The sequence below is a fragment of the Podarcis erhardii genome (genome assembly GCF_964252035.2).
Source record: "Podarcis erhardii genome assembly, chromosome: 9".
NCBI lineage: Eukaryota > Metazoa > Chordata > Lepidosauria > Squamata > Lacertidae > Podarcis > Podarcis erhardii.
The window spans coordinates 61,755,949-61,900,127 of NC_138512.1; the positions used below are offsets into that span (position 1 = coordinate 61,755,949).

At 42.3% G+C, this 144,179-nt stretch overlaps 1 protein-coding gene and 1 long non-coding RNA gene across 2 annotated transcripts; one reads left to right on the plus strand and one right to left on the minus strand.

The window, feature by feature from the left end:
* Window positions 1-9,005: 9,005 nt before the first annotated feature.
* On the minus strand, window positions 9,006-84,540 carry BMPR1B (bone morphogenetic protein receptor type 1B). Its single transcript, XM_081876962.1, has 11 exons — window positions 84,347-84,540; window positions 43,665-43,824; window positions 31,325-31,427; window positions 29,756-29,858; window positions 24,727-24,823; window positions 22,140-22,278; window positions 19,951-20,143; window positions 18,035-18,332; window positions 15,066-15,241; window positions 13,692-13,822; window positions 9,006-9,686 (listed from the first exon to the last, which is right to left on the minus strand). The coding sequence occupies exons 1-11, from the start codon at window positions 84,417-84,419 to the stop codon at window positions 9,561-9,563; spliced, it is 1,599 nt and encodes a 532-aa protein (XP_081733088.1). The 5' UTR covers window positions 84,420-84,540; the 3' UTR covers window positions 9,006-9,560.
* On the plus strand, window positions 77,550-84,665 carry LOC309350471. The gene is made up of 3 exons (XR_014160411.1): window positions 77,550-77,680; window positions 82,321-82,416; window positions 84,527-84,665. It is a non-coding gene; the product is annotated as an uncharacterized lncRNA (long non-coding RNA).
* The last annotated feature ends 59,514 nt before the right edge of the window (window positions 84,666-144,179 follow it).

Below are 144,179 nucleotides of genomic sequence, written 5' to 3' on the forward strand. Positions count from 1 at the left end.
TGTATTGCTGTACAGTGGAAGTGTAGTTTACTAGTTCAGAGTGTGCCTCTGTCCCTTTCTCCCTGTTTTTTCTTCTGCCCTCTGTTTGTAAATGCCTGCATTTATGCTGTCAGCCTGACATGTACAAAGTGTAAGAAAGAATTTTTAAACAGGTTATAAATTATATTTATAAGCAAGTGGAAAAAAAATCCTATGTGTCTTTTCATTTAGTGACCAGAGAAAGCATCTTCTGCTGCCTTTGTCTGCAGGGACATAACTTGTTTTCCTCTCCATCACTGGCGAAGAAACCTGTTGTTCACACACAAATAACTGCTTTAGCCTCGTTTCCAGCCTAAGGTCAATAACACACTTGCTGTTTTGCTGGTGGGCAGTGGTTTGACTTCACCTCCAGAGGTGCACTCCATTGTCTCTCAAGAAAGACAGATGCTAACATATTCAATTTCATATCCGCTATTTTAGGTTCCACAATAAATGGGTTTGGTGCTGTTGCACAACAAATCTGCTTCTCAAAAATAAATAAATAAATCCCTGGACTTTTTGCAGTAAGAAAAGCGATGGGGGGAAATGCACTGGAAAGTGTGGGAGGAAAAACTGCTTGATGTGACCCCATATAACCTCTCTGCAAGCAAACCAAACGTTGTGCTTTTCACCAGCTTCCTCCCAAACTTGCTCAGAGCATTATTATTTTTTAAATAAATAAATACCAAGTTGTGGCAAACACTGCCAGCTGTTGAATATGGTAATGATTAGTCAAGGCCTCAGGAACTTTTTCTCCAAAAATGTGCTATTAATTTTTTTCCCCTATAAAACATTTAGTCCACAATACCATATAGAGGTAACACAAGAATAGATTACCACTGGGACCCAGAACATAAATGAAGAAGCTACCCCTTACAGAAAATCAAAGCAGTTGTGTCAACTTATTTCACCCTTCCTCCCCCTGCCCTCCCAAACCTTCTGAGCTCACAAGACAATTAGGCATTTGTTTTTTCCAGTCACATCAGCCCTCTGGAGCCCCAAACACCACATACTCTTTTGTATCAGAAATCTTTCTGTAGCTTGAAAGACACCTGCTTTTTATGCATTCAAAATGTCTTGCTTTGTTCTGTTTAAATCAAAGGAGTATAAATCAGAGTTAAAAGGTAATTGTTTTGCCATGCTGTTTCCCAGTTGGCTTCCTCATTACAGTATTACAAAACTTCCATTTTTCACTTGGCATCATTTAAATGCAGTAAAACACTGGAACTCAAGAGGCCCATTAGATACAGTGATGGCCCAGCCCCTGTGCGTCAAGTGTGGCTCACTGCCAAATTCCTACAACACCTGGGCGGGAAGAAGCAATGGAAACAAGGGAGAAATGGAACCATGCTGCAGACAAAATGGCTTTCCAGTATGTGAACTGATCCCATTTACTCTCATAGGCCAGAGGCAGGGATCAAGTAGACTTCATGTTTTGATTTGCTAGCATAAAACTGCACAAACCATGGGAGGCAGCTGGTGGATCATTTTGCACAGGTCTGTGATTGATCTTTCTAGCCTATTATAGTGGGATCTCTCATCAGAGTTTTAAACCAGGGGCCAGCAAACTTTTTCAGCAGGGGGCCAGTCCACTGTCCCTCAGACCTTGTGAGGGGCCGGACTATATTGGAGGGGGGGGATAAATGAATTCCTATGCCCCACAAATAACCCAGAGATGCATTTTAAATAAAAGCGCACATTCTACTCATGTAAAAACACGCTGACCATTCGCAGGCCGGATTTAGAAGGCGATTGCGCTGGATCCGGCCCCCGGGCCTTAGCTTGCCTACCCATGATTTAAACTAATAATCTATTGTTAATTTCACCATTGAGCACTTGAACAGGAGATGGCATTATTCTTGCATTGTAGGAGTTGGACTAGATGACCCTTAAGGTCCTTCCAACTCTACACTTGTATGACTTATAAGCACTGCAGTGTACACTGCCTCTAATCACCAAGTAGTCAAGCATCTCCACAAACAGAAAGAAGCAGGATTTAGAGCTTCAAGGCTCTAGGAAGGTGGTAACCAATATGGTGCGCTCTCCCCCCACCCCCAGGTGTTTTGGACTACAAAACCCGCCAGCATTGCCAATGGTCAGGGATGATGGGAGTTGTAGTCCACATCTGGAAGACAGCATGATGGCTATCCTTGCCTAGTGGTTTTACCTTTTAGGCACCAGTGCATGTTCTCTTGCAGAGAAAGGAGTTTGGTTATTTCTTAAATTTCTGAACTGCCCTTCATTCCAAGGATCACAGAGTGATTGACAACACAAAAGCACAAAATAATAGCATAGTAACAATTTAAAAGGCCATAGATGGTTTAATGAGCCAAAGGCTATCAGTGGCTCAGCACAGTCAGGGATAGGATTACAGGAAAGAGGGTGTCTAAAGCACACACATTTGTAGGTTTGCAGACTTGAGGGAGCAAACCACAAGGAGTACAGTTTACAAATGATGGTCTCCTTTGAAAACACTTAGGTACATAGAAAGGTACCTTTATAGAGTCAGACCATTGGCGCATCTAGCCCAGTATTGTCTACACTGGCTGACAGCAGCTCTGCAGCATTTCAGGCAGGAATATCTGCCAGCTCTACTTGCCAAAGTGAGGGATTGAACTTGCGACCTTTTGCATGCAAAGCAGATGTGCTACTACTGAGCGCCAGCTTCCCCCTATTTCTCACAAGGAGATACACAAATGACACAGCCCCCATTCCCCCTCACCCAGTATTTCCCTGCTTCATTGAAGAAAGTGCCTGTGTTCAAAACTAGCGTCCCTTTATGTCCTATGGCACCCCCAACACTCACAATGGACCACATTATAGACTACATCCTCACATTGATTTATAGGAGGAAATTCCTCCCCCAATGCAATGGGTGTTTTACATTAAAATCAATAGCAGGATGCAGCCAAACCAATATGCTGTTAACTGGGGATGATGATGAAGTGTGTGGCATTATTATAAAGCATTCAGATGGACAGGGCGCAAAAGCAAATGAGTATGCAAATATAAGATTGGTCCACAGTACAAATCCAATGTCATTGTCTTGCACAGAAGAAATTGAGGTAGGTAATTAAACCCTGCTGATCAGGCATAACCTTAGGCATGGCTGAAAATGGGCCTTTGGAGGCCAGTTGTGATGCTAGATTGGTGCCCTGCACTTTTTCTTCAATCCCTTGAGGTTTGGCAGGGCAAGGGGAATCCTACATCACAACTCATTGCAACACTTTCCCTCGGGCTAAACAGAAGGGAAGGGAAGAAAGCAAGCATGAAGGGCCAAAGAGGTCAGATAACCGGCTTCTGGGAAGAAAAAGGAAGCAGCTGCGGGATGAATGACATCCCACCACAGAAGTGCTGCTGATCTGAAAATTGATTTGGCTCCAAAATATTTTTGACATTTTGGTTGGCCACTTTTTTGTCCACCCTCGCACAAGTCCGAAACAGATCTCACTTGTGGCCAAAGCACCAAAGTGACTGGCAGAAATGAAATGCACTTGCAATAAAATATAGATGTGAAGTGGAGGATAAAAATCAGAAGAGGCTTGTGGGAAGCAGCAATAAATTAAAGATGTGCATGCAAAACATCCACTTAAAACTGGTTCGGAATGCATAAACCTTTAGCGATATAGCCCTGTCTCAATGCTAGCTTAACCCCAGCTTTGTTTTACACAAAACCAAACTGCCCTACAGGGGCCAAAACACACTGTCTTCCCCGACTATATATAAATGACCTTGGCAAGTGGCTGGCTAAGATTATGGGAAGGAAACACTTGAAACCAGAGATCTCTTTGTGGCCAGCTTACCGTTCAAGTTCCCGCAAGTAAATCCGGTAGTATTGGGGGAAAGTGCTCACAAAAGTTAGGGGGGTTTTTTCCATTGGCAACTGACGTGATGGATACAACTCTTCCCTTTGCACAGGTATAGAGCGGTATACAAAATTAATAAACCACCACCGCCATTGAGATTTCACTTTCTACTCACCCGCCACTCTATCCAGTTCAAGGGTACATTCTAGGCAGGCAAAAGCACTTGAAGTGCGGAGCAGGACCATTGTAGGGTGAGGCCTGGGAAGGAGGTATGGCCTGTTGACAGTCCAGGGGATTCCTGGAGGACCACTTCTGGTCCCTGAACCTGACTCCAACTCCCACGGTCAGGGAAGATAATAGCTGGAGTTCAACACCTTGAAGGCGACAGGATTCCATACCTGCCATTTTCGACTCTCCTGTGCCAAACCAGCTCTTGAAGAGGCTCAGTGGACCGCAGGCAAAACACACATACTGCTTGGTACTCATTAAAAACTGGGGAGAGAATTTGTGCAGCTTCCTGCTTGCTAGTTAAATGAAGACACCTTTAATAAGAAACACGGCACCTGACACAGCCAACACATCTATCACTGACCAATAATGATGGACATTACAAAAAAGCCAAACTATTTCAAAGAGAATTGTTTTGTTTTTAAACAGGGAACTTAAAACGCTTTATTTAGGGAATGTTAAGACAGACATATACCATTTTGAACAATTACAATACAGGCTTGTTCCCTAGATGGTGCTTTCTTTTTTTTTCTTTTTTTAACAATTACAGTATTTACAGATTGAATAAGGCACTGGTTCTCAAAAAAGAACACAAATCAGTATCAAGAAAAAAATTACATTGTCAACCATTCTTCAAAAGAAAGTTTGTGCTGTGTTAGCAAAGAACTAACAGTTGCAAGGTTATTGTTCTCCTTGGTCTCCTCTCTTCCCAACATAAATGCCATTAAGGTAGTTTCACAGGCTACACATTTTAATCTATATTTCCCTGAAAAGCTCTCCTTTAAAAATTCTGGTGTCTATATTTAACTATTAACTATGTCAGATATTTGAAGACCTAAAAAATGGTGAATTCTCAGACTAATGGCCAACAGGGACGTCATCTTTAAGGTTCATAGCTCAAATTGCTACTGGAACAGAAGAATTACTGTTTGGCAATCTTAGTGAGTAACTATGTGGTAAAATAAAATATTGGTGCTAAAGCCAATTTGCAACACTGGCTGAGGATGCGTTCTGTCATTTTGAACAACCACATTGCAAAATCTGATTTCAGAAAAGCTAACATAAGAGATGAAGGGGGAAACAGGCCCTTTCAAGTCTTGCAGCAAACCTGAAGCAAACAAACTATGTCATTATGCCCTTTTCACTCCAGTACTAATGCCTCTCTTCCTCCATATTACATTGTCACTATGTATTGTCAGCCTACATGTTTTCATAAATAAACACTTCGCTTAGTGCTTCATCTTCTGTAATATTTTACTCTTGATCCACATAATGGAGTTGACCTCACTCCCAACTGTGATATATATATATATTCACACAGACACACACAAATATTTCCTTAAAATGCAAACCTGAACATCTCAACAGATTTATATATATATATATATTTAAAAATAAGAATATAGGGCTTATGGACACTGGCATCCAAAAGTCCATTTACTTCAGGAACCATAGAAGAAAAGGCTTTGCATCTTTAAAGTATTTGGAAAATCCAAAAACTCAAGTAACTACCAAGGCCCTGTGTTTGAATCATAGTGAAATAAAATTATTTGTGCCCTCTGTGGAGTCAGCCTCAAGTTAAAGGAGAAGAAAGTCCTAGAGTCCTTTTTTAATAAAATGAGAGGGGCGGGGAGTTATTTTAATTATTCAGTCCAATGGGGACTGCACATGCCCATTTTTTGCAGTTCAGCTGCTGGTGAGGCAATATGATCTGTTGTCTGCCAATCTTCAACTATTCTCACTGCAAATTCATCCCCCAACCCAAATGCTCAATCACTTTCTGGGAACCCTGGTGGCTGTGAATTGTGTGACTGGCTTACCACAGACTGAACTGCACACATAATCCATCTAATCACATTTTAGCCGCTATCAGGGTTCTATGATTTGGCTGCAAATATTGTGCTGGAGACAAATATCCAGCTTTCCTTAGGTGAGTGGGAGCAATCACTTTTACATTATCTGCCCAAGTGGCACCATCTTCATATTTTCAATGATTGCAGAAACTTGCTGTTTTAATAATTGCTAAGTGCAAGCAAAGTTACTCTAAATATAAGGAGGTGGGATTCACACTGCACAACAAGGAAGGGCCGTGGCATCCATTTTTTAAGATGGTATGGGAAGGGAGATCCTGTGGGCTCCCATTTCTCATCCAGGGAGAGTTTAAATGGGCTTTCCCCACTTCTGGGTCCCGGCCATGTCAGAAAACTCCTTAGTGCTATGCATTCTTAACCTCCATTAACTAATCACCACTCAAGGGAGAGGTGATTTATGGTGCCAGCTGTCAAGACACGAGGCACACAAGAGAAAAAAGAGGACAACTTCTGAAGAAACCAGCTTTGTGCATGATTGACTCTGTTTTGGAACAGAAATGTTCATGTAAAAACAACTAATGGCTCCAGAAGTCAAATTGCTTTCAGAATAGCCTATAAATTACCCCCAAATCAATGAGAATCACCCACGCTTAACTGCATGCAGCACTAAGCCCATTCAGGTTTTGAAGTATGTGGAAGGTTTGTGGCTGTGCTTGAGCAAGGAATCTTTACAGATGGCTCCCTGTACGATACTTACAGGAGGGATCAGAGGTGGAAATTCTTCTGTTATTACCCACCTAGGCTGCAATCTTAAAGTGAGGGTGAATAGGTAGAAACCAAAGGTGGTTGAACTATCTTATCTAAAACCCTACCAGCTTCTCAAGAGGCATGGCAGGAGTGAGGGAGGAGAGACACGCCTTTGCTCTTCGGTTCTGCAACTTAAAACGCTTTTCTGATTGCATGAAAGGAAATCAGTGAAAGAGATTTAAGCTAGCTCCTGAGCTAATCTATATTTCTGTCCAATTCATGAGTGTCAAGTGGCGGAGATAGCACTGGATTCCTACTTCCAATGTGTTTGATGGTCCCCAGTCTCCAACAGCTTTTGTCCCATTGGGTCTTTCAGTGTTGGAATTCCAACATTCAGTCAGCCAGGGTTCAGAGGTTTTGGTGGGGATTTGGATCTGAAACTGGATCTCCTGCTCCACTATTAAGAGTATTCTCTCTGACGTCAGCAAGGGAGATCATTTGGCCTCTGAAATACCCTCCCAGGAGCCACTGGACTGCAGCCTTAAACTTTTATGTCAGGGGGAATACATATCCCCAACATCCATCCATATTTCTCTCTGAAGTTCAGAGTCTGAAACTGCATCAATCTATCAGTCAGCTCCAATATTTTGCACCAAAAAATTAACTTCACACAGTATACTTTTTTCCCAGCGTCATAAATTCTTACTTCCACTAACCTTGCAAAGAGAGAGGGAACACTGACTGTTATGCATGTGGAATCCAGCCTATTTAAGTGGATTTTCTTTGGGGAGCGTATGCACTTCCAACTTACAACAACCTACGGCTCCCACTGCACTGGGAATCTGAAGCTGCACAGTGCCATCTGCAGGCTTCAAAATAACCTTAAAGGGACTTTCAAATGAAAAATATAACATAACGGCTCAACAATTCAAAACTACATTTAATTTTCCAAAGTGAAAAACAGCTCAGCAACCTAGAACTTCATGGTCAGAATTTTATGCAGTTTTGCTTGATACTTATGTGTGCCTTTAAGAAAAACTTGCAGTATTTTTTAAAACTTGTAACTGGAGGAATACACATAGCATATTTTGCTAGCTATGGTGCTACAAATTATTTTATCCCATTTATAGTTCTATTTCTTTAGTGTATTACTTTAAAACACCAACAACATGTTTTACAGAAGACAGCCCAGATTCAGGGAAGGGTCTGAAGATGAGACAGGACTGAAAGCACCCTTATGCAAGCAAGAAGGCCTTCTGCATGCATATGGAAACTTGCCAAATTTTGGAGGGTGTGCCAACTCACATTCTGGGGAACGGGGTGCTGCAGGAGGAAGAAGAGTCCCCCAACTCCTTGTGCGTGCAAAATACCTAATAGGTTCACCTCACAACCAAAATATGTGTCTCAGTGAGTGCTTCTTTGACCAGAATTGCAGAGGAGAAAACCTGGGAATTCAGTACTCCTCCAGTAGAATCTGATTTTTAAAACAATAATTAAAAAAAGGAAATGTTCTGCTCCCGTAAAGTATGTGGCCCAATAATCCAATACATAAAAATCCCCTCCACTTTAGAAAAACTCTCTCAATTTCCTTTCAGAATTCAAGAGGAAATTATATTTTTGAGAAGTCGCGAAAAGAATAAAAACCTCTCCTTTCCAAAGCAATGCTCACCTACATGTGTTTAGAAACACACTGCAGTTTTCTTCTACCCCGTTGGTGGCAAGTTACTATTTCCAGGTGCACGCTGAACAGAGCGCGTCCTTTTGTCAATACTCTTCATTTTCTTAATTCTCTTAAGGCAAACAGTATGCAATGCAACTTGGTCAGCCGTTTCATCGATCAGGGACTTTGCCGGTAAAGGAAAGGTTAGTGCGTATAACACCATATTCTACCAAACTTTAATTTACACCAATTTCAGAATTATTGTTTTGTGTGTAAAATGCCAGGAAAAAATTTCCCAAATAATAGAAAGTAAAGGGTGCTTGGTATTACTTGAGCTTGTTTGATTAGGGTTTTTTTCATTGTCTTCCACCTTTCACCTTTCACCTCTAATGTTCCTTAGATGCCTTTAACAGTGCTGCTTTAATAAACCTGAAATGTGAAGGGCTTATACAAGGGATACTGATGGATCATTAGGTCTACTGTGCACAAGAAACTGCTTGGTAGCATATCTACCGATTCCCATTGAGAATGCGGTCTATCTATCAGGAACAGCTTACATCAGGGACAGCCAATATGGTACCCTCCAGATGTTGTTTGACTACAACTCCCAACAGCCTCAGCCAGAGTAGGATGATGGGAGCTGTAGTCCAAAAAAATAATCAGAACACCACATTGGCTTCCTTTGGCCTACATCATATATGAGTTGCCCAAAATCAAATTTGTATAGGCGATCACTTATATTTCTATTATATTTTTCTTTCACAACATAGTGTGTTGCCTTGGGAGTGCAACAGTCTTTCATCAGCAGGAAATCATAACCAATTTGTTTTAGACTCCAGATGCAATTTTGCTTGACTTTCCTCCACCCCCACCCCGCTTTAGAGTAACAATATAATTCTTTTCTTGTACTTTGTATTTGCAAAGGTTCATTTTTATGAAAATTAAACAGTCCAAATATAATAATAATATTAATATTAATAACATTAGGGGCTTTCACAGAAAGCAGCATGCATAATCTTGAAGCAGTTATCGATAACTGTTTCTCCCACCGCTTCCAAAAGAGGCCAAAGGTCTTCGCATCTGGCAGCCGAGGAGCCAAACTTGATGGAGCCGCGTTGCTTTCTTTCTCCTGGAATGGCCTCTGCGCCAGAGTGGAAGATTATTTGCTGAAAGACTGCATTCAAGGTTTATATTAGCGAAGTCTTGTAATTCCTCTTCCTGTCTCTTTGAAACATGAAGGAAAGTCCATTTTTCTGAGATTTAGCAAAGAGGTGCCTTTCTTCAGCCGAATCAGAGCTTAATGTCCTGTGACTCTGACATTTTGGCAAGAGTTTTCTTCACTCGCAGAGCTGTGAGCCGAGAAGCAGGGTTGTGAGCCCAGCATTCTGTCATGAGTTTGCCCATTTGTCTTAGGCACTAGAGGAAGAAAGAAAACATATAGATGAATGCATCACACACTCACACAAAGGTTTAATCTTGGCTGGAAGCCAAACACTACTCTGGAAAGAAACAAAATGAACCTAATTGAGAACTCATAATGAGCATGGAATTCTGCCCCTGTGTACCTTCAACAGTTATAGGCCTCATGTACAGCAGGACAATATGCAATCACACTGCCCCAAGACATGGTTCACAACTAGATGGATGGTACTGTGGCTGCGTAAATACCGTACATTTAAACCACGTTTACCAAGAATATGGTTTCCTCCACCGTGGTTCCTGTGAACTGCAGATTAACCCTCACAGAACTACAATTCCCAGCACCCACGACAAACTACAGTTCCCAGCATTATTGCGGAGTTTTCTATGTGCTTTAAACATATGGTATGTACACAGCCTGTACCTGCACAATTAGTCTTGATGCTGTATGATCCTTGTCACTAGCATTGCTGAATAAGGAACAGAAGATCAAGGCAATGTGTGCTAGACTGCAGATACGTGTGTGTTTGTGTATGGATGGATGGATGGATGGATAGATAGATAGAAAGCAGTAGAACAATACAATTAAAAATAAAATCAAACATGTAAGAACAATTCGAAACAAGCAAAACAGTCACATACCCTCACAGCTAATTGGATTAGGGGACAGATACACACACACACACACACACACACACACACACACCACCTTCCTTCAGGTTTTTCATCTTTGCACCCTGCTAATGAATGGAAGAGAGTCATGTACAGCAGCTCTTACTGCAGCATGGATGCATGGCTTCACTGTTATGCCCAGTCAAAGAATGGGTTAGCACTCTGAAGGATCGTAAGTTACTGTAGGAAGTCAGTGGCGCCCTCAAAACTCTTTTTATTCTGTGGTGGGCTATATACCAAATTTTCTCAATCTGCTTTGCTAGATCCTTCTTTCTCCTGGTTGTGTGTGTGTGTGGTGTTTTGGGGTTTTTTTTTACATCCCCCCTCTGCGACCCTCCCCAACGCACTCAAGATTGTTTACAACTCTTGCCATTTAAGTATTTTTAAATCTAATTGCAGAATACTTAAGTGAAGACTGCTATTCCCAAATCACAGCTGCCTCCTACAATAATAGCATTACACTGTACCACTTAACAAGATTAATGACCTCTGCATAGCATCACCATAACTGTCGGCAGATTTGTCTGCGGTACATCAATTACTGGTCTACTGATTCCAAAACACAATTTTGCTTCATTATAAATTCTCTGTGGAAAGTGTTCAGGCAACTTCCTCCCTCCCCTAAAGGAAAATACCACTACAGCTTTGAAAAGCAATTTCCTATATTAATTGACAAAAAGTGGAATTGAGAGACAGAAGACTAACACACAGGCTTTCAACTCCCCTCCCAATTTGTTTTTCCTTTTTACAGACACTAGTACCCTATTGGTGGGGCCTACAAAGCAGTGTATATACATGTATATAATATATTCATAAGATTATGCACACTGCCTTGTATACAATGTAATGTACTAGTATTCCATGGGCACTTGGAAGACCCACCTGCTTTTAGACAAGCATGCCCCCTTATCTCAGGACCTAAACCCCCTGTTTTAATTGGCTTGTTTCATTGCACATTTTAAACCACAGATGTCTATTTTAATGAAATTGTTTTAGTGGCAATTAGGTAAAGGTAAAGGGACCCCTGACCGTTAGGTCCAGTCGCGGATGACTCTGAGGTTGCGGCGCTCATCTCGCTTTATTGACTGAGGGAGCCAGCGTACAGCTTCCGGGTCATGTGGCCAGCATGACTAAGCCGCTTCTGGCGAACCAGAGGAGCGCACGGAAACAGTTTACCTTCCCACCGGAGTGGTACCTATTTATCTACTTGTGCTTTCAAACTGCTAGGTTGGCAGGAGCAGGGACCGAGCAATGGGAGCTCACCCCGCCGCGGGGATTCGAACCGCCGACCTTCTGATTGGCAAGCCCGAGAAGCTCAGTGGTTTAGACCACAGCACCACCCGTGTCCCTTTAGTGGCAATTATGTGTGTTTAAATGTTTTGAAATTGGTTTTATACTTGTAAACTGCTTAGATGCTACCTTGGCAATTAAGTAGCATATTAATTAATTAATCATATCAGAGGTGAGAAACCTGTAGTCCTCCAAATGCTGCTGGACAACAATTCCCATCAATACAGGGGCCAGGAGTAGGACCTGTGTGGCAGGTCAAATCCTGAGCTCCCGCATCCTCCTGGGGGCTACTTCAAGAGGGAGGTGAGGCGGCCCACCTGTCAATCATCTGGTGCTACCATGACATCAGGTGACTCAACTTCAAAGGAAACCATGTTTTCCTTTCTTCCTTTGCAGGTGCAGTTTAAAACAGACATGCATGCGAGGGAACATTGTTTCTTTGCAGCCATGGCTTGGACTTGAGCTAAGCTGCTCCACCCCAACACCCTCTAAAGATCAAACTAGACCAGGATTGTCACAACCTGGTATCCTTCAGATGTTGTTGGACTATATTATAGGGATGGCCAACTCCCAAGAGACTGCGATCTACTTACAGAATAAAAAACTGGCAGTGATCTACCCCCGTTTTGGGGGGGGGGTTCAAATCAAAGTTGTTGACTTTTTTTGGGAAGGAAAGCCCCGTTTTTAAGAGTTTGAGGGGAGAAAGAGGAACAGCTGCTCATCAACTAGTCACTGGGGAAAACAACAGCCTCAATGAGTAAGCTCTGTCTTCCATTCTACAGATCAAGCAACAATTGGGGGGGGGGGTTCCAATTTTACCAATGCTAAGGAAAGGGAGCCAGCGATCGACCGGGATCTACCAAAACTTCCCAGGGATCTACCAGTAGATTGTGATTGACCTGTTGGACATCCCTGGACTATAACATCCATGCTATCTGATCACTGGGAATGCTGGCTGGGGCTGATGGGAGTTGCAGTCCAACAGCATCGGACAGAGCCTCCCTCGCAAGGAAAAGGCATTTAGTGTCAAAGTTACTCCATCCATGGCCTGATGCAAATGCTCTGAGCTGCTATAGAGACCAAAGAGTTGATGTGCACATTCAGTGTATATTTAAAACATTTCAGTTCTCTGATTTTCACTAAGAAACTGTTCTGTTATAAACTGTGGCTTTTAAAGGAAGATCAATATTTTGACATTTTTATTTGCTTTTTAATGAGGCTCAAATACCAAACTGTAAATGCTGGTCCTGAAGTATTTACTTCCAACATCAGTAAAATCAAATTAATCAAAAACTCTTAAGGGCCACGCTAGGCATGGCATTTGTCACAAGCAATGATGTGTGGTGGTAGGGGGAAATCCCATTTTGTAAGTTCATTAGTAACAATGAATATCCATTTGAAAACATAGCATTAAGAAAGCTACTGTCTGGTTTACAGTGGTTTATAGCCAGCCTGCATGGGTGAGCTAGTCCTTGTGTCTCATCTGTAAGCTATTTTTAGCTTTCAGTACATTACAATGGAAGGCAACACTCAAAACACATGCCAATCACAGGCTCACACTCACAGATCTGGGTAACTGTTGCCCTTTGAATTTCCAAATAAATGACCAGCGGCCATTGCTTCTTTCGGCAAGAATACTAGGTGATACCAGATTTACATCAACATCTTGCAGAGGACTTGCTTATTCTGAAATGAGTCTAAAAAGCTGACCTTATAGGTACACCGTAATTTTGACAGGCACTGTAACAGGTATAACTCAGCTTTGAAATTTTCTTGGTTTTTCCTTATCCAACTGCAAAAGGCAGCATCCTATAATGTCAAGACTTTTCCCTCCTTAAATCACCCGAGTCGATTTTGACAAAAGGAGGTAAATGTAATGGGTCATGTTTTGAAAGTATTCTCTCCTTGGATAGCTCAATCGGTAAGGCACAAGACTCTTAACCCCAGGTTTCTGGGTTTGAGCCCCACATGGGGCGCATTGCAGGGGGTTGGACTTTAGGGGTCCCCCCCTTCCAACTCTAAAATTCTATGATTCCTTACCTCATCACTGCTCCACCTGTTGGGAAACGAGGGCCGTAGCTTCTTGATACCTACTATTTCTCTCATGTCTTCGTATGAAGGGTCAGTGGGAACAAGGTCATGATATGGAAGCTGATACTCTTCAACTATACCTGGAAAATGTGCCATTTGTTAGCTGTATCAGTGTCAGGTAGGTTTGAGAACAATGCTTTATCAAAACCCAAATGAATAGGCATGCACAGACCGAAGCTCATTGAGAAGGTTCATTGGGATATGGTAGTAGGAAGCAGCCAAGTGAATGCTGAATCCATTTTAGCATGTGGGTCCACATATAAAGGCAAAAGGTAAGGTGACTGCGAAATGCTTTCAAAAGCAAGTAGCTTGAGATGTCACAGACCTGCTCCACATATGTCCTGCGTCCTAAAACCCAGGCTAACTGTAGGTGTCTTTTCCACTAATACCCAGGGCTTAGTTTATAAAATTCAAAAGCAAGCTGGATTTCACCCTTCCACACTGCAAAGACCTAATCCTAACTCAAACTGGTTATTTGATGCTGTGCAATTGAAGGGTGGTTTTTGCGCATGCTCGAAGGCACTTTCCTAATTTCATTTTCTAAACCTCATGGCTTAGTCTTGGTGTTAAAAACCAGATCAAAACCATGATGACCTTAAGTCTGCCCTCTGGTTCCCTGTAGTCAAAGTGCTGTCAATAAAAGCCAACTTCCTTCTTCAAATGCCTCGAGGCTAGCATACAAAATCTCTGCTTTGCCATTCTTAGACAGGTAACAGAAAGCTTTGCAAACAGCAATCAGCCAGAGGAGATCTAGCAGAGGAAAATACAAGACAGTGGAGGAACTGAGTTTAAAAATGCCAGTCTTGCCAGGTCTGGAATTAATTTTATACAGGCAACAATGCCTCTTCAACACAGGTTTCCTAGTGCTAGCTAACACCTGCTAATGCTGATCCTCTTGCATCATATCTGCGTAATCTCCTTGTTAATCATGGGACCTAAGCAAAACCAACCCCATTCCTTTTCTACATAAGCAAAGGGAGCGCTCTCGGTTTAAGCTCTGATGTTTATAATTCTGGAAGTGCCCATAAGTGAGCTCCAAATTCCCATTGCAATTATGAAACACGCTACATCTTTAGAAGAGACTATTAAAAGAGAGGATCAATCTTTGCGGCTAAATGAGGACCTACAGGGACGGGAAAAATGAGTCCTAACAACCAGAAAGGAAATGGGAATAAATAAGTTCAGCGACAACAGTTCTTTGAAATGGATGGTTTTCTCTGTCTCTCTTAAAACACACACACACACACACACACACACACACACACACACACACACGGAATTGAAGTAATGTAGAGACATGCGCCAGTGCTGTAAGGCATTTACCTCCTGAAACACATCTCCTTGCTATTTCCCAAAGGATGAGTCCGAAGCTGTACATATCGGCCATGATATATGACTGGAAGTGATTCCGATTTAAGCTTTCATCTAGGACTTCAGGAGGCATGTACCGCTTTGTACCCACTCTGGTGTTCGGTGGTATATCCACCTCATTTGTGTCACTGAAAGATGAAGGGGGTGGATAGAAGGAGACAAAAATGAGTGCGTTTCCCCCCTAAAACCAAATTGTATATGAAAGGCCAAGGGTGGGCAGGTGGGAGAGAAAGGGACCTCAAATTAAATCCATCTACGAGCAAGGTCAAAGTAAAAGAAAACCTTAATGGAAATGATCCTTTCAGAGAAAGGTTTTTAACTGTTAACCAGGGGCTTTTTTGTTTTGTGTTTTGAGGCTTCCATGCCTGGGGATACTTCAAGCATCCAAATGCAAACACACAACAGTGATAAGACTCAGCAGGGGTTGCTGGTAACATTTGTGAGATTTCATTAGCATTAAGATGAAACTCCCCTACCAAAGATAGCAGTCCAATTTCCCTGAAAGGTTGTTTTCTTAGCAGGGCTGAGTTTCCCATGCTTAAATACGTTTATTAATCTTATTAGGTTCATTTATATATAGTTCTTAATTTGGAAAAATTCCAGGATGGCAGTGGTGTAGCTAGCCGCTCAGACTCCTGGGGGGGGGTGCACCCCTGTGTGCGTGCGCCACACAAGGGGGGGGGGATGAGCCGCCCAAGGCGCATGGGGCAAATCGCCCACCGAGCAGGGTAGGCCGGGGCAAGGAGTGCTGGGCGGAGCCTGCAGGGAGCCTGCCCACTGCCTCCCCCTTAGTTGCGAGACTTTGGGGAGTGGGACTTTGGGGAGTGGGACAAGGAAGATCTATAAGAAGGAAAGTCAAAAGGCAGCCCCCTCCCCGCCGGCTGCGTGCAAATCAACTGAGGCAGAGCAGAAAAAGGAGAGAGAGAGTCTTTATTCAGGCCTTAACAGACTTTTAAAGCCACAGTTTCTGGGTGCCAAATTTTTAATCTGCCATAAGGGCTTAAAATCTGGAGAGAACAGAGCCAAGGGGAGCAGGGGAGTGAACGCATGCACCCAAAACTTGTGGCTTCACTTCTCAAAGAGGGAGGCAGGCAGGAGGGTAGTGGAGGCGGAGGAGAGGGTTCCTTTGTGCTGCCATTCTCCTCCCCTTGCTGGGCCAAGAACCAGGGCTGCCAGGTGCACGTCACAGCGAAGAGTCAGCAGGCTTTAAAAGCACCTGGCCCATGGAAGGAGGAGCTAAGGGGTGCCAGCAGCAGGTGGCTGCACCACTCGACTCCCCCCAGTCTGGTGAACGCATCTCCCCTCACACCAGCAGTGTAGCTAGCTGTTCAGGGCGCCCTCATGGGAGTGGGTCGAGATGCCACAGAGGTAGGGCTAGCTGCCCATGGGGGCAGGGCAAGCCGCCAACCATGCAAGGCGAGCCTGGGCTGGCATGCCCTGCAGGCTACACACGTCCCATGCTGCATTTTCAGGCAGCGCTGGGCTTGTCTGCTGGAGGAGATGAGGGGAGGAGGTGGAGATGAGATCCTCACTGAAGAGCAGACAGAGGAATACCATCTCCCAGTCAGATCATGAGGTAAGATAAAAGCTTCTGGGGTTAGCGAGCCACTTCCTGTGGCCTTGTAGGCTCAGGTTTGCCACCCCTTGCTTTAGCTGTTCAGCCATTCATGGAGGACACCCAAAAGGCAAGGCACTGAAATCAACTCTCTTGCAAGATGGGCCGGTAAAGAAGAGACTTTATTTTCCTTAAGGATATAAGTAGAGCCCTGCCAGATCAACCCAAAGGCCTGTCTAGCCCAGCATTCTGCTCTCACAGTGCTTATGAGAAGCTCACAAGCATGGCAAACATGCAACATTAATCTCCAGCAAACTGGTATCCAGAAGTCTCTGGTACTGGAGATCATATATAGCAAAGTTACAGGTAGGTACCATGTTGGTCTGCCGTAGTTGAAACAAACAAAAAAAAAAATCCTTCCAGTAGCACCTTAGAGACCAACTAAGTTTGTTATTGGTATGAGTTTTTGTGTGCATGCACACTTCTTCAGATACCTATGAGTTTTTGTGTGCATGCACACTTCTTCAGATACCTATTTGAAGAAGTGTGCATGCACACAAAAACTCATACCAATAACAAACTTAGTCGGTCTCTAATGTGCTACTGGAAGGAATATATAGCAAAGCCATCATTACGCGTAGTCCTGATAGCTATCCTCTGTGCATTTATCTAACTAACTATGGCTATAACTGCAACTTGTGGTAGTGGCTCCCATAATTGAATTATGTATTTCTTTTAGTCTGTTCTCAATCCTCCAGCACACTGCTTCATTGGGATGACTCTGAGTTCCAGTACTAAGTATGAGAAAAACCGCTTTTCTTTATACACTTCTATCATATCTCCCTTATTTGCATTTCCCTCCTTGTCATCTAAAATGCTACAAAGACAGCATCCTTTCCTCAAATGGATTTGCTCCAATCTCCTGAGCATTTTGCTTGCCCTTTGCACCACCACATTCTTCACATGAGCTTTAACCAAAATCTCAGTGGTTTCCTCCCATTCATACAGTTCTACTTGTTTCTCATCATATATGACTCAGCTGCATCAGTTTCTAGGGCTAAGATCCAACGACCTATGCTAGCCTCCCTTGTGGCTGACCACAATTCTGTACCACAACCACTTGTGGCGTGTGAAGCCAATTAGCATGTGGCTTGCCTGCCCCATAATTTGCAGCTACAGAGTGTGAGTTTTTACTCTGTGTTGGGAAGGTCACCATGATCTCAAACAGTCAGTCTTAATCTTCACAAACAGCTCATGCTGTTTCCTTCCTTGTCACAAGGTCCCAATTCCAGGCCCCCTTTGAAACCTACTCCCTTTGCATGTTCACAAACCAAGTTTCAGCGAGAAAACCCAGTATTTTGCTCACCTAATGAACTTAACTGCCAAACCCAGGTCTGCTATACAGCAAGTTCCATTCTTTTTCACCAGGATGTTTTTGCTTTTGAGGTCCCGGTGGGCAATAGCTGGCTTGCCTTGAGTGCTGAAGATTTCAGTGTGCAAATGGCACAGTCCGCTGACTGAGGAATATGCCAGCTTCAACATGGCTTTTGTATCCAAGGTAGTGGATTTCAGGTAGTCGTACAGGGATCCATTCTCATGGTAGTCCGTGATAAGATACAGCTGAGTCCAAGACCCTGTGCCTTTAATGTCTGCAGCAATGAAGCCTACAAGGAGGAATGGAGACAGGGCTGTTCAAACATTGTGCATGTTTTGAAAGAAGGTACAGAGTCAATTTCTTTTGAATTCCAAGGTGAAGACGCCATATCCAATGCTGCTTGTACTAATTGGAAATCTGAGAAGTCAGTGGAGTTACTATAGCTCCACATTCCATGACACATGTGGAACTGATACTGCAGTGAATGGTCAAGACTATGTTGACCTAGAATACCACCAAGCAAGTCTTTGCACTAGGACAGGCATGGCCAAACTTGGCCCTCCAGCTGTTCTGGGACTACAACTCCCATCATCCCTAGCTAACAGGACCAGTGGTCAGGGATGATGTGAACTGTAGTCCCAAAACAGCTGGAGGGCCAAGTTTGGCCATCATTGCACCAGGGGCATAAGTTACACTTCAAAGGATAGCCCTATCAAAACATTAGCTAGATCTGAAACCCTTGTCCACATTCCTGAACTCAAAACACACAAACTCAGGCCGAAAGACAAGGAGTTGAAAATCTAAATTCAATTTTAGGAGTATGAACAGTGATTCGAAGTTTGCTGCTATATTTATGATTCCCTCATTCATTTGTTGGAATCAGAATCATAGAAATTAAAGTGCAGAATGAAATTTGTGTGCAAGGGCTCAAAACTCAAATATTTTGAAATTTGTTCCAAGTTCGGTTTTTAAAATTCAAATGAATTTGAGCAGTGGGACAAAACAAATGCACAGCAACTGAAATTAGCAATTGTTGAAGACCGTATTGATGACCCTGAAAACTGTGAAAGCATGGATTTATTTTTCCTTCTCTGGGGAAATATGAGGAATCTCTGAACTTGCAAGTCCTCAGGATCATAGCTCCTCCTAAGGGACGTGATCTCAACTGTAAGTCCACAATGTAAGGTCTAAGCCAGAATTTGGAGGTGAGCTGCTATACAGGTGTTTTCTCACCTTGTTTATGAAAGGTTAAGCAGCAAGCAGGGCTAAGATGAAACCAGGTTGTCAAAATGAAACCACTTTGCTAACTTTGGCTTTTGATACATCTTTTTAATACTCCAGAATACACATCTTGGCTGTGAGTCTTGGGAGACCTTGCAGGCCTTTTCCCACCTGGCCTGGGAGGACGGAGCCCTGACTGACTGACTCCCTCCAGCTACAAAAGCTAAGGCTGCAAGCTTCCTCAGCCTCGGCCCTCCAGATGTTTTGAGACTACAATTCCCATCATCCCTGACCACTGGTCCTGCTAGCTAGGGATCATGGGAGTTGTAGGCCAAAAACTTCTGGAGGGCCGAGTTTGCGGAAGCCTGGGCTAGAGTGTTGTTTGAGCAGAGGGGGGGTGTTGTTGGGTTTTTGCTGTTTTGTTTTGTTATTTTTATTTTGGATCTTGTGAGGTACGTGCAAATTGTTCAGTTTGGCTGTGTATTTTTAAATGTTTCATTTATTATTTATGACTACCTTTGTTATGTGGTAGTTATGCCTTCCTTTTGTGTTGTAAGCCGCCTTGAGCGCCTGCGGAAAGGCGGCATACAAATAAAATTATGTACGTATGCAGCTGCAAAATACAGAATTAAAAATTGGGGCGCCTTAAATGACCAGGACCCTTACTTTTAGTTTGTGCCACTCACCCAAAATGTTTTCATGCCTCATCAGAACAGTCTGATAGATCTCCGTCTCTCGAAACCAACTGGCTTCCTCCGTCGTGAAGAAAACTTTGACGGCCACTTTTTCTCCTCTCCACTTCCCCATCCAGACCTCTCCATAGCGACCTTTACCAATCTGCTTCACCATCTGAATCTGCTTTGCTATAGTCCTTTGCACCTGTCAAGAGAAAAGACAATGATTGTGCTATAGTAACTAATGCTGAGACAAGCTGCTTGCAGATAGAAAGCAACCTCAAGGACTAGAAAACGCCAGCAGAGGGAGCTCAGTGTTTGATAGACAGATGATCATAACACTGCAGTTGAAAAGTCTATGGTCACATCCACCCTATGAGCACTAGGCAGGTCCTCTGCTGTATTGTTTTCAGTGCCTGCTAAAAGTGTTTTTACTTAAAGAAGCCTAACCAGAAATGTATGGTAATTTTAACATTTAATTTTATTATGCAGATTTGTGCAAAACTGCTGGCTTTATTTATTTCTTGATAAATTCCATGTCAACTTGTTTCTAACGTTTGACTTCACTGGAACTTTCTTGTGAGTTAATATTTATATTGTTGTATATGAAGCTCTCAGAGGTTTGTTGATTTAAGCAATACATGCATCTTGTTCAATAAATAAACAGACATAACACTCATCACAGTGCCACTTCTGCTAGGGCAACCACTGAATGAGGCAATGGAGGTTGTGGGAAACCGACCACAAAAATGGGGATCTTCACCACCAGAAAGAAAGAAAGAAAGAAAGAAAGAAAGAAAGAAAGAAAGAAAGAAAGAGCGAGCTCCAGGTGCAAGGAATCAGGATTCCAGATCTGATGTGTTTCAGGGGGGAAATATCCTCCCTTTCGAAAACGTTTGTAGCAGTAATTCTCAAATGCAAGAAATGCATGCCAGAAAAGTGTTCCCAAGGAAGAATTTTCTTCCAAAACATGTTGTGCCTGGAATAAATTTTATTTCTATCACCCCAAGTTTTTCAAAAGGAAAACCGTACTAATGTTTTGGGGGAGTTTTTGTACTTTTATTTAAACAAAATGTTAATTTGTATGGAAAATCTTGGAAGTAAAAAAATATATTTATTTATAGTCCACCTTTCCTGCAAGATCAAAAGCGCATTCATAGATCTCCTCTTCCCCTTCACCACAAGCCTGACAACTTGAGGGACAATGACTGGCCCATCATCACTCACTAAGCTTCATAGCCAAGTGGGATTTTAAGCCAGGCTTCCCAAGTCCTAGTCCAACACTCTAACCAGTACACCACACTGGCTCTCCTGGTTTGCTTAACACCTAGTCTGATGAAGTATTCAGGTGAATGTGAAAGGTTGCTCACTATCCTGTGGTAACTTGGAACATTCAAATAAAAGTACTGTACTGCATGATATTTCGGATTGTAGAGATTATCTTACAGACCAGCACAGCTACCTTTCCTTTTCACTCTGTTAAGTTATGGAGATAGCAAGTTTATTAACAAGTCAGCTCATCGGCAGAAGATGGCTACTGCTCTAAAAATGGAGCGCCTTTTAGGCATTAATCAGAGCAGGTGTTCATGCAGATATTGGCACTACAATCCTAATCAGAGTTCAGTAGTTTTCAATCCCTCTTCCTTGAGGGTTCATAGATGTTTATTGAGGCTCCTAACTGAGAAGACTGGCAAAGGTGGTGAAACGTATGCCACCCCCCAAAAAAAAGATAGCCTACTTACAAATTTCAAAACTTGTGCTACAATGTGCATCTGCAGGGCAGAGTTAAGACTGTCATACAGGATGCAAAATGGTGGTCAGGTTGCTTGCTGCTGCCACTACTTGCAGTGGAAGCAACGAAAACAAACCTCTAGGAACAAATAAAAAAGCTGAAGGAATAAAGCAATTTTGCTAACTGTATCTTAGGCTGAATCAACTTTGGTTGCCATAATTTCTGCATTCAGATAACCTTTGCATTTATGCTGGTTTACTTTTGGCTCTCCAGATGTTGCTGGACTGCAACTGCCATCAGCCCCAGACAGCATGACCAATGGTCGTGGGTGGTGGGAGTTGGGAGTCCAGCAACTTCTGAAGGGCCACCAAGTTTTAGGCAGAACCAGGGCTGCAGATAGCGATGATGCTCTGTTCCTATGCCGCTATTATCATTAATATGTCTCCGTGTCTCAGTACTCCTTTCTCACCAGAAGAGGGAGCCCAGAACCGCTTCCCGAGCTCTGAGACTGTTCAATGAGGTCTTTCAAGGATTCTCCAGGTGGAATGTAAGTCTCGTCTTGTTCAAGCCCGATGCTGTACCGAGGTCTGCTTTCTTGCCTTTTAAACCTGCAGTTGTGTATGAAAATAAACATAGGTTGACCCTGCACCGCTGGGTGGTCGCAACATCAGGCAAAAGTTGCTATTTGAGTCTGTTTAATTTCCCACTAGCGTTGCATATTAAAAAAAAAAATCTCTAAAGCTTTCACGTTTCTCGTCTATTTTCAGCAACCTCAGTAACAAAGCAATACTTTCATCTCTGCGAATTTGTGCCCAGGCCATTGCAATTAGATGTACAGTAGCAAGGGTTTTTTAAAAACACACACACACAATCTTATTCAATACCTCAATTCACACTGAAACTTTAAATACTGGGTGGCCTACCCCACCCCCCATGTCTTTCCCCCACAATCTGCCACTTTATAATATATAAAATCAGCTACCATAACCTTCCACAACCTGGTGTCTTCCACATGTTCTGGACTACAGCTGCCACAGCATGGCTTTATTGGCTGAGGCTGATGGGAGTTGTTTTGGGTGATGAAGCATAAAATTGTAGGGTTGGAAGGGGTCCTGAGAGTTACCTACTCCAACCTCCTGCAATGCAGGAATATTTTGCCCAACGTGGGCCTCAAACCCACAACCCTAAGATTTAAGAGTCTCGTGCTCTACTGCCTGAGCTATCCAGGTGGACTACAGCGCAAGGGCATCAGGTTGAAGAAGGATGAATTAGTAAGATGCGACAGACCAGCAGCAACAGTCCTTCCCAGTAAAGCCAGTATCAGCTGGTGGGAGCACACCTTGCTCCAGCAAAAGAACCTTCAGGAGTCCAGTAAAGGTTCCCAGTTGTTCCTTTGAATCCCCACCCTTACCTGCTCATCATCTGGTATCAGGTGTATGGTGAGTGGGCACTGCTTCTTGTGAATGCTCTGGCAGACCAAATAGGAAAGCCTAGCTGGTTGTGTTTGGTCCACCCCTGGCCTACAGCCTCTAGCCCGTGTGGTGTAGTGGTTGAGTGCTGGACTAGGACCTGGGAGACCAGGGTTCAAATCCCCACTGGGTAACCTTGGGCCAGTCACTATCAGAGACAGATTTAGGGCAGGGCGATCGGTTCTGCCACACTGAGCACCAAGCCTAGGGGGTGCTGCGAGGTGATGTTGTGAATTGAGCAGAACGGAAGGTGAGAGGCACAGGGGTGGGCAAATTTTGGCCTCGCACAAGGGGTGCCACTAAAATTAGAAAAATCAAAGTCGGCCCCTGCCACCGTCTCTCAGCCTAACCTAGATCAACCTACATCCAAGGTACACCAACTTGGGCACCTTGGAGGAAAGAGGGGACATAAATGGACCAGGCATGTCCAAGGTCCGTTTCGGGGGCATAATCCAGCCTGCCAGTTGGTTTAATCTGGCCCCTGTGGCAGTTTATTTCCTGGGGTAAAATCCTAAAAAAAAACCTCAACAAGTTTGGTTGGCTCTTTAGTCAGCCCTCACGGTCCTTCACTTCATCAAATCTGGCCCTCTTTGAAAAAAGTTTGGACACCAGTGCACAAAGAAAGAAAGAAACCAACTTGGCACTAGCTAAGTTGCTTATCCTTGCTTTACTTGAAATACCACTCCAAGTCCATTTTCATTCACTTTTCTTTTCTGCATTACCTCCCACTGGAAACTCAGTCTGTGCTGAAGACACTATGCACTTTCATGACTTTTCCCTAACTGTTAAATTCTTCATTAGATTTGAGCTTCAAAGGTAAAGGGACCCCTGACCATTAGGTCCAGTCGTTGCCGACTCTGGGGTTGCGGTGCTCATCTCGGTTTATTGGCCGAGGGAGCCGGCGTACAGCTTCCAGGTCATGTGGCCAGCATGACTAAGCTGCTTCTGGCAAACCAGAGCAGCGCACGGAAACGCCTTTTACCTTCCCGTTGGAGCGGTACCTATTTATCTACTTGCACTTTGACATGCTTTCAAACTGCTAGTTTAGCAGGAGCAGGGACCGAGCAATGGGAGCTCACCCCATCACGGGGATTCAAACCGCCGACCTTCTGATCGGCAAGCCCTAGGCTCTGTGGTTTAACCCACAGCGATTTGAGCTTTAACAACACATAAAAGTCTCTTCTTGAGCTATAGTGGAATACAGTGGAAGTTTAGTGCTCATGTCCATGCTATTTGCTTCCAGAAAAAAAATCAAGTAATACGGAAACTAGTGCTAATCTTCCAGTATAGTTCCAAAAGTGGCTTTTACGTTGTGTGGAAGCTCAAATATAATGTGGAAATTAACAGGGAAATTTCTTGAAAAATGAATAAAGTGCCATATGAATGCAGCCTATGATAACAAAGCTCATTCGCACCACCAGTACTCCCAATAACATTTTTGTAATCTCAGCATTACTAGGATACATAGGATTTTTAAAATAAAATCTCCAAACCAACCACTGCATCTGTATAGATCAGAAGCTCGAAATATGAATGGCAGAAAGAAACAGCTACCAAGGGGGAAAACCAAGCTTTTCTGGCCCATACCTGAAGTAACAGAATATGATGATAAGCACTAGGAGGACACTACAGACGGTCACTGAAATCAGTAAGGCCTTGTGATGGACAGTTCCCTCTTCCAAACCTGAAACAAAACAAAAGGACTTTTAGCAGGCAGGTAATAACTGCATTTATCTCCCTTAAGCCACTTACTCTCATTCTCTCTCTCCCTCCCCCCCCCCAAGTGTTTGAGGTAGCTTGCAAGCATGATAAAAACAAAGCTAAGGATATATACCATATTTTTCCCGTGTATAAGATGCCCCCATGTATAAGACACCCCCTGATTTTGGGGGTCTCCAAATTAAGAAAACACCCCTCAGCACTACCAGTGTATAAGACGAGCTCCAGTTTTAAACCTAATTTTTTGGTTTAAAAAAAACTAGTCTTACACACGGAAAAATACGGTATATTTAAAGATAAATGAAAATAAACAGCCATCGTCCAACAGCAGAAACTCGGAAAGGGTCCAGCCTGGCCTGGAGTGGCTTGAAAGTTTGCTAACTGCCAGGAAAGGCCAGCACAGTTTGTGAGATGGCACAGGAGCACGTCAGAGCAGTGGCAAGGTCAAGGCTATGCAGGGACACCACCAGCAGGAGCAGCAGATTAGCATCGCTAGTGTGCCTATAAAGTTCTATGCTGTTCCAGTAAACAGTAGCAAAGCCACTGTCTGGAGGATGGCTCCCCTGCCACAGCTGCTTCTGCTGTGGAATTGTGTGTACCAAACACAGATAGACAGGGAGACACACATCCCAATTTCTGAAATTTGCCAGCATCCACTTATGTGGATCAAGGCACCGAGATATTCTGGGAAAGCAACCTTCTCCAGTACGGGTGTGAATTTCTATATCCACAATGCGCTAACATATCCAACGTTGCGTCTGGTTACTTGGGATCAGAAGCAGGATCTATCTTCCAAGATAAGGATGAGCAGGGCATAAGCTGTGAGAACTCTATTCTGATTGATCTCTCCTGGAACAGGGGCTATTGCATTTCAGGTTTACTAGAGTGATGCGAAAGGGAAGTTCCATGGGGACTCTCAGCTTTCCACTATGCACTTTTATTTTATTTCCAAGCTCTGGTTTCTTCTTCTATTTTGGCCACTGAACAGCGGCGTTTTCCTTCTCGCTTGCTCCTAATGCAAGAGGCTGGCAAACAATGTATCTCCTGTTAGCACCAGGCTCAGTGTTTTAACCTAACATTACCTGCTACTAGCGCATTAGTGGCATAAACATTCAAGACACTGCCGTCACTTTTTGTAATCCCTTTTGTAAGGAGACACTGGCAACCGGGAAAACACTAGCGTGCTGTATTCTCGCTAGGCCAGCAGATTTGTACCTGAGCCATTGCTACGAATAAGGGGGACGGGAAACTGAGAATCCGCCAGGGAGATCACTTGTCGCTATGAAGGAAGAGACTGCTACTGGGGGCAAGACAGGCGGGGAAGCAAACGCTCCGTTTTCATTGTTAATCAGGTCTATACTTCTGCGAGCCATTTATCTCCAATGCACATGGCTTGTAATAGTTGTAAACATGTTCCAGTCTGTCTGCAAAGGGATAAGGAAGGCTTGAAGATGAGAGAAGGGTACCGCACAGCTGAGAATAGGGTGGTTTGTGCCTGGCAACACAAATCTGATTTTCAGATCCGAGGTCAATAAGGCCTCATCTGCACCATACACTTACAGCACTATTAGAGCACTTTTGACAGCCCACACCATCTAGAGCGCATGGCGTTGGCTATCCCTGCTGTAGACTGTATGCATTGTACGTACACATACACTCAGCTCTGCTTCTAATCACGCTAAGCAGCTGTGAAAAACTGGAGAGGGCTTGAGAAGGACTTGGGAGTGAATCATTCCTTTAATTTTTACTTGCAAAAAGTTGGTGGGACAAGCACCAGCAAAAGGAATAGGAGCTTCCCTCTTGCAATTCCTACTTGGTTCCAGCAAGGAGAACTTCCTGGTGTACTGTGAGCCCTTTGCTACATCATCTCCCAGGTTTGCAATGTGCACAGGGCTTATTACTGCAGCAGCAGCAGCAGCAGCAACATCAACCTGGGGCCAGGAGTGTGGGATGCAGTACACATATCAAACCCCATCCTTTCCTCAGTCATCACTGCCCAGCTCATTCAATCACCAGCTATAGAGACTGCGAGCCAGACATGGTGGCACCAACACTTCTGCTTATAAGGGCGTTAAATCAGTAAAGACGGATCTCTCCTCTCATCTCCCTGCAGTCTGCCTTTTCTTTGGGGTTTCTAGTAATATATTTTTTATTGTTTAAAATGGCAATGTTATATTGGGATCTGATTATTTTTCCTGCTTTCTTAATAAGCAGACTGCCTGCCCAGCACAGGGTCTTCTTGTACTCATCAGGATGTTTTTATTTTATTTGCTGGGCATAGAAGCTATTCAGAATAGTGAGCAGGGAGTGTAGCTGAATTGTTGTTGTGTGTTTATATTCCTTCCTACATGCTAAGACTTTCCTTGCTCTCAGGACGGGTTAGCTTTAACTCCTCATTCTGAAATATCCAAGTCCACAGAACTCCTTTGTTCCTTTCATATATATTTTTTGAAAACTATCCTTTCCCTTTCTAGCACATTCAAGGCACAGAAAAGCACTCTCAGTGAACAATGTCCCCGCTTTTGCTGACATCACCTCTGTGCCTGGGTTAATTTGTAGTTCAACCACCTCTGACCTACAGTTGGAAGACCTCCTTAGACCTTAGCATCCCCTGAGATGTGACCCTAGTCATACGACTCCTGAATCAAAAGCAACATCTATTCTGTTTTTCACATGCCCACAGAAAGACACTTGTGTTAGAAAATAGTTTTTGGTAAGGTACTTTCCAAAATAAGGAAAAGGGTGACAATGAGATTTTCTTTGTATGTTCTCTTGGACAGTCGCCTGTCTTGAATTTATGCAGAAATGAGCCAAAACTACTACTGGCTTTTGTTAACAGTAGCAGTGCTGAAAGTGTCCTCTTTATGGCAATTTGTCAACATTCCTTGAGAAATTGGGCATTTATTAATTTAAGTTGCAATCCTAACCATGTCTGCTCCAACCAAGGGGAAAATTTGGTGTTTCTAATTAGTTGCAGGTCCCTTCTGGATTCTATCCGGAGGAGCCAATCCCTTGGTTGACACTTCTTCAAGGTCAAAGCAGAGTTCAGTTCTGGGAAATATTAATAGTCTAAAACAGCCTGACAAGCTGCTTTCCAGAGTTGTTTATTGCCCAATTCCATATAGTACAAGGCAGGAAAATGCTCAATAGGTGTAGCAGCAATTTCTTAAACATACTTTAACTGAGCACAGACTGCTATTGCCTTAATTGTTGGCCACCTGGGTTCTCTACAAAACAAGAGATGCTCATACTCTTGATGGTAGAGAATATACCTTCTGGGGAAAATATTCTGCACAGCCTCCAAAACCTTAATGGCGTTCTAATCAGAGCCCTAAATTTGAACACCTTGGAGCATTTGGATAAGCATTTTGCTACCAAATATCTTTAGGGCAGTTTCAACCAATTGCCTTCCCTTATTGTAATAGAACTTTATCAATGCCCCTATGGTTTTATGCGCTTTGCCTCCATATGACACTTCCATCTCCTAAGCATTCATATTGGTGCCAGAGGTCATGCTTCAATCTTGATAGATTTAATCTTGTCATTTAATTGTTTAGCTACTGAATCTGATGAGGACTTAAGAGACCGCAGACCTACCCCCCATCTTTAGGTGATTCCAAACCATCACCAACATCAGCTTCTTTGCTGGAAGGTCCCAACTGCAGGGCTACAGTTAAATATTCCTGTCTCCACTAACCCAATTGGTGTACCTGTTATAGCACTTGAACCAGAAACGTCATTTTCCAATGCTGTCTGCTCAGAAGCAAGTCCCACTGAATTCAATGGGGATTACTCCCAGATGAGAGGGGTTAAAACTGCAGCCTTACTTAGCTCTCACATATGTCACTGGGCAGCCAAATCTGATTGACTATGAAGCATTGAGACATCAACCCATTTGCTGAATGATTCCTGACTGGGTAGATGATGAATATAGGTGAGCCAAGAGGTAGGAAGAAGCAGCACTGCCTGGGGCAGGGAGGCATGACTCTCAAAACAGTTCTAATGCAGCAACTTAAGCAACGAGAACTTAAGAGTCATGCTGGATCAAACCAAAGGCCTATCTAGTCCAGATGCATGTGGGAAACTCAGGGGCACGGTGTGAGGTCCGTAGCACTCTCCTGCTGCTGTTTTGCAGCAACCGGGATTTAGAGCCCATACTTCCTCTGATCCTAGAGGTAGCATACAAAGGTCATGACAAATGGCCATTGATACCCTTATCTTCCATGGAGTCATCCAATCCCATTTTAAACCCACTGAAGTTGGTGGCCATCACCACATCTTTAAGGTGAAAATTATATGATTCAATTAATGTGCTGCATGAAGAAGTACACCCTCCCCCCCCGCCCCCGCCCTGAATCTTCCACCATTCATCTTCATTACATGGGCCCTGGCTTCTAGTATTATGCACGAGAGAGAAAGAGAGATTGAGAGAGAGAGAGAGAGAAACCACACATCACTATCTATCTATCAAGTTAATGGGAAAAAGGCACCAAATAGGATTTTTTAAGAGATAAATTTTCACACAGTTGAAAACGTTTTCAGGGGGAAATGTCTGCTTCGAGGTAAAAAAGCTTCAATCAGAATTAGAAAATGGATTCTGCTTTGAGAAACTCAAACCCAAGCCCATTAACCAATAAAATAACTGGATAAAAACAAATATTGTGTTTTTAGGATGTATAATGGAATGATATTTTTTTCTTCACTCTGAAGCATCAACAAATCTTTTTTTCATCGGAAACCCATCTTAGAAATGTTTTAGCTGGATGAGCAAGCAGTGCGCCCGGAATGCTTACACTGCAAATGTCGCCACTGGCACTGAAAATGTTATCTGCAGTTTTTGTTTTCTAGAAAGAAAAGCAATATGCAGAATGGAAATTAGATTTGCCTCTTTCGTTACCTCCTTTTATCAGTGGTGGCAGCGTAGGGTGAAGATCTTTGTTACAGTAATCCTGATCTGTGCAGCATTCAATTAATCTTCTCGGTTGGGACAGTGGTGTGTCCTGCAACAGATAATAGTTATGAGCAGCTTTGTCCACATCCAAAAGGCATTAGAAACGCTGAAAGCTTTCAGATGTGAAAAACCATGCATGTGCTAACACCTTAATGTGCTTTTTAAAAACCTAGATGACAATTCCTTTTAAACTATATAAGAATCTAGACCTGGATACAGTTTAATAAACACGTGTAGTTTTTACTATTTTGTTTTTCGATGGAGGGCAAAGCTTAAATCTGGGTTCTCAATATAATTAGAGAAAGCAAATGGTACTGTTCTTCTAGGCTTAGACAACTTCAGAATATGTGGGGGAAATGCATTATTGAAGGCCTACAGAAAAAGCCCTGCACAAGGAAAATTAGTATGTAAGGGACAATAGCTGTAGCCTCCTCCTCTCTCTGCTAGCTTTCTATGTTCACAGAAGGTGCTGTTGTTTTTCAAGTGAACAAGAATTCAAATATACTGTTTTTAACTTGAAATGGTACACGACTGTTTGGGTTTTCTGAACATGTATATTGCTTCTGAGCCTAATGCAGAAGGGGACTTTACATGAGGTGTGACAACATAGGTCTGTATCTAGTCCTGCAAACTATGAGCATCTAGAAAACCCCTCTTCATTTTTCTTAGAGCAATCAGTATGTGGGCAAGTTGTCACAGGGTGGCTATATGGGAAAACAGAGGTAGGGACAAATGCCTTGGTGACCTGAAAATTGTCTGACCTGGTACAATGGAAGCATTCTATGTCATGGAGAAAGGGGGCTGGGAGCAGGAAACTCCTGTATACAAACCAGCACACGGGGTAAGGAGGGTAGATGCAAAGGCTAAATGAATCAGGCTCACCCCGATTACATTTCATACTTCACCTTCATTTAAAGCATTAAGGCAGCAGTCCTGAACATCTTACTAGGGAGTAAGCCTCTCTTAATACCATGGACTTAATTCTGAGTAAACATGCATACGGTTGTGCACTAAATATTGCACCTCAGCTCTTGAGATGGGAATTTAAATAAGTAGCACAGAAACATTATGAGCCCATTCTTAAAACGCTGTATCTCAAAGTGGGTCCCATTGCCTGTGATAGGACGCTACTTCTAAGAAAGATGGTATCATCTTGCAAAATGAGGGTTACTGCTGGGCTTTCCAACCTGTTAGTGCTTTGCTGACTTCTGCTTACCTGTGTTATGGGCCACTGGGAAGACTTACAAAGATATTCACAGCCTGACTTGCATTCCAACTCCCCTGGAGGAGGAAGGCAACAGACTATGTATCTCCATTCCTAACTATTTGTAAGGTTAGGGTACTAGAATGGTACTCTGCAGATGTTGCACTGCAACTCCCATCATATTTGAGCACTGGTTGAGGCTGATGGAAGCTGCAGTCCAACAACATCTGAAGGGCACATTGGCTACCCCTGACCTAAGCTGACTCCCAGCTAAAACTAAAGACCAAATCTAGATCAGAATATATTCTTACCCGGCACTGGAAGTCAGAACCCTCTAACCCGATACAGCCTGTGGTGAAAGTCTGCCCTCCAGAGTCTTCATCTTCTACCATGGCAAAACAAAAGCCATCAGTACTGAATGTGGAGAAAGAAAAGAAACAAATGTATTTGATCAGAAACTTATTATTATTAGCTTCCTGTATCTCGCTTGCAATGCACAGATTACCCTGCTATGAAAATCATTAAAGGGAAATAAAACAAAGCTTTCTTAAGGTGCATGCTATAAAGTAAGCTATTATTTGCAGTCACCCTTCCCCTTTCCTGAGACCTCTGGAATATGTAGAGGACTTTGAAGGTATATGGCTGTATGGTTGTCACAGTCGCAGGTTTTGGACTAGGCAGAAACAGCAAGCAGTACTTGTGCTATTTCTGTCTGCTCCAAAGCCCAGTACAACATGCGATCGTTTGATGAAGTGCTGTCAAAAGCCACTTTGAGCTACTCCTTTGTGGAGAGACTGTAGAATGAGCATGACAGGTCCCTTCAAATGCCAGAGGACCTGGGCAAAGGCATTTTCTTCTTGTGATGACCTCTGGAGCAGGCAGAAGTTTTCTGGAGCTTTACCACTTCCTTTGGGAGATCTGCCTGGCCCCATTGCTCGTTACTTTTAGATGGGAAGAAAATGTGTGTGCGGTTTCTCCCCTAGAAACATTTTGCAGAGTAACATCTTTTTAGCATATATTTCTGCTGCTATTGCTTTTGTCTCATTACGATGTCCTTTTGGTATTGTTGCAGTTCTCATATTCTATTGTTGTTTTTTATTCCTATTTTAAGTTAACTTAAATATTTTACAGGGTACATCTTTTGAGAATAAATATTAAGGAAATAAATACACCTTGACCTGCTCCAAAATGCACCCACATGTCTTTTTCTCTATCTATCTCTGCAATTCAGAGGAGAGGAAGAGGAGATCCCTTGTGTTCTTCATGTTAAGATTTGTGAGCAGCAAGATTTGTGGAGGTCTGATTATGCTAGGCATTTCAAGCATACATATTAATTACTGGGACACAGTGGCATATGCATCAATAAAATAAAATGTAGGTCCAGAATGGCTAATATTAAGGGCTTCCACACACTGCATTCAAGTGTACAATCTGTGCCCCTGAGGACACAGCTGTACACATCAACAAATGTAGACTCTTTACATGTGTAGAGACAGCTTTTACCAGTGGTCTGTGTAATGTGTGAACAAACCTTTTCTCTGTGTTTTAATTGCTGTACCTTCCTGGTACATTGGAGTAAAGGGCAGGCAATAAATTGTAGTAGTAATAGTAGTAGTAGTAGCAGTAGTGGTAACAATGCACCCACAAGAACAGTTGTATCCAAATCTTGTGCCATTTATTCCAAAGGAAATCCTATTAAGTCAAATTGAACAACCACCTAGAAAGGGCAATCACTGGAATTGAACCACCTGGTATATAGGATTGCAGTTTTAATGGGTGTGGTGAAGGGCGGAAATATAAAGGTTTGTGTTTGTTTGTTTTTAATAATGTCACCCCTAGCTACATTTTAGGGATGCCTGTTTTCTGACTTTCCTCCTGAAAGGATTATCCTCCATCTTCAAGGTAATACCATACTTCAGTCGCTGTTCTTAAGCCAAGAAAATAAAGCATTCCTTATGTTTACTACAATGTTGGTAATTTCTTAATCTTAAACTTCCACATCTCCACTTGCAGGAACAGCAACTAGGAAAGTAGATGATGATGTTAAAGTTTTTGAATTATTGGCGGGGGGAGAAACATCTTATCAATATGTTCACAGATGATGTGCTATTCCTTTCTGATCCTGAAACCTCATTACCTGCTGTTATGCACCAACTTGCTATATATGGCAAGATATCTGGGTTCACCGTCAACTTCAACAAATCATAAGAACAATTCTGATACACACCCCCATCAAACCTACAACAGCATTGGCGCGAGACAACTGGCCCAAATCTCTGTAAGATCAACTTTAAATACCCGGGAGTGAATATACCTAAGAATCTAAACCAGTGGGATTATACAAACTCAGACAAATCAAAAGTCCTTTACAGCTCCAGCTGCTCTTTTTATTTCTTTTCTGTACAACTAACTAAGCTCTGTTTTGGGTATTTTTTTGTCACTTGAAATTAAAAATCAAATTTTAAAAACCAGAAATGTGAAGCCAAAAATGGGGTAGGGGGTGGGGAGTCGGGGAAGTGAGAGAGCAGCTGGGGAACCCCCAGCCAGCTACGTCCAAGGATGGGCAAAATATCTGTATAATCAGATTAAATATTTGAATCCTGAAAACCTAAGCTACACACACATACCATACATTTAAAGCACATTTGTACACACCAAAGAATTGTGAGGACTGTAGTTTGTTGTTAATAATAATAATAATAATAAATTATTATTTATACCCTGCCTATCTGGCTGGGTTTCCCCAGCCACTCTGGGTGGCTTCCAACAAAAGAGTTAAATACATTAAAACATCAATCATTAAAAACTTCCCTAAACAGGGCTGCTTTCAGATGTCTTCTAAACGTCAGAAAGTTGTTAATTTATTTGACATCTGATGGGAGGGTGTTCCACAGAGTGGGCATCCTGTGTTGTGTTAAGGGTGTTGGGAACAGTAAGCTCTGGAATAAAGATATGAAGTTTACTGCTTGTGTTGCCTTAAGAGAAAACATGGAAAAAATGATGTACAGATGGTACATCACCCCCCGTAAAACTAGGAAAAATCTATAAGAATGGAGACAAAATGTGCTGGAGGTGTAAAAACAAGGAAGGAAGTTTCTACCACATGTGGTGGACTTGCGAAAAAATCAAGAAGTTCGTTGATAATGAATTAAAAAAAATGTTTAAATACACTTTTGTTAAAAAACCTGAAAATTTCCTTCTGGGAATGATTGGCAATGAAATTAAGAAAGAGGAGCAGACCTTATTCCAGTGTGCAACAACAGCTGCTAGAATTTTAATCGCCCAAAATTGGAAATCAATTAATATCCCAATGGTAAGAGATTGGCAAAGTAAATTATTCGAATATTCAGAATTGGCAAAATTAACACAAAAAATTAGAGACCAGAAAGAACCAAAGTTTATTAAGGAATGGAACAAATTTATAACATATATTGAAGCAGATTTTAAAAATTCAAAGATCACAGTAGGCTTAATATAACCCTACGACATGCAGGAGCTTTAAAGATAAACTGCGGAAAAAATTGTACTGCATAACCCAAAACCGAGGTGGAGGGAAGTCAATAACTTACGTGTCTGTTTTTGTTTGCGTTTTTTGTTTTTTTGTTTTCTTATAATTTAGTTATGTTGTTTTTCTGTGTATATAGGTGTGCATCTGTGGGTATGAAAATCAATAAAGAGAATTTTTTTTTAAAAAAAAGGGAACTGTAGCTCCATAAGAGGTATACCACCATTCCGAGGATCAATTTCTTTTTGGGGAGAGGTGTGCTTAAATGTATGGTGTATGTGCAGTTTTGGTACAACTGACCTTTTCTGAAACATTAGCGATTTATGTAGCGCAAAGAAGCAGGCAATTCCTAATTACTCCTACTGTGCTCTAATGCAATGTATTTGGGTAATTCGAGTAAGACAATTGTCCTTCTGGGTACCAACCATTATGACTTCATTGCTCAGGCTCAGGAAAAGAATGATAGGAAGCACTGCCAAGAAGAGACAGAAGGGCATCCATTAGGGCAGGATATTATATTATGTTACATTTTGTTTAATTGCATGGTGCCATTCATCCATATCAACGAGCAAGGATAACTGAGGGATACAGTGAAAAACAATGGATAACAATTAACTTCTTTAAAAAAAAAACAATGAGTGACACAATCAACTAATGGTTGCCAGTGAAGTTTTGACAATGAGCTTCTCCAAGAGGAGGGAGATACGGACTTTCACAATACAGTGGTACCTCGGTTTAAGAACACTCCTGTTTACAAACTCCGCAAAACTGGAAGTAGTGTCCAAACTTTACTTCGGTCTAAGAATGGAATCCAAACGGTGGAAGGGCACCGGCGGTGGGAAGCCCCATTAGGGAAAGTGTGCCTCGGTTTAAGACCGATTTCGGTTTAAGAACGGACTTCCAGAACGGATTAAGTTTGTACCACTGTATCAGATGAAGAAACAGGAGTAGGTAATCAGGTATCACACAGATGCCCTAAACTACAATTTCCGTCAGCTTCCCCCATCATGGCCAATACTTAGGAGTGATGAGATCTATGGTGCAGAACACTTGAAGGGCACCAAACTGTCAGCCTCTGAAGCAGCGCAAAGAGAGGAACAAATGCTGGGCAGAAATCCACCAATGATAAGCATCTCTGAACTGCAGATAAAGTCAGGCAGGAGCTTTGAATCATAGAACTGTAGAGTAGGAAGGGATCCTGTGAGTCATCTAGTCCAACCCCCTGCAATGCAGGAATCTCAACTAAAGCATCTATGGTAGATGGCCATCCAACCTCTGCTTAAAAACCTCTAGTGAAGGAGAGCCCACCACCTCTTGTGGGAGTCTGATCCACTGTCGAACAGCTGTTACCGACTGAAAGTTTAGTTGGAATCTCCTTTCTTGTAACTTAAAGCCATTGATTTGGGTCCTACCCTCCAGAGCAGGAGAGAACAAGCTTGCTCCATCTTCCTGACAGCCCTTGAGATATTTGACAATGGCTATCACAATAGTTCCAAACTACAAGAAAGAAGATTCCACCTAAACATTAGGAAGAACTTCCTGACAGTAAGAGCTGTTCGACAGTGGAATTTGCTGCCAAGGAGTGTGGTGGAGTCTCCTACTTTGGAGGTCTTTAAGCAGAGGCTTGACAACCATATGTCAGGAGTGCTCTGATGGTGTTTCCTGCTTGGCAGGGGGTTGGACTCGATGGCCCTTGTGGTCTCTTCCAACTCTATGATTCTATGATTCTATCTCCTCTCAGCCTCATCTTTTCCATCACACAGTCTTCACAGAAAGGCTCTATTCCAATGACATGAGTGTCATGACGACCGGTAGATTCTTATCTGCTACAGCCTTCATCTGCCTTCATAGCCGTTGTAACATACTGCTTGTTATCTTCTGTGCGTTCTGCTGTTGAGGACTTCTTGGGTCATTCTTTGTCTAGCTTCTCCCCCTTGACCTTACCACCTTGGGTGACCCTACTGGGAGTACAGGACTCCTGGGGCCTTTGCTCACAAGGATCATAGGAACGTGCAAGCCCACTTACCATGACAAGGTGATGATCCAGCAAGTGTGCTAGGATATGCAACCAAGAGAGGAGGGGAGGAGGGATATGAGTTCATTCTCAAATCATGGTTTATAGGACTGTTATATCTAAACTGCCTGATCTTCAAATTAAAAAATGCCCACACTTTTTTTTAGCTGCAAGAGCAAGTGAGGAAGAGACAAAATATAGGCATAGGATATGCAACCAAGATGCATTATGGTGCTGGAGGAGACTCTTGAGAGTCCCATGGACTGCAAGAAGATCAAACGCATCCATTCTTAAGGAAATTAGCCCTGAGTGCTCACTGGAAGGACAGATGATGAAGCTGAGGCTCTAATACTTTGGCCACCTCATGAGAAGAGAAGACTCCATGGAAAAGACCCTGATGTTGGGAAAGATTGAGGGCACAAGGAGAAGGGGACGACAGAGGACGAGATGGTTGGACAGTGTTCTCGAAGCTACAAACATGAGTCTGACCAAACTGCAGGAGGCAGTGGAAGACAGGAGTGCCTGGCGTGCTCTGGTCCATGGGGTCACGAAGAGTCGGAAGAGTCGGACAATACTAAACAACTAAACAACAACAACAACAAATGCAACCAAGAGAGGAGGGGAGGAGGGATATGAGTTCATTCTCAAATCATGGTTTATAGGACTGTTATATCTAAACTGCCTGATCTTCAAAAATAAAAATAAAAATGCCCACACTTTTTTTTAGCTTCAAGAGAGTAAGTGGGGAAGAGACAAAATATAAACATGTTACTTAAACCTCAACCCATATTTTGCATCATGTTCTATTACAGTGCAGCTTTCGGATGAGATAATTAAGAAAGCAGAAGGTTTGGTGTGTCATGTTTCTCAGCCGAGAGTGAATTTTTACAGCCAAGGAAAACACCTGAAAAAATGTGGTTTGTAACGGAAATGCTGAGAGACGTTGCTGTCAAAGATGCTTTTAATTAAAGATTTGCCCAGTCCAAGGAGCTGATCTTAATGCAGACCTTTACTAAATGTCAAAAGAAAAGGAAGTGGGCCAGCCACTTTGCAGCTGTTTAAGCAGATGTCTTTACTGGAGAAGGGCCCACTTTTTGTACAAGTCACAGCACCTTAACTACTAAATTTGGTCAAAGAACGCCTTTCCCAGCCCAGATATTCAAACAAAATCTCAGGAGGAATTTCCCCTAACAGACTTATACTAGCCATGATGGCTGTGTCCAACATCAAATATCAGAGGCAGCATGCCTCTAAATATCAGTTACTGGGAATCTTGAATCTTAGAGCTGGAAGGGTTCATGAGGATCATCTAGTCTAGCCCCCTGCAATTCAGGAAACTTTCACCCAATGTGGGGTTCAAACCGACAAGTGATGTTAAACTAAGGTCCTGATTGCAGTTTCTAATAGGAATCTGGTTGACAATGAAGGACTAGATGGACATTTGACCTGATCAGACATGGGTCTTCTCATGTTCTCACACATTCATGTAAATGAATTAGGATCTTTGGCCAGCCCTTTTAATGGTTATTTTGTATTGTTTTACATTTTATTGTGCTTCAATATACCATTGTGCACTGTCTTAATATTTGATGTGAGGTGACAGTATATATTTTACAAATTTGCCCTTGAATGTTTGAACCAGCTCTCAGTTTCAAGTAATTATGAACCAATGCTGTAATTCAGAAATCATCTACTCTACAATATATAACACTACCTTATTTTGCAAAATACTTACAGGATATCACGATGGAGAGCGAATGAATATTTCTTCTACATAGCTGTGCATTCAGGATATGAGGTTGATAGTTTAGATCCGGAATTATATATTCTTTAAACCAGGGGTGAGAAATGTGGTCCTTCAGATGTTGTTAGATTACAGCTTTCATCCTGGCTTGAGTTGATGAGAGTTAGGAGTCCAACAACATCTGGATGGCCACAAGTTCCCCACTCTTACTTTCTACCTTTCTTAAATTAGCTCTTATGGTTCAGTTTTCCATGTTCCTTAGATGAAGAAACTTTCGTCAGACCAGGCACTTTTGACCTAAATCTATACCTCTTACAAATTGTTGTATCAGTAAATTCATTGTAAAGCTGGATGTGTATAAGATATAACAAGAGAATCTTAACCATATCTATTCAGAAGTAAGTTCTATTGAACTCACTGGGGGCTTACTCCCAGATAAGCAGGATCAGAACTGCAACCTAAACCACTCCCTCTCATAGGTTATATTGTTGCTTATACACATAACATTCACATCCATTATTCAACCCACTTTCATTGTGGGTTTCCCACACTTAATTGAGATTGCAAATTCCTCAAGGAATGTAGACTGCTGAATGTCAGCAATCAGTGATATCAGCTGGATATATACAACATTTCTTACAAACCTATCTGATGCACATTTTGGGTGGGGGTAATGTCAGAGTAATTCAGCTGCTGAACCCATGAAACCAAGTAAGAATGTGCTAAGCAGCCAATATCTTTCTTCAGCTGTGTGGGCAACCACATTACATATTGAAGCCTATGGGCATTTAAGAAAACACACTGAGTCAAAGGTTAGTTGCTCTGTATGCAGAACAAAAAACAAAAAAACCCTATCTGACTCAGTTCCTCTGCTTAGCATAGCCTATCCTTTTAACCTTGGTGGTTAATGTAGGTGCCAGTGAACTAATGTAGGTAGAGCCTGCTGACAAATTCACACCCGTTGCGGAACTTTTAGGCGTACTCAGTTTTGTTTTTTATCCTGGTGGAAAACTCCAGAGTGTTCAGGCTGCTATGTTGGGGCTTACTTACAAAACAAAAAACCCAAAAAACTTGGATTGGTACACAAGGAAGAAGCCACAGGGTTATGCCTGTATGCTCAGGCTGCTGTTGAATGCCTGCAGCAGACACTCCTTCCTCCCATGCTGGAGCCAACTTGAAGGAGGGAAGAGTGGGTGGAGAGAAGAGGCAGGGATATCCCCACAAGCTCAGGCTATCACTGCCTGCCAGCAAGTGACAGACATTCCCATTGTCCAATGCTGGATCTTGCTTGGTTTTTTTTTTTTAAAAAAGGGGGGAGTGGAGGCATCCCTACACATTCCAAGTTGCTGTTGCCTGCCAACAAGGTGGAGCTGATAGCAGGTGCTTCCATTGGCTCAGGGCAGAGCTTTCATGGATTTTGGGGGAGGAGGAGGAGGAGGAGGAGGAGAAGAAGAGTTTGGATTTGATATCCCACTTTATCATTACTCTAAGGAGTCTCAAAGCGGCTAACAATCTCCTTTCCCTTCCTCCCCCACAGCAAACACTCTGTGAGGTGAGTGAGGCTGAGAGACTTCAGAGAAGTGTGACTAGCCCAAGGTCACCCAGCAGCTGCATGTGGAGGAGCGGAGACACAAACCCAGTTCACCAGATTATGAGTCTACTGCTCTTAACCACTACACCACACTGGGTGAGTGGGTGAGAGAGATAGAGAGAGAGAGCGCTATTCATGTATAATTTGTGTGAGGTGTGTAATTGTTGGGGTGAGTGATGGAGGAAGGCAAGGAGAGGCAAATTCGATGTTTTCTGTGTGCCTGTGAAAGAAAAGGGGGGATGTCTGCGAGGTCAATGTGCAGGAGAGGTGCCCTTGGATTGAGGGAGAGATCTATGTGTAGCCCGTGAGAGGAAGAGACTAGGAGATACCTATTTATGTGTATGCTGAGTGCATGGATGCAAGAGGGAGTGTGGCTGACGATATTGTGGTACAGTACTATGGTACTATTGTGTGCGCATGTGCAGAAATATTGTATTGTTGCCATAATCAAGGCCAGCATGAGTTGGGGCAGGGGGCAAGCAGCAACGGCTCTCTCATTTTGTGCCTTTATTTATTTATTTATTTAATTTATATATTGTCCTTCATCACAAGATCTCAGGGCAGCTGCTATGCCACACCCCCATGGCGGAAATGTTGTGCTGTACCACGCATCCTACAGCAGCCATTTTGCGATTGGTACCCTTGCCATCACTCTCAATTTTTAATTCTTTATAACTCAAAGTAATGAACTTCACCTTTTACACATATGAAACATTACTTATTATGTATTTTTAAATGTCAGCTTTTAAAAAGTTTGTCACAAATTCAATAGGAAAGGGGGGGCAAGGAAGAAGGGAGCAATGGGAGAGGCATTTTATAATTCATCAAGATATGAGTGCCGACTCCTCATTTTTACACACACACACAGCACTGCACATACCTGAATAACTATTAAAATGTGTGGTGTGTGGAAAAAAAACTCCAAAGAATGTGGCCAGCTCTCCAAAATAAGCCACGCCATGACTGAAACTATATATATTTCAGTTCTTTAAAGAGTGGGGGTACATTGTGTGTTCTGACAACATCAAAGGTTTCTCATAGAAAGATGTTCATAAAAGCATGGCAAATAAATGTCTATTTGGAACTCCCCAGGTGCACGACATATTCACAGAGATGGTTAAAGTTTCAAAAGGCTGAGGGGCTAACATAACCTTTACAAGCCTAGGTTTAGGGAACCCTTTCAAAAGGTTTCACCTCTCCTGGAGAAAGGTCCTTGTTAATCAATCAGTCTTCCAAACACCTGTGCACGTAGCCGCCACCTCCTTCAGATACCCTGACAGTATTTACATATCCTTTGTGGTGATGTAAGGTAACAAGGAAACCCAATACCGCAGCCTTGGAAAGCTACCAGAGCCCATGTCATTCATACTGAGCCCAAAATACACACACACACACAAGAAACAAATCACCCTTCTTCTGAAATTCAAGGTGCAAAGCAGCCATTTGGGGGACCAAATTACTAGCCAGCCACTTTGCGGCACTTGGAAAAGAGCCAGGCGTATTATGTAACCAAGTAAATATTTGCAGTTGGATAACTTTTAATGTTTGCACTCTTCAGAGTATTTATTCCCCAGACTCAGTACGAAGTAGCACAAAAGGAATAGGTAAGGTTACCACCTTATCTTACATGAGGGCTAGCAAGTGCTAGGAGATCTTAAAAAAAAAAAGTGAATGCTTTTTTAAGGCATTAGAAAGATGAGGTCAGAAATAAGTGATCAACAGTTTAAAGCACAATGGCAACCTAAATTTATCTGAATGTAGGAGTCTAGCCACAGTGAATTCTGAACTGTATAGTTTGGAAATGAGCAGTTGATTTTTTAAACTCACAGCTTAGAATAGTCAAGACAAAATTATAATGAATGGGACCGTGTCAAGGTCTAAACAAAAACTGTCCCCAGTTGTCATTTAGTGCAAGGAAGAAGCTGGCATTGCCCCCAATGGCATGTTCTGTCCCATACCAAGTAGTGACGTGATGGGGGGTCATTAAGGCTATTGTACGGGAGGGAAAGGTTAACTCTTGTCCTCATGGGTCCAATTCTGAAGAGCCCCACAACTGTTCTTTGAAATAAAAAAAAAAAAACCCAAAACAGTGAACCATGCAAGACCAATCTGCCTGCTATAGACTAGCCTGAAGTGCACAACACCAAAAGGAACCAGTAGAAGTGTAATGTTAATAACGGGGGGGGGGGGGGGGGAGGAAATATACATGGATTGCTGGTGCAGGAAACCCAACTTTCATCACCTTGGATCTACAGAAATTTTCCAATCAAAGTTCTTATGGCAAATTTTCTTTGTACCACCCTGTGTCCCAAATGCATCATTGCACTTAGAGACTAATCTTCTCTCGGTAGAATTATGGATCTGGTGTAGGACATTTAACTATTGGCTTCGCCTAAACTCAAATCCACCCAGTCTAATATCCCTAGTGCTGCAAGATTGTCACAAGAGCGCCTGGACTAGAATTGTCTATCAAAAACTTCACTCTTGTGGTTTATCACCAAAACAGCTACTCACTTTGGGTTTTAGTAAAGCAAACAGTCTAATTTGTCAGCGCCTAAATGATATCGAGCGTCAGAAGAACTTGGCACAATAAGGAAATTTTGCCCATGGTATGACTATTTTCCACCTTATCATTTTGACTCTCTGGCACCCTATCTGCATAACATAGCAATTCTAAAATACAGGCATGCTTTTACTCTCACAAGATTGAATGTATTGCCCTCGGCTGTACTTGAGGGATGATTCCAACAGATTCTATACGAAAAAACGCTTATGTCCCTTTGGAGATGGCAGTACCGAATCAGTGGCGCATGCCCTTCTGGCTTGCACTCTTTATAAAGACTTGAGGAATGAGATTATCACTCCTCTTTTATTGTCTATTCCAGGTCGCCCAACCACTCCCACAGTGTCCTTTTTCTTGGCAGATCAAGACGAGCAGGTGACAGCAAAGGTTGCAAGGCTTTTAACTTGGGCAATCAGAATAAGATCCACTATTTGACTATTGATTCAAAACCCTAAAATGTATTTTATATACAGTGGTACCTCGGGTTACAGACGCTTCAGGTTACAGACACTTCAGGTTACAGACTCCGCTAGCCCAGAAATACTACCTCAGGTTAAGAACTTTGCTTCAGGATGAGAACAGAAATCGTGCTCCGGCAGTGCGGCAGCAGTGGGAGGCTCCATTAGCTAAATTGGTACCTCAGGTCAGGAACAGTTTCAGGTTAAGAACGGACCTCCAGAACAAATTAAGTTCTTAACCTGAGGTACCACTGTAATTGACTCTTTACTTCTTTTCTTTGTATACCATATTGTTGTTTTATTGCTATGGCCGATGGCTGATGCAAATAAAGATTCATTCATTCATTCATCAGCTGGAATGCTCAGTTGGTTAGAGTGTGGTGCTGATAAGGCCAAGGTTGTAGTTTTGATCCCCGTATGAGACAACTGCATATTCCTGCACTGCAGGGGGCTGGGCTGGATGACCCTCAGGGTCCCTTCCACCTCTATGATTCCATGAAAACCCTCAGACCATAATATAGCCCACTGTCCTTTTTCCAACAGTGGCCAACTAGATACTTTTGGGAAGCCCACAAGTGTGGCATGTCATCAACTACCCTTTTCCCCATGGTTTGTACACCAGCATCATATCGTGATTAGCTATCACGGCTAACAGAATTTAAAGATCTCTCCTTCCAGGCTCTGTCTTCTAAAACCACCTAAGCTAGATAGCTCTTGGGTGCCCCCTCCTCATCGTGTGGCAGAAGACTCCACAGATTAATCATTCCCACACTCACCTGCAAGTGTTGTTTTTTGACTCTTCGGGGCAGTAGTGATGGCAATGGCAAAACAGCTTCTTCTGGGGAGGAGACGCTGCTGTGCTTCCGCTATCTTCCTTCCTGGTTTCCATGTTCACCTTCCCGGAACTCCTCAAGGGCCTGCTGTCTAGAAAGTTTGCTGTAAAAGAAACAGAATGAAATAAAAGGTAAGTCGCTGGGCAGGAATGGCTGAGAGCGGTTTTCCGAAGGGCTTTTAAGGCTTTGTCAGCAACTGTTTGCTTGATCATGTGTGGATAGGTACAAAGAAACATAAGAAGGTCTCCTACGCCAAAAATGACCATTGACATCACAAAGTGGCTCACAAACGAATTGCAATAACAGAACACCACAGTACGGCATAAATCACGTAGAATAATTGACAAATCAAAAATTACAAATCATCACTAAAACAACCACCTTCCATAAAGCACGATTAACAAAACAACTACAAAAATAAGCTGAACAGTACAAAAAAAAGTCGTATTATAAGATTTACAAAGCACCGCAGCATTCATAACTCGCAAAACAATATTATCAACATTAACAAACCAGCAACCAAAAACAAACTAGGCACTGTTGGAATTCACACGCACACTTTCCCCGCCGCCATGATTCAAAACCTTCCACTCATGCGCCTACACATGTCTGTGGCAGCAACTTTTTTTTTTTAAGCCGGCTAGGGCTTGGAGGGTGGGGCAAGGCAGGTAGAAATAGCCACTGCCTGATGGTCAGCACAAAGTCTTACCCCCCTTACCTATTATCATCATTATCATTATCATTATCATTATCATTATCATTATCATTACTATTACTATTATTCATATCCCACCTTTTTTTCCTGATAGGGACTCAATGCGGCTGACAGCTAAAATAGAAACAACTAAAAAATACTGTATTTTTTGCTCTATAAGACGTACCCGACCATAAGACGCATCTAGTTTTTAGAGGAAGAAAACAAGAAAAAAAATATTCTGAATCCCTGAAGCCAAAACAGCAAGAGGGATTGTTGCGCAGCCTGCATTTGCTCCATAAGACACACACACATTTCCCCTTACTTTTTAGGAGGGAAAGAGTGTGTCTTATAGAGCGAAAAATATAGTATATGGGGGAAAGTAACTTATACTGGTCTACAACCGCAATAAAGATTTGTTGTTGTTGTTGTTGGGGAAAAATAACCATTAAAATCTTGGTAAACATCAACCCACCAGCCCTTTCCTTAAAAACTGTCATTAAAATCTGTTGGGACAAGTACCTGCTGTCAGAAAGAAGTACAGCAAGGATGGAGCCAGATTAGCCTCTTTAGGGAGGGACTTCCAGAGTCTGGGAGGAGCCACCAAGAAGGAGAGATGTGTGCTCTCAAGAGTTCATCACATGGCCCCTGGAATACTCTCCCAGATACCATAAGGTTGCAGGAGAGGATTCATAGTGTTGCAGGACCCATGTTGGAAACTGGCCCATTCTAGCCTCCCCTACCCCATTAGTTTTCTAAGTGAATGGCTGGTGAAAGTGGCTTTCAATCTCTTAAGAACATTCAGATGTGGAAAGCTTCATGTTGATCTGCAGATAGAAAGGCCTGTAGCATGAGCTATTTCTAAATGCATTGTTCAATGTTTTGCTGGGAAACTTTTGTCCCTCAATACAGGGCACAGTAACAGGTACATTATTCTTCTGGCTTCTTTGGGTGGGGGGGGGGATTGTTTGGTATTTTAACCATAATAACTTTAGATTTTGAGCACATATTGCCTTCAGCCTATGAGCAGCAATTACCATTTGGTTCCAAGCATTTCTTTTATACTACTTCTTTCTGGGTGGCGAAAAAGAGGTTTTCTCTCTTGCTCTCTCGATTATTTTGGATTAGGATATTTTAAAATCCAGCCTACACAGGGAAATTCAGCATCAACAGATGTTCACTTTCTGGGTCAGTGGAACAGAGCCTTTGAAAACCAAGTCCCCTTTTCTTCAGCAGATATGCACAAAGCTAGGATTGTGACTGAGTTATATTGTTATTCATGGACAGAGAATGAACTTTTAAAAATGTTCTAGGCAGAGGTTTCAGACATCTGGCTCATGATGCAACAGAGCTAAATAAAATATATTAATAGTAAAGAAGAATAAAAATACTTCTTTCATCCACACCATGATACTTTTATAACTAAATTTATCCACCTTCTGGGGCAATTTCATTCTCTCTCTCTCTCTCCCTACACACACACACACACACACACACACACACACACACACACACAGTCCTCTCTGGCTCTTATTACTTAGTTACGTTGTTATTCATGAACAAACAGTGAACTTTTTAAAATGTTCCAGGCAGAAGTTATAAATAATATACAATAATGTGTAAATAAAATAATTTAGGACAAAGTCCAGCCAAAGTTAGACACGTTTTACATCCTGTGAAATTAAATGGGAGAGTTTTAACTGGAAATTAAGTATCTCCCATTTAAATCAATGGGGATCGATACTGTCTCCTATCACAGAATTGTAGAGTTGGCAGAGATCCCAAGGGTCATCTTAACACAGAATATTATTATTATTGCATTCCTGAAAAATTACCACATTGTTGAACAATTTTCAGTTGCTGAAGTATTTCCTTCTATTATACAATATCAGGAAGTACCCGGCTGTAGTGCTGAATGCACGAGAGCACAATCAACAGCCTGATTATCTCTGAACAAGTCAAATTACATCCTAAAAAATGACTGCTTTTATGGGAAAGGGAAATATTAACTGCTTTAACTCCCTATATTTTTCAGGCATCAGATAAAGGAATTTCCACAGGATATTGTTGGCAACCAATCAGTGACAGGACAGCAGCACAGAAGGAAAGTGCAATAAATTATCCCTCTGAAACCACAGCCACAGCCTACTGTATAAAGCAGTTCTGAGAGGGACAGTAAAATAAAAAGTTTCACTGATAAGGTTTCATTGGCAACGATCATGTGCTGAATAAGGCATGGGCTAGCTACCTCTCCATAGTTCATGGAATGATAAAACTGAGAAGCGATCTTAAGAAAGGCACCTTATGTCAGATATTCAAAATGAAATTTTGGGGTTAGGAATTTTATTTTTAAAATCTGTCCTCAATTTAGCAAGTGGAATGCTAGGGGTTGAAACAAAATAAAAAAATTCCTTCCAGTAGCACCTTAAAGACCAACTAAGTTAGTTCTAGGTATGAGCTTTCGTGTGCATGCACACTTCTTCAGATACCAACAGACCAACACGGCAGACCAACACGGCTACCTATCTGTAGCTAGGGGTTGAGGCACTTAACTCAGGGTCCTGTTCATAACTCAGGGTCCTGTTTTCTGTTCATAATGAGGCATAGCAGAGACTGTGGTGTCTTTACAATATATGGTTTATACACAACCTGAGACTACGATGGAGGGAATCACAGCATTACTACTACAAGAGGGTCTTGCTTCTCCCATGGGTGCAGCCTTGGATCCAAGCAGAAATCAACCACTGAACTCTAACCTTCCCTCCAGCTTTCAACCTTTAACTAGCCTGCAACCTTCTTTTCTCAAGATCACATCACAGCCAACTCAAACTCTTTGCCTTTGTCTTCTATCTAAGAGTTGGAAGAGGGATCCCACCCACTTGCCATCTGGCACAGAGCCTTATCCCTTTGTTTTCTCAATGGGCCATCACCTTTCCTTTGTTTTCCTAATGGCTCATCTCCCAGGCGATTGAGTCATGAGGAAACTAGCCCAACTTACTTAGCTTTCAGCATTTGCTTGGTACAGGGATTAAGTGTCTGGCACCCACAAACTCTTAACTCTGTGTGTGTGTGTGTGTGTGTGTGTGTGTGTGTAAAAGATCTCCATGGTATTTTTTCTTGGGGGGGGGGGAAGAGCAGGAATCAGAAGGAGAGTGGTTGTGTGTATCAGTTTGATATGGAACCTGTTTCAGGGGCAGAAAATGTGTCTAAAGGAAATGGTAATTAAATAGAACAACAATAGAACAACATAGAACAACAATAATAAACCCGCGGTCAAGGAGCAACACTATGTAATTTGCTCAATCGATTAAAACAGTACAAACACATTTATGCTTTTCAGGAATGCACAACAGCTGTTAAGCTTCGCAGTGGTGGAAGCACATTGACTTCTGAATCTTCCAACAAGAATACAGAGGAATCCATTTGGTCTTTTGGCAGCAAGCCACAAATTTCGGAGGAGGGAAAGCCCTGCCTTTGATTAGGAAAAAAAATTGCTGTGTCAACTATCTACTAACTGCACTGCACTGCACTTGATATTAGCCAAAAGGCCAAGAAGCAACAAATTCATCCATTCCTAGATGTGGGTAAAGGTAAAGATGCCCCTGACCATTAGGCCCAGCTGCAGATGACTCTGGGGTTGCAAAATCATCTCGCTCTATAGGCCGAGGGAGCCGGCGTTTGTCCGCAGATAGCTTCCAGGTCATGTGGCCAGCATGACTAAGCCGCTTCTGGCGAACCAGAGCAGCGCACGGAAATGCCGTTTACCTTCCCGCTGGAGTGGTACCTATTTATCTACTTGCACTTTGACGTGCTTTCAAACTGCTAGGTTGGCAGGAGCAGGGACCGAGTAACGGGAGCTCACACCGTCACGGGGATTCAAACTGCCAACCTTCTGATCGGCAAGCCCTAGGCTCTGTGGTTTAGACCACAGTGCCACCCGTGTCCCTCCTAGATGTGGGTGGGAAGGGAATAACCTATACAAGATTCTATTTCTGCTTTTACACACGCAAACGTTTCCCTTTAACTTCTCTTATCTGAAGCTTAAGGAAGGAAACCATTCTAAAATAGGAACGTATTAATAGCCAGGTCTATAAAACCAGCTGAGCCTGACCGCTTGGGCATATAAGCTGATTCATGAGGACTGTTCAGACATTGCTTGGTCTTTTTAACAAGGAAAAAGCGGGAGGTCTTGGGTTTCTAGGTTTCCTTCCCCATCCCCTCTACCTTTCGCTCATCACAGGGGGAAAAACAACAAATGCATGGGAAGAGCCTACATTTGTTTGAGTAATGTCTACAAGGACATCAGGCTTCATGTGCCCCAACTGCCCTTACTTCCTGTGCCCCTTAGAAAATCACTAGCCCAGTTCAAGAATTCAGCCTGACCACAGGAGGGTTAATTGTGTGGCCCCACCCCAATGTCCCCTGCACACAAGGCACACTCTCTCCTCCTGTCCTTCATGTGTTTAGCATAAAAGCCTGAAGGCGGCTTCTAACTATGTTCAGCTGAACATGGCTAGAGACCTTCCATGTGATTGGAAAATCTGTGCTATTTGGAGGTTTCTAACTGATCAATGTGCAAAGGACTCAGAAGGGCTCAGATGAATGGGGACACTTTGGGTAGGGCCTGTGTGAAAATGCAGAAATGCAAGGCGATGTGCACAATAACATCATCTTAGCCCCACAGGTAGTTGCACTTCAATTAAATGGCAATCTCCGGTCATGTGTGCCCAGGCCTGATCCTTTGTAAAAAGCCACTGAACCTCTCCCCTACCCCTGCAAAGAGGATAAACTCAAAAGCTCATTCTTCCCTCCCCTAAAGTATTCTGTAAAGGTTTGGGGGGGGTGGTTTTTTTTAAAGTTGACCTATTCTACTTACATTCAATTTCCGTATGCTTGTTATATCCTTGCCAGATTCCTCCCTTGGAGGAGAAACATGTGACAAAGCAGTAAACTACGGCTGCTAAGGGGCTTCCATTAACAAAACAGAGCTCCGTATGTTGGGTTAATCCTGCACCTGTGATCTGTTATTCAGCAGTTAAGAAATGCAACCCAGGCTGTCGTTGCCCTAATGCAGTTCAGCTGTTGCCCCTACCCCACTGGGCCCCTAGAATTCTCTTTGATTGTATAGTTGGCAAGCAAGAAATAGTCCAACCAGGCACAGAACTACATGAGGGGAAAAGGGGAAAGGAAAAGGAAAGCCTCACATTAGAGAGAATGGTTGGCTTTCTGCTCATTCACCATTCCTTACCATTTCCAGATGGGTTAAAAGCTTCTCACTGAACCTACATGTGAACTGTCGCACTGCAACTTTTAAAGTCCAGAGCTCCTTTTTTGCCAAAGGAAATTTGTCTGATTGTTTTTTAAGTGGCATTTTTATAGTGCTTACATAAGAGTATGATATACCAAGGTGTGTGGCAATATTAGTCAGTGCTAATACTCAACAAGAATAACACTCTGCACAGCACTTTGAAATATTTTCAATATATTAAATGGTGTAGAAATTAAATAACCCTCCTTCAAATGACCGTAATAAATTACAAACAAAATTTGGTATATTTTGATTCTGTTTTTCAGTGTTACATGAACAGATTCCAAACAGTAATGCAGGACCTAACTAGGATGACTGCTTCCCTCATTGGATATGAACTATGGACACATCCACCTATACCAGTACGAATCTTTAGCCAAAAAATAAAAGGTGAAGCAGCAAGTGGAAATGTAGATTCCTTTTATTCCTGCAGGCATAATTCTCCCAATGCATTTATGCAGGGGTTTTTTGTCCTCATAGCTGACCCTGTACGTCCTCCAGATGTTGCACTCCCAACTCCCATCAGCCCCAGCCAGAATGCCAATGGTCAAGGATGATGAGAGTCGTAGTCCAGCAATACATGAAGGTCACAGATGAGCCGGCCCTGTTGTATGCAATATGTACAGGTGCTAAAGACCAATCTGTGTGGATCAGGTGTGGAACAGATACATATTCAAATGCATTTTAAAGTACCCATTCATACAGACCCTATGCATACAGACCCACAGTCCTCTCCATCAGAAATTTTCAGCTGTAAAATAAGCTATGCTACTGTTTTTCGGAAAGCTTAAACCAGTGGGAATATGACAGTGTTGCTCTGTTGTTGATATTGGTGGGAAATGCAAGCCAGGTCTGTCCCATTCTCTTCCAATTCCTATATGCAACAATATTTTTTTTCCTAAGGGTGGGAACTCTTTTTCAAGCCTCATAGCTGTTGGGGAGGGAGTGAGATTTTTTTGGGGGGTGCAGCTGGAGAAGGAAGAGATAAACCTCTCTTTCCAACATGTTGTGATACCACTGAGAACAGGGACTCCCTATGCTTGTAGTTACTTGAAGATAATAAGAGAAAATGAAGCTGTACACTACACATGGAAGCAAATATATCGTTTGGTTTTGAGTTTGTTTTCAACTTGGGCTGCAAATGTTCAAGCTTTTTTTATTTTTTCTAATCTTAACTTTTCTATGTCACCCTGCAAGCACATTCTTCCATAGAAAATGAAGTCCCCAATAGGACACCACATGGTCCATCTTCATCCATGGTGCATGAGTGGGTGTGGGGGGGGTAGAAGGAGGATATTCTGAGTGGTAGGTGATGCTCTTAGGGTGACTGCAGCCTGTGCTGGTGCCACATTGCATTTGGTGTGGTTTCTCCTGGGCAGTGGGGTCTCAGTTGCATCCTATGAAAAGAAGGAGCAAATGGAAGCAGCAAAGCAGTCTCTACTTGCCCAGCTCTGCCTATGCATTCTTTAAGGACAGAGCAGATATTTCCAAACTGCTCGTGTTGGTGACACACTTCTGTAGACATGCATCATTTCACAACACAGTAATTCAGTTTTACAAAGTTTTACAAAGTTTACAAACTAACCCCTTTCCAGCCCCGGGAGGACAGCAGGGAGCATACATGCCACACACTGCAGCTGACACACTAAACTGTCACGACACACACTTTGGAAATCTCTGGACTAAAGGATACTGTGTGCTTGCTCACTCTCTTCTCGGTCTTCAGTGCCAAAGTGTGGTACCTGCTTTGATTTCCTCCCTCGTCTTCTGTCCCCACAGGGGAAACCAATAGCATGCCCAAACTCAGAGCCATGGGAAACAAACAACCCACCCACCACCCTTAGAACATTGGGAAGTACCATGACAACAGTCTACAGCAAATACAGTATTGAGATGTCTATAGCTGGAGAGTACAATGTATTCAATTATCCTGATACGTGCAACTGTTTTAGCACTGCTGGCTTGAACTCAGCTTGCCTTCATATTCATAAGCTGAGCAGTTCAGTGACAGTAAGTTAGCTGTGCCTGAGGACCTTATTCTGCTCCTAATTAATGCAACAGAGCAGTGAAAGCCATGGCTACAGGCGCCACCACATCCAAACTACCCACATGCTGTTTGGAGGACTTTCTCTTTCTGCAGAGTTCACTGTCTCCTAAAGTGTTCTAGACAACAGATCAGTAGTTATGTACAAGCCAGCAGATCAGATCACACTGTTTTGTCTAGAAAAGGCAAGACGGAAATGTGCTGACGCTTCTTTCAGGAACTATTAAACTACAAACAGTGCTTGAAAGCTACTTATCTGCATTTTTAGAATAAGCAGGAGAAGGCACTCGCTTTAACACACTACGTAAAATATGCTGCAGATTGTCAAATCATTTCACATTTGCATTTGTTTTTAAAAAGAGTGATATCACTTTTGATTAACGCAGTCCCGCCCCACAAAAACATCAAACATGCATATTCTATGACCATTTATTTATTTAGGATATTGAGAACGAAAAGTGCAACTCAAGTAGCAGAAGTGCAGAATGGGTTTCAAGCAACTGCTATGTCAAGGGCACTTAAAAATGCACAAGGATATCTCAGTTTAGAAATGTTAACATATAAACGTACAGCGAGTCCGCTATGCTCTGTGACCTTGTTTGAAAATGGGGTCAAGATATAGCACCATAAGATAAATGCCCATGCATTAATTTTCAGAAATCAGCAGCACATACTATGCTCTGGAGACATTAAAAGATTTTCAAAGCAAAGCCTCTCCTCTTCCCCGAGGCTTTGTGAGCAGGTCTCGCTTCCCACGCTTCGCAGGGGGCGTGGATGGCCTGGGCCTATGTCCTGGGCCCGTGTCATGCCCTCAGCCAGCCAATCCGGCTGGCTGGGGGGCATGGTTTGCCACTCTTAAGTGAATGCAGGACCATGGCTCAGCCTGTGTGGTTCCTGCACGCACGGATCTCCCACCCTCCCTTCCTCTATTCTCATGCATTCAACAGCTGACCTTGCTATGGACCTTGGTTGGTCGCCTGTTGAAGGGACCTGGTAGGATTTTTTTCCACTCGGCAAATTGGCACCAGCCATTTGGTTTTTCACCTACCTCGTAGCAAATCGTCACAACTTTGTAAGGTTTGGCGGTTAGGCATTGGAAAATGCATTGTGTGTTGGAGGACAGGTTGTGGCCATCACCCACCCCTCCCCTTGAAGGGTATTCCATTAAAGGAATCCAGTGGTCGTGGTTCCTGTCCGATGCCCAGGTGGTGGCTAGGGCCATGGCACAACCCTCCGGTGACTCTAGGGGAGAGCTCCCAGTTGATTTGCATCAAGAGGCTCCCCCTACAGGTCGTTAACCCTTGTGTGACTTGCTGCAGGGCGAGAAAGAGTCAAGTACAGTCTGTTTGGATCCAATGCCTAAGCCAATACCACTCACATCCAATAAAGTTGTTGCCATTTTTAGCCCATTAACCTAAAACACTGGTGTCCATGTGTCTTATTTCATCATGAAGCGGGGGGTGGGGCCTCGACTCACAACCAATTAGCCTGGACTTTAACTCAGTTCAGTCTGATTCTGTTACACACTCAACAAATTAATCAGATAAATCCAAGAAAGAGAGACACAGCTAATGCCTGGGCTTGGCCTTCTGATATCTACCCCTTACACAACCATCTACCCATGCCAAGCAATTCACTCTTCCTCCAGAGGGTGTGGTAAGTAACAATGGAGTGCTCTAATGGAGTGCTCCCATGCACACTGTAAGAACTGTTTGTAATGGAGTGCATGGGCCTATGGGAATCACCATGAAGATCTGCAGCAGATCTTGCCGAACCTCATCACATTATAGTAAAGAAAGCAGCCCGCTCTGTGGTGGCACCTATCCTGTGGCATGCCCCCTTGAAGATTAGGAAGGCACAAACACATTGCTGGGTGTTTCCAGAGTGCATTGAAAACTATATCCTTGCTCAGGCATTCCCATGCTGTTGACGCCAGCTTGTAGTACCCGGATTGTTGTAGCTGATATGAATATTCTACTGGTATGTATGGATTTTTAAATAATTCCCTTGGTTATTTTAATATTTCTATTTAGTTTTATGTAAATAAAAAATGTATGTGGAAATGAAGCTTTAGGGTGTATGCAAATGCCATTAGGATTATGTGTGTCACCAATTTAGCGAGTCCAAGAAGAAAGGTCCATTTAATTCAGCATCTTGCTTCCTCAACAGCTTTCTTCCACTGTTGTCCCCTAGCAGTAGACATTCAGTGGCACAATATTTGTAAACCTAAAGATTCCACATTTATCATATATTAACAAAATAGTAGTTTTCACAAAAAAGTGTCCAAAGTGACTAAGAAGACCCAAACATCCAAAAACGCAACATTAAAACAAATGAAATCCTAACAGTCATCATGACAAATAGCCGCTCTCCTCAAATATGTGTAATCTCCTTTTAGAATCACTACAATTAGTGGCAGCAAGCACCATAAATTAATTGTGCATTGTGTGAAGAATTACTTTTGTCTGCTCTGAACCTCCTGCCAATCAATTTAATTGGATGACCCTGAGTTGACGTTTTTGTTGAGCTATTCATCATGACCCCGGGATCACTTGCCTGGTTGGTTACCATTAGTTCAGACACTATCAGTGTATATATTAATTTAGGATTGTTGTTTCTTGGGAATCGCAAGTAGGGAGAGTGGTGCTGCACAGAACGTTTTGCTTGTGAGATTCCTATAGGCAAATGATTGGCCACTGTGAGTACAGAATGCTGGATTAGATGGGCTTCTTGGCCTGATCCAGCAGCCTCTTCTTGTTTTCCTGCAATTCGGATGTTACATGTGGGTCCCTTAGACATGCAGAAGTGGCCATTCTTGCTTAAAGCTGCCCAGAATGGCTGGGGTAACCTAGTCAGATGGGCAGGGTACAAATAATAAATTGTTGTTGTTGTTGTTGAATAAATACAAATGAATGGTGGATCTAAATGGCCTATTGGAGTGCCAATGCAGTGGGAAAGACCCATGCAATCAGACTTACCCATGCAATTATTAGCTCTGGCTGTGTGGATCTGTTCACATACAAGCAGTTCCCATGCAGAATAGAAAAGGAGACACCATGTTATTTGTATTAGATGGCATTCAACTAAAGTTTACTCAGAGTAGACTTACTGAAATTAATGGGCCTAACTTAATCATGATCATTGATTTCAATAGGTCTACTCTGAGTAAACCTTAGTTGAATACCAACCACTGAATTTAATTATACAACAGCAACCACTTCTGCACACCTGAAAGAATGGACACATTACTTTGCTTTATGTAGGATATAAGGTGTAACTGAAGAACTATGGATGAGATCCAACATAATGCCAATGGGCATCTACTCATGCAGTGGGGCCTCTACTTCCTTTTGCCTTTCACCTCCACATAACAACAAAATCTGTTACAGATGGTTGGAATACCCTTTAGAACAGGTTTGGAGTGCACACGTGGGACTGCGAAGAAGAGAAAGTTCTGTTGCACACGTGGATTTTTGTTGTGTACGTTGAGTAGACATCACAGGATGTTGTCCCATAAATCCTGTCTCATCAGTTTTCTGCTCAGAATTGCTTCCCACGACAGCTCTATGATGCCACACTTCCTTCGAATCTCCTCTTTGCAACTCAAAGTTCCTACAAATCCTTTAGCACAGGGGTAGGCAATCTAAGGCCCATGGGCCACAAGCAGCCCACGGGGGTCGTTTAACCGGCCCATGAGCCTCCCCCAAACTGAACTGCCTACTCGGTGAGTCCCTGTACTAAACCGGTGCAGCGCGGCGCTGGGACTCGCTTCCATGGCACCGAAAATCTCATCTGTGCATGCACAGACGCTGAAAAACGTGTCTGTGCATGTGTAGACACCAGAAATTATGTCATGCATAGACACCAGACGCAGACACCAGAAATCGTGGGCAGGCGCATTCACACACATGTGCAATCCGGCCCATGAAGGGATCTCCACTGGAGTGAACTAGCCCAGGCAAGGTAAACCTTGCCGTCTCCTGCTTTAGCAGAACCTTACTGCAGCTAAGTTCCCATGCCTTACTGCAACTAAGTAGGCATTCAAACCTAAGTGAAACCACTTCTTTTCTGTGTCAGATATTCACCTCCTTGGTGCAGCAATCTGTCCTTGTAATACACTGCAAAGTACCAAGCACGGGGGCCACTAGGGGGCGCATTGGAAGATGGCCGACAATACCATCTCTCCAACCCACATGGGGTAATTAAGAGGCTGTTATGGGAGTAGGCAGCCTCCCTTGTTGCCCCAAGGAACTGTGTGGAGATAAACTTTAACCAAAAGTATGCTTTATGGAGACCGAGAAGCAATAAAAGCTTTTGGGAATGGCACAGCAATTAATTTGGAGTCGCCATCTTGCCAAAGGATTTATAGCCGGGAGGAAGAACGGATTTGTTTTCAGACTGCATTCCTAGTGAATCTCCTCAGAGGTTTTGAGAAAGGAGGCAGATTGGTGAAGATTAATGACGCTAAGACTGTTTTGATGTATGGAAGTGATGTTATATGGAAAACGTCTGGATATGGCTACTGGATAAAAAAAATAATATCCACGCAGGATTACAAACTGTTCTAACCAGTTTGCAGAGACTATCAGAGGTCACAAAGAGAAAGGAAAAATATATGAAAATAACAACAAGAGATGTGGAAAAATAATAAGAAAGGACTGGATAGTACTGTGAACATCATAAGGTTAGATTTGTGGACATTAAAACAGCAGTAAGAAGCAAGAAGTTGATTGGATCCCTTCGGAACTTGAAATATGGGTACTCTCAACAAAAATTTAAAATTCGGCTGTGTAACTTGGAATTTATGTAATTTGGTTTGATTTGATGTGATTGGTCGGTTAATAAAAAATTATTCTTAAAAAAACAAAGTACCAAGCACGGCAAAAAGAAGATGCTTTTCCCTCACTACTGAGCACATCGGTAGAAGAACAGGACAGAAACACCACTACCATCATCATGTTAACAATATTTCCAAACATCTGCATAACAAAGCATTAGCATGCAAAGCTAATGATAAAACAGAAAGTCAAAACCGCAGGTGAGAAGCGAAATTTCACCTCGTCAAAAAAAACCTCCAACCTTTTTCTTTCTTTAAAGCTATAACATATTTTCTTTTCATCCATAAACAAACAAACAAAGAGCCACACAAAGCCCCCTAATTTCAGTTGTCAGGATCTTTTCAATGCAACTTACAGGTCAAAAGAGAGAACACACAGGTGTGCATTATGTCAGTAACTGAAAGCAACTGAGTTAAGTCTGGAATCTGATCCAACCACCCACACATTCCGGTGGGCATTATAAAACACTCCCTGAAGGAATATTACACTAATACTGACTAATTTTCACAAACACCTCTGATCTCTTCAGGCTTGCCTTCCCCTCTTCTGGGCATTGTGCAAAGCTGGTTCGGCTGGTAAAGTGGATCTCTGCTGTTTCTGCTCACATAAAAGCTTTTATTCCTCTCTCCAGGTCAGGTCTTCTATACACACAATGCACAAAGAAGGGTTCACCATATACTACCCTAACTCCACTTACCAAGGAGTAAGGTGCATTGAATTCAGTGGCTCACACTTCTGAGTAGATATCATTATCTGCTTGGAGCCTGTACATCCTTTTTCCTGACCATTCCAGTAGAATAGGTTGGAGCTTGACAGGGCTCAATAAATATTGACTAATGATAAACAACAATAAATTAAGTCATTGCAGCACAGTCGAGACAGGTAGGTAAGAGGGAGGGACTCATCCATTATATCTTATGAGGGCTGACAAGCATTCCAAACATTTTCACTGGCTGATATAATAATGATGATTGGCTTGCGCCCATTTCATTAACTGAACATATTAGCTGCTTGTGACACAAAAGGCTCTTCAATCAACTTTTTAAGAGCATAAGACATAAATAGAAAATATAGCAAAAACGTGACTGGTTTTTTTTAAAATAAAACACACACACACACACACCACTATAAACCACCACAATATACTTCCCGCCAGAGCGGTACCTATTTATCTACTTGCACTTTGACGTGCTTTCGAACTGCTAGGTTGGCAGAAGCAGGGACCGAGCAATGGGAGCTCACCCCGTCACGGGGATTCGAACCGCCAACCTTCTGATCGGCAAGTCCTAGGCTCTGTGGTTTAACCCACAGCGCCACCCGCGTCCCATCTAGGAGTATGGGTAGGTTCATATCGAGAGAGGCATTCAAAATTCCAAGCAATACACTGATTGGTCCCTCAACCCATCCACTTTATATTTACATTCACTATTAGCTATCTTCAAATACAGAACAAGGATTTCTACTGTATTAGTAACTACCCATTCAGAGGTTGTGTTCCTTTAAGGTTTAAACTGCAGGGATCACCATCTTCTCAAACACTGTCCATTTGGCAAGGATTAATGTGTCTCTAGCTTTCCATCACCTCCCTTTTTGTTTATTCCGCCACCTATCAATCTTGTGCTGTGGGAGGAACCAGACAGCTACAACTTGGTTGAGCTCTTAATTGCTGGACAGAACTTTCTATACTTCACTTGCGGCTGGAACGTTCTAAGCTTAGCAATACTGTAGTTGGAACGTATTTAGAGGCTCCCACATATGTTTATTTCAAAAAATGTTTAATCAAATTTGCCATAACTAAATATAATAGTTATCACAATATAACTTAAATAACTAATGAATTTGTCTTTCCCCCAACAGCAAATACTTTGTGCAAATGAGACAAAGCACAACTTATCCTGAGGTTCTGACTGGAAGTTATGATGCAATTGTTACTTCGAACTGTGGTGTTATTATTTTTTAAATGCTTTATTTTCTCGCCAATCTCTGGCTTTTAGATTTTCTTCTGTTCTCCACAGAAAGATATTGTTCCGTGACAGTGCTTTCCTTTAAAAACAGCTGGTCAGACCTTAAAATAAATACTGAATAATGAGAAGTAGGTGACTAAAGCAAATGCACTTCATGGTGGCAGGTTGTATAATTTCGGAGAGAAAGAATAATATTTTCCCAGGGTTTTTAGCTTTTTCAAAGTGAATAAAATACTTTATGTAATTGGTGAGCAAACCTTGTTAAAATTAGAGCAGTGTGCAAATGGATATGGTATAATATAGATACTGTTACACACAAATAAATGCACAGACTGTTGAGCATTTTCCAGCCTATAATGCAGCCTTTTGCCAACCTGGTGCCCTCCAGATATTTTGGACTCCATCCCCCACCCCATCCCCCATCCTGGCAGATCTAAAGGCACCAAGTTTCTGAAAGTGAAAGTGAAAGAAGACTGGGTAAATAAAGAGTATAGAATCATAGTAACAGTCACATGGACTGCAAGAAGATCAAACCTATCCCTTCTTAAGGAAATCAGCCCTGAGTGCTCACTGGAAAGACAGATCCTGAAGCTGAGACTCCAATACTTTGGCCACCTCATGAGAAAAGAAGACTCCCTGGAAAAGACCCTGATGTTGGGAAAGATGGAGGGCACAAGGAGAAGGGGATGACAGAGGACAAGGTGGTTGGACAGTGTTCTCGAAGCTACCAGCATGAGTTTGACCAAACTGTGGGAGGCAGTGGAAGACAGAAGTGCCTGGCGTGCTCTGGTCCACGGGGTCATGAAGAGTCGGAAACGACTAAACAACAACAACAACAGCAAGTCCTAACCATTCTAATGTTACAATGATAAACAAAGATCTCATGAACAAAACCTATACGTTCTAAAATACACTGCCATGAACATGGGTCTAAGCAACATTTCAGAATGTGCTACCCAGATGGAGGATATGTAAATAGGAATGTCCTTTCTTTTCCAGCAAGCACTGAGATATTACAAACTATCTAGATAAATTTTCCAGCTTGCCATTATTAAAATTTTAGTGAAACAACTGGCCAGTACAGAAGCCAGGGCCAAAGGATGTTTCGGTCAGCAAGGCTGTGCCTCACAACTGGTCACTCCCTTCCTCCTGGCCTGTGCATTTCAACCCCTTCTGATCTTTGCTAGTTCATGATTTGTCATCATCTGAATCAGGCAGAGGGGGAGAATGAACAGGAACAAGGTGTGAACATCAGTTTGCAATATTTCATGCAATTTAAAGCAGTGGTGCTGAGCCTCCAGTTCCCAATTTGGGCTGTAAGGTGGTTCCCCACAACATATGCCCAATTGTCCCACACTTATCATCACGTATTAACTTAAAAAGTAAGTTTATTTGCAACCAGCTGATTGATTATTATAATTGTTTAGCGGAGGTAGGAGGAGGGAAAAGGAGTCTTCCAAGATCCAAGTTTAGGGCAAGTACTCTTTGGTGAGGGAACACCAGCAGAGATTTAAAGTTACCAAACATGCATGCAGCACAGTAAAGTAAGGAAATATAGGCTGTTAGACCTTTAAAATATGCACTTCCAAGTGAGTTCCAGAATTTCCCTCTTTCCTCAGTATAAGGAAACACCACATTTGGTGAGTTAAAAACTGTTTCACTTACAAAATCTTCAAAGGTCTGGTTCATGTGCTTTCCCATACCTGGGTCAAAAAAGTTGCACAAGCAGTAAAACTTAGTTTAGTTATAAAGTGGCAAAAGTTCCTGGTTTATTGGTACAGGAATGCAAGAGTTGCTGATGAGAGCCAAGAGGCTGAGCTGGAGTAAGCAGCTCAAACTTCTTCACATGCTGGGGGGGGGGGGGTGGAACAAGAGGCTTGATTACCTATTTCCTTCCAAGGCAAGGGGAAAATATAGCTAAGCCTGGCAGGACAGCTTACTCTATGGTATTAACCCCTTTGTGCATTAATTAGACTTAAGCATGTTGGTTATATGCAGCTGGTTATCGCACAGTAAAACCTTCTTTGATAAGTTTTGGTCACCTGGTGTTATTACGTCAAAGTTGACCCTAAGCAGGTGACAGAATCTGGGATTCAGCTCCCTGACTAGCTCCAGTTCCTCACCCCACGTTTAAAGGAAAGTATATACTGAGTAATAAGCAAGAATACTTCTATGGTGATGCCTATGAATTGGCAAAAGGGATGAGAAATCATAAACATTTAGGTCTCTTTTGACATTCACTTTGGATACTAACCAATCTAATCGAAAAATATAAATGGGAAGTATATATATTTTTAAAAGGATTAGAAGTGGACTTGTAAGACTCATTGGGGGCAGGGGGAGATGAGTTTGAAGTCTGAAGAAGCAAATACCGTATATACTCGAGTATAAGCTGACCCAAATATAAGCCGGGAAAACTTATTGACTCGAGTATAAGCCGGTTCACCACACCACAAACCTCTCCCACCCCAGCCCCTCCCATCCCCCTGCCTACCTAGGGTGCTGCCGAGAGGCAGAGGCTGGTGGCGGCAGTGGCGGAGGAAGAAAAGGGCTGCTTTCAGGCTGCTCGTTCCTCCTCCACCACCAACAGCGACCCTCACTCGAGTATAAGCCGAGGGGAAAATTTTCAGCATAAAAAAATGTGCTGAAAAAGTCAGCTTATACTCGAGTATATACAGTATGTCTGTGGCCAGAAATATCTAGAAATGAGATAGGCAAGCAAAGGGCAGAAACAGAGATTGGCACTGGAAAGTATGTCTTTCTTACAGATGGGTGGGTGCACTTACTAAGGGACTTATTATCTGAAGTAACCATGCCACTGACTTGAAAGTTAAGGCTGAACAGACAGAAACTCTAGAGGGGGGGAAAGCTGCTTATTTAGATAACTCCAATCCAGGCAATACCATCTCCCCTGTTTATTTTACCTATTCAAGTCTAGTTTCATGCATCTCTTGATGGGCCCAGCAGAAGCAGCAGCAAGTTGTTCTGCAGCCATTCATTATAGTTTCAGCAGTGATTTGCTCAACTGAACTCAAGTAACGACCTTAAATGTCAATGACAGTGCTGTGTTTTGTTCAGTTTTGCCTCCAACAAAGTCCCACCCTTGGGGGCATTAAAAGTTACTGCAAATTCCTATGGACATGGCTCTCCCCCCCCCCTTTTTCCAGTGAAATGAATGAATGCTACCAGCCAAGCCAAGTGTGTGGAACCTATAGCTCTCCAGATATTATCGGACCAAAACTCCCATCATCACTGGCCACTGCCCATGCCGGCTGGGGCTGATGGGAGCTGGAGTCCAGCAACACCTGGAGGACCAAAGGTTCCCCACTCCTGAGCTGAGCCTTTGAGCTGAACTTTGGCAATGCACAAAATTACACATACAGAAAGAGAGACTTCTGACACAGTTTGAGAAACTCTGGTAAATTATTTCCCAGGTAAAACCAGCATAACAAAAACAAAAAGAGGAAGTTATGTTTGTCTTCAAGTTTCCCATTACTCCTGGGTTGATATTTACGTTTTAACACAATTCCGTGCACAGAGCACAGAAGTAGAATCAGAGTCTGTTTCACTTCAAAGTATTATACAAAAAACAGATGGCTGAAGTAATAAGCATGACAATTCAGAAACCTGTGGCAAGTGTGACTAACCCTCAGTAAAATTTATGGGTTTTTGTGATTCTGGAATCTTTAAAAAAGAGAGCTGTGGATCACATCAAAGAGATGCTATAGTTCATGAAATGCAAAAACTGTTGAAGGAATTGTTTTGGTAGCTACCTCTGCAGCCAAGTCATCTCTGTATTTGCAAATAAGGGCCGTTTGAGACAACATACTGCTTTCACAGTACACTTAAGAATGCAGGTGTGTGGTCACATTTCAATGTTCTTAGAACTGGAAAATATTTTGCACACAGAAAACCAGCACCCCAGTAAGACTGCCAAAGTATAACTCCTCTCCTCCAACATACTACCATTCATAGGGCAGGGAGCAATTTCTTACCTGAGCAGTATACACAATATAATATACATTATAATAGCAGGTGCATTTCTTTTGCACCTGGCTCTGACTGGCAAATCTTATGGTTGTAGTAAAAAAAATTAAAGTAGATCTAACAAGCCTGAAGTTTGCCCCCCTCCCTCTATATGCAGTATGGTCTAACAATATAGGCCCACAAACTGAGTTGAGGGGTTTGGGGTTATTTAAAATCCTCACTAAAAGCAACTCCTTCTTGCAAAGTGACCTGGGTATTGTTTGTTTCCTGTGTTTTGAAAGCATAAGCAGATAAGAATTTGGACATGACAACATGAGCATCGGCAAGCATGCAAAAGCATAATGTCAGAACTAACATTCAGCTAGTTACCTGGACCAACTAAATTACTGTTTGGTCAGGAGTTAAAGCTAAGAAGCGCATTTCTTCCACATAGGATCAAAACAGCAGGCCTTTTACTGACAAATTATGAAAAATCAGTTTTTGAAAACCTGGAATTAGGGTTGGAGAAGAGTCAGTATTTAAGCCGTTTAATCTCAAAAAGTATAAGGGCTTATGAATGTGCAATATGTTTGACAGAAACATTGATACCACATAAAAACATGTTTTGCTATAAAAATTGCAAGCACTGTCTTGCTTTGTTCCTCAACGTTTGACAGGAGAGACTAACCCAGCTCACTTTCATCATGTTTTCTTCTTCCTTGCTGAAAGATGATCCATTACCATTTATGAGAATAATCAAGGTACCACTCATATGCCCAATAAAGGGGAAGAGGGAACTCAAGACTTCATGGTCACCATGACAACCACAGAACTGTCCCAGCATGTCATCAGCCCAACACATGCAGCAGGACATAGAAACATAGAGCCAGTTTCAACTAAGTTGCTCCACTAGCAGAAGCCAGAGCAAGGACTCCCACTAGCACAATGGGGCTTTCTTCCCCAAGCCATTCTGTAGCATCAGGGAAACCCTCAGAACAGCACATGGGGGGAGCCCCATTCTACTAGCACGGCATTAGAATCCATCCATAGAAAGCTGCCTTATACTGATAATAATAATAATAATAATAATAATAATAATAATAATAATAATAATAATAATTTATTATTTATACCCCGCCCATCTGGCTGGGCTTCCCCAGCCACAATGGGCGGCTTCCAAAAAAATATTAAAATACTATAATACATCAAACATTAAAAGCTTCCCTAAACTCAGGTCATTAGTCTATCTAGCTCAGTGCTGTCTGCACTGACTGGAAACAGCACACTAGGATTTCAGACAGGGTGCCCTCCCTTTGCTACCCAGGGATACCAGGAATTGAACCTGGGACCTCAGCACACACCGAAGATGTTCTACCTCTGAGCCTCCCCAAACACATTCTTGACTTGGATTTCATGGTGGTCTGATAATGAGGGATTTTGTGTTAACTGTCCCTTGCCGTGGTCAAATAACCTTATTTTAGGCTCACAAGAACAACACCCTTTATCTTTTCCAGGGAAAGGGGGAGCTATTGGAATGGTAAATTCCTGGAAACTTATGAAGACTCTGAGGAACTCTTTGAAGGCTTTTGAGGGATTTCCAGCTGCTGAAGCTTTGTGAAATACAGACTTCAGAGGGTGATACATTTGCTCCCAAGGCCCTTCATCACTGAGCAGCGCCCATATGGCTCTCTAGTGTACATCTCAGATAAGTGCAATGAGTTGGGCTAAGAGACAGCTATCACACAGGTGGATAAAGACTCATATTGAGTCTAATTAGAAAAAGAGTTCATAACTGAGTCTATTATGTGGCAGAGATAGGAGCATTTCTTCACTACAACCACTCTGTCTTTCTCAGGGTTATCCAGTCGAGATGTTCTCAGCACTGATTTGGGGTTTCACAATTTGGCCCAGACAATATGGAGGAATCATCATGTTGACAACTAGACACGATGAGGTCAAAATTGCTTGCTTCCCACGGAGATGTACAGAGCACCATCTGGTCCAATTTTATCAGATGTCATTCCATCTTTAAGACCTGAGGACAAGGTGTTTGGCAAGCCTGGCTGACCGCTTGCAAGCTCGACCCTTGACCCTCTTGGCTTATTACATATAGCAGTGAGAGAATGTCCCAGCTGGACCCAAAAGGTTGTAAATGCCTGTCTGAGAGTCCAGGTGGTCCCTGTTTTGTCAAAGAAAGCTGTAATAACCTGGGGGGTGGGAGGTATCTATCTACCTGTACTCATTTTCCTGATCTAAATCACACAACTCTCAGCCAGTAGCTAACATTCCTTTCCCAGGCAAGGTGCTTGAGAAAATAAGCTGCTGGACAAGTGATTTTCTAAATCCATTTCAACTGTGTTTCAGAGGCCGGGTTTTGGCATAGAAGCTGGGACGACCTTTGCCATGAGAGGGGCTGGAAGAGTGTGGCCCTGTTAATTTTCCTGGAACAAGTGGCTTTCATTAGCATCAGACATGGTACTTTTCTAGATAGGCCGCGCCAGAGTGTTGTTGCAGTTAATGCTTTCCTGTGATTCAGCCAATGGCAGAGGTTTGTGCTGAGTCGTTTCTGTGAAACTTATTGGCATTATTGCTTTGGGATCCAGCAGGGTTCTATTTCATGTATCATGTTGTTTAACATCTCTATGAAGCCACTCAAATACCAGTAATCACTCTCCATTTTTGCCTAAGTGAGAGTAGATTGGAGTTTTAATGCTTTTATGTTGTTAGTCACTTCAGAACATTCTCCTGTCTGTGAAAAGCAGTTAATTAAAAAAGCATTATTGTGTCCTGCAATCTGGAAGGGAAATGAGGTGAACAGAAATGTTTTCCTTCTGTGTGCATGCTTGTGAAAAACAACAACAACAGAGTGCTCTATGAATTTAGGGGGGTAAGAGTGGTTCCCCCCCCCCATTTTACAAGTCTCCATTTGTTTTTCGACAAGAAGCATGCCTTCGTGGCCCATAAACGTCTACATTCTCAGTTATTTGATTAGCTTTTAAATGGGGACAGTGCATTTTATCTTTATAATGCACTTCCGTTCAGACAGCGCCTTTGACACTCCCGAGAATGAAATAACAAATTTACTGAGCGCCATTTGGCCAGCCTCTGAGCAAACCCAGCATGACATTTGCAGATCCGTTTCTCTCAGACCAAGTAGAGCTTTATGGAGCAAAACGACTGCCGTCCTAGAAGCAACCTTGCTGCACGCAAGTGGGCGGTTTTCAAAAAAGAGTAGTAGCCGGCTTCATTTGTCCCAGCTTCTGGTGCCATGATGCAACCCAGAGTCCCAAGGAGAAAGTAAACTATATACACTGTTGTTGTAAATTTCTTTTTCAGACTGGCTTCCAGAATCTTCTTTCTCCTTTTGTTTTGTTTATAAATTTGAATGTTCTAGTGCTCCTGCAGCAGGAGCCTTCACAGGAAAAGCAGCTGAACATTTCTATTTGAGGAAAATCTCTATGAGATTTATATCCTCCGAGTGGGAAAAGTCTTGCTAAACCTAAACAAATGCCGTTTGAAGGTAGCAACATGTCTAGCAGAGCTATTTTCTGATGCACGGGTGGTTTCCTCGCCATCACTCCACCCTTCAGGAATGTATTGTACACGCAAAGAGGGGAAGAAGCTCACTGCTAACCTTTGCCATCTGCTTTAAAGTGGGAATGGGGAACTTGCAGACAATAACATTTGCAGGGCCACAGCTCACATCACCCCCCAGTCCTTGGGCTATGCTAGTTTGGGCTGATAGGAGGGGGTTCATACTTAATGGATGTGGATTAAGCAAAAGGGGATGAAGCTACAAGACCTTAAGACGAGCAATACGTAACACTATATATATATATATATATATATATATATATATATATATATATATATATATACACACACACACACACACACACACACACACACACACACAGTTAATACCATGGTTGCTGTGAAACTAAAATGTTGCTATGAGGAAAAGATGGGCATCTTTCTCTCATTCCTTTAGTAAGCAACACAAAACAGCATCAGACAGCTCCTGTGCACAACCATTTATCCAATCCGATGCAATCATTAGATTTGCTCTTTTAATTTAACAAACACAATTATCCTTAAGATTTATGTACTGTAATTGGATTTGCATGACATTGTATTTATTGGCCGCCACTGCAATCTTCTGTGATTAATCATATTCACCATGGAAATAATTTCCTCTTTACAGAATAGCTGTAAGTGACTACATTTTAAAATTGTTATTGTGCTGTGCACATGGGTATAATGAAGAAAAACTAAAAGGGAAAAGAAAGAGAGGATTTGGCTTTTTGTGGCAAAGAGATTTTCTGGAACAGATTTGCATACGTGGAGGGCATTTTCAAATATGATGCTTTTTAGAGGCAAGTCAAATATCATGAATTGTTGCTTTTTCCCCACACTGGATTGCATCCAATCACACTCAGAATACATAGAGCCACTGATATGACTAGTTTAGGTCCATTAATTTCAATGGGCCTACTCTGAGAACAACTTGGTTAGATGCAACACACTTCTTTTCTGCCAACAAGAACTGTGCATGCAGATATAAAACAAGGATAGCTGTGTGACTTGAAAAATGACTCGCAAGCAACAGTGGTTCCCACGTTAGTTTGTAGAACACATAAACAGCAACAAAAGGCAGAGAGAACCGGGCCTTTTACAAGCAATGGGCCTTGCTTCTCAATGTGGTGGAATCTTAAGCCATGGGAGGAGGTACTGCCAGATTTGTATGGGAACTACGGTTTTGCATTGAGTGCCATGTGGAACCTCATTTTAATTCCTTTTCCAGCTGACTGGAAAAATAATGCCTCGGTAGTGCTAAGAGGCCCTAATGAGGAGGCCACCCTTCTCTTACTGTGTGGCATTGCAATCTGCTTTAAATAGCTTTCCTATTTATCCAAACATCTGAAAGCTGCAAAAGCCTTTTGGGGCTTTCCTACTAACAGCATTCTATGTACTTTTGGAGGGCTAAAGCTCTTTACACAGCAAAATCCCCATAGCATTTTTCAATGATAATTAATTAATGCATTAATTACAGACATGTCCCATCCTTTGGTGGGGGGAAACACACACATAGACCACCCTTTCATTTTATCCTCATGGCTAGCCGTTGAAACAGGTTAGACTAAGAGAGGGAAAGGAATTCAAGCAGGATTCCACACATCCCACCAGCCCTAGTCCAACCTGGAGATGTTGGGAACTGAACCTGGGATCTTCTGTACACATAGCAGATGTTTTCTACCACTGAGCTACAGCCCTTCTCTTAAAACAAGTGCAGGTTGCACAATACAGTAAACTCCTTGCTAGTTCCGAATGTTCCTTTCTGGCAAGGTAGCTTCTTAATATTCTTCCCTTTAGTATTTTAAATGTGTTCATATTTAGTAAACACACTTAATTGTCTAATCAGTAGCATCATTAAGGTTGTCGGAATCATTCCACTCAGCATGTAGCATTTTAAAATAAATTGCATGTGTTATTAATCTGGCTAGGGCAGTAGAACTACTCAAAATAATCCACTACTAACGGCAGGGCACAAAGCTCTATCAAGACACATGCTATTGACATTCATTAAGTGACACTCTAACCATTCATTCACCGTGACGCATTGTACTTCTGTACCGGTCAATAACTAAACTGACAATGTAGATTTTTGACTCTCCAGTGCTAGGTAAGAATGCAAGTGGACATTATATCCACATTATTCAAAGCAGAATAAGAAAAGTCATCTTTGACTCAGATATGCTATCTACAAAGGTCGTATACCCAAGGGCTAAAGTAAATGCAGACATTTAGGCTGAGTAAGAAGTCTAATATTGTCAAGTACACTTGATTGGTCCACTACACCCAGGGCAGCAACCAAAATAACCACCAGTTCAGGAAAGCAGCCATGTGTCCTTTGCAACCAATTAAACATGCACACCATCTGTAGAGCAGCAAATTGCCATCTTAGCCAACTGGCTCAGAAACTAATGGGATTTGACAAGCAAAGGGAAGGAACAACTCTGCCCTTAAGAAAAGTGCTTCTGACTCCTCCTTATTTATCTATTACATTTTTATTCTTCCCCACCTCAACTACCCAGCATAGTAAAGCAATTAAGAGTCATCTATGAAGTTCATTGGGGAATCTTCAGCCACTCATTCTGCGTCTCGGCCTAACCTACTTCACCGTTTTGATATAACCGTGTACGCTAGCTACATCGAGTTTCAGAAGAAAAACAAAAGAAGCTCATCAACTTTGGTCCGCCCCAGGGATGCACTGGCTGGGATTGCTATGCCACTGTCCACATGTGCTCAAAATCTCTCTCAGCTCAGGGTTCATGTCAAGCTAGCCACAAGTAACTGTGTTTTACTGACAACTTGGAACAAAGGAAGGAAGCCTGAAAGTGTGAGGGGTTAGCAACAAGGGGTAACACAGGCATGAGGTCTCTTCATATGCTGTGGCGTTGAACCAGCTCATTCAGTTTCATGCCTGTTTTAAATTTAGTTTTTAAGCAAGGTTATTGTGGATACTGGAGTGTGCCCAACACCACACATGTGGAAGGAAAGCCCCCCCCCCTTCACTTCCTCCCACCTGCTATCCTCATAACTCCTTAAAAGCCTCTTCAAAGTATCAGGGGACCTACCAAATTTTGTGATATGTGTCATCTAGGACAGCAGGGGAGAAGGAAATGGATTGAGAAGGAATGATGTTGTCCTCCTTTGGCACATGTTTCCTTTGCATAATTTTGGGCAATTCACCCCTGCCCCAAGTAGTATCAGGTGACATGGACCACAATGTTCTATAGGTCCCTCAACCATTAGGAGAGGCTTTCCAGGGGGCACAGAGGTCAGAAGAGAAAGATCCAGCACACAAGCTGCCTTCCACTCAATGCAATGTTGGATACAGCCCATGTGTGTTAAAACATGTTGCTAGTTGCTTTGGGAATCTTTGATTAATGGGCCAGGAGGAAATCTTTTAGATGCAGAAATAAGCAAAGAGGAATTTGAACTCGGGCCTCTCCAGTCCACGTTAATCACCGTATCACTTTATCAGCTGGCTTCCTAGGACTCATTTGTCATCAAATCGCAAAAAATATTATACAGTATTTACCTAGGTAACCAAAGATAACCCGCAACGCTAAGGAAGTTGGGAGTTGTACACAAATCATAATGAAATATGGGGAATCTAGAAGAAAAGGGGTATGTGTAAAAATAGAAGCTATACCAGCTAATGTTCTTTAAAGCTGAGATTTCTGGTCTTAACATTGACTTTTAACATTTCAGTACCAAGCAGGTGAGCTTAAAGAAAACACTGTATCCAAAAACTCTTGTCTGATAAACATACAGCTTGCTTTGCAAAGAAATACAGCTGAATGGCTTGGGCCTTCTCCAAGGCTAATTTATTGCACGTCTAAATATAAAGTAGGTTCCCTTGACAGAGAACTGTGTAATGTCTGCAAGACAAAAACCAGCACACACTGTTAGCTAGACAGACAGGGCGATGGACAGAAATGACTATTCAGTGCCTTACTGGCTGCCTGCCATTCTGCAAATGGTACAATTATGAAATATTTGAGAACATGACTTTTCATAAGATTAAATTTGGAGTTAGTTGTTTGTGATGAATACGCAACACGGACCATAACTCACCTTGGATACCAAGACCATAGCCACGCAACATTAAACTGCACATCTTTTGCAAGCACAAAAAAAGGTTAGGTTCTAGAAATAGGCAAAGCACAGCTTAGCCTAGGTCTCTAAACTTTTTGGGACTCATGGATATTTTGGGGAGCAGAAAAACTGGCAGCACTCAGAAGCCTCTCCCCCCCCTGCCCCCCAAACAGGCAAAACACCTACAAAAAAGGACAAAAAAGCAATCAACCCCACTCAACCAAACAATCCCCTCCAGAAAGCAAAAAAAAAAAAAACCTATTTTCAATTAAAAACCAATAAAAATTTATTGAGGCAGGGGACCTTGGCAGATGCCAAGTTTATACCACAATGCCCATGGTTTGCACAGGCATGTTGCATTTTTTAACTTTCAAATTCCAAAAATGAAGGGGTGCTAACATCTTATAACATGACCTTGGAATTCAAAAGATATTAATATAATTTAGTTTTGCAAAACGTGTGTAAAATTGCACAGAAACCATTACAATGATTGCCAAGCACTTGCGGTTATATTACATATTAATATTATTTTCACTCTTTATTATTATTTAGCATTGCCAGACATTTTCAGAAGGTAAAATTAAAATTATTTGACTTTACGTAAGCTGCTTATGTGCTTCTGCATCAAATGTAGACTTACCAGGCTAAATGTTGCCCAGTCACAAATATAACAGCAGATTTGAATTCCTCACACCCAAAAACAGATTTTTAAGACCACTCACTGAAGAAATTTGCAAGAATTAAGCCTTATCCCCCAAAATGGCACACTCCCAAGTTGGGGGTTCCAGGCTTGGGCTGCATCTTTTTGCATCTTATCCCCACCCCCCAAAAACCAGCATGATGTTTCCCCCCAAAATGGAGCCCTTACTCTAGAAATTGTTTAAGAGAACTTTTTTTTGGGGGGGGGGGACAGGTTGGACAGTGCCTTTACAGTGCCTGTGTTTGGACATCAAGCCAAGCATTGGCCATGAAAAAAAGTTCCTATTCCATGATTTAACACATCACCCAAATAAATCCCACAGAATTACGGGGAAGGAACCACAACATGCTCCAGAGTAAGTAGCTTCTTAGGAGAGGGAGAGAGAATGCTAAGATGTCAAATAACATTAAGACACTGTTATGTACTGAAGTTCTCATCCTGGGCCAGCAGGGGGATACTGTAGATAGTTTTCACTCAGGTCCACAAATGCAAATAAGGGATTGAAAGTGACGTTCAGTGATTGGATCGTTACAGAAAGTGGTTACTGTTGCATTCTAGTGGAGCTCTATATAAGCAGGCTGGCTGAACCCTTCAGTTCAGTTCTGTTCTGGCCTGTGAATAAACAAGAGCTGTTTGAAGAATCGCTGTGTCGTCTGATATGTTCACCCACAACTTAACAGACACAACCCTGCATTTCAACACCATCCCATTAGATGGACAGATATAGCACTAGAGAACTGCTGTATATAAGTAGACCCTATAAGCTCCACCTTAGCAGTGGAAGAGTGGCAATTCAATTTCTACTTGGAGAAATGAAAACTCCTTTTTTATGTGTGGGATGTGAGCACTACAGAAACAAGCACTGTGCATTTTGAGCATTGCTGAAATGCCTTGAATTTCACTGTGGTATGTGCCTAAAAAGTTTCAGTGACAATAATCCTAAAGTGCATAGCCCTCCTGGACATCTTTTGAGACTATTCTCAAAGAGGACACCACATCCAGCTTTATTCTTTGGAAGGGGACATAAAGATATTTGAAACAACCAGTCTAAACTTAGCATTGTGATGCTGATGGTTTTGGAAATCGTTTGTAGAGGCAGTTCTGAAGGAAAAGCTTCAGCTTTGTTTATGTGTTTTAATCCACATTCTCTACTCCATCCCAAGCTGCTGACAGGAAGAGTCCATGTTTTGCTTAACCTCGAATTACTCCCACAGAAATAGTGAAAAGGGAACAAGGGGGGGAAAACAGGAGATGGCAAGCAGGGAGGCTTTTCCTTATTTTACAAGATTAACAGCCCCGTGCAGATAAGGAGATTTTAATCCCTACTTCCTTACTATTCATTTTCTTTCACAGAAGTATATATCAGAGTCAGCAGCTCTTATACAACAGGAGTAAACACTGCACTTTTGTGGAAAATGCATTCAACTAACAGGCTGTTGCTTTGCAGGGCCAAGAGGGATTAACACTATCTTGTAGGAATAATTATTTTCAAGCCCCTGAAAGAAGTGAAAATCTTTTACATACTACAAGCTACCTTGATAATACTATTTCTAACTTTAAAAAATAAACTGTGATCACAACTACTTTATTTTTATTTTAGTACATTTAGATCCCACATTTCTTTGAATGCAAAACTCAAGGCAGCAAAGTTAACTATGTAAATCACAACTGTTTGTGTTCAACTTCTTGTTGATTATAAATTGATTCTGCTTCAATGTTCCAAGTTTTTAGAAGGAATTGCAACTTCTTTCTTTCTTTCTCTTTCTTTCTTAGCAAGAGTTGGGAGCTTGACGGTAGGGAAGGATAGAGAAGTTAGATCTAGATGGACAGCAAAAGCCAAGGCTGGGCAATACTAACCACAGGGAAATACATGTTCAGGCAATAGTTCAACCACAAGTTTGGGTCTTTTGCTGACATAGTCTGTCCCTGAATAAATCCAGCCTTTTCTCGTTTCATTTACTCACTTTTCCCTGAGTTGAGGGGAATGCACCAGCCGGGAGCCTGCCCTCATTCTGTCTTTGAGTACAATCCTGGAGTGAAATATTGCACTCAGATGCCTCAAAACATAGCACTTGGCTCCTTGGCCAATGGTAAGAACATAAGAAGAATCCTACTGCATCAGGCCAAAGACCCATCTAGCCCATCATCCTGTTCCCACAGTGGGAGCCCAGATGCCTTATGCAAAGTTCACAAGTAGGACCCGAGTGTAACAGTGCTCTTGCAACCTATGGTTCCCAAAATGGGCATTCAGAAGCAGGTTGTCACTAACAGTGGAGGTAGTCATGGTCAACAAGAACTGTGATGATTTCTAAGATTTATTAAGGAGGTACGCTCGCCATCTTCAAACATTTCTCCACAGTTACAAAGTCACGATGGGTAAAAAAATAAACCCTTTTATAAATAAGGCATCTGGAATCCTCAAGGTGCTAAACAGTTAGATACAAATCAGACTTATCCATGTTTGCAGCCACCTTAAGGACTGCAAAACCTAAAAAAGCAGTGCCAAACAGAATACAGCTGGGTGAAAGCAGCTGTACTGTGCAAGGACATTTATTAATTAAGGAGACTACAGTAAGACGATTCCGCCCCTTCTCCTTTGTCATTAGTTTAACAAGGTCACCACTGGTGACAATACATCTGAAACCACAATGACAGTTTTTAACACACACACACACACACACGTAAATCTTGAAGGCTGACATGCCAGAAGTGAAAGGCAAATCTTGTTGTTTTCACTAATAGCCTTGTAAAGACAAACCGCTGTCCCATTTGTACCACATCTTTAATTAGCTCCTTAAAAACCCTTTTAAGAATCGAACACAGGACTTTAAAAGCTCAGCCACAAATCCAGAGTGCACATTCACCCAAACACATGGCTAAGGTGCACACTTCCATTAGAAGTAAAAGTATAGTAACTGGAGATCGTTTTGCAAGCACCGTGGCGGTAATTTGCTTCTCAAAACAGTATTCACAAACATATTTTATTGTGGGGGCAGAGAGGGGGAGATGACAGTGCTCATCAGAAACCTAAACTGGCGATTGTGGGAGCTCCGCACATCGAATTACCAATGAGCACAAGAGGGAAGAGGAGAATACATTAATAAAACATTGAAAACGATGAATCAATACTGTAATGTTAGAGTTTACCTAAATAATATCTGATTAGGCAGAAGTGGGCTCTGCTAACAAAGCGAAATAAAGCAACTTGTTTCGGTTTTACATTCTAGATGGGGAGATGTGCATTTAAGTTGTTTTATAAACTATTCTTTGGAGGGGGGGAAATCCTTCTAAAATTGTGTTTAAAACCATTTGAAACCCTGAATGGTTGTGATTTTGGACAACCTGCTTACCACCACCACCACCCAGAAAAAACTCCCCCCCCCTCCCCATATATGCATGGTCCTAGTTTCTGAAAGCTGTTTGAGGCAGTCTCTAATGCAGTCTGTAACAAGGTCAAAGCTATCTATCAGGGATGCAGAGGCTGTGCAGATTAAACGAAAGAGTGTCTTCTTGTTGGGCAATTCCATGACTAAGAGAGTTGAAGCAGCTACTGTACTCAAGAACGAATGCTTAAAAGAGCTGGGCAATGGCTGAAGGCAGGTGGTGAGGCAGACACCTTGGGCTCATCCTTACTTCCGTCTGCACAACTGCTTTCCCACAGTTCAGCACAGAATCGGAACAAACGGCTATCAGGTTTTCCAGCAGATTGCCGTTTGTCCTGACTTAGCACTAAAGAGTGGGTGTTCTTGGGGAAAGCAGCAGGGCAAAGCAAAACTTCTTGGATCTGTGCTTAGAAAGCATGGGACAAGCAGAAAACTGTGTGGATGTGTCCCTTGTTAAAGTGAAGCATGCTGCCTGGGCCTGGCAGCAGTGATAAGCTAAGCTACAGCAACATCCTCTTCCCATAGGCAGCCAAGATGGGCATGAGATGGTGGTGAGGCTGGGGACACCTGCACAGGTGGTGGCCATGCAGTGAGTACATATTTGCGGGACAACCAGCAACAACATGGATCTCCCTTGACTCCCCCACCCTCTTTCCTAGCCATCCCAGTGACCGTCAGTGCTATTGCCACTGGGGGGATGCCACTGCAACTCCACCTTCCTTCACACATCACTCCTGGGGGCTGGAGGGTGCCTGGTGGGGATACTGCCCAGAAGAACACTATGCATGCCATCTGGAGTTCCATGGGGGGATATATAAAGCTAATAAATCCATCTGTCACTCCTACAGGCCATGCAAAGAAGGTGGAATCCAATTTTTGCTAGTCAAGTCATCAGCCACTGCCAGCTGTATTCACAGAAGAACTGTTCCAAAACCACCAAAATAACAAGCAGCTTCTGGAAAGAAACAGGCTCTTGCTTAGGGTACCCTTTTTGAAAATGAAACGCATCTGGCTAGGCAAAATATCAGGTATCTCAACAGTGTTTTCATGGGCTAAATCAAGCAGAAGAAAGAGGTGAAATATTGATGAAAATTAAATCTGCAAGGAGGATTGCTTTAAGCTTAAGAGAGAGAAATTGGGGGGGGGGGGTTCTTTCTGAACAAAACAAAACAAAACCCCAACGCCACCCACTTTCCCCCACACTGAGACAGGTCTGATTAAAATGGAGATCTTCACACATGTCTTTAAGTTGCTTTTGTTTCATGTAACCAGCTAAGACTTTAGTCCCTGTACATTCCAGAAGCTAGAGTCACTGGTACTAATCCTGATTAGTGCCATAAACTATACCCACCAATGAAACTACATGGGTAAATTTCTTTCCCAACAATACAGCATCTCAGAATGCAGCCTATTGCAGAAAATAATGGGGTCACAAAGCAAAAACAGCTAGGAATTAAATTCAAGGAAATATAAAGAGTAGGTAGAGCTTTAACCACATCAGCACTCTTAGAAGGTCTTTCATGCTACTGATTTTCTTGTGTTGTGCTGGCACTAAAGCTCCTCTTTTGAGAAGTGTCTCCATGAGTGGAGATATGCAAAACATATTGCAGCTTTAGTCTTCTAAGCATTTTCCCCCACGGGGCATTCAATAACTGCCAAATACAGGAATGAATTATCACAGTGATAGCTGTTTTCTCCCTCTAAAGAGAAGTACTTAGGCAGGCATCAAGTGTAACTCACATTCATTTCTAGAAACACATCAACATTACAGAAAGCAACATATTTATTCAACTTTTTTGGACGGCAACTTTTTCTTTTTTTAAAGACATAGCAAATAACTTAGCTAGAGACATGTGTCCAATAAAATGCACAGATTAAAATGTATCACTTTGACGCAGTCACTTAATACAATCCATACTAACCAATTAAATAAATATGTAGACGTAATAAACTTGTCAAATTTTGCTGAGCAGTTAAAATGCAGCAATTTGGGATTATTAGATTGCAGATTTAGAGCCAGGGACTTGTTAGCCTGATTTTTATTTTTATTTATTTTTTTGTACAGTGCCTACTTACGTTAGTTGCTTTATAAATAATAAATATAATCGTTAATAAATATAGACAGCTTCATCTTATGGCCAAAAAGGAAAAATGCATTATTACCAGTTTGGAAGATGACTTGGAATATTATACCTTTTCCACAACGTAAATGGGAGGGAGGGAGAGAGAGATGAAAAAGGATGCCAAGTTTGTATCATTTCTCCCTTGGGAAAAAATCACAGATGAGATAAAATTTCAAGCATCTGCAATACTGAGCACAAGTTGTGTTTACTGAAATTTTTAGCAGAAAATTTAACAGGAACGCCAAGGAATGGATGTACTGTAAAACCTTGGGGCAACAGTCCTCAAGTCAGTACAGTGGTGCCCCGCAAGACAAACGCCTCGCAAGACGGAAAACCCGCTAGACAAAAGGGTTTTCCATTTTGGAGGTGCTTTGCAAAACGAATTTCCCTATGGGCTTGCTTCGCAAGACGAAATGTCTTGCGAGTTCCTGTGGGTTTCCCCCCCTTTTTCCCCCCCTTTTCCTAAGCCGCTAAGCCGCTTATCAGCTGATCCGCTGATAAGCCGCTTAACAGCTGATCCGCTAAAAGCCACTAAACCGCTAATAGCGCTAATCCGCTAAGCTGTCAATGGGCTTGCTTCGCAAGACGAAAAAACCGCTATACGAAGAGCCTCACGGAACGGATTAATTTCGTCTTGCGAGGCACCACTGTACCTACAATCCTCTTTTTTTCAGAGGGACACCACTGCAGCTATCACAGTATTAAATATAAACACACCCACACCCCTGGTTCACATGTCACAGGAAGCCATGGCTTCCTGGGACCACATGCGTGTGCAGACTCTTGGAGAGGAAGACACAGTTGCTTTCCTCTTCCCTGGTCTAATTTACTCCACACTCAGCATGTTTTCCAAACTTTGACTTGTGGTTAAGCACTCTCCTCAGTCATCATGAACTGTAATTAAGAAGAAACCACCTTGGAGTGAAAAAGACCTGGGAAGAGCAAAGTAACTGTTCTTTTGAAGCCCACACATCCACACGGTCCTCATAAACCATAGTTTGGCTTACTGTGACATGAGAACCAGGTCACAGTCATGACTCTGTGTTAACAACTGTGCCTACACATGATGCAGAGGGAAGTGAGGGGCAGATGGGGCTTGTCCACCTGGGAAGGTAGCCCATCTAGGAAAAGGAAAACTAAATCTCCGCTGCCTTGCAGGACATCTTCGGGGAGGGGAAGGCTAAGGAGTAAACTCTACACAAATCCGGACTGAAGTCTCTATGATGATTGGATGGAGTCTTGTATTCCTTTTTCCGGAAACTCCTGCAGTTAAGGCAACACCAAACGTATTGCTCTGCTTTCCTCTGGGCAACATCAGCAAGGCCCAGAGGGAGGTCTTGTCGTCTGGGCAGCCCAGGACCTCCAGACACACTGCCCAGGGCTTGCGCTCCACAGAGGTCACTTCACACACTGATTCACCTCTGGAGGCACACTCCATTGTCTCCTGAGACAGACAGGTGGCAACTGTCCTTAACTACTGCAACTTCCACTACGTTTTTTCCATATGGTGCCCAATATCATTTTATTCTGGAAAAGTATTATTGAAGAACATGACAGAAGACTGTGACACATTGTCTGTTCCTCATACACAACATTCATGTACACACCCTCTTATGGACAGTTGCATAGAAATATACAGCCAGTCCACAAGTTACAAAGTGGTGGAATTATGTTGGACACACTGATCTCACCCATTATCCATAAACCAATCATTCTACTCTTTTCTCTGTGTTCTCTAGGTTTTCTTCTTTCCAGCTGTCACTCTGCATACCATGGCTAACGAGCCTGTTAAGTTCCCACTGGGCTGTTTTTAGACATTTTGTCTCATTGTTTTGTTGTTGTTGTTGTTGTTTTAAAAAAGAGTTTCCTGTATTTTCCTAACCTTGGGGCTACCCTGAACATGCTGGAAAAAAATACTTCTGTGTTGCATCTTAATGGCCCCATTTTGCCTACAGTACATTCCTTGTGGCTTCCAACCCTGTGAAATTTCTACTACAAAGAGCAATACCCTGGCAACACAGGTCCTATTGCATAATATCTAGCCACATTTCTTGACACCCTCAAACAATCCTAGAAAAAAAATAGCTGAGGCAAAAACTCACAGAACATTTTTGCCTAACCTATGCCAAACATAATGGTGTTATAATAATGCTGTGGTACTATTCTTTTGTTAAGTAATACCAAAGGAGATGTTAGGGGGGGGGGGTTGGTGACTGATATGGATGCTGCAGACCACTATAATTCATAAGTCATTTTAGCTGTATCTTTGTTAAAATGAAATTTCTTCTTCACAGGTCAAAACTCTGATTTATACCACTATAATAAATCATATGATATAATTTTAATATGCTAAATATAATTTTAATTACAGCGGTACCTCGGGTTAAATATTTAATTCGTTCCGGAGGTCCGTTCTTAACCTGAAACTGTTCTTAACCTGAAGCACCACTTTAGCTAATGGGGCCTCCTAAAAGGACACATTCTACTCACGTAAAAACACGCTGATTCCTGGACCGTCTGCGGGCCAGATTTAGGAGGCGATTGGGCCGGATCCAGCCCCCAGGCCTTAGTTTGCCTACCCATGATCTAAACCAGGCTTCCTCAACCTCGGCCCTCCAAAAGTTTTGAGCCTACAGTTCTCATCATCCCTGACCACTGGTCCTGCTAGCTAGGGATCATGGGAGTTGTAGGCCAAAAACATCTGGAGGGCCGAGGTTGAGGAAGCCTGATCAAACCATAATCTTGGGCTCAGACAAACTTCAGCATAGCTGCCCCACCACGCTTTGCTTAAAGGACCAGGGAGGACCAAAGCAGGTGCAAGCTCCCCCCCTCCCCCCGGAGCCAGCATGTTCACATAATCACAGTCATAATCCATAGTCTGGCCCCATCTGCACTATACATATGAAGCAGTATCATACCACTTTAATTTGTCATGGCTTCTCCCCAAAAACCTTAAGAACGGTTGATTTTAAAAGTGCTGGGAATTGCTTACAGACACCCACCCCCATTCCCCTCACAGAAGTACAATTCCCAGAGTTCCCTGGGAAGAAGGATTGATTGTTAAAACTACTATGGGAATTGTAGCTCTGTGAGAATACAGAGTCTCCTGAAAGCTCCCTGCCCCACAGTAAACTACAATTCCCAGGATTCTTTGAGAGAAGCCATCGCTACTTCAAATGTATAGTGTAAATGAAGCCCATGATCTGTAAACTATGCCTGTGGTTCATTGTCGCTACCCCCATCAATGGTTTCCTACTGTAATAGAAGAGACACCTCTTCTACTTTTGACCTGGAAATACCTTGGGGTATCTTTTTAGTCTCTGTGTGAAAACAAGTATAAATATCCTAACTTTAAGTGAAGTAAGATAGATTTATCTTTGCCTATGTATGCAGCAAATATCAGGGTTCTATGTAGCTAACAAATGCTCCTATAAGCAAAGGAAAAAGCAAGGAGGATGACTGTGTATTTGAATGGACGAATATTGTTACATGAAAATTGATAACATATCACATGTTAAACTGAATTAGTTCTCCTAATTTGACTTTGTATTCCTTCATATTTATTTTACTTTTTCTCATGTTTCCCATTTGGAATAGGCCTAATAAGACAACAAAATTCCATTTCGTTGGGTAGAGAGATTGTCAGTGTTTGCCTTTCAGCTGTCCACTGCAGGTTTCCTGCATAACTCTTTCCACGCCCTTACAGATGTTCATATCTTAGTACAGATCTGTTTCCCTTGAGGGTCAGCCAAACTATTAAGAATCTGTGTTTTAATGTGGGAGGAGCTGCCCAGCATCTGGCAATGGAATATAATCTATATATTCAAAATCTGTTTAAGGCTTCTTTAATTTTTCCAAAGCCGCTCCTCCAACTTCCTCAGTAATATTGGAACGTTTTCTTTCTAATGGGTCCTCCGAGATTAAAAACGAGCACCTGTGCTTGTACAATCGGATTTTCACACAGAATGTGATCTACAGCAGTACGCTTACTTGGAAACAAGTTTTTGCAATGGAGCTTCATTCCCAGAAAATGCTCTGGGATGTTAAAAGGAGTGGAACAAAGAATGATGGAAAATTAATGTCTCTCAAACTAGCACCACATCTTACAGAACAGCAGGAAAGATAGCCAGCCACAAATGACTCCAGCACAACAGTAAACATATTTCCAAAATTCTAGAAACCCATGAAGTAGATTTGGAGCATATTCTTATATTCAGTATCTGCTGGCAATAGGATTTGATGGAAGCCATGAAACACCAACAGATTGCCATGAACACTTCTGCCACCAAAACACACACCAGCAAAGATACAGTGACAGAACAGGTGAATTTGGGTGCACTCATGCATCTTATAGGAGTGACACAGGAAACACAAAATCCTATAAACCTTGAGTGGTATTCAACTAAGTTTTATTAAGAGTGGACTCATTTTAACTGATGAACCTAACTTTTGTTCATTAAATTTAATGGATCTACTCAGAGTACAACTTAGCTACATATTACCACTTTAATTCACAATCACAGATTAATAAGAATTTTTTTTTAATACCCTGCCCAACTGGCTGGGTTTCCCCAGCCACTCTGGACGGCTTACAGCATATCTAAAAACATAAAACTTCAAGTATTAAAAACCTCCCATTCCAGGGCTGCCTTCAGATGTCTTGTGTCATTTTTTATCTCCTTGACATCTGAAGAGAGGGTGTTCCACAGGGAGGGCACCACTACTGAGAAGACCCTTTGCCTGGTCCCCTGTAACTTCGCAACTTGCAGTGAGGGAAACGCCAGAAGGCCCTCGGAGCTGGACCACAGTGTCCGGGCTGAGCGAAGGGGGTGGAGACACTGCTTCAGGTATACTCAGTCAAGGCCATTTATGCCTTTAAAGGTCAGCACCAACACTCTGAATTGTGCCTGGAAATGTACTGGGAACCAGTGAAGATCCTTTAGGACCGGTGTTATATGGTTCCAGCAGCCACTCCCAGTCTAGCTGCAGAATTCTGGATTTGTTGTAGTTTCCAAGTCACCCTCAAAGGTGGCCCCACATAGAGCGCATTGAAGCAGTCCAAGCAGGAGATAACCAGGGCATGCACTATTCTGGTGAGAAAGTCAGTGGACAGGTAGGGTCTCAGGCTGCGTACCAGATGGAACTGCTAGACAGCTGTCCTGGACACAGAATGGACCTGTGCCTCCATGGACAGCTGTGAGTCCAAAATGACTCCCAGGCTGCACAGCTGGTCTTTCAGGGGCACAGTTACCCTGTTCAGGAACAGGGAGTCCTCCACATCCACCTGCCCGTCCCCCCAAAACAGTACTTCTGTTTCAACTTCAATCTGTTAACCACCATCCATCTGCCAACCACCTTCACCGACCTCACTGGATCTGATTTGAAGGAGAGGTAGAGCTGGGAATCATTTGCACACAAACACACACACACACACACACACACACAGAAGCCTACCAATTTGTTCTCTAACCTATGAGAGGAAAAAACGATACATCTTTGAGAAAAGTTTTTTTAAAAAACAAACAAACCAACAACCATACATTAATTTATTTGTATCAAAGGACTGCCCCTTCCAGTTCTTATACTTTATGGCCAGGGTTTAGAACTTCAGTCCCAAGGGCCAAATGTAGCCTTCAGGCCACCCACCTCCTACAGGCCACTTCCTCCTTGAACACTCTTGCCTGGTGGTTCTCCAGTGGTTCTGGTTTCATCTCCAGGGGCAGCTGAAGAAGGTAGCATTAGATTAGTGTTCCTCAGCCCCATGACTCTTGAGCTGTGTGGTACCAAAGAACACTCTATTGTATCCTGTGCTGTTTAACATCTATCTATATGAAATCACCAGGAGTGGTCAGTGGGAGATATGGAATGAAGTGTCATCAGGGCACTGATCAAACCCAACTTTTTTTCTCGATAGCATCTGAATCAGGAATGGTCGAGCAGGCCCTGATGTCCAGATGCAGTGGTGGACTTTGAGGGCTAACAACTGGGTCAGAATCCTGGCAAGTCAGAGGTGGGGGATTCCCAGGATGAGAAGTCAGTAAATGGGGTCCCAGTCTCCCTGAATGTAGTGTGTAGTTTGTGGGTGCACCTTGATCCGTTTTATATCTATGCATGTGTTCAGGTTTTTCTTCTGTTTTGGTTTTCTACTAGTTTTAAGATTATAAATCTAATAAGTGCAATAAGTAAATAAATAATAGATCTAGCCCTGTTACTGGGGGCGTAGGTCTCCTCAGTAGCCAAGGGTGCATTTGACCAAGCTATGGCTGGTAACAGTGCTTTTTTCTGGGTGGACGCAGGGGTACGCATACCCCTAAACATTTTGTGAATCTAAGTTTGGCCTCATTGAGGGGCAGTATTTTAATATGAGTAGGAAAATGAGAGTATCCCTAAGCATTTTTTAAAGAAAAGAAGCACTGACTGGTAAGGTGGCTCTGACTGTTTTTGAATCGTGACAGCTTGACCACACTTGCCCATGCATTAGTAACATCAAGGTTGGATTACTGCCATACACTCTATGTGGGGCTACTCTTGAGGTTGGTCGGGCAGCAGCAGCAAGTGCAGAACACAGTGGCTAGGTTGTTTGGGGGGACAAACTACTATCAAGGTACAATACGATATTTTCTGGATTTGCACTTGTTTCCAGTCTGCTACCAGGGAAAGTTCAAGATTTTGGTACTAACACATAAGATCCAATACAGCTCAGGACAAGGTTACTTGAGAGAACAGCTTATTCCTTATATTCCCAGTAGATCACTGTGTTGTGCAGGAGAATTTCTCCTTAAAGTCCCCGAAATATCAGATGCAAGAACTCAGAGCAGGGCCTTCAGTGTAGTGGCCCGTTTTGTGGAGCAGCATCCCTGCTGACATACAACAAGCAAACCACTAGATGTACTTTCCAGAAACAACTGAAGACAATTTCGTTTACACAAGCTTTTCCAGCCATATGAAAATATATCTGCATTAGGTTTAAAAACAATACAGAAAAAACCCTATTTTTAGTTACATTTGTACTTTTTAAAAGAATTTTTAGCTGTTTATGGTATGTTTGTAACATGCCTTGAAACAAATGCAAAAGGTGATTCATGAATTAATTAAATAACAACTAGAATGGTCCTAAGTTCTGGCTTCTGTCAGAGCATCTTCACAGTTCTAAAGATACATCATCCTTATAACTAAACCGTTAACTAAACACATTTATTTATACCAGTTTGTATTCAGTTCAAAATTTCCCTTTGGCAAATGTCGATTTATACATTCTTTTAAAACTTCCCAGATACTTGTTTCCTGTGCAGTTCATTCATTAACTTCATTCTTCACTTTCCCCTTTTTAAAATGAGAACCTTTTCAGTCCTTTTAAACAAGCTAAAAGTTATTATGCTGACTCATGTTTCCCAATCATTTGCATTCAACTCAGCTTCCTTTTTAAAAAGTAATCTTTTTAAAAAATAAAGGCATAAATCTCTAAATTCCCGCTTAGATTTTTTTCCTTTTTTGCATAATTTTACTCCAACACATCCCTGAAGTAATTTCAAAGAACTGTATCAACAGTGTAAGAGCAAACATCAGTTGCTACTGATACCAAAACGACCTTAACGGCGTTTTGCTGCTTCTATAAACTTCAGAATGCTATCACCCTACTCAAAAGCAAATGGCAACGTGACTAAAATGCAGGGAAGGCGAAGAAAAATGCAGTAAAGTAGAGGCTTGCAAGTTTAACACACATCAGCTTTCAATTCCCATGCACTGCCCTAATGGTGTTGTGCACAAGCTATTAAACTGCTGAACTTTTTTTATTTTGCACAAAGCACCGGTGGCTTGCAAACTCCAAGCTACTCTCCCCTAAGTTTTCCATTTCACAATAGCAACAGAGCAGTTAGAGGCTATCTTCAGCTCATCAGCACCCTGTCAGAAGTACATTGCACAACATTTTATCTCCTTACCCCTGGTGTGCATCGAGAGCAGCATGAGGAGGGAAACGTGAAACCTCCAGTTTGGTTCTTCTAGCCAGTTCATTGCAGTAGCAGTAGTAGTAGTAGCAGCAGCAGCAGCAGCAGCAGCAGCAGTGATTTGCTTGTGGTTTAAATCTCCCGTTTCTTTCCTTTTCTTATTTCACTTTGCAGCCCTTTTGCACTCCCGCCTCTCTCAGATCCTCACATGAGTCTTGCCAGCAAAGCCTGGAGAGGAGAAGGTGAAAGACAAGCCTGTTACAAACTGGTTCTGTCACCACATAGTCCTCAACTGATCACCCTCGTGGGGAGGACAACAAAAGGGCAGCAAGGCTCTCAAGCCGGACTGGATTCCTGAGACAGGAGCATGGACTGATCGCTGCCCACACTGGGAATGTGTGTAAACTGCAGCCAGAGAGACAGAGACAGAGAGATTTCAGCTCCTCTCTTCTCTTTTACACTCATGTGCACAAAACAAGGCCAGGAGATCCTTGAGGAATACAAAGAAAGTACCAAACTGCCAGGCGTTATTATGAAAACAAAAGTACAACTGTGATTTCATCAGTTCGAATTAGCTTGTTAACCATGCTTTGCACTGAGCAACAGAAAGTTGCGCAGCTTCAAATTATGGGGTTTTTAAAAGTTGTTTGTTTGGCTTCTCATTTCAGCCTATTCCCGAGGAAGCAAGGCAAAAAAAAAAAGTTTTTAAAAAGTGGCATTTTAAGTAAACCGAGCTTTAGATCACTGTGTATTCCACTCGGCACCAGTCATACGGTGAGGCAGAAGGAAGTGGGCACATCAATCTGCAGGTTTTAAAGGGTGATTAATCATCAGAAATATTTTTTCGTTGTTTCTATAGTGATGGGTGATATTACTCAAACTGGGCTTTCCTAAACACAGGCTAATTTCGGCTCATTTTTGATCAGGCCCAATTACTATTTTAAGCACAGCTCCATCAAAGCTCCATCACACTTTTGGAGACGCCACTGGAAACACAAGATCTGGAACAAGCTGGGGCTCTGAATGCTCTCCATCGCTTCTGCAAGGCTCCCTGCTCTTCTCCTTAACTCTCTGCATGGAACGCTGGTGCCCCAGAAGTGTCCTTTCATAAGAACCCAAAGCACCAAGAGTCTATGATTTCCTTGGCTCCTGGTGCCAAGAATGCATGCTAAGGATTCCTAGGAATTGTCCCATTCAAGGGTTCCTTTGCTAAGGATCCAGAACCACTGGGAAATCACATCGCACATAGCTTTTGTCGTTGCAGGGCCTAATGAATGCCTAGCGCCTTGCATCCTTGCTGTAAGGCAAGTTTCAGCAGTGAGGTGGCTGGAGGCTGCTCCTGGGGAGGTAGAGGCTCGGCTTATTATGAGCTAAGCTCAAACTCCAGAAATCTGGAGGTGGAAGAGAAGAACTACTCTAGAAATTTTGGACTTGGGAAGTTTGATTCTGAAGTTTGGGTGCATCACTATTAGACAACAGTCCTATGCCCTCTTACCTGTGGGTAAAGGTAAAGGGACCCCTGACCATTAGGTCCAGTCGTGGCCGACTCTGGGGTTGCGGCGCTCATCTCGCTTTATTGGCCGAGGGAGCCGGTGTACAGCTTCCGGGTCATGTGGCCAGCATGACTAAGCCGCTTCTGGTGAACCAGAGCAGAGCACGGAAATGCTGTTTACCTTCCCACCGGAGTGGTACCTATTTATCTACTTGCACTTTGATGTGCTTTCAAACTGCTAGATTGGCAGCAGCAGGGACTGAGCAACGGGAGCTCACCCTATCGTGGGGATCTGAACCACCGACCTTCTGATCAGCAAGCCCTAGGCTCAGTCGTTGGGATCACAGCACCAAGCCCTGTTAAAAACTCACTGGGACTTACTCCTGAAAAGACATGGAGAAGATGGCACTGCTAGTTACTAGAATGTCTGGGGCCAAACCTGGCTCCACTTTGTAAGCCTGGGTTCCTGATGTTTTTGCAAGATAGCATATCCACTTGCTTTTGGGCACCCACAATAGCAGATTAGCCATAACCCCGATATCAAAATATGGCAGTACATGTTGTTTGTAGTTTAATGTTATATATTTACTGAGCAGCCACAAACCATTTTCTGTGGGTGACATCTAGGTTATTTTGATCTAATCAAAGAAAGGTTGTGCAGGTGAAATACACCTATGCTCTTCAACAACCACAAAACATATTATTTTGACACAAGACTCAGTCTTTCATGATGAATTTAGAAGTTAAACTAGATGAAAAGGATAGTGCACATTGAATCAAAAAATACAAGCGTACCAGTATACCAACAGTGGAGGGGTCATTAAAAATATACGTATATGCAATATAACTGAATATATTGCACAAACCAATATTTCACCATTTCTTACCATATATACTTTATACAAAGTGTTTTTTTTTTATAAAAAAAAAATCACAACATCACATTATTGAAATTTTAAAAATGGGTCATAATTCAGTAGTAAAACATTAGCTTTGTATGCAAAAGATCCCAAGTTCAAACCCTGGTTCTCCAGTTAGGGCTTGTTAAGCCTCCAGCCCGGAACCTGGAGAGCTGCTGCCAGTCAGTGTCAGCAATACTGAACTAGACAAACCAATGGTGTGACTGAGTACAAAGCAGTTTCTTATGTTCCAAAATCAGCAGGACACCCTTTCATTTTGTTTCTTTCTTAACAGTAGTTTCTCTAAGGGTCTGATCTTAATTGAAAGAATTCCCATTTCTGAAAATAACAACCGAACCTCTGGCCCAAACAATACTGTTGTCCTTATAATACTGCAAGAAAAAGGCAGTGTGTGCGGAGAAGATTCTGTTTGGTGGGTAGGACATGTCAGGAGTTCAGCCTACACTCGAGTAGGAGCCTGGCAGAGACATATGCCTGACTGGCATGTTCTCTCCCTCCTGGTTGTTCGTTCGGGAGCTTCAAAAGCTTTCTTCTGCCCGAACATCACAGTGACCGATGCCAACCGACACCGGCACACTTAGGGATCCGCAGAGTTTGCACGGTTGCGTAACAGACCTCAGCAACTCAGCATTTTGGCTAATCTACTTTATTTACATATAAACACACACGGAGCACTGCAACATGGCTCCCTCTCTCTCTAGCATCAGACAGCAAAGAGAAAAAACAAAGGACAAAAGTCCCACTTCACGGAACCCAGTAACACAAACATCCTGCCTCAGTCACTTCCCACTCTGTGGAGTCAAAATATACACCATCATGTGAAAGACAAAAATCCTATTACTGCAATCACGGAGCAGGAATTCTAACAGGACAGTGGTGGCCACAAGGATGGCAAGAACTGAAACATGAAGTGAACTAGAGGGCAGTGTGAAGAAGCAGGAGGAACAGAGGCGTTAGGAGTTCCATACTTGGCATTTCCTCCTAGACTGTGGAAGGTTAAAACATAGGGCAACAGGAATGTGTGTCCCGTTCCTGGGCAGGGAAAAAGGAACAGAGGAAGGAAGGAGCATGGTGGTATTCAGTGAAGGGACTCAAAAACTATCTGAGGAGGAACCCCTTCCTGAAAAAAGTGAAGAATAAGCAGACACAGAGGATTTGGCATAAAAAGCCATCTCCACACCCAGGCTGGCTCCTACAGGGTTTCATGCACCAAAGTCTGGTCGAAGTAGGGATTAACATTGTAAATAACAACATAAAATAAAAGCTGAAGATGCTGCTGTCTTCATTATTTGTTTGTTGGAGTCGTTTGTAGACCGCCTTTCCATCCAAGAATCCCAAAGGAATTGGAATAGAATTCCAACACTAACTGTACCCCTAACCATGCCCACTCAGAAGTAAATCTAGAGGATTAAATGGAGATTACTCGTATGCATGTGGGCCCAAAGTATTGAAACACATGTAAACATACATTAAAAACATATGTAAAATCAAAAGGAGACAATGGCTTGGTTCGCACAATATTATGAACTTAGTGACACTGCGGCTGCATTCACATCACAATTTGTTCTGTTTTCACTACGTTTCCCCAACATTGTATTTGAGTTTTCACAGGATGTAAAAAGCCAATTCCAGAACTATAGTGGAATATTTCTGTATTATTTACAGGTGGATGTTTTCTGGAAGCGAATAATACAAAAAAAGCAGTAAACCTGCACTGTTGTTCCAGAAGTAGCTTTTATGTTGTGCAAAAGCTCAAATATAATGTGGAATGTAAGAGTCATGAAAATCAAATAAACTGTCGTGTGAATGCAGCCTGAATGCATATTGGATCTCCCAGAGAGCAGTTTGTACTCACTTAGTTCCTCCCTTGCCCTTTCTGCTAAATGCACTGCATGAGCAAAACCAAGGTTTGACTTAGTGTGGCCTCTGAACTAGGAGTGTGGCCTCTGAACTAGGACTTGTGGTTAAGTTCTCTCCTCACCAACCACAGGCTAAGAGGTTTGGAACTGGAACAGCACTACATTGTGAAGTAGTGACATACTTGGGTGGGGAAGAGGCTTTCCCCACCATGACTAATAGGGATGGAGGCTTCGACAGATTCTCCAAGATCAAAGGCAGCATGCTTCTGGAATAACAGCTAGGGATGGCAACTGCCCTCACGTGCTGCTTATGCGCTTTACAATAAACATGTGGCTGGGAAGATACTGGGCTGAAAACCCCCGAATAAAATTCATTACATATTTTGCAAAGTTGTTTGCTTGCTATGCATCTGGACATTTCTTAAGGTATCACAACCAAATGGTGTGTGATGGTTCCTCAGTTCAAAGAGTAGGTTTCTATCTATGTTTGGATAACAGTGGCTGCCGTTTCTAAACATTTCAAAACAACACAGTTTTTAACCACTGATTTCAAAACTGCACTGATGTTGTTGTTGTTGTTTGGAATTCCAAGCAATGCCAGGTACCAGGCTCCTAGTTTAATTAATTAAAATCTCTAGAAAACATTTACATGATAAAGTGCAATTTCCAGTGACGGTACATATTTACTTGGGCATAGCCAGATGTTGATGGACCTCAACTCCCATCAGTCCCAGCCAGAATGGACAAAGGCCAGGGATGATGGGAGCTGTAGTCCAATGACACTGGGAGCTCATTGACTACCCCATTCTACACCAACACCTCTCTGCCCTCTGAGCTATCAAGGATGGGACATCAATGAGAGAAGTAACCATGCAGCCGCCATGATCAAAACATGCACAGATTAGTCTGAGTATCATATGGTGAAGTTTCAACATCAACCATATTACAAGAATAATGCTACGAATCAGGCCTATGTACATATCATGCAAAACTGAAAGCGAAGATAAATATTGATCGTAAAAGGTAAAGAGAACAAACGAAACACACAGAGAGACATCTATTTCCCATCTCTCTCCTTTCTTTCTGAACAGGTGTCATTTGTACATGTTTGTACTAGCTAGCCCAGGAACCTATTTGTGGCTCATCTCACAACATTTTTCATGTCACAAAACTGATTCTATTACAGTTCCTAATGTATCGTGAACGTGTCTGCTTTGTTTCAACGCCACTTTGCGAGTTTCCTAACAGAACTTACTTGTCAGCATATGCAGTGCTTGCAAAAGTGTGGTTTATCCATCACTGTCACGCCACTTTAGAGAAGGAAAGGGCCAATATACTCATGAGGACTGCTTGTGCTTCTATCTAGACCGAGCCCATAGCCTACCAAGACTATATGCACATTAGCAGCTTAAAATGGAGTGAGGTTGTTGCCCCCGCCCACTGTATTTCAAGTCACATTTGCACACTGTTGTACATACCAGAGAGGGGGTGGGCATGGGTGTTGTCTCTTTGGTTTTCCCACACCTATAACTGAAGCTGTCATCTGCATACAGTTGTACCTCGGGTTACAAACGCTTTGGGTTACAAACACTTCGGGTTACAAACTCCGCTAACCCGGAAGTAGTACCTCGGGTTAAGAACTTTAACTCAGGATGAGAACAGAAATTGTGTGCTGGCGGCACGGCGGCAGCAGGAGACGCCATTAGCTAAAGTGGTACCTCAGGTTAAGAACGGTTTCAGGTTAAGAATGGACCTCCAGAACGAATTACGTTCATAACCCGAGGTACCACTGTATGCACAATGGCTATCTCAAAAGTGAACAGCTCAGACTAACTGCAAAGTGACTTTGGCTTAAACTTTTGTATTGAGGGAAAACACATCAACAGTAGTATTTCTTAAGAAACGTCAGGATAGCTCTGCTCCATTGTGGGTAATGCCATGTGTACATGGATACAAAAAACCAGCAGTGGGAGCATGCTGAAACCAGAGTAAACAGTAACGTTCTACACAGCCTTTCCCTCTACTTCCAATGTGACAGCACAGCTAAAGTTTAATAAGTCTGGCTGCTAACTTGGAGGTTGGTGGTTCGAACACACCCAGGGATGGCTGTGGGCAGGATTCCTGCATTGCATAGGGCTGGACTAAAAGACCCTCGGGATCCCTTCCAATTCTACTCTTCTACTATTCTCATAGAATCATAGAGTTGGAAGAGACCACAAGGGCCATCGAGTCCAACCCCCTGCCAAGCAGGAAACACCATCAGAGCACTCCTGACATATGGTTGTCAAGCCTCTGCTTAAAGACCTCTAAAGAAGGAGACTCCACCACACTCCTTGGCAGCAAATTCCACTGTCAAACAGCTCTTACTGTCAGGAAGTTCTTCCTAATGTTTAGGTGGAATCTTCTTTCTTGTAGTTTGGAACCATTGCTCCGTGTCCGCTTCTCTGGAGCAGCAGAAAACAACCTTTCTCCCTCCTCTATGTGTCATCCTTTTACATATTTGAACATGGCTATCATATCACCCCTTAACCTTCTCTTCTCCAGGCTATTCTGTGATACTTCATTTGGGCAGCAGCCATTTCTTACACCAGTAAGCTTCTGACTTTAAGAATCCAGTAACGTATAAAAGATGCCACTGAATCAGCAGCCCATGACAAAAAAATCATGTTACGTCTGCATCTGAATCCAACCCTGCAATAAGAAGGGACATGTGCTGATAGTTCTGACGCGAGACCAGCAAGCTTCCTTATCTCCTTGGTAAGAGAACAGAGGCTGCTGAGCTGTATAATGCTAAGGGAATTCTACTGGGAGGCTCAGGTTTTACTCAGTTTTATTCCTGCTTTCATATTACTGGTGCAATTAAGAAGTCAGACTGTATTCGCTGATACTAAGTATCAAGGGTCCTATATGTGGCAACAACAGTGTGATTCAAAATAAATAAAGCGTGTAACTACTATGATTATGCCAGTTTTGTAAGTAGACGTCAAGGCTTTCGGAGTTTTGCATTTGATAAGTCATCTAATCCATATTACATTTTCCCACTGTACTGTATAAGGTTAGCACAGTTATTATTAAATCCTGTCGGGGGGGGGGGGAGGTCCTTGAATAAAATAAAAAAAAACCAAGGTAATATAAATATAAAAGGGGGAATCTTGCTTGTTTCCATGGTTTGGAAAATGACATCATTGTTTCCATGCTTGTTAATCTTATCAGCCATGTAACTCTAGCTCTTTATTTTTTTATGCTGATCATCTTATTATGTGCTTTAGAAAGCCACTGAATGCATTAGGTAAAGGAACAAAACCAACAGCCACACATTAATTGCAACAAGAAATCCTGCCTTGCTCCCTCTTCAAGCCCAACCAACTATGATACTAAATTGGGAAAAATTAACAGTTATGCTTCTCCTTTTTTATATATAAAAAAGTTATCTTTAGTAAACGTTTGGTACAAAAATGCATATGCTTCAGTTGTTTTAAAAGAAAAATCATAAATTGTTCAGAAAAGAAGTCACTGAGAAATGACTGTATGCCAAAAGTTCCTCTACACATACTAGAATTACTATTAATTTTTTACAATATACAATTCACTCCGTATATTAGCAGTGTTCATAAATGCTCAGTCACTACAAGGCCAGTTGTTCTGCGTCAATGTTATCACAAATGATATCCTCAGCAGAAGAAAGCTGATTGTGCGATATGCGTTATGTTCTGGTTTGTTGGCCAGCTGCTTGTTCCTAGCAGAAAGGTGTAAATTCTCAACGAAGAAAGCTAGCCTACTTCATAGTCACTTTCATTTCCTCATCCTGTGTGCATACACTTGAAAGGAAAGAATAAATTTAAATAGGATGCTCCATGTGCACAAGCATGCAGGAAATTGTTTGCTTTTGTGGCATTTCATGTGTCTAGCATCTCATTTCTCATAATGTATCCTGTCTGAACACATGGCCTTAGCACATGTCAGGAATCAGTGAACCAGAGCAAGCGCCGTACTGATGTGCTAATGTTGCATGTGGGTTGCCAAGGGACCATTTTACAGTGGTACCTCGGGTTACATACGCTTCAGGTTACATACGCTTCAAGTTACAGACTCTGCTAACCCAGAAATAGTACCTCAGGTTAAGAACTTTGCTTCAGGATGAGAACAGAAATTGTGCTCCGGCGGTGCGGTGGCAGCAGGAGGCCCCATTAGCTAAAGTGGTGCTTCAGGTTAAGAACAGTTTCAGGTTAAGAACGGATCTCCGGAACGAATTAAGTACTTAACCCGAGGTACCACTGTATATGTGAAGCATCATGGTGTCGGTTTTAAATCAGGTCCCAAATCCCACAAGTCTTCTGCTTTGTAGATGTGGGCTAAAACCATTCGGCACAGTTTCCCAATCATTATCAAAGCACTTTGATACAGTCTTTTTTTTCCTGAAGCCAGAGAATTTTCCCCCTCCCCAGTCCATTCCCAGCTCTCAGCATTCCACATCACAGGCCAGTAGCAACCAGTAGCGGAGAACTTGCTTCAAACTCCCAGTGAAAAGACTAACACTTTGTTACAAATAAACAATCCAATCCAATCACCCCCACCGCCCCCTTGAATGAGCAGCATTATATTCCAAGCACGTATTCCCTTGCTTTTCAGAACGATGCTGGGTCTCGCCCGCCGCCCTCAACCTTCCAAGGCGAGGGGAGAAAATCCCATAACTTTTCCAAAGCCTGCAGAGGATGATTTGTGTTCTCGCTTATGGGGTATGACTGTCACTGTTGATCTGCTTTCAGGCCTAGATTACATGTGATAAGGGCTGACCTTATTTGAGTATTCACACATTATGCACTCATGGAGTGCAAGCCAGGGAAACAAAAGTCCCTCAGATGTTCTGTGCATCAATCAAGCTCACAGCAGGGAGGCTGCCAAACTTTTCTTCCATTTAACTGAGGAGAGGAAAGGAGAGTCCAAGGCAGACTTAATAAAGTTTAAAGCTGTGCCACAGTAGACTTGGGGCCCATTGTCTTCCCCCCCGAAAAAGTGTGGTTTTCAACAAATTCCCTGCAGTTGCTATTAGCAACAATGTCTTAAAGAAATTTAGCATGGGTAAAGTGAACAAACAAATTGGCAGAAATGTGTTGTGTCTGTGTGTGTATGTGTTTCTTCTTCCTCCAACCGTTCTCTTTAATAAATATAAGCAAATTTCCCATGAACCTACAACATAACATTATTTTAAATCCATATCTTTTTATAAGAAATTGGTGTGTAATTGAGGGAGAATTTCGGGGTACATCACAAAATAGAGAGGCGGGAAACCTATGCTCACTTACTCAGGAGTAAGCAAAATTGAACCCAGTGGAACTTAATTCCAACGTAAATATTTACAGCAATGACTGCAGAATACCTAGCCATATACATTTCAAGAATGCAACAATATTTCAAAGAAAACACTACCGGTAATTGTCAATATTTGTTCTTCTTGTTTGCTATAAGCATTTTGCAAGACTTGCTTATATTTATATTATTTTCTTTATTTCTTCACAATTTCCACCCACCTTTCCTCCAAATTGTTCAGGGTGCATATGTGGGGAGTTAATCCATTTTATCCTAACAGCAACCCTAAGGGGTAAAGCCAGACTGAGTGAGTTGGGAATTAAGGGCACATCCACACCATACATTTAAAGCACATGGCTTTCACCAAATAATCCTGGGAACTGTGGTTTGTTAAAAAATCTTGAGAATTGCAGCTCTGTGGGGGGGAAACTACAGCTCCCGGGTTTATTTTGGGGGGAAGTTGTGTGCTTTAAACATGAGATAAATGTGTGCTTTAAATGCATGGTGTGGATTTGCCCCAAATCATCTTAGCCTATATCCAAAATTTTAATCACTTTGCTTCTATTTCTATCTAATAAGCTTTGGCCTTTACTTTTATCCCTTCCAAGCTCCAGGTCATGGATCTCTTCACAAATGAACACATCCTTTATAAATACTCGTCCCTTCCTGTTGTGTCTATTCCTTCAGTTTCTATGTACCAGTCATGAGTCTCATCGCACTGGGTTTCAGTAATGTCTATTAGGACATACTTGCCATCCTGTATTAAGAGCTCAAATTTGTCTTGGTAGTTTCCCATACTCTGTGAATTAGTATAGAGACAACTAAAACCATGAGTCATTCTCTCCAGCTGCTTCCTCCTTGTAGTTTCCTGCTCTTCAGCAGGTTTCTGGAGCACTGCCTCAATTTCCTGTGCATCAAATACACTATTATCCCCCATACCAGGTGTTCTTCTGTCTTGCTCCTCCATAGGATTTAGTTTAAAGCTCTTCTGAACTCAGCAAACACATTCTTGTCACTACTGTGATGTGCAACTGTTGTAAACAAAAATCTGCCCTTTTTTCCCCTTATGGGGTATCCAAGAGCCCATAACCCATCTCTTGCCAGAAGTCCTTCCTCAAGGAAGCAGATACCATGGTCAAAGAAGCCAAACATTTCCTGAAATCAACACCAGTGCAGCCAGTAGTTTACTTCTAGTTCTTTCCTCTTTCTTCCTGAGGCATGACCTTCAAGAGGAAGGAGTGTTGAAAAAGACCACCTGCACCCCAAGGCCCTTCAGCTTCCTGCCCAGAAAGAAACAATAAGAAGCCACTATCTTGCATTGCCTTACAAATGTTCCAGTAAGAGTTAATATCTCATTCATCTATCAGAAATCCACGTCTTTTTACCAGTTTTGTAAACATTAATTTAAAGTATGAAACAAAAACTCAACCAATTTCAGTAAAGAAGGAAAAAACACTTTGGCAATGAAAAGTGTGTGTGTGTGTGTGTGTGTGTGTGTGTGTGTGTGTGTAAGTAACAATTGTTTTGAATTACCGGTACTTTAACATCGCTTAGGCTCATGTTAATATTTCAATATTTAATAGTCTCTTAAATAGTCATAATGGGTATGTAAAAATCTCTTTTCATGTAGCCTTACTCTTACACTTCAACCCAGTGCATGTTTACACAGAATTAAGGCTTAATCCCATGTGAGAATGGAAGTAAGCACCACTGAATTCACTGGGACTTACTTTTGAGCACACCTGTATACAACTTTACTGCAAATCCCCACCCCACCCCTGCTAATGCAGAATGCTAAGAGGTGGCATTCAGTCACTGCTATTCAGAAATTCTTGCCTTCCCACAATCGTTGACCTGAAACCAAGTATTGACAGGTTTAATGATAGTTATGCAGAACTGAAAAGTTTAATGGAGTATATATATTGGTAAAGCCCTTTGGAGACCTAATTCCTTTGTACATGTGCTGGCACCTTCTCATTATGTTTTCCTCTCTTCTTGTATTATATTGGAATCGCCCTGTGCAACTAGGCAGAATAAAGCACCTGTTGTTTTGTCAATTGTTTATCAGTGACAATTTCAAGAGGCAGAGCTTATATTACTAAAGTGGCACTAATGGGAAAACTACACCAGCCAAATTTCTCATTCCTATAATTTAAAAGCACAGGGACCCTGCCCAGACCTAGCTTTCACACCTTCCAACTTTTAAAAGATGAAAATAGGGATAAGTTTATAACATACCTATTTTTCACTCTGCCCAAGCACTCCTTGCCTCCTCGCACAATGCTGAAAGTTCTGCTCTATCAAGAGTAGCCTGTCCTATACAATTTTAAAAGCCAAGAAGGGGGTGGGGAAGAGATAAAGGTATGTTTATAGGCTTCCTATCAAAGTTCTGTGAGTAGGGCAATCAGTGTTGGTTACCCTGAGGCAATACCAGACCAACCTCTTGACAAAAGACTTGTTGATAGCTTGTAATATTCAGGCAACATGTCTCCAGGAGAGCTAAGATGATCGCCAGGAGGAGGAGGGGGCAAGGTGTTTGTGTGTGGAAAGAACAAAAGATTGCAGTTTAGACAGAGACACAAGAGAGCTACATTTTGAGATGTGTAAGTGTCAGGTTCTAGAAGGTCTGGAAACTTCTGTTTCAGTGTATCTGAAGAAGTGTGCATGCACACGAAAGCTCATACCAAGAACTGACTTAGTTGGTCTTTAAGGTGCTACTGGAAGGAATTTTTTTGTTTTGTCAGGTTCTAGCTATCTCCCTAGAGATCTGATAGTGGACTTTCACTGTCTGTTGCCTCCACCTATATTCAAACCTGTACATTTCAAAATAAGCTCACAATTATTATCAGCCAGCTTAAGCCTCCAGTGACTTCTCCCAAAGGAAACCAAACTTGGGTAAACACAGTGCTCTTAGAATTTTTCAGGACTCAGAGGAGTAGGGTGACCTAACAGCAGAGAAAACATGATTGCTGTGTTACCAACAGCTCACAATACACATGTCTGGTACACGAAATAGCAGAGTGTATCTGCTGCATGATACTTTTAGAATCCCATGTGCATGAATTTACATCAGGGGGACAAAGAAACTGTGGCTCTCCACATGCTGTTGGGACTCCAGTTCTCATTGGCCCCAGGCAGCTTGGACAAGAGTCAGGGATGTGGGGGATTGGTCCAGCAACATATATTATTATCATTATTATTATTATTTATTAATTTGTATACAGGCAACTCCGCAATTACACACATTCAAGGCATGCACAGCCATGTGCATCACTGTGAACCCAGAATGGTTTGCCTAAGACTGTCCAGTCTAGTACCGGTAACTCACATCAACAAATTTATAATGAGGCTTTTCCCCAACAGGCAAAAATTAGGGGGCGGGGGAAGGAGAGTGATTTACCAGGAAGCTGTAAAATAAAACAAAATACTTCTAATGATAACAACAACAGTAGTGGCTCTCCCTGGTAAACAGAGAATGTTGAAATGTATGTACTTTCTCAAACTTATGGCCCTAAACTAATATGGAATGGGAATGCACCACAAAGCTCGATTATGTTCCTGAGACTGCAAGGAGAGTTTCTTTACAAAACAAGTGTAGAGACCCATGTCAACTTGAATACTAGGATGGGAAACATGAAGCACTTTTCTACTATAAAATATGAATTCAACTCGGTTTTGTTGGGTTAGGTATTGATTTTAAACGCTTGCAAAAAGAAAAGCCTTCCTTTCTTCCCTTTTAAATCCCCTGCTTCTTAACTATTGCACTGTTTTTTTTTTATTCCCTCAAATTCTGTCACCTGTCCTCGGTTAAACAGTGCAGCTGCTTGGTTTATGGGATTTTATTTTATTTTATTTGGGGGGGGGGATTGTTTTATGCATGTGTGTTTTTGTGAAGGAACAGTCCGTGATAATCTCATTAAATCCCTTTCTAACACTTTCCAGTTTGTACAGGATTTTCCTCAGCCTGGGTGAGTGCAGCCCTATATGAGTTGTTTAAACAACCTTCTAGGAAAAGAACATTTAAAAAAACGGGGCGAACAAAGCATCACACTGGCTGACACAGTGCAGAGAAAACAGGACTTAACAGAAAGTGTGAAGCTCAAACAAACAGTGATGCAAACACTCTCTTCATTGGCCTGACCTATGATACAGCATTAAATAGATAATCCTTTATATCCTGTATGTCTATGAAAATATATATCAAGCAGTAAGTACACCTGCAAATCATTTCTTTTCAGTCAGGGTGCATTCTCAAGATCACTCCACGTGGAGTAGTTCCCAATTTAATGCATTTGCACTTTTTTGTCAAAATTCCACCTAACTGTTCTGGTTAAAGATTTTTAAAAAGAGAAGTTAATCTACTCTTACCAGTGACTATTTATATTCACAATGTTAGGGTGCCTGCAGACTATCATTATTTTGAGGGAGGAACTTTAGGTTTGCTCAATTAAAGGGGATTAAATCTATTAAAAAATGGACTTTTTTCAGTTAGGAAAGTGACAAGAAAAAGCGAGGGACGAGAAAATTACTGGCTCCCAGTATGTTTCTAAGCACAATTCAAAGTTTTGGTGCTGCTGACCTCTAAAGTCCTAATGGTCTCTGCCCTATATGCCTGAAGGAGCATCTCCACCCTCATCGTTAAGCCAGGACACTGAAGTCCAGCTCTGGGCACCTTCTGGCAGTTCCCTTGTTGTAAGAAGTGAAGTTACAGAGAAACAGGCAGAGGGCCTTCCTTCTTGCATTCACTCTGTGGAACGTATTTCCATCAGATGTCAAACAGATAAACAGCTATATAACTTTTAGAAGACTTCTGTATGGGGAAGATTTTAATGTTTGATGTTTTGTGGTGTTTTTACATTTTGCTGGAAGCTACCCAGAGTGGCTGGAGCAACCCAGTCAGATAGGTGGGATATAAATAATAAATCATCATCATCATCATCATCATTATTACATTTTCTAATGCTGGAAGAGCAGACCCTCCAGCTGTCCTTATTTTCCCAGGACATCCCTGATTTAGAGAAGCAGCCCCGGTTTCTGATTTGATCCCAGAATGTCCCTCTTTTCCTTAGGATGCCCCTATTTTCATTTGAGAAATGTTGGAGGGTATGGCGTTATCCGAACTCCCGAGCTATCTGAAGGCAATCCTGTATAGAGAAGTTTGTTTTAATGTTTAATGTTTTATTACGTTTTTAAATATGTTGGAAGCTGTCTAGAGTGGCTGGGGCAACCCAGTGAGATTTGTGGGGTATACATAGTAAAATTATCGTTATAGAATGGGACGTCCCTATTTTCATCAGATAAATGTTGGAGGGTATGGAAGAGCAAGCTTTTATTTATTGATATCCCACCTTTCCTCCAAGAAACTGATGTTTAGGCTGAATAGGTAGTTACTGCTCCAAGGTTGGCCAGTGGGTTTCATGGTTGAGCAAAGACAGGAAACTTGGTCTCCCCTGTCCTAATCCAATCATCTAACTACTACACCATAACCAGCTGCCATCTTTTTCAATATGCCAGGCTGCTGCAGCCAGACACAGAAAAGACTCCAATGCAGCTCACAGTCTTAAAAACCATATACAAAACTCTTCTTCACAGGAAACCGGTCTGGAGGATATTTCAGTCTGACGCCAAAGCCTGCACTTCCAACATTTTTAACTTTAATGGGTCCAATAAAAGGTACTGGCTTGTTCTGTTTGTATGCTTTATGTTTGCTCAAACCACTGAGAAAAGTGTGATGTGAATGTCTCCGCTCCCTAAAAATTAACTTGTGTGGGGTTTTTTAAGCCCCACACAAGAGGCAGGCCACCTTATATGGGGAAAACAAACAGATAAACAGCTGTACTCTCTAATTAGAGGGCAAATATGCACAGAATATAATTTGGCAGCAGCTGCCTGCCATGTGTACAATCTGCTTGTAATAGGTATACATATTTAAAATATGAACACGAGTCAAAACAAGGTTCAGTAAATCCCTGCATCCTGTTATGTCCCAAAGTGGTTTTTGCATCAGCTAAGTGCATGCAGTCCTTACAATTTGAACATTCAAGAGAAATAGATTTAGGCTCTGCCTGCTGAGCTGGGAGTGGAGTAACAGCTCCTGACCTGGAGAGTGCACCTCTTGTTTTTACAGCTCTAGTGTTGGGATAGGAAGGAATGTTTGGAAACAACACATTCTCCTGTAATGATGCAGCAACCCATTTGGCTACCATGCTTCACTTCCCATGGAACAAAGCTGAATTTGAGTTTTCCTCTATAGGTAGCAGCAAAGAAGGATGCCATGAACAAACCACTGCAGCACCAGATTGGGAAACTATGTTTGTGTATGCATATATACACACCCTAACATTTCACAGGTGCAAACAGGGACAACACTTACATAGTTGTCACCTTCTCAGGTCAAGGATTAACTTCCTTTTTCTCTTTTCTGCTTTAATTGCATTCACGTATTCTGCCATAGCTTGTCCATTTCACCTCAGAAAAAGTACTGCAGAGTAGAAAAAGACTCAGAAAAAGGCAACCAAAACGATCAAGGAGTTGGAGCAACTCCCCTATGAAGAAAGGCTGCATTATTTGATACTTTTTAATTTTCATTCCTAAAAGTGAAAATAAATCATTCACGTTCAATGGAAATCTACCTCTGAATACCAACTGCTAGGGAGCAATGGCAGGAAATAATTCTTGAATTCAGGCCGTTTGTGGGGTTTTCACAAGCATTTGGTTGGCTACTGTAAAGAGTGGGAAGAAGGGAACTGGATAAAAGTCTCACTCAGTAGTCTGATGCTCGGGGAGAAGGAAAATGAAAGTCTTGTTAACACTCACATAGTAGCTCCTGAAGTCCCCCAGCCCCACAAATTAGAAAACTACCAACATGTGCAGTTACATTACATGCTGAATGGCCCTTCCCCCTCCCATGAAACCTATCTGCTGTGTGCATGTACAAGGTTTAAAGGGCAGCCTCAGGATTGTGTAAAGCCCAAGGAATCTCTGCTAGGGTTACTGAAACGCAAACTCTCTTTATGCTTACAAAGGAAGGTTGTAAAATTGGGGACTTGGAAGATATGTAGCAGCACAGAACTCGGCTGTAGCAATTCTGATGCTAAATTAAAGTACCTTCCTGTTTAGTATTCAAGGGAACCATCTATTAAAAAGAAGCCCCTGAAGTAAATACAATACTGGCTTTCTAATCTCCCTGCTTGCAAGGTTATATAATTTTGCACAATCACAACCTCCTCCTGGCATAGCTAGATTATCAGTTTCCTCAACCTCGGCCCTCCAAATGTTTTGAGACTACAATTCCCCTCATCCCTGATGACTGGTCCTGCTAGCTAGGGATCATGGGAGTTGTAGGCCAAAAACATCTGGAAGGCCAAGGTTGAGGAAGCCTGGTTTAGAATATTTTCCCTACTTGCAATTCCAAGCAACAGGTATTCAGAAACATACTGTTTTGAACAGTAGAGTTGGAACATGGCCAGTCGTCATGGATAGCCACATCCTCCATGGATTTATGTAATCCCCTTTTAAAACCATCCCATTTGGGGCCCATCACTGTAAGAACCATGATGCTGCAGGAGAGATTTGACCCTTCCCTCTTTGCGAACTTTGCCAGTATTTAATCAATATTTAATTTGTTTTAAACCACACATACCTTTAGACTGCATGCCATGCACTCTCACACACCTCACTGGACTTAAATGGGCCCTACTTCTGAATCAAGATGCATGAGATTCCAGAGCTCTTTATGATAGTTTCAAAGCACCCTCTCTTTTCTCCCACAGCTGAAAGGTAGCACTATATCCATTTTCATTCTGAGATCAGTGGGATTTTGTAAAGACTCCTAAGTAAAAAGCTTTATTCCATGAAGGTGCTCAGCTGGAACATACTTGGAAAGCTGAAAGCAGTTTAAAAGCAAGCCCACAGCAGCCACTCTTGAACAAGTCAAGATTACAATGTATTTCTCTCTCTCTCTCTCTCTCTCTCTCTCTCTCTCTCTCTCTGGGAGTAATCAAATGGTTGCCAACAGTGTTAAGAATGAACAAAGTCACTGCTACAGGCAACAAGCAGATGACCAGTTCAGGTTCGAGGGTTCACTGCACATGGACATCCAGAAATGCCCCCTGACAGCTTTCACAGTATAATGAACCATGCAGCAACTCAGGCAGGCAATTGACACAATACATGAACACAAAGCCTCTAACATTAAAGCAAGGCATACTTAGCTAGCAACTTGTCAGTCCAACCCAGCTGAAGCAGCATTATCTCAAAAGATTCCTTTTTTTTAGATTCCAGAGATTTAATTAGCAACGGCTCTGCTCTGTTTTGGAAATGCACAGGAACACAATCTGTGAGTTATTAAAAATAACTGCACTATGCATTATTTAATTGCCATACTAATTAATTAGCAGAAAGCTTTATAGTTAAAATGGTGAGGTGTGCGCAGACAAATGAAATAACCTTTCCTTGGCATAACTGATATATTATCATGGAGTCAATAACATCTGGAGAGCCACAGGTTCCGCCACCTCTTGATGTAATATGATCCTGACAGGTCAATTCCGAATTAGGATGAAAACAGGTCAATTCTATTATGCCAAATAATGCTTTTAAAGAATCACCAAGGCAGTGCCATATTCAGCGCAGAGTAGACTCTAATTATGAAAGTGTGACAAATAATCACAAGATCTACTTGCTGAAACTTCTTGCCCTTCCATTTTAAAGTTCTCCAGGGCCTCACCTTTATACCACCCTCAGCTTCCCAAAGGTCACCTGCTCTCTTGCACAACACAACACCATCTTAGATGGCTTTTTAAAAAAGGATTAGACAAATTCATGGGAGGGTAAGGCTATCAATGGCTACTTACCCTGATGGCTATGTTCTACCACCTCCAATGTTGGAGGCAGTAATGCTTCCAGTTTCTGGAAAATGCAAGAAGAGGGAGTGCTCTTGTGCTAGGTCTTGAGGATAGGCTTCAGATGAGTATCTGGCCACTGTGAAAACAGGATGCTGGACAGGCTGGACCACTGACCTAATCCAATCAGCTCTTAACCATTCTCTCCTGGTGCTCCTATGTCTGGAACTGTGTCCCAGAATTACATACTCCCATACCACTTCCTTATTTTGTTTCATCTTCCACCTCACATGAATAGCAGCTCCAGTTTCCAAGCACTATGGAATCAAACTGGGGGATAGTGGCTGGGAGTTGGCTTACAGCTACAAAGGTAATGTGTAACCAACGTTCAAAAGTAACAGGGCTATTTTTATGGAATTTGAAATGGTTTTGTGACTGTAGCTTTCCAAAGATGAAAATGTCCAGTATATAAGGTCTACTTTACCTTTCTGAGTGTACACTTAAAAGGTAAACCAACTTAGAAAATGTTGCTACTGGATGCATTAAAATGTAAATATAGTTGGCAGTGTAAAGCATGATTGCAGTACGCGCAAGTATCAGTGCAGATACAATGGCCAGGGTACTGGAACTGCCTGCTCCTGGTTGTAAATCCTCATTTGCCTTTACACAGTGTATGAAATAGCTCTAAGTCTCCTTAGTAGCCCATTTAGCATCAGTTCTCACCTTCTCATCATCCTAACTCTAGCACCTTTGCTGCACAATCATATACTGGATTCCCATTTATCACAGGAGGAATCTAAAATGGAAGGGAGAAGGAGGTCAGATGAGGAAATTTAAATCCCATCACTAATCCTGCCACTAATCCTTTGAGGACTGCATCTTTTGCCAGTGCTAATTTGGAGGATATCCTCCCAGTGATACATTTGAGACAGGAAGGTGAATAAAAGGTCAGGAATGCCTATGCCTTGATGCCACAGAATAGTTTTGCCAGCTGAATATCTTCCAAGGATTTATAGGATGCGTTCTCATGGCTGGTATGCAGCTAGAAGTACCACTGGAAACACTTACTTCCCTGCGGTTTGCAGTCTTACTTTGTAAGGTTGGTGCAAATTCTGATTTGTAGACCTGACAGGATGCCTTCGCAACACAGGGGAATTGCTGTTAAAAAGAAGTAAGTCTGCATGTTGAGTACAAAGTGTCCCTATGCAGATCTCACCACATAACCCCACTACCAGCTGTAAGGAAAAGGCAATTCCTCTTTCATTATGTGGGAAGAGAAAATTAAAGCAAATGGGGGGGGGCAACGGAATCCCAACAGAAGTTCTGAAAAACCAGCCTCAGTTCCTCCTTCATGACACACCTGCACGGCCTTCTATTGCAGTGTTGGGAAAAAGGATCCGTGCCACAAAACATGAGTGACCTCAGCACTGTGACCTTCTCCGAGTACAAAGGTGACTGCCATGATTGTAACAACTACCATGGAACCTCCCTGCTGAGTACTGTGGGTAAAGTCTTTGCCCATGTAGTTCCTCAAGAGATTACAGTTACTCGCTGACAGTGCTATCTCAAGTCACAATGCTGCTTTAGAGCTCAGAAGTCAACAGTCAACATGATTTTCTCACTGTGCCAGCTGCTGAAGAAGTGCTGAGAGCAGAGACGCCCCTTGCACATTGCCTTCATAGACCTGACGAAGGCCTTTGACCTCATCAGCTGAAAAGGACTCTTCACACTGCTCAACAAGATAGGATGCCCACCTAAGCTCCATGAGATGATCCTGTCCTGCCATGAGGACATGAACAGCACTGTCCAGTATGACAGTTCATTCTCAGATGCTTTCCCTATCAAAAGTGGTGTGAAACAGGTCTGTGTTCTGGCTCCAAATCTCTGTGGCCTATTTCTCTCCTGTTGCTTTCCTATGTCTTCAGCTTGACTGTGTACTTCCATTAAAGGAGTAATGGTGCTATGTTCAAGTTGGCACATCTCCATGCCAAGAGAAAAGTGCAGTGGGTCTTTGTCCAAGGTATCTTGTTTGCACGGGATGCAACTCTGGGCGCTCTGCTGCCCAGGACTCTCCTGCGTGTGAGTGTCTGAGGGCCCTGCTCCTTCTTGCCATTCACCATCTGGCCTGGGGCGGGGCCTGAAGCCTCATAAGGACTGCTGCGCTCTGCTGCCCAGGAGGGCTCTCCTGTATGTGAGTGTCTGAGGGCCCTGCTCCTTCCTGCCACTCACCATCTGACCTGGGGCGGGGCCTGAAGCCTCATAAGGACTGCTGCGCTCTGCTGCCCAGGAGGACTCTCCTGTGTGAGTGTATGGGGCCCTGCTCCTTCCTGCCACTTACCACCTGGCCCAGGGCAGGGCCTGACGGGCCTCACTAGGACAGTTGCTGTTACTGCTGGAGGGGTGCAGAGTGCTTTTAAAATGTTTTAAAATTTTTATTTTGAATTTTTTGTATGTGGGGTGGGGTGGGGTGGATGTTTATTGGGCCTGGGAATTTGTTTGATTTTATGTTTTTGTAATTTTTGTAATTTTTATTGTTTTTTGTTTGTACTGTTTTATTTGTGTTGTTTTTTGTTGTTGTTTTTTTTAAAGGGGTTATTTTGTTCTTAAGGGGAGGGGTCAGGGCTGCCGGGGAATGGGCCCCAGCCCACAAAATGGCTGGGATATGTTTCACGGGGGGAATGCACTGGGACAACTGATCTCAGTGATCACGGGTAGGAGGAGAAGTTACGCTAAGACCAGACCATGTCATTACAGAGGAGGCAGGTTTAGTCGTTGTCTGAGGACTATCCCTGCCTCCGGGTCTGGTCCTGACCGGATGAATACTAGAATCAGCAAGGGATACCCACATGACCTGAAGGTGCTGCTGTGCAATGCCAGGTCAATGATTCATAAGACCACTGCCATCCATGACTTGATCATGGATGGAGGACTTGACCTGGCATGTGTAACAGAGACTTGGTTGGATGAAGCAGATGGGCCTGTCCTTGCCGCTGCTTGTCCACCAGGTTTCTCTTATGCACAGCAACCCAGGTCATGTGGGCGGGGAGGGGGGGTTGCAGTGATTTTTAGGAAGTCATTAGTTTGCACCAGGCGTCCTATTGGGAAGACCCAGTTTTCTGAGTGCATGTTCTGGAAGTTGGGCAATAGGGGCAGTACAGGATTCCTTTTGGTGTACTGACCTCCCCGCTCCACCAAGGATTCCCTGCCCGAGCTGCTTCAGGTCGTGGCAGATGTTCACCTGGAGACACCTAGCTTGGTTGTCCTAGGGGATTTTAACATCCATGCCGACACAACCTTACAAGGGGCCGCTCGGGACTTCGTGGAAAGCATGGCCTCCATGGGGCTGTCCCTGAATAAGTCTGGCCCAACCCATAGCCGCGGACATGCCTTGGACCTGGTGTTTACCTCTACGGATGTTGGTGATCTGACACTAAGTAAAAGTGAAATGAAAGAAGTGCCATGGTCAGACCACTTCCTGGTGCAACTGGACTTCTCTGCGACCCATCCCCTCTGCAGGGAGGTGGGACCGATTCGGATGGTCCGCCCCCGCCACTTAATGGATCCAAATGGTTTCCAGAGAGTGGTAGGGGATGCTTTATCCCATGTTGATGGCCTTTCAGCCGATTCCCTGGTGGCCCGCTGGAATGTGGAGTTAACCAGGGCTATTGACTGTTTGGCTCCGAAGCGCCCTCTCCGATTGCATGGAGCCCGGAGAGCCCCGTGGTTTTCCATGGATCTGAGGGCAATGAAACAATCGTTGAGACGGCTAGAGCGCTGGTGGCGGATAACTCATTCCGAATCTGACCGGACACAGGTTAGAGCTCAACGTCGAGCCTACCAAGTGGCAATAGCAACGGCGAAGAAGACTTTCTTCACCGCCTCTATTGCATCTACAGAAAACAGCAGCAGGAGACTCTTTCAGGTGGTTCACAATTTAGCGGAACCACCTGTAACATCGGGGCCCAGTACGGGCCACATGTTCTCCTGCAATGATTTTGCAAATTTTTTTGCAGATAAAATCACTCAGATTCGGGAAGAAGTAGACTCCACCGTGGGAGCAGGGCCAGGGCGGGAGAGTGCTAGAGTCCTGTCTGGTCAAGTTGTGTGGGATCAATTCCAATCTGTTACCTCCGAGGATGTGGACAGGCTGCTTGGACGAGTGAAGCCAACCACCTGTCTCCTGGATCCTTCCCCATCCTGGCTTATAAAAGCTAGCCGGGAAGGACTGGGCGATGGGCTTCGTGGGGTGGTGAATGCTTCCCTCCGTGAGGGAGCCTTCCCAGACCCGCTGAAAGAGGCGGTTATTAAACCGCTTCTTAAAAAACCATCTTTAGATGCGGCCACGATGGCCAATTATCGCCCAGTCTCAAACCTTCCATTCTTGGGCAAGGTGATTGAGCGAGTGGTTGCTGAATAACTCCAGGCACGCCTGGAAGAAGCGGACCATTTGGATCCCTTCCAGTCGGGATTCAGGCCTCATCACGGGACTGAAACTGCCTTGGTCGCACTGGTTGATGATCTCCGGCGGGCTAGGGACAAAGGTGAGAGCTGTTTCCTAGTTCTGCTGGATCTCTCAGCGGCGTTTGATACCATCGACCATGACATCCTTCTGGACCGTCTTGAGGGGCTGGGAGCTGGGGGCACTGTTATACAGTGGTTCCGCTCCTTCCTCCTGGGCCGTGTTCAGAAAGTGGTGGTGGGGGATGAGTGTTCAGACCCCTGGGCTCTCACTTGTGGGGTGCCCCAGGGTTCTGTCCTCTCCCCCATGCTTTTCAACATTTACATGCAGCCACTGGGAGAGATCATCAGGAGGTTTGGGCTGGGTGTTCATCAGTATGCAGATGATACCCAGCTCTACCTCTCTTTTAAATCAGAACCAGTGAAGGCGGTGAAGGTCCTGTGTGAGTGTCTGGAAGCGGTTGGAGGATGGATGGCGGCTAACAGATTGAGGTTGAATCCTGACAAGACAGAAGTACTGTTTTTGGGGGACAGGAGGCGGGCAGGTGTGGAGGATTCCCTGGTCCTGAATGGGGTAACTGTGCCCCTGAAGGACCAGGTGCGCAGCCTGGGAGTCATTTTGGACTCACAGCTGTCCATGGAGGCACAGGTCAAATCTGTATCCAGGGCAGCTGTTTACCAGCTCCATCTGGTACATAGGCTGAGACCCTATCTGCCTGCAGACTGTCTCGCCAGAGTGGTACATGCTCTGGTTATCTCCCGCTTGGACTACTGCAATGCGCTCTACGTGGGGCTACCTTTGAAGGTGACCCGGAAACTACAACTAATCCAGAATGCGGCAGCTAGACTGGTGACTGGGAGCGGCCGCCGAGACCATATAACACCGGTCTTGAAAGACCTACATTGGCTCCCAGTACGTTTCCGAGCACAATTCAAAGTGTTGGTGCTGACCTTTAAAGCCCTAAATGGCCTCGGTCCAGTATATCTGAAGGAGCGTCTCCTCCCCCATCGTTCTGCCCGGACACTGAGGTCCAGCTCCGAGGGCCTTCTGGTGGTTCCCTCACTGCGAGAGGCCAAGTTACAGGGAACCAGGCAGAGGGCCTTCTCGGTAGTGGCGCCCGCCCTGTGGAATGCCCTCCCATCAGATGTCAAAGCGATAAACAACTACCTGACATTCAGAAGACATCTGAAGGCAGCCCTGTTCAGGGAAGTTTTTAATATGTGACATTTTAGTGTATTTTTATCTTTGTTGGAAGCCACCCAGAGTGGCTGGGGAAACCCAGCCAGATGGGCGGGGTACAAATAATAAATAATAATAATAATAATAATAATAATAATTATTATTATTATTATTATTATTATTATTATATATGCAGTTGCACTCTGAGGAAGCTCTACAGAGACTCATCAACCGTGTTGTCCATCAGTCTGACAAAGACCAACAGGACGTCACCAGCACTCCACTCATCAGCATTGGTGACCACATGCTTGAGGTGATAGACAGTTTCGTCTACCTGGGCTTCCCACCATAACCAGCAACCTTTGTATTGATGCTGAACTGGACTAGTGTATTGGCAAGGCAGCTACGGCAAAAAGGGTATGGGAGAATGAGATGCTAATGATCAACACCAAGATAAAAGTCTACCTTGCTTGTGTGTTGAGCATGCTGCTTTATGGAAATGTGTTGTGGGCAGCTTACACCCAGCAGGAATGATGCCTCAATGCCTTCCATATGTGCTGTGTCAGGAAGATTTTGAGCATCACATGGGAGGACAGAGTTTCAAACAAAGATGTGCTCTCCCAAGTCCATATTCCCAGCATGGTCACACTTCTGTCTCAGGTAATGTCCACCACACAGAAGATGGAGGTATCCTCAAAGATATGCTATACAGGGAGCACTAGGCCTATTGGCAGACCTACACTGTATTACAAAGATTTCTGCAAACATGACATGAAGGCTGACAACATTAAACCCACTGTATGGGAATCCCTTGCAGACAACTGCAGTGCCTGGAGACAGACAGACAGGTCACGGATCCACAGCAGTGAGCAGTGGAGAAATGACCACTGGGAGGAATAAAGAGAGAATAAATGCCATGGTGCACTTGTAGCAGCAAAACTGGGTGCCTTCATCTGCCCCAGCTGCAACAAAACATGTCTCTCCCATATTAGTATCTACAGCCACAGCAGGCGCTGTAACTCTCCAGTGATTTGACGTCACCCTCAAAGGGATAACTCTTCCATTGTCTTCTGAAACAGAAGGATCCCAACATACAACACACAATTCTATGAATGTTTAATTGTTTTTTAAATTATTATATTTCTATGTTTTTAGCTGTTCTTATTTTATCTGTAAGCTACCTTGAGTCCCTGTCATGGGAAAAGGTGAGGTATAAATAAATAAATATACAACAGCAATATTTAGAATTCTAGGCCAAAGGCTCCTCTGTCCCCAAAAGGCCAGTGCGTGTTTAGTCTGAAGTGGTCAGATCGCCATGGAGCTCCCTTTCTCATTACTAGGAGGCTGCTTGCAACTACAGCTAACATTCCCAATTTAGAAACACTCCTTAACACAACTGAATTGTTTAAGCTAATAATTTTCCACAGAGTATGGCTACATTGCACTTTTAACACTGGTTATGCAAAATGAAGATTTTTTAAAAAAAATTTACACCATTCCATAATAGACATTCAATACTGTGAAAAAACAAGATGGACTAATGGTCAGGCTTGATAGGAGGCAGCTCCCTATGCTCCTATGCCTAAGTATGGATGCCCAGGGTCACAGGTGCCATGCAGCATGCATGGCCCTAGCACCAAAATTTGTGGGTGCCCTGCCATGAGGAATATTGTGGGTGCTCAGGCACCCAGGTTCCCAGGGAGTTGGCACCTATGCCTTCTAGATTCATATTGTTGTATTCTTTTTGTAATCTTGGGTAGCTGAATTGCAGGGATTCATTTGAAGAGTTCTCAGCATTGAATGCAGAGACCTTCCTAAAAATAAATGTCGTATATTTGGATAAGCTTTAATGAGTGGTTATTTCCAGACAGCGACAGAATGTTTAGCGTACTCAGCGATTGCAGAACGGGTGCTTAACCAGCAAAACTCCTAAATAGAAGAAAAACAACAGCAATAACCCGTCAAAGTTCATGAGCCCTTATTACACATTACTTTTCATTAAACAAAGAGATTATACAGATGCTGCTGACAAGGATTATCAAAACAGAATGGCACCACCTGCCCCCTGCAACCTCACTAATTAGTACAGAATCTGAGGTGCCAATTAACAAAGAAAAGAGGGAGGGGTCAGTAAACACAGTCCGAGGCCACCATTTCATGCAGAGCGCAAAGGCTGTTGCTGCAGCATTACTTTGGGATGGGGCTACTTTTATGCAGAGATTGGAGGTTTCAGCTACGCTTCAGTGGCATAACATACTTCCCTGATTTTCCTCTTGCTTCTCTGATTCTCAGTCCTCTCTCTTTCTTGATTGCACCTAGAGCTAGCTGAAAGTGATTTTAGACTATTTAAATAAAAGGAAAACATGTAAGGTTGTATCCAGTTCTGTCTCCACTGATGGAGGACTCTTCAATTCGCTGGAGGATAGGGAAGGTGGTTTGGTTTTTTTGCAAATCCCCTTTTTTTGCCTGAAATCCCTTATACCACTTATCATGCAGTTTCAAAGTGTCCCCAACCTTCTGGAGTAAATCTGGGCTAGGCGGGCAATTTTGACTTCCCTGTTTCTGCTAATGGGAACCATTGCTGGATAAGAGAGCTTTCCATCAGTAGTGGACACAGCCCCAAATACTATACAAAACATTTCTAAGATGGGAAAAAAATGAATCCCTTCTCAATTAAAGTAAAACATTCAAAAATATTTGCACAAAAATCCTAGTGTGGTTTTTAAAACAAAGTACTAAATACATTCACAACATCTTTTTACTAACTCATAGACCAGGCTTCCTCAACCTCAGCCCTCCAGATGTTTTGAGACTACAATTTTCATCATCCCTGACCACTGATCTTGCTAGCTAGGGATCATGGGAGTTGTAGGCCAAAAACATCTGGAGGGCCGAGGCTGAGGAAGCCTGGCATAGACTCTGTGCGTGCGTGTGTGTGTGTGTGTGTGTGTGTACACACCCACACACCACTGTTATTTTTCTAGAAAAAGAGATGGCAGAGCTCACCATTAACTTTTCCCTTGTTCTCTTTGAATGGCAATGGCGCCCACCTGAGAGGTGCTGAAGCTGAGCTCCAGTGAGCTCTGGCTGAAAAAAAGGCCCAGATATACATATACATAACGACGAGGGAAAATAAGTGTTTTCTATACCCTCTGGTAATTGTAGGGCTAATATAACTCTGATTGAGTTATTCATCAGTACTGCACATTTAATTGACCCACACTAAATCATGTAGTATAAACATTTATCTCTGCCTTCCTCCCCACTTCCCAGAGCTTTAAAGGACAATGAAGAGACATTTGCAGCCAGGGATTTACTTATGAATTGTTGCTCTGCATTCTATGGAGTCCTCGGAATCCAATCTGCAAAAAGGGATTTTGAATTTGATCTATACACATACGTTCAGCGAACAAAAGGTGGCCTACAACGTTGCTAAATAAGTCCCACTAAAATGCCACCATTCCATGGCCTCATTTAATTCTTATGCAGGCTAGCACTTATTGTACTCAAATTTCCATTAAATATGGAATTATAAAATACTACCATGTCTGAATGCGTATTTTGATTACAATATTGTTTAAAATGTATTTGGAATATTAATTTCGTATACAATAATTCTCTATACCGCCAAGTTTCCGGACAGTGTCCCAATCAAGTATTGACAACATCCAGCCCTGCTTAGTTTAATTAAGGTTGTTGCATCATGTACCATCAGCCTATGAAGTTAGTAAGTTCCTTGGGGCAGAAAGCTGTTATTTTTGCTCAAGCAACACTGCACATCTGTAACAACAGTGTTACTGCTACAGAATGGTAGAAAATCCTCCCCCCGCCCATCCCTCAGTTTCAGTATGTCAATGATCAGGGATGATGGGAGTTGCAGTCCAGCACCATGTGCGGGGCCAAAGGTTTCCCCATCCATGCTGTTTCCCTGTGGTGTGCTTCCATGCCATCACACTATAGTTATGATGAAATGGGGAAATCACCATTCAAATCTTCCAAGCCAAGTGACGACCAAGATTTGAAATGAAATTATTTGAAGGACACTGAAACAGGGATGCAGCAATTCTGCTTGGACTACTGCAATGCGCTCTTCGTGGGGCTACTTTTGAAGGTGACCCAGAAACTGCAATTAATCCAGAATGTGGCAGCTAGACTGGTGACTGGGAGTGGCCACCGGGACCACATAACACCGGTGCTGAGAGATCTGAGCACAATTCAAAGTGCCTAAATGGCCTCGGTCCTGTATACCTGAAGAAGCGTCTCCACCCCCATTGTTCAGCCCAGACACTGACATCCAGCGCCGAGGGCCTTCTGGAGGTTCCCTCATTGCGAGAAGTGAGGTTACAGGGAACCAGACAGAGGGCCTTCTCGGTAGTGGCGCCCGCCCTGTGGAACGCCCTCCCATCAGGTGTCAAGTAAATAAGAAGCTATCTTATTTTTAAAAGACATCTGAAGGCAGCCCTGTTTAGGGAAGTTTTAAATATTTAATGCTATATTGTTTTTAACACTCGATTGGGAGCCGCCCAGAGTGGCTGGGGAAACTCAGCCAGATGGGCGGGGTATAAATAACAAATTATTATTATATAGCAATCGCTTTGCATGGGGATGGAGCCATGCTGGAGTACAGCAATACATTGCTGCCATTTCCTCTCAATCCTGTAGCTTCAAATGGCATTCTGCAAGGAACAGCAAATGCAGAAGCCAGGGGCCTCCTAGTTCCAGCCCTGGCAGATCCTGACAGTTAGCCACCCTAAGAATATCAACAGAGACTCACAAAGCAGACACCACAAAGACTCATCCTGTCACACCATTTTCTAAGTATGCAACATCCACAAGGGAACACAAGGAAGGCCACATATTTCCCTAATCCCAATCCCGCATCAGTTCCACTAACAAGGCACCTCTCTATGCAATATGGTGTAAAAGTTTACAGCAACACCGTGAAGCTTAAATGACTGTTAACCTCTGGATGAAACTCAGTCTATAATCACCAAGGTCTGTTTTATTATGAAGTATATGTTTATTGATGCAACAGTGAAACACAAACTTCTTTCAAGGGGTAATTATTAGCATGATTTGCACAACCTTCCAGCCAAAATCCAAGCCCACCTCATCGTTTCCTGAAGGTCATTCAACAGATGTTGAAGAAACAAATGGTGTGCTTACATTTGCCCAGTTAAGATCAGTGTTAATACCTGCCTTTCCCCCCCAAACTCAATAATTATTGCCCTGAGGGGTGATTCGTTTTACCGAATGTCAGTTCAGGCACCCTTCAACGGCATTAAACTGAAATTCCCATTAAATTCTGAAAAATTAGGACGTTAAACTTACAGTCTTCATAATTGGTGTTTCCTCTTTTCTGAATTTACTCCACTGTCACATTTAAAGGCATTTAAATATAGCAGGGTCATCCCCCAAACTCATCTGCAACAGGCAACTTGTTAAAAACAATCAGCTCTAGAAGCGTTTTCCTTCAGAAAAGGCACAGATTTTACTTAGGTCAATTTATTTGTCATTAACAGAACAGTTCCACATATGTGTTATTGCAATTAAAGGTAACATCTTAAACTTAGGTTCACATTTTTAAAAGAGCAAAATGATGTTGGTGATTAAGCAAATAGGCACAGATCAACTAATAACAATTTGGGAATCCCTCTTGGACTTTTCGTTGAATAAATGAATGATTCTGAGACACACAGGCTTAAGACAAATATGGTTTAACAGAAAGCGAAGAATACGGATATTAACATGGACTGTATGTCTTAAATAATCTTTCTCTTAACGTAACCAGCAAACGGAAAATCAGAAGCTTATTTTCTCCATCTCTAATGTTCATTTTCCCTTTGTTTTTTCTCTTTCTTCTATTTTCTTCTTCTTTCTTTTATTATGTGTGCTCTGTTTTTTAGTTTGTGTAGCTATTATTTTATTGTATTACAAAAAACTTTAATAAAAAATATTATTATTATTTTTTAAAAAACCGATAACGATTTTCTAGCTCACTTGCTTCAACAGTAGCTATGTGATGCAAGTGTTATTAAAAGCTTAATTAGGCACACCATTTTAAAAAAATGCTCTGCTAATTATATAAATTTGCAACCAATTATTTTCTTCATGGTGAAACAAACCTTCAGCAGCTGTTAAAACTCTAATGGGTGAAAGCTCTGCATCCCTGCCAAATGGCTTTCCTTCTTCAATGGTGGGGAGAAGGATTTGTAAGTGTTTACACACTCCCACTACCCTTCAATAGCTTACGATGACTTCAAATCCCACATTGATCTCTATATTGCAATAGGAGCCCAGGCAGAGGTTGAAAATATTTGTTTTGGCTGTAGGTTTGTGTCAAACTCAACAGCCTGTAAAATCCCATAGCCTGTAGCCCATTTTTAGACTTGCTGTGCCAGCACACAAGTTCTTAGAGAAAGGACATTAAATTGTCTCACCAATGCAATCGCAAACAAGAAACCTAATGGCCCAATGCATTAATGCAAAATGCCCGTCATTTAAACAGGTGTGGTATGTGTGCAGAAAAGATGCATGTACTGCAAGGTGCCAGGGTAGGGAAGTGTAACAGAACACTGGCAACTTTTATGGATAGTTTCCAGACAGCTATTTCAGAATTTGAATTGCAGGTAGCATCTTCATTTTCTCTTCTAAGATGTATTATACACTAGTCAATGCAGCTGGCATGCAACAAACAGAAACCCCCTCTCCACTGATAGATTGTTAAAAATGTGAAGGAAGGAGCACCAGCCATGTGCAGTATTCAGCAATTATCAGACTGGCTGCCATGGCAAATCTGTCCTGGTTCACATGTCACACCAAGCCAGCCAAGCCTTAGCATGAATTTGTGAGAATATGGGCTCTGAGAAAGTATATTGCTAAGAGATATCTTAGCCCAGTGTGTAATCCATACCCAGGCTCATAGTCATGAGCCATACACCATAGGACAAACATATATAATAATAATAATTTATTATTTATACCCCGCCCATCTGGCTGGGTTTCCTTGGTTGCAGACAATGATTAGTCTGTAGAGAGCTAAACCATGAGCTTAGGTTTTGATGATACACTAAGCCAAGCCATGGCTTTGCTCAGAATGGCACAGTAGCAAAAGAATGTAAGAAGAACCTGTTGATTCATGCTAAGTGCTTATGTAGCATCCAGTTCTCACAGAGGCCAACCAGATACCTGTGGGAAGCCCCCGCAAGCAGGACCTGAGTGCAAGAGCACTCTGCCCACCTGTGATTTCCAGCCACCGATATATCAGGTGCATGCTGCCTCTTACAGTGGAGGTAAAACACAGACCTTGTGGCTAGTACGTGTTCATAGCCTTCTTCTCCTTGAATGTCTCTGATCCTCAGATGGTGAAATGCAAACAGGGGACACAGAAAGGGCTGAACTCCTCAATGCCTTCTTTGCCTCAGTCTTCTCCGATAAAGAAAACAATGCCCAACCTGAAGAATTTGGAGCAAATGATTCAGCAGAGGAAACACAGCCCAGAATAACTAAGGAGATAGTACAAGAATACTTGGCTAGTTTAGATGTATTCAAGTCTCCAGGGCCAGATGAACTGCATCCAAGAGTATTAAAAGAACTGGCAGATGTGATCTCAGAACCACTGGCAGTCATCTTTGAGAATTCCTGGAGAACCGGCGAAGTCCCGGCAGACTGAAGGAGGGCAAATGTTGTCCCTATTTTCAAAAAGGGGAAAAGAGAGGACCCAAATAATTACCGCCCAGTCAGTCTGACATCAATACCAGGGAAGATTCTGGAGCAGATCATTAAGCAAACAGTCTGTGAGCACCTAGAAAGGAATGCTGTGATCACCAATAGTCAGCATGGATTTCTGAAAAATAAGTCATGTCAGACTAACCTGATCTCGTTTTTTGACAGAATTACAAGCCTGGTAGATGAAGGGAACGCAGTGGATGTAGCCTACCTTGATTTCAGCAAGGCATTTGACAAGGTGCCCCATTATATTCTTGTAAAGAAGCTGGTAAAATGCGGTCTTGACTATGCTACCACTCAGTGGATTTGTAACTGGCTGACTGACCGAACCCAAAGGGTGCTCATCAATGGTTCCTCTTCATCCTGGAGAAGAGTGACTAGTGGGGTGCCACAGGGTTCTGTCTTGGGCCCGGTCTTATTCAACATCTTTATCAACGACTTGGATGATGGACTCAAGGGCATCCTGATCAAATTTGCAGATGACACCAAACTGGGAGGGGTGGCTAACACCCCAGAGGACAGGATCACACTTCAAAACGACCTTGACAGATTAGAGAACTGGGCCAAAACAAACAAGATGAATTTTAATAGGGAGAAATGTAAAGTATTGCACTTGGGCAAAAAAAATGAGAGGCACAAATACAAGATGGGTGACACCTGGCTTGAGAGCAGTACATGTGAAAAGGATCTAGGAGTCTTGGTTGACCACAAACTTGACATGAGCCAACAGTGTGACGCGGCAGCTAAAAAAGCCAATGCAATTCTGGGCTGCATCAATAGGAGTATTGCATCTAGATCAAGGGAAGTAATAGTGCCACTGTATTCTGCTCTGGTCAGACCTCACCTGGAGTACTGTGTCCAGTTCTGGGCACCACAGTTCAAGAAGGACACTGACAAACTGGAACGTGTCCAGAGGAGGGCAACCAAAATGGTCAAAGGCCTGGAAACGATGCCTTATGAAGAACGGCTAAGGGAGCTGGGCATGTTTAGCCTGGAGAAGAGGAGGTTAAGGGGTGATATGATAGCCATGTTCAAATATATAAAAGGATGTCACATAGAGGAGGGAAAAAGGTTGTTTTCTGCTGCTCCAGAGAAGCGGACACGGAGCAATGGTTCCAAGCTACAAGAAAAAAGATTCCACCTAAACATTAGGAAGAACTTCCTGACTGTAAGAGCTGTTCGACAGTGGAATTTGCTGCCAAGGAGTGTGGTGGAGTCTCCTTCTTTGGAGGTCTTTAAGCAGAGGCTTGACAACCATATATCAGGAGTGCTCTGATGGTGTTTCCTGCTTCGCAGGGGGTTGGACTCGATGGCCCTTGTGGTCTCTTCCAACTCTATGATTCTATGATTCTATGATTCTATGATTCTCTTTTAAAGCCTTGGATGCTTACACTGACCTTGTTGAGACCTACAGCTAAGCCAAACCAAGGTTGAGCAAAACTGAGCAAACAAGCAGGCTACTGGAGAGGAGATTGTAGCCTTTTCACTTCCCCTAAGGGAGAACTGAAGTGTTAAAACTTAATGGCAAATGCTAGCACAGCTCCATTCCTTTCAATGGGAATCGAACACTAGAACTTCCTGCTTGGCTGTGGCAAAAAGAAATATCTCAAATAATGCAACATTTGTTCTGGTTATATTGCAGTATGCTTATTATGTATACTGGGGCCTGTCAATATACACTGACAGTTGGGGAGTGTGGGGGAGGATATGGAATTTGCTGCTCTGGGAGTTTGTTTGTTTTTTGTTTTTGCTGAAGAGCAGAATAAAAATAAATAATAGAATTTCACCCAGCTGTTCATTGGGGATAAAAATGGAGCACCTGGAGACTCCTTGCCAGATGCCTCTAGATAGGAAATACATTCAGAGTATTATATTAGTTTATACAAGTAATATAGAGAACAATGGAGAAAAGGTTTCAAATATTGAGATGGCCTTAAAATTATCATCATGCCATTCCTCTGAATAGTTCAGCATATGTTTGTTACTAAAGCAGCCAGATGTAGTACTGAGAGGAGATAAACTTAATCCTTTAAGCATCGGGTCTCTTTATTACACATGATTTATGATAGCCTTGAATTAAAAACAAAACAAAACCATATTGCATTTGCAGCATAGTCACTAGCGGACAGATAGTATATACACTGTACCATGAAAAATACACTGTACCTAGAATTGTTCTAATTTAAACTTAGCCTTTTCTGTCCTGATGTATTAAACAACAACTTGGCTCCTATAGCGACCTTGCAATACCTGTGTATGATCAGATTTATGCCAGTAATTGCCAGCATAACCACTATATCAAATGAAACTCAAATGCACTGTGTGTGTGTGTGTGTGTGTGTGTGTGTGTGTGTGTGTTTGGTGGCTGATTCTAATAAGCAGAAACAGAATCCAGCAACAGCTGTCAACAGAGAGATATTTTAATAGACAGAAGCAAATACATCCTACAAGGGCTTCGAACTGAATTATCCAAGTTCAACACTGTGCTTTGCAGAAACAACTTTTCTTTTTGCTACTTCCAATTCTACCAACACCAGCTGCTATAAACACTCCTGCTCCCTTAAATGATCCTGCCCAAACTACCTTGCTGCCCCCCAGACTTAGAACAACACTATCTTTTCCTTAAAGGTAACCTCTTCAGTGATGCCTATGGTTTAACTCCCTTGCCCCTATATGTCTGGCTCTGGCCTAGCTCTGAGACTGGGTGAAGCTGAGATGCAGTTCAGGTGTGGAGGACAGGACCAGAAGAGCAACAGGCATGGTCACTGGAAAGGCTGGAGGTCAGGAGTCAGATCAGGTTGTTTGGCCCACAAGCCGCCCCGAACCGAGCTGCTCACTCGCACACTGCGCTAAACGCATAGCTGGCAACCTTCCCTTTTTTTGTGGGAAATTCCCTTATTCCAGCGCCGTTTCCCGCTGCTATCCTGGATTGTTAGATATCCCGTAGACTGTCCCTGGGACAGGTGAGGCTGCTGATCCCTTATTTTCGAGACTGCTGATCCCTTATTTTTAAATCTTAAAATTGACAGCTATGGCTAAACGGGACTCGCTTCTGTGGTGCCGAAAATTGCATCTGCGCATGTGCAGATGCTGAAAATTACAGGTGTGCGCACGATCTGGCCCACGGAGGGATTTCCGCGGGACCAATCTGGCCCAGGCAAGATAAACCTTGCTGACCCCAATCTAAGGCAAAGAAACCCAGCAGAAGAGAGAGAGGAAAAGCAGGGAAGCAGAAGCAAAACTGAGGTTTGGAGGATAAAATTATACAAGCAGGTGCTGGACAGGCTATGTCAATTTCTCTGCCTTATCCTTCAAGCTCAATTATCTGAAAAATGGCATTAAAGGGAGTTCAATAACTGTCTTGCAATGAGTCCAAGGGTAAACTTTCTCAAGTTAAGTGGTGGCTCTTTTAACTGCTGCCCCATTTAAGTTCACCTGGAGTCTGTGGGAGGCAACAGCTATTAACATTTATTTTGCAAAAAACAACAACCCCAGAACAGCCAACTTTGACTAAAAGTTCAGGACAATGCACTGGATGGATTGAGAGATGTCACAGCCCTTCTATACTTAACCCCTGCCTGATCACAATGACATGATCTCTGTCTAGACTCCCGAGATGCAAGGCTGACATAGGAGAACGCTGAAAGATGTTTGGCTCTGACAACAGAAAACCTTGATACACTTACCACAAAACCAACCAGAGTAAAAATCCTCACTAACAATAGACTATACTCAGGGAATCATCCCATTTCCAAAGGAATCAGGCCATCTCCAAAGCTACGTTAACCATGTTACAGCAGGTGCCTTCAACCTTTTCAGACCAAAGACCCACTTTTAACCCAGACATGAATTTGGAGACCCATTTCTTAATCTTTTGTCATACATTTGCCTGTTGGTGGTTCTCCTGCTGTGACTCACCTTGGATCAGGCTGCAACCTGCCAGCTGAAGACCAGTGGGCTCGAGTATTCAATTCTGATTGCAGTAATATCCACTCAGCCCTGAAGCACCTTGGGTCAGTCACCCTCTCTGATCCTAACATATTTCACAGGGTTCATAGAATGGTAGTATTGGAAGGGACCCCAAAGGTAATCAAGTCTAACCTCCTGCAATGCAGGAATCTCAGCTAAAACGTCAATGGCAGATGGTCACCCAACCTCTGTTTAAAGCCCTCCACAACCTCCCAAGGGGGACTGTTCCACTGTTGTTGCAAGGTTAAAAAATTTGGGTGGAAGGGGCAGGAAATGTGTACACCATCTTCAGCTCCTTGGAGGAATAGTGGGATATACTGTTCCTGACACCTGTTAAAACCCTATTTGTTCAGACAAGCCTACCCAGACATGTAATTTTGTGATGTATATTAGATTTTTTTAATCCACTGGGTTTTCTTTTTATCATTTCTACCTTTGCTTTATTGGTATTTTCTTATGAATATTTTATACACTGTTTTATGTAAACTGTTTAGAAGAGTTTTTAAAAATTAAATTGTACACAAATATTGTTAAATGAATACATACAAATCTAGTTTTTAAAAATGGCACCAGCACTGTTTGACAAAGACCATAATTAAGGGCAAAAACTGAACTGATAGAGGAAGCTACTCCTGGTTCTGATTACAGCTGCTTTTTTAAACAGCATTAACTTCAGCAAATTACGACTTTTTTTGTAATTCAATGAACATTAACTAAAGTAGAGATGAAATTATTTTCTTCAGGCTTAGATGAAAAGTAACCTTATGTTTCCATGTATTGAAGAAGGGAGTATGGAAAATGCTGCATTTTAAAGTTTCTCTGCTTAGTGCACCAAGAGACCAGAAGCAATAATGCAGTCTGAACAAGTGACACTACTTGTTGCAGGTATTAGGAACCTTTGGCCCTTCAGATGTCGCTGAACTACAACTCCCATCATCCCCAGTTGTTGGCAGTGCTTGCCAGAGTGTATGGAAGTTGAAGTTCGGCAACATCTGGAGAGCCAAAGGTTCCCCAGACCTGCTCTATTGCGCTGCTAGTAGATCATCCTGCAGCAATTCAACATGGCATCTCTGCTGGTTTGACACAATAACGCAGTACTAGTAAGATTCAGAATTAAGCCAGCACCAAACAGCCAGTGCAAATGTATCCAAGCACCTAATTATTCTCTGAACATTAATTTGGGACAAAGTTTTATCTTATTAACCCATGCATTATATACTTTAAGGCTTATTTTTAGATTTTTGATACGGCAATTTCTCTCAAACCTTTGAAGAAGGTGGGCATGAAAATATTTCCCCCCCGTACTCCTCCAAAAATGAATGGATAACAATAAGAGTTGGTTTTGTAAAAAGAAAGTCAAAACCATAAAAGACATTCGTCTGATCTAAGGTTGCTTTTATCTGTTAAGAATATAGCGTTATGCGGCACCTTAAAGACTAACAAATTTATTAATTAGGCTATAACATTTTTGCAAACTATAGTTTACTTTATTCTAGTCCACAAAGCTTGTGCCATCACAAATGTGTTAAGTCTTTATCATGCCACAAAACCCAGTGTTGCTTTTTCTGCAACAGACGAACAGAGCTACCCTATTTGTATATGTATTTAGGAATGATTTTTATGTAGGTTATCACAAGCACAAGATACAAGTGGCCTGGCAATGTGTCTCCTGCTCACCACCCAAAAAGTATTTTTCTTTGTCAAGATTCCCATAATGACTAGTATATCCACAATGGTAAAAGGCCAAGGGGCTTAGAAAAACTGCTGCTTTCGATTTTATTTTTATTTTTTTTACTCCTGGGTCTACAAAAATAAAAAGACATAGTTTCCTTTTCTAATTCTAGCCACAAGAGGGAGTATGCAGAATTTGTTTAAGCCACAAATAAATGTATACACTTTGCTTAATCATATTTTTGTTTTCAGGAGGGTCAGAGAAATGTCACCAAGTCGAAAAATTATTTTGGTTTTAAAGTTAGCCTACAATCCGAAGCATATTCAGTCTCCATCAAAATCTCATTTGCAAAGCGGCAGAAGCAAAATGCAAGACAAAGTAAAACAGCAAAATAGAGGGGCATGCAAGAAGATCCACAAGCACATCCCTGAGTTGAAACCCCAATGACACACCCACTTGGTCACATGACACACTGCTCTTAAAACTAAATGATCTTGCAGAGATGGAAAGCCCCTGTTAAGAGGTGAAGTAAGAGGAACCACGGCACCCATGAAAGCCCATGTAGGCTCACAAAGAAGCTTTGTGGATCACCATTGAAGTCTACATGATCAAGATGCTAGAGGTCTACATAGAAACGCTTGAGCTGGACTTGTGCTAAATAGCAAAGGCAGCATTCTGTTGGGGGTGGCATTTTGCTTTCGCACTGGTATTGATTTGTTAAGCCACCAGGATGGCCCATGGGTGGGCTAGGAGGCAGAAGAGGATTTAAAAACCAAAACAGAGAACATTTGGAGCCAGTCATGAATTCTAGCCCTCCACCCATCCATGGCCAGACTGGATATAAGGGACTCCCTTGTACTGAGTCAGCCTATTCATCTATCTAGACTGACCATTCATCCATCTAACTGACAGGAAAGCTCCCCAAGGGCCCAGAGGGAGCGGTCTTTCCTATTCCTGTCTCCCAAGATCATTTTGATTGATGAACACCAGGTCCTGAAAGTCTATGCTCTGTCTCTCTGTCACCAAGCACCAGTGGGCCTTAATGCATAGTGGCTTGGGCTAGAAGCTGTGAGACCTGGGTTCAAATCCCTACAGAAACAGGAAGCTATTTAGGTAACTATGGGCCAGTTACCATAGTTAGGAGGAAGGAAATGGGGAGGAGGAAATGGGGAGAGGAAGAGCCTTGAGGTCCCAGGAGGAAAGGTGGGGTACAAATAAAATATAATAGAATTAAATGACATTGAAATTTAATCTACGGTTTGTGGGGTTGCTGCTTGCCCCCATATGTTGTTGTTGATATCCGTCTGTTTTGGGAGACAGTGGAGGAGTGTGCCTTTGGTGTTTAAGTCAACTTGTTGCTGCAGATGTAGGGATTAATACGGGAGAGACATGTTTTGTTGCAGCAGGGGCCAATGAAGCATGTGGTTGTGCTGTTGCAGATGCACCACGGCGTCTCTTCTCTCTGCATCCTCCCAGTAGTCATTCCTCCTCTGGTCACCAGGCACCGTGGTTGTCTGCAAGGATTGATGCTGGCAGCCTTCATGTTACTTTTGCAAACACCTTTGCAATGCAATATTGGTCTGTCAATGGGTCTGGTGCTTGAAGCCAGCCCCCCATAGAGCACGTCCTTGGGGATCCTGCCATCTTCCATCCTGTAGACATGACCAAGCCAGCACAGACGCCACTGAGACAGAAGTGCAAACATGCTGGGAATGTGGGCTTGGGAGAGCACATATTTGTTTGAAACTGCCCTGCCGTGATGTTCCCCCATCTGGTATATTATTTTTAAAGCAAGGAACCTTCATAGGGATTCTAGACTAATAGGCTGCCCTTGGGAAGATCCCCCATCTGTCATCACTGACAGATGTTTAACTCTACATGGTTGAGATGAAAGGAGGCTCCAATGAGATGAAAAGGAAACGCCACACAAAATGTTCCTGCAGGACAGATAGGCTCCAGGTGGCTTAACCCAAAGGTATTTCCAACATGGTGCCCATTGGCCTGTTTCTTGCATGCCCCTTTTGTGGCATGAAATAATCAGCAGAGTATCAAATCCAATATTACCCCATCTAAAAAAACTCAGTATTATCTAAAACAACAACAGCCCACTATTTTCAGAAACCTTGTCTGAAGAGAGAAATTAACTCCATTAGCACCACCTCCCTAAATTTTAATTAACAAAGGAGAAAATGGCAGCACCTCCTCCTTTAAGACCCATACTTATTTCTGCTTCTTCTCCCTCCCCACTCATACCACCCTTTCCATTCTTCATTTAGCTATTCCTTTAGCTACTGTATTTCACAACCTAGATCCAAAGAAGGAGCTCGCAATTCCTCAAAGGCTTCCCATTAATAGCTAACCAGGTTGCTCACTTTGTAATGAGATTCATTATAAATCTGGGGGCAGGCTGGGGGTAGAGATTCAATAGCCTTCAAAAGGTTTTAGCAGAACTCTGTGTCCCAGGTCACTCTGCTTCCTCCAGCCTACCACTTGACTTGCCAAACTTGATTTACCAGCAGAGTGCCGACAATAAACATGTAAATCACGTTTCAAAAGATTAGTAAATGTCAATAGCCATGCAGGTGACTGAGATAGGAAGACACAAAATGGAATACAGGCATTTCTTGTATTAACAGCACAGAACTATATTTGGTTGTTTGTCATAGCTTGTTAATTAGCAATGCAGTTTAGAAAACCCCCAAAAAATGACAGCTGAGAAGGCTAAGGGCATTATATAATCACTGGGAAGGTAGGCATAGCCAGCTAACCATTATGGATGCTGATATGCAATTTTCCAAGTCGAGGCACAGAGACAATGTGCTTGTTAATTAAAAGTCATACTTTACACTTTAGACTTCAGAGAGTAGGGTGCTATGCAATAATAAATAGCGGCAATTCGCTGGATTATTTCAGTTTTCAACAAAAGGTCCTGCCTCAGTGCTCTGGCACCAAACAAAGGATATGCTGACATATGGTCTTATGGTAACATGACATATGGTCTTATGGTAACATGGTCTTATGGACCATGAAGGATACAGAAAAATTAGTATAGCTAGACCCCTGCTGAGAGAGAAGGCTGTTCTCAAGGGGTGATTTATCATAAACAAGCCAAAGCCCTAGCCTCACCAGGGTACTCACACTTTAAAGGAGAAAAGCTGCCCTGCCAATTCTGTCTTCCTGGTTGCTGTGTGAACTGAACACCTGAAGAACATAAAAACCCCGCTCCTTCCTCACTCACCTATGCTGCACCTTGAGAAGCAAACAGATTGGACAGTATTTCAAAAGCGAACAGAGGTGGCTTTTGTGTCACGTTAAAGATCAAATATAATGCCTGGCTTAACAGCTAGGGGAAAGTCATGAAAGCAGAATAAATTGCCATGCGAATGCAGCCTTACAGACCCTTAGAAAAGAAATATTTAATCTCCCTTCCTTTCTTAAAACTAAGCAACACTTGCATGCAGTGCAAATGACAGGCACAAAATTCAGGAAAGGCATACTTACCAGCTCTAGCCTTAGAGCTATGGAGTGGGCAAATATGCACAGCGACAACAGAAGCAGCATCATTTGAACAGTCTGGTTTGAGGTTTCTTAAATCTCAATTTACAGATAAAAATAGCCTTCACTACATGGAATCTTTCTTATCAGACCAAACTAACTAGTTATCACCCCCTCACTCCGGCCAGTGATCCAGGGTGAACATTTTGTTGTTCTCTTCTCCAGCCCACATATCAGCTCACTTTAATCTGCACAGATTATAGTCTACAACTGGCATGGTATGGAATAATTTATTTTGTGTATTTAGTATTGTCAACAACCTATGTATATGAATATGCATTTGTGTATGTGAATCAGTCATAATCCTAATATCAATCAATATCGGAACAACGAAACAATCAAACAAAATAAGCACAAGAAATGCAGCTCTCATTTCTAGTATGCATACAGTCACTAAAAGATTCTATAATGTAAGTATAGCAAAACAAAACAAGAGAAGTCCTCTAATTATAGGATATCCACCAATGCGCTCAATATTGCGAGACCCAACATCATTCTGCATTCATAAATTTAGGAAAATATAAACAAATACTTTATTCAATAACTGAATTGCATTCATCGATCCTGCTTTTACTAGGAACAGTCACTGTAGCTCTGTTCACAATCACTTGATGCCAAACTTGCTGAAGTCCTTCTCCCAACAAAACAGGGTAGACATTTCCCTGTCCTGAGTTCATAATCCCCAACCTATTCCCACTTTGCACTGCAAGCATTTTCTGTTTGAACTGTCCAAGTCCAGCTTTGGTTTATCAATTATAGCTTGCCTGAGGTGACCTACTAAGGGCTAAACTATAAATGATGTCTACATTTAGCATGCAGGGTTTTTGTTTTATTTAAGTGCAAATTGCATCAGCCGGTGAGTGTGGGTGGATGTGATCAGTAACCGGAACGGAGCGAACGTGGAGAGGGGCTTTTACTTTTCCCTTCCAGCAGTGGTGTTACAACTAGTTAACATTTGGTCCTAAGTTTATCACATCTATGTGAGATTTGAAATATAGTAAATAGCACCACCTTTCAGATGCAGGAACCACATTGCCTGAAACTGGGCATGATGCACATTTCCAACAGAGAAAATACACAAGCTTCCCTTTGGCTACATATAGCAGAATAATGAAAGCAACAAGTTCTAATCACTTCTGCTTCTCCTCCTTAAAGAAACAAATATGCTCTGTGACAGATGGAAACTAATAAACAAGTTTCCTCAAAAGTATATTATTCCTTTTAAAAAAGCATTTTCTATACTTAAGCATGCTGTTGCTGGAAGGAAAGGCCTTTAAAATAATCACCCCCCTTTTCCAAGTATTATTTCATTCTGGTTTTTTCTAATGTATACCCCGAGTAATGTACACAGAAACTGCATGCACGGTAAACGGATTCCGAAGGTTATAAGTACACATGCACTATACTGTATATGAAATTTAATTTCCTTCTATTAGGCTAGAAATGTATATTCATTGCATAATCCTGAAAAACACACAGGTTTTATGTCCTGCAAAGACCTTTGCTATCGGCTGTTCTCCCACTCCTGCAGTGTCAAATTGTACAAGCAGGCTTGGCAGACAGCACAAGGCAGTAGAAACCACACATGGCAAAGGGAGACTCATTTGTTTAAACCTGGTTTCACCCCACTCATGTATGAAAATGGGGAGGTATGTGTCTGAACTTTAAAGGAAAAGGAGAACCAGAACCCTCCTTGCATCCATCACTTACTTCTTTGAAGATCTCTCACCGACATGTTTCTACCTACTGTGAATTTACTGGAGTTTGGCGAGAAGAAAAGTACCTGGTGAGAATACTGCGGATAGATAAAGGTTTAGCGCCGTACTTTACCTGTGTCACATCAGCAACAGAAATCAGACCTACGCTGCACATACATTATAAAGCAAAGAGGCCACCAACACATATAGTCTGAACACTACAAGCATGCAGACATTGACTCCCACCCTTTTTTTCTTTTCATTTTGACTCTAGACTGTTTAAAAGAGGTGTTAGAAGATGTATATAAACTACTTGCAGGTGCACCCATGCATATTCAGGTAAATGACTTGTCAAGATGGATACTTGAAAGCAGAAAATTGCAAAGTACACATAAGTAAATGTGTGTTTTTGAAAGATGAGTGCTTTCACTCATGACATGGAGTCCTGTCCTCTTTTCAAGTGCCTTAATGAGTGCACGACTAAGGTTTCTCCATCTTCATATGATTTATTTGCAAAGGCAGCCACACTCACAACAACAGTTGTAACTCAACGGACAGCAGTAGCCACTGACCACAGGGCTTCTGCTTATGGCTGCACAGCTCTCAAAAGGGCACAGCATGCAGCGAGGCAATGTGAAAGGTGAAACTGAAAGAGCAGTTACATACCTTTAGAATCCTTCCTTTACCCCAGAATTCTCCTTCGTCATTGGAGCAAGACTGCTATGATTCACCATTGAAAAGCAGTTTAAACCTGGTAAGTGAAAACAACAACACTTAGATGTTTGCATTTGTAAATAAAATTAATTGCAAGAGAAATGCAAAACTCTGCTGCAAATCTAAGCTTCCTTTCAGCCCATGCTTACTCTTATTTCCCTTCTGCATATGTCTTGCTCTCCCTCTCTCTCTCACTCACTCCCACTTTCTAGAATTGCTACGTAGTGGTCTATAAATATTGGCCCCGACACTTGCATGCTCCTTTACTTGCTCATGGCACAGGTCTGTGTTACTGTACACCATGGTATTACTGGGCTGGAGTCCTCAGCTGCTCAGACAAAGCCATGAATTGGCTCCTACCCTGCAGCTCTTTGCCTGCCTGGAAATACCATTTTGCTGCCAGCTTTACAGATGCTGTGGGCCTTTCCTGGAGGCTCAGATCAGGCACAGAAGGGTAATTATGAGGCTTGTCTGAAGAAACAGAGCTTTCTCCAAGCAGGTGGAAAAGCCGGAGGAAGGGGAAAAGGAGGAGGGAACAACTACCTTTGTTTTGGCTAAATTGCCTGATCTCCCACCCCCTTTATGGCTTTACATATCTAAATATTATTCAATTAGGATCATTAAATTTAATTACTGTATAATATGGATGTCAAAAAATTTCTGGAAGAGCATTCTTTAAAAGCAGCTTCTTAAAGAGGAAAAAAATGTGCTTCCTAAGTGTTTTAAAGAGCATGCAGACTTTCTGAATGGCAGCAAGACACAATTACAGAGAATAGAATAGACTTCGTAACAAATCCAATGCAACCATATTTAAGAATATCAGCCACAGAAACCCAAAGCATTTAGAGCTACGGAAGACCAGATAATAGCAAGTGCTAAATGCGTAACAAGACAGACAAAAATGCAGATTGAATTTGGAAAACTGACAGATTAATTCAATGGGATTTAATCCCAGGTTAAGCATGCATATCAGGGATTTCACCCTCCCATAATCCCCAACCCGTGAGGCCAATGATCAAGCATGATGGGAGTTATAGACCCAAACATCTAGAAGGCACCTTGTTGGTGCCTTCTAGATTGAAATTGAAATCTGCCAGTCTGGCCCAGCGCTTCCAGTGATTTCCATTACCATCACATGAACCTGTCCTGCAAATCTGCATGGTTTATTGTGCAATGACCTGGCTTCACAGAATCACAGACTTGTAGAGATGGAAGGGGCTGCAAGGGCCATAACCCCTTGCAATTTAGGAATGGGAATGCCTCCATTTGTTCCATCATTTGTTCCATAATGTGGTCAGACTGAGTGAAACATCTTGCAGTTACTCTGAAACTGCAAGACACACGCATCCCCTATTTCTCCTGGTGCAGGAAAGGATTCAGGGGTCAGTGTACTGAAGCTGTCTTGTACCAAGCCAGGCTTTTGTTTCATCTTGTTTCAGTTCTTCTTGGCAGAGATCCTGCAGTGTCTGTCAGAGATCTCTTTCACCTCCTAGCTGATCGTTTTTTAACTGGAGATGCCAAGGATGGAATGTGGGACCTTTTGTATCTAAAGCATGTATCTCCTGCATACAGAGGGAATTATTTGGGTAAATTCACATTGGGGAAGGGAACCCTTGGTCCTCCAGATGGTACTGTGCTACAACTTGCATCATCCCTGACCATTGGCCATGTTGGCTCAGACTGATGACAGCTGGAATCCAGCAACATCAGGGCAGTATAATGTTGGCAATCCCTGGCCAAGATTAGGGATGGGATGGAAAAATGCTTCTAATAGAATTTTCTAAACTGTGAACAGGGTTTCTCCGCTGCCAAAAATAACATCCTAAGTAGGCCTTGCTTTCACTGAAGCCAGCATTGGCAACATTTCTGTTTACTTTTGCATTGCAATTAGCTCGTTAGTGGTTTATAGTAATTGGCAATCTTCTAACGAGTTCCAATAATTAACACATTATTTACGAATTATTCAGATTCATCTTCGAATACTACTCAATGGCTCCACTGGAAAGCAACCATAAGACTAAGAATGTAAATAAAACATTCATCACAGGCTACATTTTTAAATAATAATAATAATAATAATAATAATAATAATAATAATAATAATAGTTACAGATAGGTAGCCGTGTTGGTCTGCCATAGTCAAAACAAAACAAATTCCTTCCAGTAGCACCTTAAAGACCAACTAAGTCAGTTCTTGGTATGAGCTTTCGTGTGCATGCACACTTCTTCAGATACTTCTGAATAATAATAATATTTATACACCACCCATCAGCCACCCTGGGCGGCTCCCAAAGGAATATTAAAAACACGAAAAATATAAATACATCAAACATTAAAAACTTCCCTAAACAGGGCTGCCTTCAGATGTTTTCTAAAAGTCAGGTAGTTTATTTCCTTGACATCTGATGGGAGGACATTCAACAGGGCGGGCGCCAGTACCGAGAAGGGCCTCTGCCTGGTTCCCTGTAACCTCACTTCTCACAGGGACAAAACCACCAGAAGTCCCTCAGAGGAGGACCTCAGTGTCTGGTCTGAGTGATGGGAGTGGAGATGCTCCTTCAGGTATACTGGGCCAAGGCCATTTAGGGCTTAACAAAATACATATCAGTTTTAGTTGAAAGCAACTTTTTTTACTGGTTATGATACTGCCTGCATTCGCAACACTAAAGTAACATTGAAGCATGGCATTAAATGGGCAACAAGCTACATACGAGCCAGGAATCACAGCTACAACAAATTCTGGTTAGTTTCAACAAGAAGCCAGATTTGTAACACATGGTTTTAAGCTGACTTGTTTTGAAACGTACCAGTATTTGTCATAAATCAGTTATGTTTGGCTAACACATGTGGATGCGTTTTCCTTTAAAGAATGCCAGTTACACTATTGGAAAAGGTTGCTAGCTTGGATCTTGCCTTGTTGTTGTTGTTGTTGTTGTTGTTGTTGTTGTTGTTGTTGTTGTTATATATTCATTTATTTATACTCCACCTTTTTCCCTGACAGGGATTCAAGGCAACTTACAGATAAAAATAAGAACAGCTAAAAACATAGATGGGGGGAAGGAATCATTAAAAATAATCATTAAACATTGACATTCTAATAAAACCATACAAATAATTACAATAAAAACAGCACAGCACCAGCACTTTCATTAAAAGCAGTTAGTTCCCAAAAGCTTGTTGAAACAATAAGCCAGTCTATAAGCCAGAGCCAGCCAGTCTAACTTCTTTAGGGAGGGCGGTTCAAATGGGCACATACAAATTTCATTATTTAGAATTTTTCTTATTTGCGTGATCAAACAATTCTCCAAGCATTGTGCAAAAAAACCAAACCACCTCACACAGATAAAACATGGCTAAAATCCTCTAATATATGTGTGTCTTATCTGTATTTATTGATGTAGGTTCGTGGAAGAGAGAGTGACTGGCCCAAGGTCACCCAACGAGCTTCATGGATAGCGGTAATTTCAACCTAAGCCTTCCCTATCCTAGTAAGACACTATAAGCAGTAGATCACATGGAAAAGTATTTGTGTCATGCTCTTGAGATATTGTTGTTTTTGTCAAGGAAGTACACCTGTAAAAACCCTTTACACTGAAGTTTGTCTGGTTCCTCCAAACTTCAACGGGAATTAATCAGTAGAGGTTAAGTATTTTTTTGCTAAATTACATTGTAAAAAGTGTTGTTGTAATATCAAAGTGATATTAATAAACCTTATGGGAGTCTTTCTATAACATATTAAAGTAACTTCACCTCAACAAACTACAGTAACCAAAAGTAAGATGTAGAGGAAGTAGCATAAGGCAATTATTTCTACTATTTCAATCAGTACCTACAATATTATTGTCAACAAGCCCTAAATTCCAAGCTGCTCCTGCCTGATCAGGTCAACTGAAAGCTGCCACTTCTCAGCCTCTTTCTCATAGGCGCTCTCATCTTCTTTGAATGGCTTCTGCTTCCTCTTTCCTTTATTAATGGACTTGGCTCTCTGTTGGCTGTGTTGCCCCAGCAACAGGGCCAGTATCATTCTGGAAGCCAGGAGTCTTATGCTGGGCATGCTCTGCCTTCCTGCTCATAGCGAATAACACTTATGAATACCCGCTGCAGGCAACCAAGGGGGTGGGGGACAAACTACTATTGTGGTCAGATCCTGCTTATGGATTTCTGACATGAATCTGGGTGGCCACTGTGAGAATAGGTCGCTAGACTAGATGGGCCAGAGGCCTGTTCCAGCAGACTGTTCCTATGTTCTTATCTGTATGCCTTCTCTTAAACCAGGCATGGCCAAACTTGGCCCTCCAGATGTTTTGAGACTACAATTCCCATCATCCCTGACCACTGGTCCTGTTAGCTAGGGATGATGAGAGTTGTAATCCCAAAACAGCTGGAGGGCCAAGTTTGGCCATGCCTGTCTTAAAGCATCCTTCACCAATCTGGTACCATCCAGATGTTTTGGACTACAACACCCATCATCTGTGCTGGCTGAGGCTGCTGGAAGTTGCAATTCAAACCTGATTGGCAAAGGCCGTCTTAAAGAGATGGAATAATGGGCTCAAAACTGTTAACTACAAATTACATAATGTTCTATGAACGATATAATACTGAACCATGACTAGCAACTAAACTAAAAGTTTTCCCCAATTATTGACTGTCAGAGAGTTTGTCTACCTTCCATCATCCCAGGACCACATGTTGTTAGCTGACAATATCTGTAATTATTTTGCTTATTCAGTTATATTTATAATGTAGCCCATTCTGTATGGTCAGGGTGGGAATTAAAACATTCAATTATCATTGTCCTGAAGATCAACCCAGTCCAATTGTGGAATTGAATGTTCACATACCCAAGCAGATGCACTCAAAACTGTTCTGTGATCAGCCAGCCCTCCAAAACAACAACAACAAAACACACACACACACACAAAACCAACCCCCACAAATCGTGCATAATTTACAGTTTTGGCATCTGAATTACTGGAAGCTACATGTGTTCAGAACTTAATCTTGACTACAGCCAAGCAAAAAGGGACATTTAAATAGCAAATGTGATTCAGTATAAGCAAGTGTACAGCAATGCATATCGAAATCCTAACTTCACTCACACCGTTATGGGGTCTGACTTAGCAGTGGCTACCGGGAAAGTGATCTTGGGGGTCGTAGTGAATACCTCAGTTAAAATGTTGAGCTTGTGTGCAGCAGCTGTTAAAGGTTCTGTGTTAAAGATAACTAGGAAAGGGTTCGAAATTAAAACTGGCAACATCATAATGTTATTATACAAATTTATGTTGTGACTACACTTAGTATACTATGTATGGGCCTTAGGAAGTATCCCCCTCCCCAAGCTAATATTTTTAAAATACCACAAATTAAAAGCCAACATAAATTAGGGGCACCAAAACCCTAAACTCTTCTGGTAGTACGCAACATAATAAACACTACACTCCAAGCAACTTCGGACATCAATGATAGGTGCAAATGCAGGAAGTGCAAATGAGTCGCACTTCCTGTATCCATGCATATCTTTAATGTCCCAAACTACTCTCAACACCATGGGTCTGAAACCCTGGGCTCTTTGTTTAGACAAAATGATCGTGCAGTAGTGTTACATTCCTCACAAACTAATGAGGGCATGAAAAATATAGGTAATGTGTGAGTTTACTCTTTATGAGCAAGGCCATTGGGAACTGTGGCATTCAGCAAAAAGGGATTACAGGGGTAAAAGGTGCAAGTAAATCTCAGTATGCAGTATAGCCTGTTGAAGGACTATTATTAACTGTTTTCTGCCTTCCCATTTTATGAGCATGCTGTTGCTATTTAAGCACCAAGTTGCTTACCTTTGACTCTAAGAGTCTTTGTTTTCACATAATAAATACTTTAGAGTCCTGGGACTAGACAGGAAGATCATACATGACTCCAAAAGACTTCTACTGTTGACAGATCATTGTAGATGCTTATTCATTATTAGCTGCAAAACTATTGACTGAACACTTAATAAATACACTGGGCTTTTTTAGCCATAGCATCAGTACAGTGTAACTTCAGAGAAAACCTAGGAAACTCTTGAGCTTGGGAGTTTTCAATTCGCCTCTTCATCCTTGCAAAATTAACAAATGCTGAATTAAAAAAAGGCAAGAGTGCTACCAGTACTTAGATCATATTTCAGCAATGAAATATAAGACATCTAATATTTGCAATATTGGAAAGAACAGCATGTTGAGGTGGTTCCATGATTACTGATTGCACATATAGAAGGTTGTACGGTATCTAATGCTGCATGAGCTGCTAAAGAACTTCTCTTTCTCCCCACACACATGCCTCCCCATCTGCCCCAGAGAGTTCCCCAATGCTCTGGAGCAGATTCTGAAGTTCTTGAAGGAGGGCTGGAGAGGAAGGAAAGTTCTGTCGTGCAAGCAGAATGCTGTTGTTTGAGCAGATCAGCAGCAGTGGATACAACCAGAAGTCTTTCATCCTTCTCAGAACATTAAAGATTTATCGAAGTCCAACATCTATGTTGGCAGGAATTAGCCTAGTTGGGCTGCACCAATAAAGCTGCCAGATTCTTAAATGGATTCACACATCAGAAATCACCACAGTGGGAAATAATTAGTGCTGCTGTTGGCGAAGCATGCTTGTGGCTTCTATGATTAACTACCATCACTAGCTTAGCAAATCGTCCTTCCAGGCTGAAATAGATGTTATGCCAATCCAACTCAAGAACTGCAAATATCTTTCCAATTGTTGAGTTAGGTTGGCCAAGGAGCATACAGCAAAGCTTGTTTTGTGTTTTCCCACTGACCTTCCATGAACTTCTTTAATGTGATGTGACAGCAACCAGCATCCTCTGTGAAAATGGTCAATAGCGGTAAGGAAAGTGGTTTAGGAAAGTCACAGCTAAATGTGCCTGCTATTTCCCCATAGCAAGGCAGTTATAGTCTCCATTGGGAAAGCTAATTAGGAATTTCGTAGCAAAGAGACATCAGAACATTGATTACATGCAAGATCCACTTCACTGACCCTCTATTTTAATCTGGAAATCACCAGTTAAGTGTTTGTATTCATGTGCTTAAGAGAGAGAGATGCAGTTTCACCCAAAGCCTCCCTCAGGTAGTTCATTTTATTATGGAGATTTGATGCCCACCAACAGCTGCCTGCCTGCTCTCCTAGCTACATAATTTTGCTGCGAAATCACTGGACTCATAGCTGAGGGCAGGGAGGAAAAAAAACAGTGATATGCTATGAATGCTTAAAAGCAGACTAAACATTTCAGTTAGCATCAAATTCTTTCTAGGCACATATTGCCAGTCAGGCAGTAAGAGTTGGACTCATCTTCAAGACTGAAATAAGGTACTAATTAAGACCCAGAATCCAGGTTGACCCACTAAAGAGTAGCAATGTTCTTGAACAGATATAATTCAGTTTTCTTTGCTGCCTTCTCATTGCAATTCAAGTTTTGCCAAGTTTTAAAGCTCACCACCAAGAAATATATACACAAGACATGCTTTTACAAGACAATCTTCATTTAAGGGATCTGTGCCTGAGTTCTGATATTTGTAATTCTAATATAAATTACCATGGAAACAATACTAGTGTTGTCTTAATGGGTGGAGATCTATGCTGATCACACATGCACATTTAACACTTGACAAGTGCAACATAAAGTGGAAAATCTATCAAAGATCAAACATCAGAGACACAGGTTTCAGAACCCCTGAGACACATCAGTCAGCTGAAACTTGCAAAATGTTGAGTAATTAGGTCATGCACATGCATGCAAGAAAGTCTTTTATGTACTGAAGAAGATTTTTATAAAGCTTTGAAAAGAAACAAAGAGAGATGCTTCTCACTTAGAAAAGAGAAGGAGCAAAGACAAACGTTCCACACTGTAAGAAGAATGCAGCTTCTGGGACTTCACCTTAGAAAGATCAGGTTGGACCAACCCGTTTGAAGATGAAAATACAATTTGGAAGTCAGTGGACATGAATGCTTGTAAACAGCAAGATGAAGGAGGCTTTATGAAGCAGGATCATAGAATTTTATACTTGGAAAGGCGCATGCATGAATTTTGCAATAACAACATCCCTGGCAGAGGGCTATGAAGCCACTGCTAAAATATGTCTAGTGTGAAATAGAACCCACCACCTTCTGAGTTCACATTCCACTCTGAAATAGGCTCCTACCTAGGAAGCTTCTCCTAACATTTAGCCAAAATCTGTTTCCTTCTGATTTCTCCTTGTTGATTCTAGTCATACACTCGGGAACAATAGAGGGGACAAGCCTGCTCTGTCTTCTACTGATTTGAAGACAGCTATTACGTCTCCCTTTAAATCTTTACTTCATTCAAATAAACATGCCCAGTTCTTTCAAGTATTCCTCAATACTTGGCTCCTAGACCGTTTACTATCCTGCCCATCTCTAGTTTGTCCATGTCCACCTTAAAAAGTGGTGCCCAGACCTGGATTCAGTACTCCATGTTCTTCAAACAAGAACACCAGAACAAAGGATCAGCAACGTAGATATTGGAGGCTACATCTGGCTTGTCAAGCTTTCCCCTTTCCCTGCTAATCCTGCTCTACAACTGTTCTCTTGCTCATAGGCCAATTATTTAAGGTTCAAAGCTATCCCAGAGAGCAGGGAGATTACCACATGTTGCCCACCCTGAAGATTGACAGATGAGTTGAATAATACAGTAGCTACCAAGCCATTAGTCTAGTCTTATATTTACAACAGCTTTCCTGCTGCTGCTGGGGCACAGCAGTGAATCCAGCAGTTCCATGGTGAAATGCTCAGGACGGCTGATATCTCCCTCTTAAATTTATAGAGCTCCTAGAGGGAGAATCTGGGTTGTTTAAGGGTTTGAAAACTGCATTTGCGCAGCTCTTGAATATCTCATTCCAGAATGACTTTCTCTTTAAGAAGTGTGTTGCATGGAGCTTTGTTTAACCCCGGGCTTTCGCTTCCAAAAACCTAGGGTTTATCCACACTTTCTCTTGTCCTGCTGATTTCCCCTGGGGAAAACTGCTCTTTAGTGCTCTACAGAAGCAAACGGTAACTGGGTTTTCCATTGACTACCATTTAGAGCTAAAGAACTGGTTTTCCCCAGGGAAGGAGGAGGGGCAAGGGGAAAACCACTTGGATGTATCCCTGGAAAATGTGGGTCAAGCAGAAAACTTCTCGGATCCATGCTTTCTAGGCATGGGTCAAACAGAAGTGTGGATGAGCTCCTAGACTGCATGGTGCTCTACATGGGAGAAACATAGGAAGGTGCTTTAGATCGTATCATATCGCTTGTCCTTCTAAGCCCAGTATCACCTAACTCTGTCTGGAAGCGGCTTTCCAGGGTCTCAAAGAGAAAATTCCATTGTCTGCTATTCAAGATCTTTTAGATTAGAGATGCTGGGGACTGAACCTGGGATGTCCAGTATGCACAGCATGTGTTCTAGCACTAAGTTATGGTCCCTCTCCAAAAGGTACATAGGAAAATACTTGGAAGAAATCCCAACTGCTAGATGTTCAAAACGCTGAGATAAAATGTCGTGAGGTTCTGAATTAATACATCTTAAACTATTTACCATCCTTCCAACATCCTTCCAGCAGGTGGGGACTGGGCATATCAACAGTGACCTTGGAAAAAATAGTCCTTATGGACAAAATAATTTGATTATTGCTCCCTATTATGACTCCTTGGCAAATGTTTACTGAGCCTTGAGGCAGTCTGAACTTGGAAAGATAAACGCAAAAGCTGTTTTCTGCTAAACAGCTTAAAATGAAAAAGAAAAAAAGATAGAAAATTGAAGTCATATTTCCATCATTATTTATTAGAAAGAACAAACCCAGAAGATTTCACTTCTGTTAAAACAATACTGTGTGCTTAAAACAAAAGCTGGTGTCTATTAAATAGGTGTCATGGCATAGCAGATGGTTGGCTTAGTCTTCCCTCAAAGTTAATACCTTTTCCATTTCCCAAGCTGTACTCTGTAATTAGTGACAAAAATGTGTAAACTGAGATTAACTGTAATCTGCACACTAATTTTATAATACAGGAAATAAACAAGTCACGTATGGCAAAACTGAAGGTTGCAAAAGATGTAGGGATATAGCCAGAACTATCATCCCCATGTCTAGTTTTCCATTGTTCCTCTGTAACATCTAATGAAACTCAATATGTGAGTTTAACTCTAAGTTTGACAGAGCCTAGAAGAGACAACTAACAACATGGATGAAGCACAGGAAATCTCAGTGCGCTGGTTCACACATTGCATTAAAACAATAGTTAACATATAGCTATGGCTGCATGGAAATGAGCAGCGTAGTAGTGCTCCTCTTCTCAAAAGTCCCCACTTGGCTCCTCTAATGCTCCTGGACCGTGCCACACTGGGAGCAACGAAACAGAAACATTGGCTTGTTGTGCCATCAGAACCCCATATTGTGGTTTGTTTGGTGGTAGCCAAGGCTTACTGGTCATGGTTTCTTTGAAAGCAAACAATGAGCCTGGGTTCAGATGACACACCAACCCAAAGCTTCTGGTTTGCTGCTCCCAGCATGGTGTAGCCAGGAGGACCAAAGCATGGACTTTTGAGCAGTGTGCACCAGCATACTGCTTATTTGCATTAAACCATATTTAATATGAGCTGTGGTTTAATGTGAAATGTAAACACAGCAGCATGGATATTATGAGAATCAGATACAAGGCTACCATTTTTGTGGCTTCAAAAACTTCCTAGTTGAACTCTGACTTGCATTATATGCCTTCACCTTTTCAAGCAAACATGGCTAAACAAGAAAAACAATACAAATATCTCCATTTAAGCCTGATTTCCAATGCAATTTTTAAAAGCAGCTTAGCTATTAATCATTATTGCCACTAAAATAAAATTGAGAAAGTCAAAGCATAAATCACTGGTGGTGGTGGTTGTTTCTAAAAACCTAGAAGTCCACAGATCAACTTCATATAACCTAGGAATATGGTCAAAGCGGTCACACAATTGCAAATTAAAAAGAAAGAAGAAAAAGCTATGAAAAACTTTGCACACTATATTTGTTCCCCAACTGAACTTGTTTAGCAGAAGTTCTCACCTTCTCAGTGCCATAACTCATATTTTTGGGAAGCTAATGAAGCTACAAATATCTATATCCAGATTAAATATTGCATATAGGACAAACACCCACGGTCCTTCTATAATCCTAAAGTTCTAGACTCATTTGGGGCTTTCATGGGGGCAGGAGAAGTAGGCCAGCTATGGAGCTCTCATTTCACCACCCTGCAATCATGGCTTCCATTCTCCCATTTCAGTCCTGCCTATACCAAAGGGAGGAAAGAACGCTGAACTCCTTTTGCAGCTACTGACTGCACTCCTCAGACCCCGTCATATAAAATTTGTTCAGATTCATTTCAGAGTAGTTTGTCTGAACTTCCTTCGTAGTTTGATGTCAAGATACAGCAGCAGTTGCAGCTCTGGGATGCATGAACCATTGTTACAAAGGCAAATGAGGGGTAGAATAGCCTCAGAGGAAAGCAGGAAGCAAAGCAAAATGAAATAGATTTGTAGAGAGTTAACTCCCCATAGTATCCAAGCACATAGGGCCAGTCTAAATTAGGAGGGGATGAGACAAGTAAGGGTGCACTTACAAGAGCCTTGTGGCTCCTTGTGGATATGGAATTTAAGGCTCTCTAATGTTTGAAAGCATCACTGTGTCAATATTTCAGGTTTGTGGAGGAACCCTATCTGCTTTGCCTATATGTGTCTGCAGGACTTCTTCTTTCCAGAAACAATTACTTTTTCCTCTCTGCTTTTTCAGGGAAGTACCCTGAAGTACAGGACACAAGATGTTTCACTGCACATGCCCTACTGCATGCACCGTTGCTAAAGATATGTACACCTGTGGACTCAGTAAACATTCTATATTTCTTGAAGCTCTGGAGAAGCTCAGTACGCTACTATTTTCCAAGGAAATGCTGCAGCGATGCTTTCCAGACTTCGTTGTGTAGCAGTCCCCAATGAACTATACATTTGCAGCCATTTTAATTAAACATGCACTATAGGAAAGGAAGATAAATCGTCAAGGGGAAGTGGAACTAATGACTTCCACCTCAAGAGACCAGGGCCCAGATCAGGGCAAAGGTCACAGGTGGAGGAGAGACTCATAAGCTTACTGTTTTCTTGTGTGCAACACACACAAAACAGAGCTAGCATGAAGCCTTGAATTACTATTGTTTCCACCTTTCATATTTCAAAATCTTTATCGCTCACTGCTGTTTAACAGGATTTCTACTGTTGCAGCCAGTTAACTTGTTGGCCTAGTACAAACATTACAGAAAATCATGGTTTCCCATAATGTGAACAAACTATGATGAGCCTCAGGTTGACACAATCTACTTTCCCATCTTCTTTTTGTATTCCAGGATATCAGAACCATCAGTTGCTGATTATATACTAACTGCAGTTACCCATTTTGGGCACTGTGATCTGTTTAAACTATGATTTGAGAATGACCCTGGGTATGAAACTAATGGATTGGAAAGAGGTACTTAGATGAGGATGAGAAATACTTATAAATAATTATTCTTAACTGGCTTGTAATCTAACTGTACTACTGAGGGCTAAGGAACAGGGGGAGGAGAATAAAGGATTTTTTGTTGTTGTTATTATGTCCTACCGTTCTCATGTTTAGTGTCATAAAATTATAAAATCCAACTAAAAAGAAAAGCTATAATTAAGTGAAATATACTTATAGACTAAACATTGTCTGTCAGCTTGACACCTGTGAACTTGCTAGGTCTTACTTAAGGTGTAATGATGTCATGGAATGCTCATGAAACATTTTAAGTGCCAAAGAGGCAGGGTCAGAATGCTGGGAATTAGTTCAAGTGCTGTCAAGAAAATCTAAAGCTGATCAGGCAAAACTTCACTAAGGTCTTACAGATGGGATTGTCATATACTTTTGAGGAGAAAGGAATCAAAGAGTAAAATGGCTGGACATCTGAGTAGCAGTAGAAAGGTGAAGCAAGCAATGGGGGAGGTCTGCCCTTGATGGTGAGGAGGTCAAGAAGTCAAGGGATCAGGGACAGCAAAGTATACACATCACATACTTGAAATAACTGCCCATATCTTTACTTGAGCGTCTCTAAATTCACCTGATCCAACTACGTAGGCTAACATGCCACATGATACAAGGTCAAAATACACAATCCAAACAAGCTTTTAAAATGGCAGTGGTCTTTTCCATATTTCAGGAGATGTGATGTCTAGATAATCAGTCCTTGCATGTCAAATATTTGAGACATTTGACCATGGACTTAAATAGAAAATAATGGACTCATGCACTGAAATTCCTGGGACCAAGCCCATGATATAGTAATTAAACTGCAGCAGTCATATGGTTTCCATGCACTACCTTTGTCTCCCTAAATACACAAGAACTGATTTCCTTTTGAGCAGAACTAGCTTAACCTGTGCAAAATTTCTACTCCAAGAAAGTAATTCATTAAAATGTTTTTTTCCATTGGTCAGTAGTAGTAAAACTATGCAACATTATGAACAGTTTCCATATTTGACTCTAAAATATTTAGGATCTCTGCCTAGAAGCACTACAACTTTTGTTCTTTTTAGTTATAGCAGACCCCAACAAACTCCTTTTACTACCCTATTCCAAATACCTTTTGGAACTTCATTTAGCAGTTTCATTGCACATTTCTAAAAGCTTTGCAAGAAAACCATGAATGAGAATTGTAGCAAGCCTTTTGCAATCTGCTGGTAGTCAGTACATCAGAAGAACAGAATAAATCCCCGCCCCCCCAAAAAAACCCACATCCATCTGCAAACCTTTTGATTTTGAAACATATTGGTTATAATAGATAGATAGATAGATAGATAGATAGATAGATAGATAGATAGATAGATATAGATATATAGATATATAGATATATAGATATATAGATATATAGATATATTATAGGTTATGAAGAAATATTCAAACCGGTAGAATTAGAATGTGAAAAATCCTGATGCACAAGTTAGAACCAGCATAGGGTGGCCACATGTCCTGCTTTTTAGAGGACAGTCCTCTATGCGTAGGCCATAAGAAGGGAAACTAGAAACCTTTAGTGCACCATCAACTGTTAGCAACCCTTCCCTTTTTAATTTTAGAGTCTATTAAGTTAGCAATGTATAAAATGATTATACAATTTTTAAAGCATTTATTCAAAGGGGGGGGGGTAAATACCAAAGAAGTAGAAATAGCACATATCACACCCTGCTTTTCCAGCTGACCTGTTTATTGAACATTCATTCTTATTTCTTTGCAGGGCAGTTATGAGACAACATAACAATAAATATCCATCCTGCATTCATTCTGTTCATCATTCATTCATCCCATATTTTTCAATGCATTTCCCCATCACTGCCCTAACTGCAAGAAGGTCCATTTCTTTTCCTTTTTTAAGTACATTTGTTGTGCTACAACAGCATAGTGATTTAATCCACTTTTTACTGCACAAGCTAAAGTTATGATTTGTGCTTGAATCCCTCCTGCAAACAGTGACACTCTAGAATCACCCTCAAACTACACAAAAGGTTCTGCTGTGTGTAAAACTCAATGAAGTTTAATATACCAGGATTGTCAGTGGTTCCGGTATTGTCCTTACCCTACACATTGTAACTTAGTTGCTCAAAAACTTAATCTGCCTTTGTTCATTGTGGCAAAAGAACCTGCACGTTTGCCCCTGATGTATTACAGAATGCTCCTGATGGTGAGCCCCCCCCCTTTTTAAAAAAATTACAGGGCCAGTTAAAAACTTATTGGCTCATCGCTTGGCCCTAATCATTTTGCTGCATCGAAAGCTGCATCACTGTCACTTGCGTGGAGCAGGAAATCTGCTACACTTTGTAACATAAAGCATTTAAAAAGTACATGCAGCTGTTCTTATTTTCAAGAAAAGTCTGGTATAGCAATGATGTCATGGAAAAGCCTGGAATCGATTATAATGTATCAGACAGAAAGACCATTCAATCACTCGAAATAATACATGTTCACATATTGAGCCACGTGCACTAGAGTACAAGACAGCAGAGAATGGAGCCCTTTTCAAAAAAATATCATTGAGATTGGGCAATTCACATGCTTTTTTAGCTTTATTTAATGAAACTGTGATCATTACAAGACTAGCAAACTGTCAAACAAATGGTTTGAGACCCACATCTCTCGCACCCTGCCACAAACACTAAGATCAACCAAGAGTCCTATTAACAGAACATATATGTAGTATGTTTGGATAACGAGGGCTTCTAGAGAAATGTTCTTGTTGGTTGTCTGAACTCTGTAAAAGCACTGGGAAATAAAAAAATCAGTGCCTAGAAGAATACAATTGTATAAATCAACTTGCCCATTTTTGAAAATCTGATCCTTTTGAACTTCAGCTGTTGCTTATAATAAAAGCTTTGTGTTAACATATCAATGGAATTTCTGTAACAAGCACCAAAATGAAGTTTTGTGATTCACCCTCCTTGTTCCATGAACTCAGCAAGAGCCTCAGATTGGCATGTCAAGCCAACTGAAGTCATATTTATTATACAAAGCCATATGGTATAGATCTGCATGCATCTGCAAGTTTATGTTAGAAAACTTCTCCTCCTATAGTTCTATGGATGTTCAAAAGGTAACAGGTCGAAAACTACACACGTTCAGGCCTAATGACCATGGAGATCAGCTTTCCACAACCTGGTGTCCTCCAGATGTTTTGGACTCCAGGTGTTGTGAACAACTCCCACCGTCTACAGCCAGCATGGATGAACTGGCCAGGGATGATAGTTGTAGTCCTAGACAACTGGAGGGTACCAGGTTGGGGAGGGTGGGTGTACATGATAGGTTTGCTGCTCTTGAGAAGTAGGGGAAATATCTGAACTGTTCCTCTGAAAGCAATACTTACAGCTCAAGACTGTTAAGTGTTTGGATTTTGAAAAGCAGCTTGCTTGGTCCAGCTGTGGAAGAATTAATTCTGAGCACACAGCAAGAAATTATAGGCCAAACACGGGAAAAGAAGCAGGATGGATAACTTATGTCTGAAGCCTGGCTGATAGCCTATAACCCAACTGGGCGTGGCCCTGAATATGGCAGCTGTGTTGTGGCAATAAAATTAACTCCTTACATAGGTTTTAAAGGCTGTAACCATTATGGTGTCAAAAAGGCCAAAGCAGAGGTCAATATACAGAGAGAAAATGTAGATAAAGAAAGGCAAGAAATGAAAGTTGAGGAAATCTTGTTGGACAGGGAAGTCCTGCTAGCTGAAGAATGCATACAAGCAAGCAAGGTTGGGGAACCTTCACAGTATTCTTCAATTGAGGGTCCCCAGTTGAGTGGGTGGACTACAAGCCCCATTATACACAGCCAGGTTAATCCAGTGGTTAAGGATGAAGGGAACTGTAGTCCACCCACATCTGGAG

What these genes read in the sequence shown, in the direction of transcription:
- BMPR1B (XM_081876962.1), bottom strand. Translation starts at nt 84,419, where the DNA reads ATGAACTGGCTAGAAGAACCAAACTGGAGGTTTCACGTTTCCCTCCTC. An exon ending in ATCATATTCTGTTACTTCAG is followed by an intron (nt 22,279 to 24,726) that starts GTATGGGCCAGA and finishes ACACAACTGCAG; the next exon opens with GTTTAAAAGGCAAGAAAGCA. An exon ending in GAGGCATGAAAACATTTTGG is followed by an intron (nt 18,333 to 19,950) that starts GTGAGTGGCACA and finishes TCCTCCTTGTAG; the next exon opens with GCTTCATTGCTGCAGACATT.